Below are 109,134 nucleotides of genomic sequence, written 5' to 3' on the forward strand. Positions count from 1 at the left end.
TTAAATAAGTAATTACACTTTTACAAAATGTTGTTTCCAATGAATCCCTACTGCATACAATTATCAATTATAAAAACTTGTTAATGTAAGTCAAATCATACATTAACAAGTTCAAAAGTCCAGTGATCATAATGCTTATTAAATATCTTACATGTGTTGAGTTTGTCTCATTTACATATATACTGTAAAAAAAAATAACTTTTGTACATTTATGTTGTAACTCAAACTTCTTTGGTTTAGAAGAAAATATGGTGCAGTTGTTTATCTACATTTTTGACAGAACCTTCCATTTAACTTTTATTTAATGTACATATTGCTAATTTAGTTAAGAAGCTCAAAATAAAGATTTTTTTTAAAGAAATAAATCTAGTTTTACATTTAATGCCAAAAAAATCTTGTGGAAGCTACTTTTCTGTCTGTGATTGATTATGGTGGCATATTATACATGCACGCAGCCTCCTCCATCTTACGGAGCCTTGATTCAGTGTATCATGCGTCTCTACGCTTTATTAAAAATGCAAAGTCCCTTACTCACCATTGTATTCTTTCTGATCTGGTGGGTTGGACTTCACTGACCACTCACAGAAAACAGCATTGGTATATTTTTATATATAAAGCCATGCTAGGTAAACTTCCAGCTTACCACTGTACCCTCCTCTGTCTCAATTCTGCTAGTTATCAGCTATGCTCTTCCAAGTGGTTGCTTTTTAATGTACCCAGTGTTTGGACAGATTTGTGGAAAACTGCATTTTTATACTATGCGCCATGGGCATGGAATAACTTGCAAAAAGATCTTAAATTAGAAACGTGTATATCAATAAATACATTTAAGACCATCATAAAAAATGTGGTAAAGGAGACATGTAGTCTATGTACATGTACACTATGTACTGTTTATGTATGGCTGTTACCTTGTATGAAGCATTTTAATATGTTGTTTATGTATGGCTGTTACCTTGGCCAGGTCTCTCTTGTAAAAGAGATTTTTGATCTCAATGAGACTTCCTGTTAAAATAAAGGTAAATAAATACATTAAAATTGAGAATCATTTTGCAGCATTTGTGTTTATGGAGATGTTGGATGTGAAGAAACGAGGCACTACAGAGATTACATACAGACACAAACACACTACTGCATAGAGTGGTGCTGAGAGAGAAACCCATTTTAATTTTATACAAAAAAAAATCAATAAATAAATATGTTAGAGTTTTACTGTAGCAAGCGAAATCCATTGTAAACACTTAAAAGAAAACTGTTTTAAAACTGTTTTTGGTAAAACTATTTTTCTTTGTTCCAAACTGTCTGATTAAATGAACATGTAAAGGAAGCAAGTTTTCTAACTGGTCATTCTGTCTTACTGACGTTAATATTGGAACGACAAACCAGTTTTCAGACTTTTTTTCCTTCCCTTGCATTCAATATATGCAACCACACCAACTCGAACAATGACCTAAAAACATCCATGTGTCTGTTTTGTAATAGTAATGGAAAAAAACACATAATTGTGAAAGTAGGCACTTCTGCAGGCTGACTTTTCAGATTTTTGGTCTGGTTAGTGCATGCATACTGTGTTTTAACACTGGGATCTAATTATTGTCACATTATCAATAGTATTGTGATCCACTTTGATGGACTGACATCTCATGCCCAGAGTTTCTGGCAGAGGTTCTGGATCCACTACGACTGAAGATGATTGGATGAGCAGAATAATGTAACAGATGGTTTGGGCAAGAGGGCTTGGCTATTATGAAATACATTAAAATCACTTCCATTTTCATGGAAACTAATTATTTACAATATTGAGTAAACTTCTACTACAATGTAACACAATATCTTACATTGACACTGGTACAACTCACACTGTCGTACTCTGAACATACCAACCAGCATTTTTTTTTTTGTAGCATCTCTTAGTTTTCAGATAAGCCTTAAAAATAATCTGAGTGACATTTAACATGACACGACACTTACTGTACTACTAGGTCAAAGCTCAACTGCTGAGAGAGTAAAAAAGATTATTTGGCAGAACATCATATCCTTGTTCACGGAGGGGAAGTTTGAAACATTCTTCCTGGTACACAGTAAAGTTCACAGCACCTACTGACCATGTGGTGTAGAAGGCACAGTATATAAACATAACAACTGGTCAAGTGGTGTTTATCAACAAGTTCATCAACACCATCAGTGTTGAAGATCCAAGTCATGTATCTTCAATAAATGGTTCCAGAAACATAATGTGCAGGCTCCAGTCACACGTCAGCCTTTCCAAGAAGTTTTGGGATGTAGTCGAAAGCAACACTGTCCAATGTACAGTATATTAACTGAGCATTTCTTTTCACATTGTACAACATCCCTGTACAACACAGCCAGAATCTTTATAAACCACGTCCATGCAGATTCAAACCGCTGTAATGCAATCCTAGATAAGAGAAAACTAAAAATATCCTGAGTTTTATCACCTTTTACAAACAGCATGTCTTTAATCTATGACTATTTGGGGATCAGAAGCAGACCTTTATGTCAACGTTGGGTCGGTTCTTTGAAAATTCCTTCAGCTGCCGAACACCTTCCTTGGAAATTTTGTTGTCAAATAACCTGAAAGGTAAAACATTGCATTTTGAAATCTTGTTCATTCTGTAGAACACATCTGAGCAGGAGATTGGTTAGTGTTTTATTATTATTATTATTATTATTATTATTATTATTATTATTATTATTATTAACATAGTGAAGTGATTCAGTTACCATAGGAACTCTAAGGTGGTGTTTTCCATAAGGGCTTCCTTAAGCAGTTCTACTCCTTTATCTGACACGAAATTGTCCCTAAGTCTGGAAATTATACAAACAACGAATAAGAAGCACATAAAAAGAACAACAATATTAAAGAGTAATAATTCTAAAATAAAAAGCACACTAGATATATATTAAATATATTAAGAAATATATTTCTTACCTAATATCTTTTAGAGTATGATTAGTCTTCAATAATTCAGCAAGAGCAGCAGCTCCAACGTCACCAATATTATTAATTGCCATTCTGCCCAAAAATAACAATTTAATATCAATGTCAATTTAAACATAAACTCATCAAACCACTGGAAACTCAAACATCCTCCTTTACCTGAGGTCAATCACTGTGTGGTTCTTTTTAAGTCCCTCTGCTAAGATCTTGACTCCCTCACAGCCCAAACCCGTCGCTACCACCCTAACACACACACACACACACAGTCATAGTGCCACAGTGAACTGGGTATGTTCATAGAAAACACACTTCTTTATCAATCTTAACTTACCACAGTCTCTCAATATGACAGTCAGGACTCTGTAGAGCAAGAGACAACACTTCTGCCCCCTCTGGACCCAGAGGATTCTGTGCAAGCCTTTGGGAAATTAATTCATATTAATAACAATGATTAAAGTAAGTTCATTGGTCCCTAGTAGCTCAGTAGTTTCTCAAAGAATCATTGTTATGTAACCGATCATCAAAAGATGCTCCATGGAGCTACCTGAGGGTGGAAAATAGGGGAAGCACAGGAAGGAGTCTGCGTAGTCCCTCAGAATCAAGCCCTTGTGCTTCCAAATTTATCGACTGCAGGTCCGGACTTAGCTGCAGGAGAAAAGCTAGCTCACTCCAGTCCCTGTTAGTCAAGTTACAGTAACCCATACCCTCCTGAGAGAGCAGTTTTAGCCAGGCCTGCAGTCTCTGTGGCAGCCCAGGGTCCTGAGCCTCATAAAGGCAGTGGCACACATTCAGCTGTCTTTCAGGACTCAGAGTAGGGCTGTGGAGCTGTGAGTGGAGCAACCGCAGCACAAATGGTGGAGAAGCATGAGGCAAGGGCACACACGAGGTCAAATATGACCGTGGTTCATCACGGAAAAGGCCATTCAAGATGAAACGGGTCTTGGGGACTAGCAAGCCAGATACAAATCTGTAAAAGAGGAAAGAATGATTACACTGTCATTATTATAATAAATGCCAGATAAATAATGTTGGATAAAAGCAATGAAAATGGGAAGTGTGATAAACGTTTACATGAGAGAAAATATTTTGATATAGAGAATATTAGACCTAAGCCTACACAGGTATACAGAAGTATATAAGAAGGTTCTTGCTCTCTTGCACTGACATTCAGGACATTCAGGAGGCATACGTGACTTTAAAACTGAATGACTGAAGGGAGGGGCTAAATTTGTTTACATTTTGGGTTTCAAAAGAGCAAACTCCAACCTTCTCCAAAAATCTTTCTATCCTTTACTACTGAGTTGCAGTTGTTGAACATTCAAGTCATCCTCAAAGAAGACTTGTGTCCTAATTCTGCTATTCTCTTCTCTTTACTCTGTTTCACTCAATATTAAGGGGCAAGTTGTGGCCTAATGGTTAGCGAGTCTGACTCGTAATCCTAAGGTTGTGGGTTCGAGTCTCGGGCCAGCCACGACTGAGATGCCCTTAAGCAAGGCACCGAACCCCCCAACTGGTCCCTGGGCGCCACAGCATAAATGGCTGCCCACTGCTCCGGGTGTGTGTTCACAGTGTGTGTGTGTGTTCACTGCTGTGTGTGTGCGCGCACTTTGGATGGGTTAAATGCAGAGAACGAATTCTGAGTATGGGTCACCGTACTTAGCCGTATGTAATGTCACTTTCATATTACATTTCCAAATCTTTTTTTCCTGATGTCTTAACAAAATCTGTGTAGATCTGTGTATATACTGTACAGATCTGTGTGTAAATTCATTTTATATTGAATTTTGTAGTTGTGATAAAAATAATATTCATTAAGTATTTCAGGCTGAGCAGAAAAGTGCATTCATATTCTTATGTAGGGTATATCATTTTTTAACACCAATTCTTTGGTACCAAATTTTTTGGTAAGATCAATTTTCCTCTTTAGGAGACACAGATTACCGTTACTCCTTGTATAGGGTGCCATTTCTTATGTCCTAATTGTCTAGCTATGCTTCCTTCAAGTCATTAATATGAAATGTTCATTACATTTGAATGTACAATTGAAATCAAATTATTTATTTAATCTTGAATAATCTATACACCTTCTCTATATTAAATTGCAGGATTATACAATCTGAAGCCTATAAATCAAAGCTCACATTACTTTTATGAAACTTTTCTTAGGGAAAAACTCCTACCAATGACTTCCCAATAAATCGATTTGTATCCGGTCTTAATAAATGAGGTTTAGTGCTAGATTGTTAATGGGAGTTTGAGAAAGCAATATAAATTACACAGGAATATTAATAAGTTAATATTACATTAGTGATACACTTGCATAGAAAAAAAAAGGTCTACTGTGCACTACACCTGCAGAAGAGATCCAGGTGTCCGGACTGATGGCGTTCTCCCCAGTGGAGAGCTTTTTTAATACGTCTACGCAAGAGATGTTGTGGTTGACGTAATTTACTAATAATAGACATTAAGTGCGAGTGCATTGCTGGAGCAAGGAGTCCCATGTTCCGCTTAAGTCCTGTGAACGGGTCCGAACCTGACAATGACTCCAGAACATAATAAAGTGCAGCTAGGAACTCTTGGATGCTGGTATGAATAAACTGAAAATGCTTCTCATATGTTAGAGAAGATCTGTCCTCTTTAAGGATTTCCATTAGGAAGGCACGCAGGAGCTCATTGCAGTCTAGAGAGAAAGAGGCCAGGTCTGAGGAGTCGAAAACAAATCGCCTCTCCAGTAGGCCTTTGAAGGCCAGGGCACCCAAACATCTAATTTTTGCTTTTGTCTCCTTTAGGAGATGAGGGGCATCGTGAAGCCTGTTGAGATGCAAGCCCTCTACACACCCACCAACATGGAAGAGGAGTATGGTTTTAAAAAAGCAGCAGTAGATCTCAGTGATTGTAACTGGTCTGGTGCCAATGACATGGCTGTTGTTTATCGCTGTGTTAGGTTCAGATGAGGTCCGAGACTGATCTTCTATTACTTTTTCAGTTGTTTGTGACTCACCACTCGGTGTTACGGTGTCAGAAATGAGGAAGGAATTGCCATTGTGCAAGGCAGTAGACACAATCCAGCAGAAGGCGGGGATGTGACACATGAGCTGTAAGGGTTTGTGAGAAGATACAAATGCCCACACAGTATCAGCAGTCTTGCTGGAGGTACAGCTTTTCTCAAAGTACTGCCGTTGTTGGTCTGGTGAGAAGCCCAAAACATTGTAGAACTGGTTTACAAGCAACTGTGGCACTTTTGTGACAGCGTGAAGACGAGAAGTGAGGAGAATAGCGATGTCTGGCAAGAGGATCTTTTTTATTAGATTCACTACCATGGCTCCTACAGATAGCTCCCGCTCAGGGTCTGAACATTTAGGAGTGCGTTCAAAGTCCAAGGGGAAACAGAACTCATCAAGCCCATCCAGAATAATCAGAAGCTGGACTTGGTTGGAAGTCATTAATTCTGGCAAAATAGGTTTGAGATGACTGTAATGATCAGACAGCAAAACCTGAAGGCTCAGGGGTTCAGTAATTAGGCTCAGTTCACGAAAAGACAGAGGCAAGATTATCTTTTGTAGGTCTGCGTCTACAGCCCATTCCTGAACTAACCGTTTAATCACAGTGGTTTTGCCACTTCCTGCCACCCCCGACAACAAGGCCACACCATTCCCGGAGTCAGAGAGCAGGTTCTGATAGATGTCTTTAAAAGAACAAGTCTCCCCATGTCCTCTTGTCTCGGCCCTCCCTGCCCTAAAGGCGTCCCCGACAACTGATGTCTCATGCTGGAAATGAACAGGCACTTGGCGTCCTGCATCCTTAGAAAACGTAATGTCGGTGAACCAGTCCACCTTGGGAAGTCCGGAAGTCGATCCCAGATAATTCCCTGGTGTGTGTTGCTTGGCCAAGATATCTTTGTGTCTTTGGAGATGGTCACTCACAGGATCTTTCACACTCAGGTTTGTGCTTCTGGTGAAATTAGAAAAGTTAGACAACAGGAACAGAAAAGCTTGGCACGGCTCCTCTCCTCGTCCCTGCAGGACATCCAGCATTGTCCTCATACAGTCTCGTTCACCTAACATCCCACCACCTTTTATAAAGCTCACGTCCTCTTCGGTAACAGCCCCCATTTCCAGAAGGTGAACCAGAAGAGGGTTCAAGTGTTTGCTCCAGTTCTCCACCAGCTCCACACGGCGCTTTTGTATTTGCACACTGCATGATTCAACAGCCATCAGCTTTGTTATTACGTCAAGTCTTTCTCTCTTCCTGCTGTCAATTAAAAACTATTGTTCTTCTTAGAAGTTGGTTACTTCTGGGAAAGAGCTGCTGAAACACAAAAGCAGAAACATGTCAGCTCCTGGATAAATGCTGAAATCATAGAGAAGTGCGACACTGAAAGCTATAGCTGTAGCTATACTACAACCAATAAAGATTAAATTAATCAAACCTACTTCCAGCAAGAGGATTTCCGTCCATTTATCCATATACACTTCAGTCCCAACAGGAGGACAAACGATGAAGTCACTTAAAACCGAAACTATTGGGTTTTTCCCCACGTTAAAGCGCATTAACTCTCACACGTAGTCAGCCTGTAAACTCACTTCATATGACCACCATTACAAAATAAAAACTTTGTATCTTGTACATATGCATAGTTACAGTCGAACTTTACAGGTCTGTTGTCAAGTATATCAGCTGAAATGAAGCGTATTAGAGTTATTTTGGACTTGAACTGTGGCTCCACCCCTTTAAAAAAAAATCAGAATTATGCAGGATGGAGTGGTACGTAATTTTATATTCATGATTAAATTCTACAAATAGATTGACATGCATAAGGAGTAGTAAAAATCATAAACACATAAACACAGACAGATTAGAATAGTCTCATAATTAAGAATGAAATTTGCATACTTTTATACACACATGTGAGACATGCATTGAGAAATGGATACAAGAACAAGGACTATTACAAGAACTTTATAGAAGGTTATCAATAGGGTTAAAAATTTCACCATAGCTAGATGAGATGGTTTGAGTATTTATTTGAGATTTTCCCACCCAAAAAAATGGAGTGAACAATTCTGTGGATGGAAACGCTTCGCTGATGAGAAACGATCAGTAACTCTACAGAAAGCATAGAGTCGAACCTTATGGTTTGAAGTGTTGTGCTAATTGTTATGCTTAATGAGTGTTTATTTGAATCAGTGTAGACTTTTAGCTCAACCCGTTCTGTTTTGTCCTTTCTCATCAGCAAGGTGCTTTTTACTGCAGAACTCTAAATGGCTCCAATATTCATGCTACAACCAAAGTCACCAATATTGATGTTTAATGTAAACATTAACTAAATATTTTTTATCTTGCATGTTTTATGACATTGTGCTGCTGACACATAATTGTCTGATTGGATGACTGCATGAATGTGCATAAATAAATAAAGTGGAGTGTATATACAGTATATTTCATGTGTGTGAGAAAAAGCTTGAATAATGTCCCACACAGCCCAGCATACAAAAGGGTTTCCCCAGTAGAGACAGTAGAGTGACGACACAAATACCTTCAGGACTCCATGCAGAAAAATATACCATTCAGTCTAAGCCAGTTGTTCAGAGATAAATAAAAGAAATTGGGGGGAAAAGTAATTTGTATTACTTTAATTAATTACTTAATTAGCCCTTGGGTAAGAAGAACAGTTACAGACTCCTGAATGTGATCAGATTATAGAGATTCAGATATTATTTCACTTCTAGAATAAAGTTATGGCTTTATAATGACCTTCCAACTCAAATAACAGCTTATTAAAAGTGTAGTGAGCAGAAAAGCATCTCAAAACACACAACATATCAAACCAACAGGCAGGAGCTACAACAGAAGTAGACATCAGCTGAATCTGCACCTACAGTGAATACAGGTTCATAGGGACAGCTGAAGATAATAAAAGCTGAAAAATGTTTAACATTTCAGCTGTCTGCTTTCAGTGAGACTTGCCCACTATGTTTTTACAGTAAATAAGTATATACAAAACATAAAAAAAATTCTGTATTCCTAAACTCTTCACCCAATTTGATGTAAACACCCTCAAAGTCTTTACATTAGTTTATTTCTATATACCTTGATAGACAGCTACAACAATAACTTTGTCGATGGGCAAATATTTACGAACCTGACTGTATACTGACCTTTATATGTCTCATGGAACAATGAATCAGTGGACAGGGACTGAAGAGTGACAAAAGCTTTATTTATGAAATCAGCTTTATTATGCGAAGATATATTGTCAGTCTGCATCCAAAAAACATTTTAAAGTTTCTTAAATTACACAAATAGTATAAAACAAAATCACAAGTGTCAATTAAGCTTGTCTACAGGTGCAGTAAGAAAACATTAATCAAAGCTTTTCCAAGGACAGCGTTGGGAACATTTTATAACCATAAAAATATAGTTTTATATATTTGTTCTATGTTACATGTGGCACTTAGAATAGCTTTTTACAGCTGCGTTTAATAGTGTCATCTTTAAAGCTTAAAGTTTGCTGTGAGAATAATTGATATAGGCACTTGCTAAACTTTCTAAAGTAACCCTTTAAACCATCAATATTTTAAAAGGCAAGACTAAAGATTATACTGTATACACAGTGCAAAGGTGCGTGGTTTCCTATGAAGTGCATGTCTGCATTGTGCTAATGTACACTCTTTTTCCTGAAATTCTATAGTTATTATGCACAAAAGCAGCGCTTCCATACAGTACACAAACCCATTTTATTTGGATACTTCTCTATCATTTTCTTCTTCACAAGCTAAAAGCTGCTTATCTTTAGCCTAAGTAGCATGTGGATTAGAAAATGACATTACTATGTATCCAGTGTATAAAGCGAAAGACGACTGTTTACGACTGTAATATTGCAGTAAAGTTATTCTGTAGGCAGAACACGTTGCCTGATATCAAACCTCTAAATAATTTTCTTTTAAGTGATAATCAGAAAGAAAACTTACATAAACATCGTCAGTAAAGGGAAAAGCTATTAATGTGTGACTAAAAGATTTGGTGTAATGGAGCCAAATATATTCAAGCATATTACAATACATCAGTTTAACTTGACTTGAATAAAATCTACTCAGCTTTCCATTACCATCATGGTAAAGGTTAACATGCATTGTGAACATACTAAGATAATCCCTCCTTTTTTCATACATCCAGAAGACAACACTTTCAACTTTCAACAAAATATTTCAGCCTCCTTACTATTTTCCCCACGATATACCATTCACGATCATTTGGCTTATGCATGTGAAAGTATTTGGTATAGCTTTAATATAAGACAGGTTCTAGGTAGGAATAATTTAAACTTTCAAAGGAAACATTAAGTAATGTTCTATCATTGCTGCAAATAATATGCAAGAGTATAATTCTGCTTTTAATTCTGAGTCCCTGGAGAAAGTGAGAAGAAACAATCAAAAAGTTCTTACTGCTAACCCTGATTTATCTTTACATGACGCAGAAGCTTCCCAGACATCAAATTATTGTTCCCCAAATTAAGCAAGATAGATAAACAGTGCAAGAAACATGCACTGATATGTTGTTATTTCTTGGCTTTCAAATATAAAATCATAAAATAACAGCAACATTAAATTCTCAGAACACAGAAATATAAATATTGATTAGTTTGCTGGAAGGTCACGAGTGGAAGCGAAGCCTTTGGTGTGGCTGGCTGGCGTCTCAATGGCTGAGTGGAGCTCTGTCTGCGGCTGTTTGACAGGTCACCGGTTTAGAATGTAGCCATCATCTTGAATTGAGGCGAGGGGCAGTCTGCAAAATATCAAGACAGGCTGGATTGTATTTAACTGAGAAAGATGTTCAGCTGTTTATACGTACATCAGGCTGTTGGTTTGCTGGTTAATCACAAGGCTTTTCTCGTATAATTGGAAAACGGATTCTAAAAATCAGCCTCTATTACCACAGTTCAGGACTGAATTGAAAATATACCATTAATTTTGCATTGTCAAATTCTCAGTGATTTGTATAACTGTAGACAAGCATGTCAGATATACAATAACAAATTAAGGCTGCATTAAGAGTCATGTTATTAAAGTTATTCTTTAGTATTCATGGAACTGAATATAAAATAAGTTGATTCTAAAGTATTTGCATTTGCTCAAACTGCACAAAACAGAGCACCACTTTACGTTTATTTAATTCAAATTACCAATGAGAGATGTACCACATGACCTCATGCACATATTTGGAGTGCACATAAGTGTGGAGAGTCTCGAGAGGAAAGAGTAGAAACAGTGTAGGAAAGCTGTGTGTGGGTTTTAAAAACAACCAAGTCCATTTGTAGTGAGATGGAACAAATTTGCCTAAAGAATGAATGCTGTCTCGCTTATGTATCAAATATAAAGCATGATTTTCAACGTCGCTTTTTCCCCACAAGTGGTTTATGAGTTGTTTGGCAGAAGATCAAATTAATGTCATGACCACCTATTAGTGTGGTCTGTGATACAGTGACCTCTTTTAATTTTAACTTTTATACTAAATAACAGTTATTTTTTATTTATTTTGGTTATTGCAGCTTTTTTTTAATTTGCAGCTTTATCCAAAACAAAGACAAGTCGTCACCTTCAATCATCCCTATCTACCATGGTCTATTACAGCAAGGTAAGAACTTCTTTAACCGCTTAGCATACATGCTTTACGGCTAGATCTGACCAAATATACCGAAACATCTGACACTAATACAGTTCATTATTATTATTATTATTATTATTATTATTATTATTATTATTCACCCTTAAGGACAAACACATAAATGAATTATTTAACAAACCAGTTAACACCTTGTTCTAGATTACTTTAAGGTGCTAATGTTTAATGGGGTAATACTTAGCGGCACTCCTTACCACAGAAAGGTGTCCGTTCTTAGCTTTGGAAACGAGCAGCTCCGAGCCGGATGTGAAGTCAATCATCCCTTCTTTTCCTTGACACACTGTGAATGTTATGCTGTTCAAGTACAAAAAGAAAGAAATAAGAAATCCAAATATTTCCTTAATTTCATACATAAATTCACATGAAGTTCACATGCATGATGCTGACCTTTCCTGGCTGATGTTGATGTTGTTGAGCTTGTCGGCACAGATCGCAACTTTGGTTAAGGTCTCAATCACATGATCGCTCTGTAGCACTGCATCACCCTATGAACAAGATATTAGTTTATATATTAATTTTATCCACCATCCAGTCTGCTGTAACAATCCTTCACTGATGATCTTTTAACCTCACCTTCTGTTTGTTGTCATCACAGGCAACATGGAGGACGAAAACGCCGTCGCTGAGAGAGCTGACTGAAACGCCTACAGGGAAAGGTCAACATTTAGTACTTATATTATTTATTTACGCTTACTATATATTTTTTTCCTTTGCTACTTCACCTTTCAGAATACTGTAATCAATGCGCTGTTTCAACTTAGTCTCATCTACAATGATCGCACAGCTTCCGGTCAGTATCAGCTGCCGTGAACGTGGTTTGTATCCTCTTCTGTCGTATTTAGTCACTGGAACAGCGTACTGTAAAGAGCCACACACTGGATTAACCCCATATATAAAATAACTCTGACACAACTTACACACATAGGTATTAGAAGTGTTGCGTGATTTGGATTAAAGTAATATATATCCATCCATCTTACTTAAGGCTAAAATGGTTTGTAGTGGAAGTCAGTTTCAGAATTCTGGTCATAGCACTGTTTAGCATGTCAGTCAAAAAAATAACAAATGCCACGGTGTGCAACAACCATCAGTGAATACATACCTTCATCTTCTCACTGCCCAGAGCCTGGAGCACTTTAGGATTGATTTCCTCCCCATCTAAACACACACACACAATGAACGTTGTTATAAAAAGCAGAGAGAAAAGATTTGAAAAGATGAAAGTACTAATGGATTTTGTACATTTTGCTATACACTTAAATTTGCCCATGTTTATTTTTTTGAGAAATTCACATAAAATGTACTAATAAACCCAAGAAAGTTCTTTTAACATGTAAAATGCTCTCAGTTTTTTAGTTTGGTTTGTTAATATAGGTTTGCTACAAAATCATGATATGATTCACCAGCAATATCATCTATTTATAACAATCAAGCTAATATAATAACCGCTTATTATAAAGCTAAGAATTTTTATTTTTAATAGCAAAGATATCGGCACAGTGAATACTGTACTTACTGAGTCTTGTTCCTACAAACAGTTTGGCGACACTCTGAGGGTAGTTGTCTTTCTTGTCCTTAAAGATTTCGCTGGCCACCGACTTCTGTTCCAACTAAAATGAAAAAGAAATTGTAAGACGCTCATGTTTAGTGCAGACAATTCAATTAAGTCCAATGTTGAATTCTGAAAAATCCTCTTTAAATGTTTTAGTAGATCCAGTGTTTACCTGGTGCTTCCACTCTGGGCTGATGCTCTTGCAGTATTTCCACACCATGTTCTGCATGCACAGCTTGCGGAGGTGCTCTGATGCCTGGTGTATGACGACAGATATTCGTGTCACGTGTCATATTTACATTTACATTTCCAGCATTTAGCAGACGCCTTTATCCAGAGCGAATTACACCTTATCTCATTTTATACAACTGAGCAGTTGAAGGTTAAGTGGCCCAGTGGTGGCAGACTGGTGGGCCTGGGATTTAAACTCACAACCTTCTGACTGGTAATCCAACACCTTAACCACTAGGCTACTGTCATATCCACTTCATACTCCATCCAGGATATGTACGAATAAGTAAGAGTTAAAAGGGAATGTGATCAAACCTCAGTCAGGGCAGGTGGGGGTCTAGGCCAGCTCTTGTCCAGTACTGATTTAGGCAAACTCCTGTGTAGCTTCATTAAGAATGAGTACCGCACATAATCAAGGAAGTATTCGTTCTCAGGACAGCGTGGCTGGTTACGGTACATGAATCCTTTAACGAATCTAAGAAAAATAAAAGAAAAAATTTAAATCAAAACAAAATCCAGCTACAAATGACATATGAATCGCACTGAACGTTTATATCACGCAGTGCTTCTGCTCAGACGGTGTTGGTTAATTTCTACAACAGCAGCTCTGACAAAAGTGCAAGCTGCAAGGACTTTAATCATTTCTGTTAATTGTTCTAATACTGTAACATTTCTGTAGTAACAATGCACATATGTATTTATATAGTTAAAAAAAAAGTGAATACGTTTTGACATGTTTTCTCTGTGCAGATTTATATAGCACTTTTGGAAGGATGTCACTGCTTTGTGAGGGTAAGAGGTAAGACTGTTCCTTTATGTTTTGCCATACTGGAAAACTTAAAACTCCACCTTCAGGAATTCATGACTTCTTGCTAACATGACAAGCTTCATTATTTTTCTTGTTAACTTCAAGTGAGAGGAAAATATAGAGGCTGAGAAAGGAACAACTCTTTATAGCTGTTATAACACAAGTGATAACTGGGGCCAGCTTGCTTTGTGGATGATAACTTTTTATGCTGTCCTGTCAGGAGTAATATAAGACATAAAGTAAGATCATTTGCATAAGATATCGAAGCAGGCATACCTGCGGATGGTGTCAGCAGCTTGTCTTCTGCGATGTGCTCTCCTGCGGGCCAAAATTCCTCTCCACCAGGCCTGAATCAGGATGGCTGCAGAACAAGAACATGAAAGTGGTCGATTTATTTTTGGAAAAGAGAAATAAAGTTACATACACATTCAAAATGAAACTATTGTGTCTTTATGAAATATGAGAAATGTGGCATAACTCCCTCTTCTTTTTAACCATACCTGATCGTCGCATTTTACGGTATTTGGATTTTTGACTGTAGCCCTTCCAGTTCGCCTGAAGCTTGGTCGCTGTATGACAAATTAATCAAAGAATTCTTTGACATCATTGTACATCAATATCATATGCTGCATGTATACGATGTATAGTATAGTCAGAATTCTGTGTTTTCTGTATAAATAAATACATAGTTCCTACCAAGACTGTGTTTTCTGACTTCTAATGCATCTTCGGTTGCAAACAAGGTCTTTGGAAAACGGATGAAGATTTTGGTCCTAAAGTTGAAACATGTATTCGCATTTGTAATCAGCTTTTGCACAAACACATGTGGAAACATCTGGAAAAGATAGTTTTGGGGTACAACAAACCTGCCAAGTTTGTACTCTTCAGGTTTGTAACCCAGGTGCCTGACAAGTGTGGAAACTCCATCTATCAAGCGCCCGTCCCAGCTGGGCCAGGTGTCTGGACACAGCGACTTATACCTGTGACAGAAAAACGTGTAAAATGACCTAAAACAAAACTTTATCTGGGCAAACCACACAAACACACAACACTCCACAAAAAAAAAGCCAAATCTGTGTTGGCCAGTGCACAACAAAATCCCCCCAGTGATGAAACACTTTATAGGAAGTGAAAGTGCTGACACTTTTTTGTATTTATATGGGAACATGGGCTAATTTCGCTCTGATTTTAAACAAGTAGAAAAAGATGTCTATTAAGAAACGCTGACCTCTGAAGGAAGATCTCGTAGCGACGCCGATAGGCAAAGCCCGCTCGCCTTACTCTCAAATTCTCCATCAGCCCCAGATACTTCACTTGATGCCTAATCAGAACATCGTCAAATCGGCCTGCAAAGACACACAACGTTCAAAAGATCAAATTTTACTTCAAAATTATTTTAAATTCTTGGCCTGAAATATATTTAAAATATACCTCAAAATATACTCGGGTCAATTTCAAAACAAAATAAATTGCTACGAATAATCTTGTCTTAGTAGCAGAAGTATAAATCAACTCAGCATGTAACAAGCAATACACAACAGAAAAAAATAAGTACAGATAAGCCACTGTGATGCAGCCTGACACAAAGCACAGCTACTGTTACTACCCTGAAGTTGAGTAATTTCCAATAATAGATTTATTCCTGTTTTTTATTCCTCTTTTCTATTTTTTTAAATTAACAATCACATCAACAGCCTCTCTTTTTTCTCTCTCTTAAAAATGAAGGGCTTCACCAGACAGGTTCCTTCATAAGTTACTGCAGAAACATTCAAATCAAACTGGTAAGATTGTCAGTTGTTATTATTTAAAATTCAACACCTTCTGACCAATCAGATCTGAGAACTAAACAGTGCTGTGGTATTAATTCTACAGTCTAATACAAAACTTATTAGTGTGAATGGACAGCACACAGTAAACAAAAAACAATATAATAGGAAAGTAATTTTTCAGCACATATGGAAGAGATTCTTCACTCCTATTAAAATTTTCACCACATGGCTGTGCTGTTCATCACCAAACCACAGAACTAAGGCACTGTTCAGACAAGCAAAACACACAAACACACCAACACACACCAATCTAAATCAGGGAACTCACCAGCCTGCTTAGCATCATTAGGTTTGATGCAGCGCACGTATGACGGATCCTTAGACATGAGGATTTCCATCAGCTTCGCCAGGCTGTTCTTAAACTGGGTAGCCGTCTAGGCACAGAGGAAACGAAACAGGGGAAAGAAAGAGAGCATGAGAAGAGTGAAGGTTCGGAAGAACACACGTCCTAGTGTGCTGATCTAGCCAGGCGGTGACAGTGTGGGAGAGGATGGACATCAACAATGCATACAAACAGCTTAGCCACATCATCAGCAGCAGCCCACTCTCCCTCAGCCAATGGCCTACTGCTGAGTGGGCACCCACACACACACATAATGACGAGTGTGACCTAAGAGTCAGGGCATTCCTCACAGTGTGGGCACCTAGCAGAGATTTCCCCATACATTACTCGATTTACATCATCGTTAGTCAGAACTAACATTTTGATGCATAAAGGAAAGACAGATGTTTCTTACCGTTTCTGGCCGTTTCTTGTCCGTTAATTCTTCTCGGGCAAAACACTGATTGAGGATCTTGTTTTCTGACATGCACATCACCTGCGTCAGGCACAATCACAAACTCAGACATCACCATATATTACAAAGTCAGATCAGCGAAAAATGGAGCTACAGCACAATGTTTGTGAATTGTCCTAGTCATACTTCTCTCCAGTCCCACACACTGACCTCTTTCAAATTTCTGAAGAGGAGATCATTGTTCTTGTCCAGAAAGCCTGGGAGTGAGAAAGAACACAAAGGGGTCAGTAAGCATGCTGCTCAGCGGAGCCTGAGAATAGGAGCTCTAGACAGAACTCATGACTCGAACATTGGAGCACCCTCTAAGTTCCCCGTGTCTCGATCCACTTCCTCACCGTTTACATTGTAGTTGACTTCTCCAGCATAATGCAGCAGCCTGAATTCATCTCTACCCATCACTTTCCGGGTCTTTCCGTCAGCCAGTTTATGACTGAAGTAGAGAACAAAGCGGAGGAAGAAAGTGTTTAATAAACTATTATAATCCAAAAGTATATTGAATTAACTCATAATGTTGTTAAACCGTAAACATTTAAAGGACATTTTTAATCTAATCTCTCTAAACTACATCTGAGGCATGTGTGCAATTTCCACTGATGAGAATTTCAACAATTCTGGAAGAAAAGAATATGAAACCCATTAATTCTAAAACACGGAAATGTGACAATATTTCAGAAGGTATACAGTACACGCTGAGTATAGGGTTATATGTATATATTGTACACTAATACACTGTATATGTGATAAATAGAGATTAGTTTAAAACACTGGAGTATTCTCGTGTTCATATTGTAATGAAGCGTGACTGACGTTAAGAAGTGGGCATGGCCGCCTAATGTGCCCTCCAGCTTCTCTAAGAAAGTTAAGTCAGTGGCATCTCCTGGCCTCAGACATTCCTCATCCTACAGCGAGAGCGCGAGAGAGAGCGCGAGAGAGAGAGAGAGAGAGAGAGAGAGAGAGAGAGAGAGAGAGAGAGAGATTACATTTCACATTTAGGACATGCGAAGTTCTTGCAGTATTGATTGACACTATTAGATAATTGCTTGAATGAGCAAGGAAATGTGCGTTTCTATTAAAGTGTCCAGTGAGGATATACAGGAAAAAGCCAAAAATAGGATGCCTGTGTGTCACAGACAGGAAGAAATGTATTACTTATCTAGAGGGAAATGCATTGGTCTAAAGAAAGAACTATGTTTAATCTGGACACAGTTTTTACCAGATATTCAGAGAAAATTCTCACCAGGATAGAGATGATGCCTTTGAACTTCTCCTCTACAAGATCACAAATAATCTTATTGTTGAAATATTGCACAGGCTCCCACTGTAAACAGAAAAAGAAAACATCTTAGAATAGGTTCTGCATCAGTAACAAATGACATTTAATCACTCTTTTCCATGTTTTTCACACAGTTATGAAAGCAAATATCTGCAGAATGACAGGAATTCAAAATCTGCCCACTTGGTCACAAGCAGGCTTTCTTTAATAGTGATGAATTTTTATATGTGAGGTCAATATCATCAGAGTACAGAAAAGGCAGCACAAAAATGTTCCCTTGAAAAGGGGCAGAAATATCAGTAAAGCACTTAAAAGACCTCCTTCTCCCATGACTTTGAACACAGTAGACAAGTGTAAGATGAGTGTGTGAGTGTGTGTGTGTGTGTGTGTGTGTGTGTGTGTGTGTGGAGGGACATCCTACCGTGATTCCCTCGGCTTCATATTCGTCTTGTTCTGACTTCAAGGTCAGCTCGATGAAGAGCTGCTGCAGCTTCTCGTTGCAGTAGTTTATGCAGAATTGCTCAAAACTTCGCAAACAGAGAAGAGATTTATTGTGTGATCTTTTTAAAATGTTTATGGATATTTAAAATTCAAATTTTAAGCATACATTAAAGAAAAGACACTTATTTTCCACACAAAAAACAAACACATTATAAATCTAATAACCTAAAGAGACTCTGTTTATTGATGAAGTTTTGGCATATTGTTGGGTTTTGTTTTAAAGGGAAACTGAAAACCACATTGGCATGTCTAGTGGTTTTGCATTATAAAATATAGAAAACCTATAAAAAAAGATTATGCTGATTTATGCAAATGCAGGCTGTGACACAGAATTTGCATATGCATATTATATTCGTGGCTTACATGATGGGGTAAAAGTCTACAAGGCATCTTATCTGTTATCTAATAATTTATTTATTTCTGAATGTAAATAAATCATAAATCAGTAAAAACAGATGAAGTCTAATGCCTTTTTACATGAGGGATTGACTGTAAGACAGAACTTGATAGAACCCAGGATGCTGCTGGTTTCTTTAATAAAAACCAGGAAACCAGCAGCACATCACAACATTTTTGTTTACCACATGCAAACTCACTCCTACCAGATGAAGGATAAACACTTTGCTATGCTATGCTGGTACAACAGCACTAATTAGGTAACATGATATAACTATTGTTCATTGAAAGTGAACACATTATAACTGGTTAGTGGTTATATTTAAAAGGTTACTGCGTCTTAGACCTCATTACACACACCTGTTGTTCTGGAAGACCTCAAACCCATAGATATCCAACAGGCCAATTACAGATGTACTCTTACTGCCGAGGAAGTCCTCCTGAAAAAACAACAACAATTACAGTGAGCAGATACATAAGGAGGAACATTGGACACACCGCTCTGTTCATGGGCGAGAGCTGGGTTTAGTTATTCGAAAGGTAAACTAAATAAGATTCAATTTTAAAAATACCTAAAAAACTTAGACTAAACCCCATCTAATCAAAGGGGTAGAAATGTTACAGTACAGCAAAAATATATTAAACAGAAAGAGGACTATAAGATAACAAGATAAGCACTTTGGTGAATTTTCTCCTGATAACACAAATTTCTGTGATCCAAATGTTATTCAACTAAACTAAAAATAAATGTTTTGAAAGTTATAATACCATCCTTACAACGTTCTGATAAACAAATCTCAAGACTAAACTGGTAATAAACTTTAACAACGATTAATCACTAGCTTGTGGTACACTTCACATGGCTAGCTATACTGACTGTGAAAAGATGAGTTACAGATGTTATAAACCTGAAGAAGAAAAACACAGCTGGATGTCATGACATCTCTGACCACATTCTGATCTCTTTATCTAGTCTCCAGCCTGATAACAGTATGTCATGCTTGATCGCAACAGAATGTCTTGGTTAAACCCGCTGCACTAGATCCGGATTTTCCACACATTAGTCTTTTAGGCTACAGTATGGTCTTCAGTAAACATTTTAAAGATAAGCCACTGGAGGGAGCCAAACACTATCACGTCTACTGCTTGTGGTACTAATATTACACTCATAAACAGCGTGATGTTTGAGTGTACCTTGAAGGACAAAGAAGCGTTGATTTTGTTCACGAGCCAGGTGAAGGTGCGTCCATAAATGGCCTTAGATAAAGCGTCTCGTGCTGATGAAGCCTGCTCTTGATTCAATGGGCTCATCAGCTGTAAGCCAGACATATAAATAAACAAATGTCAGGCCTGGAAACCCAAAAAGAGCTCAAGTGTAACATTTAAGTTTCATAGATGAGTAGAGTAGTGACTAATAAACACACCTCCTCTCCTTTGGCAATAATCTTCTTATGTGTCAGAGCCTCTTTGAGAACGCTGCTATCCACACCTAATAACTGCAACACCAATGGGAAAAAAATGTTTAAACTTTGACATACATCATTTTTATTTAGACATCATGTGTTTCTATGCTATATAATTCACAACAAAACACTTCTGGTTCTTTTGGTATCAATGGCTTAAAGGTAAAAAAAAATGGGTCACATTGTTCTACGATGCAACAGAAATATTTATTATTAAAAAAAAATGATGTAAAATGATGTGGCAAAAAAAAAGAAAGCATGATAGAACCCATTAAATCGATTTCATCTTTCGGCACAATACTGTTTAAGCGTATAATACACCAGCAGAGTTATTCAACAGCTCTACAGAAACACACATATGAGGATTCTCACCCTGGCTAAATATTTAATCTGGGTGTCTATAGCAATGTAGGCATTGCCACCATCCTCACTCCCGTACTGAATATTCCCCAAATGTAGCACGCTGGCAATGATGTTTAATAGCTCCTGTAAATACAGAGAGAAATCGTGTGAGAGATAGAGAGAGAGGAAGACAGGGGCATAGGGCAAAACAACATGGTTATAAGCACAACAATTACAGCTGAAGGCACTATAATTTTCCATCACATCATAAATGTATTCTGGCTTAGTACCATAAAGTAATTACAGCCCTGTCTGAGAATATCAGAATTGTTATTACAGTATTACAAGTAATCCTTCCTGTGTACAAATTTTTTAAAAAAAAGGAAAAAAAACAGACTATTTATAGACTGTTAATCTCCCCAAAAGAGTTTTTAAACTGATAGATACTCTTAGTTTCTGCCTTAGTGAACCTGTATGAGGGTGTGTGCTGGATAGAGACTACGAGGTACTGCTGTGAATAAGGGCATACAGGCATCTGCTAAATGCCACAATTTAAATCCCACAATGACAAACGCAGCTATAAATGGACAAAGAGTATGGCACTGTTCAATAATAGATGTAATTGTTAGCAAATTTATGTGGAATGAGATGAATAAGATGTATCTCAGATGTATTAGTTCTTATTTATTGTTTGTGAGGTAATGTTAAATGGGTATACGTGTTGCACATGCCCTACTATCGTTTCCATCTATTTCCTTTTAAGTATTTAGATAGGAAACTATTTTCACTGATTCTAAAGCTGTGTCTTTCGGGCTCTCTTACCTCCACTTCATCATCACTGAACCCAATGATGCTCAGAGCTTTTCTCACCATCTTCCAGTCATTGCGGTCATTAATGGAGCTCACTTTGGGACAATTACCCTGTAATGCAACCGCACACAGAGGAACATTTTTTCAGATCAATGCCACTTATAAACTTTCATCAAAACATCCATTTGATTTTCAACTGTTTAGTCTTGATCAATGGAAAACAGGATGTAACCACAGGTAAGAGTGTGGCTATTCACTGTTAATTTGAATACAGCATTAACAGATAGACACCGTATACAAAAATGACAGCATGTTTATTGTTTTTAATTTAAGGTTGTATGTTGCTAATGATATGAAATTATAATAGTAAATATAAGGCATAGGCAATTCAATCCTTATCAAAGCAACAGTTTATATCACAGCAAAAATAAAATGTATAGAATTCTTACATTAATGAATATGACACAGAGTGTTGAAGCTGTTTGCAGGCACCAGTTTTAAGCAGTGAGATTTTAACACTTTAACTTTTGTTTAAAATTAATTTTTATATTGGAATAAAGCTTTGTTGGTGCTAGTGTAAACAAAATGTGTCTAAAAGGTTTGTACAACAAAGCCAATTTTTGTCGATGTGACCACATACAGTACCTTAATGTTATTACTTAATGTTGTTTCCTGAAAATTCAGATCCAGGAGACTTCAGTTATCACCAACAGTTATCATCATAGCACTTACTATCACTTAATTTTAAGAATTTATTTTGATTTGTTTTTAGTCAGGAATTTAAGAAACATTAACCAAGTGGTATTTTGTTAACATTTAAACAAAGAGAGTTAATCAATGTTATTGATGCTTTGTTAACGTTACATACAGTTTAGTAAATACTGAAGATCACGGCTTGTTAATGTTTAATGCTGTAAGTAATGTTTGAAGGTCACCGTATTAATGTTAAAGCATAACAATCTGAATTTTTAGAAATTGCCATATATAAGTTTTTTAAATCCTAAAAAGTAATTACTGCTGATAAATGAGCTATGCAGTTTAACGGAAAACCGAATACTGATGTGTCCTTGAAGGCTGTATTTAAATGGGAAATGCAGTCAGGATACATCAGCGGTATGTCAGTGAGTGGGTGTGTGTTTGTGTGCGTGTTTCTCCCTGATACCCAGCAGGCAGTAAGACTCATACACACACTCAGCAGAACACAGGAAGTGAAGGGAAGGATAATGACTTTTAACTTCCCCTATTAAACGCCAGGGGAGTCCAAAAATGTGTGTGCATGTGTGCTGATGCAAGCTCTCAATTAACCTTCACAAGGTACTGGTACTGTTGTGCGTTCCTCTCCAGGCCGAGTCTCCTTAGCAGGTCTTCCTCGCCACCCTCAATGAGCTGATAGAAGATGTGGAAGTTTCGTTCTCCGTTGCTTTGGTGCACAACACGAGATTTCTCCAGCAGGTAGTTTAAGATGTGACCCCCAACTGGAGCACCCTGCCAACGAGGAAAGCCAACGGGAATAACAGTGGGACGCTGACATGCACAAACATATACGTAGAACAAACACACACAAACGAGGGCATACAGGAGCACAACCCAACCCCAAGGAGTGTACAAGGGAGGTGGTACAGATGCATAAAAAGTATGAATATTAACATCAGTGATGCAATGTTGTTCATGCATTCTTTACATTGGGTGATAAACAGCAGCATAGCTACAAATCTTGTACCGAACTGAACACGTCCTCAATGACAAATTACCTTGAAGTCAAACTGGATGTCCATGTATTTCCCAAAACGGCTAGAATTGTCATTCCGCAAAGTTTTAGCATTTCCAAAAGCCTGAAATAGAGACAAATGAGCGAGAGAACAAGGGAATGATCATGATCATAAAAGAGAGAAGCATAAGCAATAGCCACCTTACAGACAGCAACACACTAAAAGCAGTAAGGTCGGCATTTCATAATATTTCTTCAGGTAAAAAAAAATTTTGTGAGCAAAAGGTTTATGTAACATTTACGGAAGGAGCATCCAGTATCTCTTTAGAACAGATGACATTGCACTTTCTGTTTTTTCTTGATAACATGGCAAGCTGCTAATTTTTGTCTTATTAACCTAAAGAAATAGTCTTCATGCTAAGATTAAAAGAATTAAAGGCCATCGGCCACCTATTATACCCATCTGCAATACATTATGGATGTATGGCAGTAACTGCAATACTGATGTCACACATCTTTCATCCTTTAGCCTACTTTTAAATATTGCAAGCTCATCACACACCTCTTATGTAAATAATCAGAAAAAATATATTTTCAGGATCCCTTTCCAATCATCCACAGAAATGTAAGGAAATTATTTTGGCTTACATTATTAAGATAGTTCTTTATAATAGCTGGTCAAATTTAATAACATAATACTAAATTAACAGTGTTCTATTTAATAGGCTTTATCTAACCAAATTCTAGCTTATGCATGCTAGCTGTATATTAGACAGGTTCTGCTACTGTTACACAAGTCACTGAAAATACAAATCAAAATAAATTCAGATAGTATTCATATGTTCATGGATACTGCTAGCTTTACAGATTACAAAATGCTCATTATATCATTCCTGGCAGGATGTGTGTTACCTCCAGAACAGGGTTGGACTGCAGTAGGCGGTCTTTCACAGTCTGCACTTGTTCGCTGGCAGGACAGGTGATAGCGTAGTACTGCAGAACTTTCTTAGAGGCTTCCGTCTTCCCGGCACCACTCTCTCCTGAGATCAAGATACACTGGTCCCGTCTCTCCGTGCGCATGGAGCGATACGCATTATCAGATACTGCATATCTACACCAAGAACAGGGAGCGTAATAGGGCAATTACTAACCATGAAAATGTGTTACCATAACTGTTAAATCTGGTTTGTCACAGCTCTGACAATAATAACAGAATTAATACTGTGTTGTTTATACACTAACAACACACACACACACACACACACACACACACACACACACACACACACAAACACACAGGAGATGCTTCAAATAAACAATAAAAAATACAAATAGTAATAGAAATATTTTTAAAAGAAGTCTCCAGTGTCGGTGCTTGTCAGCATTCAGAGCCAAAGCTCTTTTTTAAGTTTTATGAGAAGTCAGTGGTCAGTTTGTGGCATTTGAGATAAAGAGAAACACAGATGAGGAAACTGTTTATACAGTAGATAATGTTCACAGCTAATTTATCTTGAAAATGTTTCATAAGATATTCGGAAATAAATACAAGTAGCTCTGTGTCATGTTATTGTTTATTTTCTTACATCATACCCAAAGATTCTTTCCATAAACTGCTTTCTTGTCATCACAAACGATATGTTGGTTTTTATTTCAGAATTTAAAGAGAGAGACAATCTCACTGCTCCTTCTGTAGTGAATAACAATATAATAATCTAGTTAATATATTACTGAGGTAGCTGGCATACCATTACCCCCACCCCCCATTTTCTCATTGGTTTAGTCGATGCTAATTTCAACCAATCAGGTAGCTGTCTCCGAATACGACAGAACGTGCATTTATACACACATACATACATTAACAGAACACACCACTCTCCTCCTTATAGCACAGCCTTTGAGAGCTTTCTGTTTTCAGTCATTTCAGGAGGAATGGCACTACTGAAGGTCTGTTATTTTATTGTCTCGCAGTGCCAAGATGACCCTGTGATGAATGTGAGGGTCATCAAGAAGAGTCCCATTACAGCACTGTACAGGAATCTGGCTCATTCTTCATACCTGCCCACTTACTTCACTCTCTGCTCATTCCCTCAAAAAACAGAGGGCTTATGAGGCTAGAATGGGAATGTGTTTGCACCACATCTCCCTGCTACACTCCTCCCTCACATTAGAATCGAACAAGCACTTAGCAACTGCCAATAGAGCCTGAGAAAACACATTACAGCCGACACGTCCTTGTGTCCGTGACGAGGGGATTAGGGAAATGATGAGAAGCGTGGATTTGGGCTGCACAATACATCATCTGTTAATCATGACTACAGTAATGACTTTTGCAAATAGTGAGAGAGCAATATGAAAATGACCACTTTGGTTACAAAGGTGAAATGAACTGAATTAAACAATTATTATTTGTACTATTTGATTTACACAGTAACTAACATCCAATGATGCAAAATATGTTTTTATTGTGACGCAGAGGTTAATTAAAAAAAGCAGACATTTATAGATTGCATAGGTATTCACCTCTGTGGGGTGAAAGAACAGCCTTTTGTCTGCAATTACAGCTTCTGGGATACGTCTCCATCGGCTTTTACTTCTGGATCTTGAAATCTAAAGTAATTCTGGATGGAACAATAACTTACATGTGAGGGGAGACTTCATAGAAGTTAACGCCTCTGTATCGCTCCATATGCTGCTTGGTATAGATCTCCAACTCTTTGTAGGGATTCACCGACACCAACACCGAGCCGATGTACGTCTGTTCGAAAGAGAACGGATGAGGAAAATGATACGCTTTCGCAGAATAAATAAGTTTAATTGGAATGTGAGAGACATTCTTACATAGATGAGGTTCTCCTTGAAACGCTTGCGCAGGTTGTCAATAAAGGCGGCTTCACTGGTGTGGTTCTCCAGCAGAACAAAGTCCTGCACTCCCACCCGGTCCCTGGCTGTCAGGGCACTCTCCATCATTGCCCGCACACCGTCACTGCCCACCACCTAACACATATCCACATCATCAGGGAGAGAGAGAGAGAGAGAGAGAGAGAGAGAGAGAGAGAGAGAGAAAGATGCATCATAAGTCAAACACTCTAGTACACACCTATTGAAGGCCCTCCTACAGAGAAGTTACTGTACATAGCATCACCTCTACAGCTCAGAGCTGATGATCAGTTCAAATAGAAAATCCTAGAGAACTTTAATATGCAGAGTGTTTTAAGATTGCAAAGTTCTGCAATCTGCTTTACTGTAGTTGTTCTCTCCTAACAAACCTTTTAAAAGATTTCCTCATTTTTTTTATTCATTTTCAGTGATCATCATTACAGAAAATGCTAATAAAAATAGAGCCCCAAAAGCTATGTTTGGAAATCCTGTGCATGTGATCACATTTGAGATGGAGTGGACGCAACAACGGACTTACAGTCACTTTTATCATATGTGCCATCATGTTCATCACATTTGAAATTTAGATCATATAAAGAACATCAATATTCATGAACAAGCGAGAAAACCGTTGCACAGCAACTCATGTAATGCATCATGTTGCAAGAACCCAGCTGTGTGCTTCAGTAAATACAACACAACTAAACTCCACCTAAGCTAGTATTACTAAAAAATACAGCTTGACAGTTTTACTTACATCCATTAAAGATTCAAGATTTTCAACCACACAAGTGTCCAAAAGGGTGGCGTGAGCCTTATGGAGCATATTCCTCATGTTACCCAAATCCATGATTTCCAGATAGACCTACGCACCCAGTTTAATATTCAATGTACGCGACAAAGTCTAAGTGGCAAAAACACGAACCTCACTCTTGAAAATCAACAAGAAATAACATGCATTTTGCTAAAAGAAGCAAAACTTCCCCTTTTCTCCTTATTTCTAATCATGGATGCTTCAGAGAGCCTGATCTGAGAGCTGCAACTGAGAGTCATATACACACACTCACAGACACACACACATACACACACCGATGAACAAATGTGCGATTATGTGCTGAAACACACACAAACACATTGTGTGAATACACCAGCTGCCAGTACTGTTGTTTTGCTATTGACACAGCAGCACCCATCCCCGAGAGGGAGAGGGAGAGAGAGAGAGAAAGGGAGAGACAGAAAGACAAAGAAAGGGAGCACCTGAGAGAGCATATTAATTAAGAATCACTGAAGCAGATGCTACTACAGCACTAAAGGAAGAAAACAGAGGAGAGAAAGAACAGAAAGAAAGAAAGACACAGTACAGAGAATCTGAAACAGTAACAAATGGTTTGCTAGGAAGTGACTTCACTCCCAATCCGTCATCTCACCGGCTGCACTAATATCTCCCTCCGTTCAGCACAGGAGTCAGGTCCCTCTATCTCTGTCTGTCTCCCGGTGTTGTTTTTCTACCAATCCCAGGCATAATACAGGATGACAATGTCTATATCAATAAGCTATGATATCATTCTTTAAACAAAGCTCTATCGTGTCATTTGCTCATGTCCATACCACAGTTAAATCACTGGGTGTGTCGTGCAGTGGCTAGGTAGGTATTAGAAAGGCACCTGGTCCTGCAATATTACAGTATGAACTTTCTGCACACACTGTAAAGCCCAGAGCAATGGCAGAGAGTGAAATGGGCCCAGGAGATTTACTAAGCAACAGGCACCTTGTTCTGTTTTTGAACCTCCTTGGTTACATATGGAATCTGTGCTTCAGCTTACATCCAGCAGAACCTCTACGATGCCCTGTGATTGTCTGATGCTACAGTCAGCTGGACTCCTATCTGTCCATTGTGGCTGATGATTTTAATTATAGACACTACATGGCTAAAGCTTTGTGGACATCTGACCATCAAACCTTCACCACATGTACGTAATGTCTTTGTATGCTTTGGCTCAGTGGTTAAGGTGTTGGAATATTGATCAGAAGTTTGTGAGTTCCAATCCCAGGGCTACTACCACTGCTGGGCCCCTGAGCAAGGCCCTTGAACATCAGTTGCATAAATAAGTTGTAAAAATGAAATGTAAATGTAAGTTGTGCTGGAGAAGATTGTCTGCCAAATGCCATAATTGTAAACGGAGCATTAAGACCAAACCTGTTTCTCGCCCACAGTGAGCTCCATGAAGACACAGCAAAAGCTGGAGTAGAAAAACTTGAATAACCTGTACAGAGTCATGACCTCACCCCCGCTGAACAACTCTGGGATAAAAAGAAATGGAAAGCTGACTGCACCCCAGGGCCTTCTCGCCCAACATCAGCACCAGACCTCACTAATACACGTGTGGCTGAGTGGACAAAAAAAAAAATCTCAACCTTCATGATACTAAATTCATTGGAAAGCCTTCACAGAAAAGTGGAGGTTATTACAACAGCGAAGGGGGAATAAATCTAAATGCACATACACGGATCCACAAACCTTTCGTTATGTAGTGAATCATATGTTCTTAATCTCAAAAACTGAGATTACATTTAACCCAAATACAGTTAACACAATATAAAATGTTTCATGCCTGCGTTTTAACCCAGTGCATTGCAAGTGACGTGACATACGCTAAGTACGGTGGCCCATACTCAGAATTTGTTCTCTGCATTTAACCCATCCGAAGTGCACACACACAGCAGTGAACACACACACCGTGAACACACACCCGGAGCAGTGAGCAGCCATTTTTTTTATGCTGTGGCGCCCAGGGAGCAGTTACTTGGGGTTCGGTACCTTGCTCAAGGGCACCTCAGTCGTGGCCGGCCCGAGACTCGAACCCACAACCTTTGGGTTACGAATCAGACTCTCTAACCATTAGGCCACGACTGTCCTCCAGAATTAGTAATACATTTCATTAAAAAAACTCAAATAATAGATGATAATCTCCAATGTTTCCAAACAGCTTACTGTTATGAAAGCTGTGTTGAAAAGAAGATTTTTAAACTTGACATCCAGAACAATCACATTTTTGTGCAATCCATCACCATCCTCCTCACTCTGTGGGGAGAGAGCTTACTTGTGACTCCAATTCCTGGCAAATTTCTTCAGACATCTGAAATATTTTTGTTATAGTTGCAGTTCTAGTTCATGCATTTTTTCATCTATATGTACATTTGGCAGACATACTTACTGTTTCCAGAACGACTTACATTTATCTCATTTATACAGCTGAGCAATTAAGGGTTAAGGGCCTTGCTCAGTAGCCCAGTAGTGGCAGCTTGGTGGACCTTGGATTCAAACTCTCAACCTTCTGGTCAGTGATCCAACACTTTAACCACTGAGCTACATCATCTATTAGCTAATTACCAGATTTGTCACTTTTGTATTGAAAGTTCTTTGCTTTTTTGCAATTATTCTGTTTTGCAACTGTTCCTAAGGGTTTTAAAGCTTCTCCGGCACAGTTCTGAGAGAAAGCACTAATATTTATTTATTTTATTCCAAAGCTAGTTTCTCCTATTGTTTAGAAGAAATGTTATGTGTAAAATGTACCGTAGTGGTATTTCACTTATACAATAAATTTGCTCAATTTTAAAACTCCCCATTATTTAAGAGAGGCATTATAACTGGTTTGGCTTCCGTAGCTGGAAAGTTTAACTATGTAAAGCCTCAATGGCTTCAAAAAAATATGTTAGAAAAATATGTTGGCTTATTATATTCAAATAGTTCAATTATATTCAAAAAATAAATGTGCACTATTTTTTTACAGGCTGGAACCCTTGCTTTAAAAATAAAAAAGGAAATCGATAAATCAAATGAAAAGTTTGGTATCCTATGATCTGATCTTTGAAAAATGCTATGCATGCATTTCTTTTTTTTAACTACGCATTCATGGCTGCAAGACACATTTATTCAAACTAAACTGATTCCCTTTTACTCTGAAGAAAGCTAAATTGACTCGTTTTTATTGCTTTCGATGTATTCTTGCCAAACAAAAATCTAAAAGATGCATGAAGGAGTGGCCTCATGCACATGCAAACTTTATTTCTCAATGCAAATGAACCAATGAACCACAGCTGCCGACGACCGTAAAGCTTCAGCCAGAAGAAGAATCAGTTCAAGGTCAAGAAGAGTATCAGAGGGATTTCTTTTTAGATTAATTAAAGATTATCAAATGACCTCAGGTGGTGGAACAACGCACACCCGCCACTGCTATGCTGCTGCTTTGTCCTTGCACCTCCCTGCAGCTGCTCACTGGGGCAGAGGAGAGTAGAATTTCACTCAGTACTCCAGAGTGCCATGTGCACTTGGGGCCCTGTGGGGAGTGTGTGTGTGTGTGTGTGTGTGTGTGTGTGTGTGTGTGTGTGTGTGTGTGTGTGTGTGTTTGTGTGTGTGTGCGTGCGCGTGTGCGTGCATGTGTGTGTGCATGTAAGCGTGCGTGTGTGTGTGTGTGTGTGCGTGTTTGCGTGTGTGTGTGTGTGTGTGTAAGCGCGTGTGTGTGCGTGTAAGCGCGTGTAAGCGTGCGTGTGCGCGTGTAAGTGTGTACATGTAAGCGTGTGTGTGCATGTAAGTGTGTGTGTGTGTGTTTGAGAAACCCAAAGACCAGGGGTCCTTACAGTGCTGGTCACGGCTCACAGAGCTTGTTAGAGCTTGTTATCATGCCATCTCTTTTGACAAATGTCTTCTGGCAGCTAAAAGGGAAAACACTTTGTTAAGGCAATAAAACCGTGGAATTCAGCCAAAACTTGATGGACAATTCCCAAACAAGACAGAAATTCCTAGGTTGGGAGTCTATGCCTCTGTTCGAGCTTTAGGTGATCGCTCCATTTCTGTATTGTTCCTAGATGGAATATAGTTTTGCATTCCTGCTCCCATCCCATAACTCCTTCTCCGTCCGAGCAGCTCTGCTATTCGAGTCCTTTTTTCCGAATCAGGCAAACTGGGGGAAAAAGTGATGACTGATACAAACTGGCAGTAGAAAAATGTCAAATTCTTAGCTAGTCCATTTTCCTTCATGTCTTTCTCTGTTTAGCTCCCAGCTCATCTGTCTGTCAGTTCCACTCGTACAGAGAGGAAACCCACCAGGAATCGAGGGAACAAGAGAGCAGTACTTCTTATACAATGATTGATCTTGATCCGACCTTCCTGGAGTTTCACCTCTGCAAATGTGCAGAGTCATAACCGTGTCCAGTGCTTCTCATGTTACTGAGACATCAATAACATTTGAAAAAGAAAACAGGGGATGGAAATGAATTACAACTCATAAGCATTTTATTCAGGATAACGTCACGATAAAACGAGTCAGTCTTCGGCCAACTTTATACTCTACCATCATAAGCGAAGATTTAATGCACTCGTCCTCTGGTAATTTGACTAATTCCTGTAAAGACATTCTACAATAAATCACTGGTTTAAAAAGGGTGCATTTCTCTATAATCAGAAAAGAAAGCCTAATAGATACAGGAGGTGAGGAGGTCGCATTCTTGTCAGGCTTTAAGAGATATATCAGTATATCAGAGCATTCTGATCATTTCTTTACAAGGATGGTACAATCTTATCTCCGTTTATGCTGAACTTTAGGAAGGGAGCACATTTTTGTAAACCGAGTCCGGCTCGCTCGTCACCCCACTGTGCCTTTCTCCACTTCGCAAAAATATGTTGCTCAACTGAAGCAAATAACTTAAAGGTAATGCAAGTCAGAGAATCTCTCCATGTCTGATGCCTTGATGTTATCTTTAGGCAATTCACATTCTACAGCTGATTTCTTTCATGGGAAATGTTGAGATGTAGAGAGTTGCTTTTCAGGTCACTGTAGACGACTGTAGAGGGGGTGCTTTTGGCTTACACACTTCCCTGAAGGTGAATTTCCACAGTGGCTCATTAACTTCACAGTGTTGCTCTACAGAGAATTTTCAACTAGATGTGTGATGACACTGAGTGTGTAAGTGTTGGTGCTGTGCTACACACCCAGCTGGTGACTGGGAGACTAACGGGAAAAGTTGTTACACGGGTGTGACGTGACGCACATCCGCAAGTGAAAGTACATGCAACAATAGACCCTCACTACAAACACTCTCTCTCTCTCACACACACACACACACACACACACACACACACACACACACACACACACACACACACACACACACTCTCATTCACTTGCAAACTGTCTCACTCTCACACCCGCTTATTCACTCACTTACATAAACACTCACTTTCACACACACACACTTACTCTCTCACACACACACTCACACACACACTCTCTCTCTCACACACACAAAGTGTTTCAATACAAAATACATTTATTTAATGAATTAAAAAAGGCAATGTCATGCTTTTTTCCTGAGGAACATCCACAAAAGTAGTTCACCTTACTTGTTTATAAAGCTATAAGCAGTCGTTTCTTTACCAGCGTCTCTTTTTTCTCACTTAGTCTTCATGTTAGAAACTGTCCAGACCTTCCTACTGTACGTCTGAAGCCTGCCATAAAGTACTAACCATGCTTTTCTAACAGAACACTCCACCGTTTTTAATGTGTTTATGTGAAGTGTCCAGCAAATAGGATCCTAAGTTAGTTGTTACTATAGAAACAATCTGAACTACAGTCAGACCTGCTGTTATATAAACTTAATCGTCAGCTTATGGTCAATCGGAAACGAAAGTTCAACAGTGCCGTAGTCTAAACGCTGTTAATGCTGTTGTCTCTTCACCACCAACCCCTGGCACTGGCCTTCAGGAAATAAATACAAACATGTTTTTGATGAACGTTTATATTGGTCAAGGATGAACTCATATAGAAAAACAAATGGACTCTAAAATAAAAACAGCTTTCTCCATTGAACTCATTTTGGCGAAGGAGCAGATGCGTTTCAGGCCAACCTGCTAGACAATGCTCGGTATTCACTGCAAGCTAAAGCACTGCTGAGCCTTCCCAGAATCAGATGAAGAATCAACACTAATGCAACGCAGACTGTTGCTTCATGTTTGTCAGTCAAATTGAACATTTTTTAGAGATGCAACACTTCATGAATGTGTCCAGCATGCCTGTGTCATGTGATGAGAATCAATCTGGGAGCTGTGTGAAGGTATGCTGACCCGGGGCTGGAATCTCAGCCGAAACTCTGTACACAGAAGCACGTCACCCTGGATTTAAACCGGATAGAACTGACAAATGAGTATCATTCATCTCACCCAGCAAAATGCAAAAGTAGACCTGAAATGCTGAGAACTCTACTCACGGCTACAAACTATGTTTTTATTATAGGTGTACTATCATTTAAAATTAGCCAATTTATAATTATAACTTTTTTGCTCTTTTTTATAAATAAAACTTTAATGAAAGTAGAAATATTAGTGAGCATAGCCAAGGTTATAGCCAATCTTATCGGCTATAAAGTTTATGAATAATGCTGTATACTGACTTGTGTGTATTTAATGCAGTTACTTATTAAGCAACTGATTTTGTTTATAAGAGCTTCTAACGTTACTACAAAGAAAAAATAATCAGATTCAGATAGATCCGTGTGAAAAATGATACTTAATATTGTGTAAAAAGCTTTTCGCTTCTTTCTTCCTTATCTCATTGCACATCACCCCTTTAATTCTGTGTGCGCTGTGATTCCTGGTGTGCAGATAAAATAAAGTATCCTCTTGTTGAAAGATGGAGGAAGGTCATAGCTTTGTCGGAAATGGCTAGTATACCGTAAGGACGGTTGCACTCACAAACATTTTAACAGTGTTCGGGTGAAGGTGCGTGTAAACCAGCGTCGATCTTCAAGCCTGTGACGGATTTTTTATTAGTACCTGAAAAGGTTTCGCATTTAAATCCCAGGCCCTTAGCTGTATGCTTGGATATGATCCTGTCTCACTTGAAAGTTGCTTTGAATAAAAGTGTCCACCAAATGTACAGATGTAAATGACAGTAAGATCTACCGTGACCTTTAACAGCAGGTGAGATGAGACGAGACAGACAGGAAGAAACCTGCAGGGTGAAACGGCCTACTGACTGATACGAGTTTCATTAACACAGTCACTTCTTTCACTCTCTCCATTCAGCTCTCTCAGACAATTCTCGAGAGAGAATTGAAGGTGCACACACAAACACACACACACACACACAGACACACACACACACACTGACTAACTCTCTGGGTTGATAAAGAAGCCAGATTTAGAGATAATTACCCAAGTAACAGAAATCCTTAAAAGAACAGCTTTTAGGCTTAGAAGATTATTTACAACACATCATCATCTACAGAACAAATCAGTGCAGTAACGTTTTTTGACACAAGACACAATATGTTCGAAATGAAAAAACCATAAAGCTTAACCTACTGTCTCTGTCCACGTCCAGCGTAATTAGCACGGCTCAGTAATGTTCGCTTCAACACTCCGGTAGTCACTTCAGACTTCAGTGTTGTTTTCCACAGCACACAAGTTAAAAAGAAAGACCGAAAGTGTTTAAGTTTTGTTCTTACCATAGCTTGATACTTCATCTTTCCTTTTTTCCAGTGTATTCCTTCCTCTATGTTCCTTTTTCCAAAACGATCTCTACGTCAGTGGTATCGCGCAAAACCTTGTTATAGCGACTCTTCACCTGCCATTTCTTCTTCTTGTATTTCTTTTCTCCTTCTTCTCTATACTCGATCTCTCTCCTTCTATTACCCCAGAGAGGCGCAAGTCCCTATGAAAATTGACACACTCCCCCTCCTCCTCCTCTCTCTTTCTCCCACCCTCCCATACCTTGCCCAATCTGAGACACACACACACACACACACACACACACACACACACACACACACACACACACACTCGATCTCATCCCAAGCTCTCCTACTGCACTGCACTCAGAGCCAGGTCAGAACTTTACAACAGCCTTTAACACACCGATGCAGGGGGCTCAAATATCTCTCCAGTGAATGTGAATGAGAGCATGAATGCACAAATGTAGTAGAAGAAGGAGGAATTCGGGATAAGAACTTCCATGAAAAGGCTTTATTCAGCATTAAGAGTATTAAACGTATTAAATGCATTCAGAGATTATGCCAAGTGTTCCCCCTCCTTCCTTCCTTATTTTCTACATCACTGTGCTTCTGTCAGCACAGGTTCTGCTAGCAGCAGCAGATTTAAGGCAGCCTTAGCAAAGATTTAGGGTTGATTAAAGCACAGTTCGAAGGTTTTAAACACAATTATCTCACTTGTCTTTTAACAGATGTTGTTCATCCAGCACTCCAAACCACCGAACGCATCAGTTTCTGCTCTTCCATTAAACTGTCTAAAAGATTCCTGAGGAAAAGAATCATAAAACCTGGAAGCCCCAGAGCCTGGTCGTACATCTCTACTGTACTTACTAAATAATTAACGTGTGTATAAACTATTACACATACACACACTTAAAGGCAGAGAGTCAGCTGAGAGGGCGTGTGACTCTGTGTAATTGCTTGACATGACGTACGCTGAATCTACATATGCTGCATGAATCTATAGTCAATCCTCCAGGAGTTTGCAGGGGATTTTTATTTTTGTGATGGTTGCAGTGAAAAATGCTTGATTTTCAAATGTTGTGTTTTTGTTGATAAAATTGCAAGCATGAGCTTCTCCCTTTAAACTCCTACCAGCGTAAACACATATGTAATTATGTTCTATAACAGCGTACTCATGTTCGACACACAGCTTTAGCTGAATGTAATGTGTCTTGACCCAAAATCTATGCTAATTTCTAAAAACCGAAGGTCTTTTCCGAATGTTGTGGAATTTCCTTTTATTTGGATTGTATAGTCACTGTATAACCCGGGTTAGAAAGAAATCAGCCTCAACTTTCCTTCTTCATCCCGCTCTGCGGATGAGCGGGGGCTGTGTTGTTGTGCTCTTTCCACAAAAGTCCAAAATGATCCAATTTAAGAGATTTGTTTAATAGAAAATCTTCAGATGTCGATGCTAAAAATGAGATCTTTGACAGACAGAAAGAGAGAAAGAGCTTGGCCATTTAAACCGGACAGACCTGACTCTATTTGTTGTGAAGTATAAACAGTTATTTAGATGGAACTTACAGGAGATGAGTTACATCCATTTCATATTGCGGTTCAATAAAGACAGGTCTGTTTGATTTACTGCTTAAGCCATAAACCGTAAGATCTGTTTGATAAACTCTGATGCAAATGAGATATAAAGATAAATAAGCTGCAGAGAAAGAATATTTGAATGAAGAAGAATGGCCAGAAATAAAGATCTCCTTCGCAATGCAAATCATTGACAAGGTTTTGGGAAAGTGTGTGTTTAAAGTGTGTGTGTGTGTGTGAGAGAGAGAGAGAGAGAGAGAGAGAGAGAGAGAGAGAGAGAGAGAGAGAGAGAGAGAGAGAGAGAGAGAAAATGGAGTATTGCCAGCAGAACTGAAATCACGCATTATCAAAGTTTAGGATAATGTGTCAGTAAATAAACACACAAAATGGTTTAACACATTTTAAGACCTGCTGCTGCTGACGTATGTATTACTGTAGCTTCATCATTTTATCACTACACCTACTCTTAACCTTAACCTCAGTAAGCAAATGTGAAATCATATCAAATAAAGTTTAAAATGTAAAAAAAAAGATGCACAATTTCTTTATGGGGACCAGTGAAAAGTCTCCAGTCCTATTTTTCTATTAAGAAGAGACTACAAGACACCCCACACACACACACACACACACACACACACCTAACACACACCTCGGTAACCAAAGGGAAATCTTTTGGCTATTATAGTTTTGCAAAAAAAAATCAAAAAAAAAAAAAAATAAAAAAAAAACACATATGCGCGCGCACACACACACACGCGCACACACACGCGCACACAGGCCATAATCAAGGTCACCTCCTTCGCCCTCTCAAATAGACTAGTGCCATCTAGTGGACAAAAAAAATACAATTATTACAAATCGAGACAATAATAGAATTTGTATTCTGATGAAGAAGCATTTTTTTAATAAATGCTCTCTCACTTGTAGTCATTCTCTCTAACTCTCACGCTCACTCTAACTCTCACTCTGACTCCAACTCTCTCACTCACTCTCACCAACTCTCACTCTCACCAACTCTCACCAACCCTCACTCTCACCAACTCTCACTCTCACCAACTCTCACTCTCACCAACTCTCACTCTCACCAACTCTCACCAACCCTCACTCTCACCAACTCTCACTCTCACCAACTCTCACCAACCCTCACTCTCACCAACCCTCACTCTCACCAACACTCACTCTCACCAACTCTCACTCTCACCAACTCTCACTCTCACCAACTCTCACTCTCAGCAACCCTCACTCTCAGCAACCCTCACTCTCACCAACTCTCACTCTCACCAACTCTCACTCTCACCAACTCTCAGCAACCCTCACTCTCACCAACTCTCACTCTCACCAACTCTCACCAACCCTCACTCTCACCAACCCTCACTCTCACCAACTCTCACTCTCACCAACTCTCACTCTCACCAACTCTCACTCTCACCAACTCTCACTCTCACCAACTCTCACTCTCACCAACTCTCACTCTCACCAACTCTCACTCTCACCAACTCTCACTCTCACCAACCCTCACTCTCACCAACCCTCACTCTCACCAACCCTCACTCTCACCAACTCTCTCTCAATCTCTCTAGCGAGAGTGTCCCCGCCTGCAGAAATCTGTGTAACGTTTTCCAGACGGTGCGAGTTTTTGTTCCTTTCACTAGTAATGCAAGCATGCGAGAAAGTGCAGGGAGGAGACTAAATCAGACCTCTTTGTAGCACAGAGACGATACTCAGCCACCTCCCTTGGTTTACTTATCTCCACACAGCAATGCCACACATGTTAAACCATTAACCTGGGAACATGTTGTAAACGTGTTTGGCAATAAAGTTTTTTGCCCATTATCACCGTTGTCAATGGTGCAGAATAGACAAGCAAGCATTATCTAGCAGGTATCCTCTTATTGTGCCTTTATTCCATGCCCACTAGTCATATCTCTCTCACTGATTAGCCGCTCCTGCCCTTTGATCACCAGCCACAAATCTACCTAGCAGGGCACGGATATAGTACAAAGCCCAAACAAGCTTATTGTCAAGGTCTGTCTAAAGATAGGATAAGTAAACAGAAAAAGGAGCGGCACATAAAACCTGCACCTCCAGCTCTTAAATACGGCTTAGTGCCAGTGACGTGCGATGGACTCTCTGGGAGCTGAGAAGATCTTCATCAGTAAGTCTAACCTGGGTCACGTCTCTGCAGGCAGAATACTCGCATGTCTCCTGAGAACGGTCACATGGGGCTACATCTGTGGGAAATCACAAATTGAAACTTCCCCCACCCCTCCACTAATCTCACACTCTCCTGCTCACTTCTCCTGCTCGCAGCTCACTTCCTGTCATACTAGCTCATTCCCCTCGTCCTCATCCTCCCTTCCCTCTGAAGTCTTCAAGGCCTGCAGCCAAGACCATAAAACAGCAATTTCACTTTCAGGGGGTACCACTGTTTTACTTCTACAACACCGTTAGCACTACTTCCTCCTTGAGCGGTTTGCAAGAGAATCTGTTTTATTATATAAACTGCAAAATATATAGTGCTAGTAGACTGTCTGGTTCTCCACATATGCATCAAGTCAACACCAGCTCTTGAAAGCTCCTACAGGGATCCATGATAGTGATCACCTCAAACTTTTATTAATTCATTCATCTTCAGTAAACGCTTCATCCTGGGCAGTCAGATGTTAGATCCAGAGCCAATCCTTCGAAAAACAACTGCTGTGTGATGGAAATACACATGGATGTAAGTCAGTCCATTACAGAGTACTACACACACAAGTTCACTCACACCTATCTATTTACCTTTGCTTATTCACAAACTGCCATGTTTTTAGGAGGTGTGAGGAAACCTGAGAACCCTTATAAAGCTCAAGATTTTACTGGAAATCGGTTAGCTACAGTATGAGGTAACAACACTTAGTGCTGTGCCATCATGCCACTCTAATAGGACATAAACATAGGAATTAGAGTTGATTTCAATTTGGAAATAAACAATAATACATCAGGGCTCTTTTTTATAAGAGAGAAGGAATGAATTATGTTTGAAAAACTGTCACAAACTGAATTAAAAGCAAATTTTCTAGAGATCCCCAGCCCTATGATCTGCATTTAGAGACAAGGTTCCACAGTTCAGTGTCCATGAAGCACGTAATAAACATGCAACACGGCTCTGAGCACAGTGATCGATATGAAGCTTTAAACACAGTAATGTGGAGTACAGATGATTAAGTTCCAGCTACAGCCATCTGCAACCCATGCAGAAACCCAGCCACATTTTTTTCAGTGCCACATAAAACTTGTTTTAACCCTGCACTGGCCTCTTGTGTTGGGAATTCTTCTCCTTACGTTACCTCAAAGTTAAGAGAGGCTTTAATTCAGACAACGTAAGGCTGGACTTCACAGCAAAATCTCTAGTGTGGAATTAACACTTACACTGTACATTTGTGTCCTGCTATTAATGCTCCACTGGGGATTTTGCAGTGTAGGGTGAAAATATTTTGCTCTCTATAGTTTCTCCTTCTTTCCTCTCACTCTTGTTCTCCGCCTCTTTCTCTTGTTCTCCCTCCCGCCTCTTTTCTCCCTGAGCTATTTATACTGCAGCACCAAGACAGATCTATTTGTGGAAATAGTTGCACAGATGACTGCGCCAGGGTAAGAGCCAGGAAACCGTTCTGAAGAGCTCTAAACTGCCGACGGCTGCATTTTTCTCAAAAACACAGCAAGATTTACTGGAAGATGTAAAGCAATATGCAAATCGGTCCCGAAGCCCGGACAGCGTTGGGGTGACTGGCTGTAATTTGAAGCATGCGGCTCACCTCTGCTTTGTCCTGCTCCAGTATAAATACAGAACCCAACGACAGACAGCAGAACAATAATAAACTTGGAATTCTCCCTCCCGGTGACGCACAGCTGACTGTCCTGTTGCTGCCTCAGTCCAAAACTCTCCGCTTTCTCTCAAACAATCTCTGAGAATTTGGTGTCAGGGCAAACTCCAGCTGAAAGAGTCACACTCTTTGTTTATTAATGTGTCACAGCCCCTGGGCGATGGCGGTGGAAGCTCAGGGAAAAAGTGTGCGAAAGCCACAGAGATCATGGACCAAAAAGGGCTGGGGAAAAAAAAAGCACGGAGGAGGAGGTGAAATAGGAAGAGAAGAGAGAGAATAGAAAGATAGAGACAATTTATGGCAGAGAAGATCAGAAACTGACGAAGGAGTTGAGGGTGCTGTCAGCAATTTTTTAAGCCGGGGATATATTTGTTATTTTTGGCTCTTTTTTGTCAATAAAATAAAATGTCTGCTGAAAGGGGGGGAAAAAATGCAGTCTCTGTCATGCTTCAGGTTTAGAAAAGTGTAGAAAACACAGATGATATGCACCACCAACATTTATCTCATCACCTGTCAATCATGTTGCTTGTCAATTCATAAAGCACTGCCTTCTTTCTTCTAGGTATGTCTTGGGTTTTCAGTTTTGGAGAAAACGCTGAGAAGATGCCCAAATTGTTTACACCCAAAATAATTGACTACAGCTTTAAAGACAGGCTTCTTATTTAGATATAAGCAAAAGATGATGTGTAAACGAACAGGAAATTAGAAAAAAAAAAACAGAAGTCTTAAGCAGTCATCTGCTGGCAGAACAGAAGAATAAAAGCCATATGGGTGGAAAACTTACAGCTGAGAAAGCGAGAAATAGAGATGAGAGAATGCAACAAGTGATAAGAAGAGAGGAACCGACCTCTGCCCCACCCAGGGTGTGTGCACTATGTGGTAATCAGAAGAATAATGGTCTTATGGTAACGTGGTTTACACTGTTGTGCTGTTATGAGTGGATGCATTTACACAAAGCCTTTTCAGACTTTTAATCTAAATGTGACGTTGAAGTGACGTATTTCCCGTATCCTGAAAATCCTCTGTGTGTTCTGCTGTGTGGACTTCACTCGCTTCGAAGTGGTCCGTCAAATCTGAATCCTAACTAAATGAACACTTCAGTGAATCTGCATACACGCTGGTCCCTACCGACACACATGCACAACACATGCACGACAGTGCTTGGCTGAACTAACACTTCTTTAAAAGGTTCCATAAAGATGTTTGCCATTCCTCCCTATTAGCAAATATTTGGTTCAGCAATAAAAGATATTAACTGTGTCGATCTTAACCTGCCCCATTTTCTGCAAGTGTCCACGATTCTCTATCCCTACAGTGGAGGCTAAAAGGTATGTTTATGTTCACAGGCTAGCGTTCCTCCTCACGCTAGATCTCAGTCCTGCTAATAAGGAGGAAGACATCATTATGGGACATTTAGAGAAGTGCTAGTTAAGCCAAGCACTGTTGTGTATGAGATGTGCTTATTTGTTAATTATCTGTACTGAGCTTTACTGAAGCTGGATGTTGTCTGCTATGCACGAACCATGAGGCTAAACAAATAGGTAAACAAATCTAAACAGACCACTTTACGTATTCCGCTTCAAATGGATTGACTCTATTGGATACTGGATGACACCTCGTGGATGGTCAGAACAGTCATGGAGAGTTTTTCAGGAGAGAATTAGAAAACAGAAAATTGTATTTAATGAAGGCTATCTTCTTTTTTTATATTTCTTTTTTCAGTCAACATTTTGAGGTAGTTCCAGGTCCGGTCACAAGTCCTGAGGCACTGGAGCTGTACTCACTTTCACTGTATATTGATTACTTCATTCAGGATGCAAATATGTCCCTTATGCATTAAAGATGAAGCCTGTAATTGTGTAAAAAAAATAGGCAGATACGGTCATCATTAACTAAACAAACTGCAAGAGATACGCTCTCCAAATTTTCTCAATAATACAAGACGGCAGTTTTTGCAACACTACCTAAGCAGTAATATAACGGCTTATAACTCATCTGAGATGAATGCAAGAATCTTGATGGCAAACTCGGACAAGATGGGACAAGTAGAGGAACTCCAAACATTCAGATTATCCTGAGGGCCCTGTGCCCCACAGCCACTCCCTTCAGGCTGTGCTTTGCTCCTTGGGCATGGGAAAACCTGGCTATATCAGTCATATGCCAGCTAGAAATCCCAACTCCAGAAGTTAGAGGGCCACTTGGATGGAATTGCTGCGGCTTTAATCTCCTCCTCCTGGTGCTTAGAATACTCACAGAGCCTTATAAGGGCAGGTCATGGTGTTCGAAGCAGGGCAGGGGTTTCCCATAAGAGTTCCAGTTCCTATCCAATGCCGAGTGGATGGAACAGCTACCTTCAGCTAAATAGTTTACAAAAAAAAAGACCTCTAAATAGAGGATCTGCTACAGAAGCTAAATGTTTAATGAAGCTGGTGTATCAGAACTGTAGACAGATTTTTATTATCTCTCTTTAAATTGGGTTCAGATGAAATAGTGAATTACATCCAGGAAGCAGCAGCTGCATGTTCTCTGTTTTTCCCCTGCCATTAATTTACACTGACGTTTAGATGCTACCTAAATATTTAAGGTAGGCTAGAAAACTGTAAAAGCTGGGCTGAACTATCGAACCCAAGGCACTATTTTGTTTATAGTTCAATAGTCTGTTTTACTTGCTGTGCATGCGTATGAAGATGAACACTTAAGACAACTGCTTGATAATTATCATTCACATTGTTATCATTCATTGTCGATAACTACTTTGTCCTGATCAGTCTCTCTCTCTCTCTCTCTCTCTCTCTCACACACACACACACACACACACACACACACACACACACACACACACACACACACACACAAAACACTCATTCACAAATTTAGAGTCAACAACCATTCTTGTGGCACATTTTTGGGAAGTAGGAGGAAATCGTAGAACATTTTGGAAACCGACACAGACACTGGAAAAACATGAGAAACTCCAGACAGACAGTGACCTAAGTTCACAATCCATCAAGGGTTCCCTGGAGCTATGAGGTGGCAATGCAACCCATCGAACCTCATGTATCGTTAAATATATCAGGAAATATGTGAGGTCACGGCAAGGCCAAGTGTTAGTCAGAGGACTTCGTCACTGTGTGCTGTATACAATTTTTAAAAGTGAGCCTGATTACAATAAGGCTTTGTAATTAGACTAAATTCACACCATTTGCATTTATGCCACAAAGGAATAGGTCAAGTGATTTCTATTGTAAAGCATGAGAACATTTAACCAAGAAGTGGAATAAAAAACAGATTAACTTTGACAAAAGAATGTATTGAAGCTCTGACACACAAGTCTTATTACAAAACAACGTTATGTCAGAATTACAACATTTCCTTAGCCAAAACACCCAAACCATAGTCATGGGGAGAAGTTAACACAATGTAGCTGCAGAGGGCTCTGACAAGAGGGCTATTATTACTCCACACAGCCACATATCAGTAGTGGGTCATTTGGAATTACTCCCCGTTGGTTAGCAGACAGATAGAGCTAATAAAATCATAACAATTGACATACAAAGTCATTCTAAACATTGCACCCATAAATACCAGCGTTCCCATGGGAGAGGAGGAAATATTCTGGGAGTCATGATAAACATCGGCTCCATTCTTTACGCTTAGCACAAAAAATATTGCACACAATACTGAAAAACAATCTGGTGAGACTGGGTGAAATACGCAGGAACAAAAATCAGTATAATGTGATCCGATAGAGGCATGTGGTAGCCTAATGGTTATGGTGTTGGGCTACCAATCGGAAGGTTGTGAGTTTGATCCCAGGTCCACCAAGTTGCCGCTGTTGGGCCCTTGAGAAAGGCCCTTAACCCTCAATTTCTCAGTTGTATAAAAATGAGATAAATGTACGTCGTTCTGGATAAGGGGCGTCTGCCAAATGCTGTAAATGGATGATGAATGCTATGGGCATTCTGAAAGCAACAAACAAAGCTTAACATGCCAGAACTCAGCTGTGCACATACCACCGTTATCTGGGTACCGATATCTTTTCAGTCAGTTTGCATGTAATAACATAAATACTGTTTGTGTAAAAGGCCCACATTTAACTCCATATAGTCTTTCTTATAATGCACCCACATATCAATCAGAGCAGATCGTCAATATGAGCTAAAGGCTGATCGTTGCTCCTGAGATTTCACCTACTCTGTAGCACAAGATCAACAGGCTTCGTCAAACAGGTTCGGGGGCTTTTTAGGGAAAATGAACAGTGTGTTCTCTCTGAGAATGAGCCTAGGTATAACTTCATATCAAGTAATTAATATTCATATTTAACTAAGTATTAAGTAACAAAGCATTGCTGTAAAATGGCTCGAGCAAAAATAATCCACAACACAAATACTGTACTTAATACAAACGCTGAAGATCTGCTTACTCTCCACATGATTAAAAAGCTTTCTTATAAACTCTGAAGAAGAAGAAAGTCAAATCTGTGCGAAACTCTCAATTTAGTAAAAGATTCACTGACTGAAACAATGTTCATGTTTGCTGGAGACTTTGGAGTTGAATACTGAACAGTTATACACACTTTAGTTCGGTTCACTTCAAACACCCATACACACACTCAGCTGGTCGAACCTGGTACTATCTTTGCCCGCTGGTAAGTGTTCTTGTAATTTTGCGGATTCCTGTAAAATAACTTACTAGGCCGACCTGCTTCACCTGTGTTTTGGCAGCTGGTCAAATATTTCAGCACTGTTTGCTTTCACCTGGCAACCTGACACGATTTCTATTCGGCATTTTATGCAATAAAACTGTTAGACGTCTAATATGTTTTTATGTTTAACCATACTTTACTAGGTACGGTAAAGTTGAGTCCTTAGCTGGCTAAGTAAGTTCAGGAGCTAAAGTAAGTAACTAACATTTTAGAAAATAAGTTAAAATATAGGCGTAAATACACTGACCCACTTTATAAGTAACACCATTACATTAACGCAAATGTCTAATTAACCAATCATGTGGTAGCAGCACACTGCATGAATTCATGCAGATACAGATCAAGAGCTTCAGTTAATGTTCAGTAAAGAGTAAGTGTGATCACTGGAACTGACTTGGCATGTACTGTATGTTGGTGCCAGGAGGGCTGGTTTCGGCTTTTCAGAAAAGTGCTGATCTGCCGTGGTTTTCACGCAAGTGTCAACATAATTTACACAAGCATGAAGTAAGCAGAAGTTTTGTGGGTGGAAACAACGCATTGATGAGAAAGATCAGAAGAGAATGACCAGAATGCATTGCGCGGGGTGAACGTTGCAGTTTTACAGATGTTCCTAATAAAGTGGACAGTGAGAACTACATTTTGTATGCAGGTATTTCAGGCTTAAAAACTTAAAGAAAGACACATCACCCTAGGACAAGGACTAGAGCCAAAGACAGAGCGGCAGATACAAACACTGTGGTGTACAGTTTCTGTACTTTTCCCTGACACACACTGAAAGGCTCTTTACAAGCTCCAGCTCTACCCAAATCTAAACAGAAGAGATCTACTACTAAACCTCTAAAAAAAATCACCACAATCAGAGAAGACTGTTAAAACTGGAGTCCACACTCAACAGCTTTTATCACACATACTGTGGTCAGAACCGTAGGCTTTATCTAGTGGTAGAATAAACCAGATTAATGTTTAACCCAGAACTGCAATGTATAAGAGAGTGTGAAACCGAGCATGCGTGCAAAAGATAACGTTTTACCAACTAAACGTGTGTAATGGTGCGATAGTGTTGTTACTTCTATATGTGATGCATTTCAATACTGTATTTACACACATGGACAAAATTGTTGGTACCCTTCCATTAAAGAAAGAGAAACCCACAATGGTCACTGAAATAACTTGAAACTAACTAAAGTAATTATAAATAAAAAGTCGCATCTATTCGTGTGCTGCTATACTTAATGTTTTTATGAAACTCATTACAAATCACGATATTTAGTTTCACTGAATGTGCACAGACTAGCAAAAGAATAGTGACTAGCGCAATATGAAACTGATTTTTTTTTTTAAATTAATTAATTAAATAAATAAAAATATGAATCCCACAGCATTTTCAGATAACAGTATAATATTGTCACATTGCACACACTTACTAGCCTCTAGTAACTATTCCCCTGTCCTGCTCCTGCTGATCCGTCTCTTCTTGTCCGGCATCATTACATGTGATGTAAAGGGTTAGATGAGTAAATAATAACTTGTGCCACAGAGGTAATCAGAAAAGCCTGTGTGTGTGTGTGTGTGTGTGTGTGTGTGTGTGTGTGTGTGTGTGTGTGTGTGTGTGTGTGTGAGTGTGTGTGTCCTGAATGTGCACAAGGACCTTAAACCCCCAGGAACTGCAAAGGCGGCACATCTGATTCTCTGAGCAGTTATATTTGAGTGTGTGTGAATGGAAGGAAATCCTCATTTAAATGATTAAACTCACTTTGAACAATTCCAAAAGAATCAGGGTAACAGAACCAAGAGCTGTGAAGTGGCAGCTAAAGCCCTAGTGCTTATAGTTTTTTTTTCCTGATATGGAACTGAATTAAATCCAAGGGCGTTGCCCTTCAGCTCTGGGAAACTTTGAGTGGAAAAGCCACAGCTAAATCGAGAGAAGCTGCAGACCTAACAATGACCTAATGACGTGCCAAGAGTTTTACTCATTCCGCTTACAACTGAATCCACATACTGAGAGTTTCTCTTTCTAACGGTTGCTCATTCTCTGTTTCTCTCTTTTTCTCTGCCCCACTCTTTCAGTGGAGATCACAGACTTTACATTGACTGTGTCTACCTAGGAAATGTCTATGGTCCGTTGCCCTTTCAGTTCTCCGGAAAACTGAGACATCATACCGTAAGTCATGAGCCACAACTATCCAAATATTAGCAAAAAGTCTACACCCTCTGTTGCTGTACAATCACAGATGCTTCATCTCTTAAGATTCCCCTGAGACATGAATTATCATAAGTGTTGGTGAAGCTGAACTGAAAGGGTTGGCAAGGCTTAGGGTCAGTCCTTGGTACTTCCTGTTGTGTAGGTTTTTGAAGCAGGTGTATCCCCTCCTCTCCCCATGGACAGTAATGCATTGACAGCTGACATCAGAGGACAAGATTTCCTTCATTATCAGTCACTGATCTTTACCCTGAATGAGCCTTATCACTAGTTTCGACTACACAAGCAGTTAAGTGGATGAAACATAGTTATTTCTTTTGTCTGGCACTGATCAGGTTCCTGCTGCTAGAGAATACAGCTTTCTGCTGACAGAGATCTGACATAGGCGGTTCAAGGGACAGCTGGTAAAAAAAACTTCTGCTCTTTTTCTTTTTTTTAAACCGAACGAGCATTTGGTTTAAAGGACCAGTTCCACTGTTAAATGTTAAATGGTTAGCCTATAGATTACATGCCTAATTTTGCAGCTTTGGGATGGAAAAGTGTACTTAAGTGAAATGTATACTTTCAGCTCCAATGCAAATACTGAATGACATCACCTCTGTGTGTTGATTGCTGAGTCATGATATTAGAAAAGAGCTTAAAAAAAAGAAAAAAGATTAGAACGGATTGTATAGCAAGCTATATTAATAAAGATGTTATATTGATGTGGTTCAAACTATCGCATCATTAAAAATAAGATGTCTATAAAGTGTTCCCTTTCAATGCTAAACATAAACATCTTTCAAACAAACAAAAACTTAATGTATAGTTTTGCATTACGTGCCTTTGCAGAAGTGGAACAGTTGGGTAGGGGTGGCTCAACAGTTAACGATCAGGGTTACTGATCAGAAGGGAAGAGGTTCAAGCCTCAACACTGACAAGCCGCTGATGTCGGGCCCTTGAGCAAGTCTCTTAACCCTCTCTGCTCCAGGACTGCAATATCATGGCTAACCTGGTTTCTAGTTCCTTAACAAGCTAGGCTATGTAAAGAAAAGTTTAACACTGTGCTGTAACGTATATGTGACAAACAAAGGTGTCTTTTCTACTATGTACCAAGTGCTATTTTTAGCTCCTCCACAGCCATTTTTAATGAAAGCGTAAATATTTCTCCTCATTCGTATTCGTCTCTTACTGAAGTGTCATGGATGTGTCTGTGAACTGGGATTAAATATATGAAGATCGTCTCTTAGAGACATTTTAACTTACACGAGAGACATGACTGACATTCTGTATGAATCTACAGTCTTGGGTTAAAAGAAATCAGCCCCAGCCTTGCTTCTTCATACCATCTTTGTTTTTATTCTGCTGTGCATCTGGTTACACAAAACTCCAAGATGTTAATAACAAATAATCGAATGTGGAAGTCAAAAATAAGACCTAATAACGATTGTGTTTTGTTTGTTCGAAAGGGTGAGAAGGTTATTACTGCTTATTAACTTGGACTTATCTCCATAGAAATTATACAACATGTCTGTTTTTTTCATGCAACAGTGACAGCAGAATGTCAGCCAGCGTGTTGCTCAACACCTTTTCTTTCTCCTTGGGGAATCCTGCTTATTTATGACCAGATTGTAACTAGATTGTGACAGACAGCGGTAAAGCCACGGAGGTGAAATGACAACCGCAAGGAGGGGAAGTGTGAGAGGACACTCAAGGACATGACCTACTTCCAACCTTAACAGGACTCTCAACACTCTCCCATATAATCATGACAATCCACATCCTAGTTCTTAGGGATAGAAAACAATAAGCATGAAAAACGAACTCCTCTGGGGTTAGACTTGGTATCAGCTGCTCTACTACCCACTGCTGTGCATGTTTCCATAAGCAGATGTTAGTGTAGGTCTGGTGTCACGCAATCTCTGAATAAATAAATGTCCCAAGAACCAGAAGGACACCACGTGTACTTGCGCTGTCTCACGACCAAGCCTACGCGCATGCGCACTTGACTGGTGTCGTTAACCGAACAGAAAGATTTCTCTTGCTCGAACGTCCCAATAAACTACAAGTTATTTGTAAATACAGAGCTTATGTTAAAATAAAAAGGATATCTGGGAACTAGATTCCGAAAAAAAACTTAACCTTAGGCGTAGAAGGAAACCCGCTAATTGAAAGTTTTGGTGTTGGTTTGTGTTTATTTTTATGTTTTAGGTTGTTATTGTGTATGAAGTCCATAAGGAGGTCCATAGGAGGTCCTCATACACACAATATGTCTTTAAGTCTTACCTTAAAACTCCTTAAATCGTCCTTTAAAGCGTTTCTCCAGACTCAGTGTCTCAATACACTGAACATATCATTGTGTTAATTCAAGTGAAGCTCAGACGAGTGAAGAAAATGATGTTATTTCCTGTCAAGACCTTCTGCTTCTTCTTCTGCTTCTTCTTCTTGTCTATGAATTAATGTATGTTACGACGCTCAGAAATATGTTAGATGTTTTGTCTTTTAACAGCAAAACAAAGCAGATGGTTAAAGCTACTGGTCATTCATTATAGCTAGCAGTAGTGGAGAATGAGCTTTAGCTGTGAATGGAGAAATGTTATAGACAGACAGGCCACCCCACCCCTTATAATCCATACACCTAGTGACAGGAAGTTCAGACAGCCAAACCCACGACGTACGTGTGTGTGTGTGTACGTGTGTGTGTGTGTGGGAAAGAATTTTTACTTGCATTGCTTCTGCACTATTTGATTGACCCTGCCATCTAGTGATGAGAACTGATATTGCATTCTAAGTGAGAATTCATAGAAAATTTAGTTATTCACATTTCTAGCAGACACCCTTTTTCCAGAGTGATTTACAATTTATTTCCATTTATACAACTGAAAAATTGAGGATTAAGTGCCTTCTCAAGGACCCTACGGTAGCAGCTTGGTAAACCTAGGATTCGAACTCATGACCTTTCTGTAATCCCAAAACCTTAACCATGGCACACATAGCCCACTATTAGTGTCAGAGCGTGAATTATAGAGGTCTTTGGCAGATGTGTGAAAGAATATTTTGGTTAACATTAAAATTTGCGTAAACACGTTGGACGTGTTAGAAAGACACACACATCGCATGTCAAACACCCCTCCAACAGGACATACTGGTTCTTAAATGTTGACACTGCTTCAGGTTTTACCCATTCATTACATATTCAATTACTGTATCCAACCACAGCTGTAAGTGTATAATTCTTTAAGCTCATTCATTGACATTAACCTTACATTAACATTATCCTTAAGACGTATTGTCCTGGTCATAGTGACAGTGGATCTGAAGCCTGAAATATAGGATGTGATGAAGAAACACACCCTGGATGGAATACCAATCGTTCACTCCTTAGGGCAATTTATTGTAGCCAGTCCACCAACTGGGCTGGTTTTAGGAGGTTAAATAAATTAATTTATGAAACTTACTCATTCATCATGAATAAATGTTTTATTCTGGTCAAGATTGTGGCGGTCTGGACCTTATCCCAGGAACAATGAGGCAGGAATGTACCCTGGATAGGACTATGATACTATGAATAGATTATTTACTGAATTTGCTGTGTAGTCCTTTTCCAGATAATTGCAGAGAGGTACCCATAGTTCAGAGCTTTCATTTTGAACACAGTGTCACACATATAGTACACAGGGTAAAGCATTAACTGACAAACTGCACAGCAAGAGATGGGCTGCAGTCAATAATCTCGAGAAAGTGGCCTCTATTGTAGCTTTACCTGAAAAATGACCAGTGAGTATGGCTGCAAATTGCAACTCATAATATAGAATGATATATTTATTGTGTATGATGTGTTAGTAACAGCACTAATGTCCCAATACCTGCACATAAATAAAGTACAGTATGCAAAGAATGTAAAGGCTTTAATTTAAGAAAATATTTTAAACATTAATACAAATTGCTCTTGCAGTGATGACATCATATGCACAGAAGTCCATGCAGTGTGATAAGTCCTGCATCTAAGCCACACAAATTGCCTTGCCCAGGCTCACAGACAGCGTGAGAGCAGCATTAAGCAGATTCTGGTAGGCAAGCCAAAGTAGGAGGAAAGGTTGTATCCTGTTGACAATGCAAAGTTGGACAGACAGGCTGTACTTCAGGGTGTGTACCTGTCTCCTGTCACCGGTCAAGTGGAAATGGACATTACAGCCATTGTTCCTGTCTTGATAGCTCATTCAGTAATTTCAGTAATAGCTTGAAGAGTAGATTACTTTCTTTTTTTACCCTGATGCCATGCACATGCACACACACACACACACTCGCGCGCACACACACACACACACACACACACACACACACACACACACACACACACACACACACACACACACACACACACACACACACACACACACACACACACACACACACACACACACAGAGGGTGATGTGACCTTGGAGGAATGTCAGGAAAAACGTTCAGCTACACTGCATTCCAGACACGCCTCCTTCAGTAAAATTTAGTACAAGCTCTCCCTAATCACTGTATGTTGTTTTTATTTACATAACATTTACATTTACATAACAATGATTAACTTTAATAATGAATAATTAATGACACCATTTAATTATTGTGTTTATGTCGATGCAACAGTAATATATTAGCTGTGTCATCTAATGCCGCAAACTATGTAACAACTATATTAATATAATAAAGAGAGTGTACAGCACAAGCAGGCAAAAGGTTTTAACATAATTCCCTGCCTAATTTTCAGTCTTCTACTGTTTTGATATTTTAAAAAAGTTGTTAAATTTTTTCATATCAGCCAAATAAATCTAATCTTCCATGCAGTTTATTCATGAATCCACAATGCAACCAAACCCCAGAAACAATTTAATTTCATTTTAATTTTTTACTTTTTTTTTTGCATTTTATTTTTACATTTAGGACAAACAAGAGAAAGTAGGACTTGGTGTATCTGTGTATCTGTATTCAGTGTCTGGTTATTTATAAAATTTGCATGTTAATACTAACGAGAAATGAGAAGAAAGAACTTAAACTGGAGGTCGACACTTTGTGCCGGTTACACTGGTGTAAGGAAATCAAGCAGGCAATTCAGCCTTGAGGTAATATAAATTTACAACAAATATAAAATATAAATATACAACATAGATTTTTTTCTTCTTACATAAACAAGTGGCCTCATTTTTTTTTTAGAAATCTTAATGCCTCACTTTAAACTAATTCCAGTGCAAGGGATTTTGAGGTAAGAGATATACAGTACAGTAACCCATAAAAGAGAAAGCTTTTTATTAAAACACATACATGTCTGAATAATAGTTGTTTCTGTATTATTTTGTTACTGTCTTGGAGCGGTACAGGGTACTGACTGCTCACTAAATCGGTGAAAAGGGTTAGGACTGATATCCCAGATGTCACTAATTAAACTCTAGTCCCTAATGTGGAAAATTCTACTGTTGTTCCCATTCATTACCACAACAGCAGATCAAGTACGTCAACAACTTATAAATATCCAGTTGCTTTAAGTTGTCAGCTATTATCACACTCCTTTATATGAGTCATTAAAAGAACTAACATAATGCCTCTACCTTGGCGCAGCAGTTACAGTAGCTCTCTCCATTCTTCCCGGGTGACAGGATGATCTCTCCTGTTGGAACCAACTGAATCTTCAGCTCCATCATCTTGTCTGTTTCCCTGTATACCTCTTCACCACACACGCCACTAACACTCCTCTGTGGATGCAGGAGATACAAAGCTCTTTTCTAAAGCCAGCTTCATTAACTTTATACAGTGTAGAGGTGAAAGTGAACGTCAGCGAGTTGTGGTGCCGTGGTGTCACCTGGAGGCAGTGAAAGAGCCAATGTGAATTTCCTATATATAAGGCGAGGTGGGCGATATGGTGGGATGTCCGGGACTCTTCCCGAAGCCAGCTTTGCTGTGTAATTAATGTTCCTGCTGGCTGAGCTGCTTTGGACGCCGTAGGTTTGCCGTCAGGGTTTCCTCCAGCCTCCAGCATCCTGTCCTCGACATTCCCAGATTAAATGCCACAGGAAGGCATTTTGTTTTCCCTACATATTTTGTATGGTTTCTTTAACCTATAGGTATGTTTTCTCTATTTTCACACAGAACCCATTAGTTAGAACCCATTATGTGTTATTGAGGTTTGGACGCAAAATGCTACCTTAGACATTAGACACTATATATATACAGTATATATTTCCCCCCAAACATCTCTACAGATTTTACTGTTATAATAAAGCACTTTGAAATGGAAGAAGGAAGGAATAGTTAGATAAGATATATTGTAGCCAAGAACTTTTGTGACAGTGGGGCGTTAATGTTTTTAAATAAACATTCCTCCTGACCTTCAACCTGACTCTGGCAGGCTATTGACCCAGATGTTCCTGTTTGTTCCTGAGCAGCATGTCACACCCAGCCCATACGATTAGATTCCTCTTATTATATTTCTTCAAAAATACAGATAAATTATACATACTGTGACGTCTACATACTGTGACGTCTACATACTGTGACAAAACTTCAGTTTGAGCCCCTGCATTAAATAATTAGCTACATTTAATAGATATTATGTGATAATAATCTAAAAGCTGCGCTGGATGAAACAAAGTGTATGGCAAAACTTTTCAGTTTGTAAAAAAAAAAAATCAGATAATATACTGTGTGTGTGTAATTTGTTCATGGTGGTACCTATTATTGTCAGCGATAGGTGTGTCAGTAAAATATAGCTGGATTAAAAGAGGAAAAGACAGACACACATCCTATGACCTGTGACACAGCAGAGACATTCAGGATCCCTGGGCACCAACAGGAAACAGCAGTCATTGGTGTGTTGGCCCTCAGTACCATAATAGAACTTGTCAGAAACAAAGATCAATAGTGTACGAAATAAAACACATGTAAATGGTTATGTCAACACAAATGTACACTTTATGAGCAGATTATTGTTAACCACTTGTTAACTGGGGCTTTGTTCATTCATTTGATTCTGAAATGACTTTTAATCAAATTATACAAGTTACTGTTCAGAATCTTAATCTAGGTATTTAAATTTCGCAAAGCTTTAAATAGTGTTCAGAAGTAAAATGGAGGAAAAAAATACCATCTGTTGAATATGACATGTCATCCATCAAAGACAGCGTATCTTTTGCAGGAAGAAGTGCAGTGGGTGCTTCCTGCCCTTTCCCCTCCCTCTCGTTTTCCTTTCACATGCCTTCTACATCTACGCACACAGATATCACCATTGGCCAATCTTTCCTTTCTAAAATCAGAACAACTGAGTTATCTCCACCTCTGTTATAACTCTAATATTAAATTATTCTGCAACAGAAGACACCCTTATCCAGAGTGACTTACAATTTATTTCCATTTATACAACTGAGGGTTAAGGGGCTCAGGGACCCAGCAGTGGCAGCTTGGTGGACCTGGGATTTGAACTCATTACCTTCCAATCTGTAGTCCAATGCCTTAACCACTAGACTTAACCACCCTTACCCAGAATGACTTACAATTTATACAACTGAGCAATCGAGGGTTAGGGGCCCTGCAGTCTAAGCTTGATGAACCTGGGATTCAAACTACTACCACTACTTTATACATAAGGGCAGCTTTGCATTTTCAGCATTTGGCAGACACCCTTATCCAGAGCGACTTACATTATCACTCACTTACAGCTGAGCAATTGAGGGTTAAGGGCCTTGCTCAGGGGCCCAACAGTGGCAGTTTGATGGGCTTGGGATCAAACCCACAGCTTTCTGATTGGTAGCCCAACACCTTAACCACTAGACTACCACATAACAAAGAAGAAGCAAACAAACAATCGACAGCCAGTGTATTTCCATGATCCTATTCCACATCCTTTATTGGTTTTTGCATATGTTCCACAGGAAAAAATATGCAGTAGAATTGAATGAGCCATGATGATTATTTGACTGGAAGCCCAGGGGGGGAAAAATCCCTGTTTAGTGTTAGTCATATGTCCAAATGGTGCTATAATGTAATTATGAATGAATTAATGAATGAAATAAGAATATTAAATTACCCCCGGCTGTTAGACCTATATATAGCGACATCTGCTGGCTTGTTGTGTATGATTTTACGCCTCATCCCTGTTCATTGTTTACCTCCATAACATTCATAGTATCTATAATGTAATGCAGTGTCATATTATGAAATATAATATAATGTAAAATAATATAATATCATTTGTTCAATATGCGTATTATATACTGTACTATAAAATAAAATAAAAAAAGAAAAGAAAATACGTAATATTAGATTTAATATACGCAAATATAATAAGAAATGTCTTATTTCAATATTCCTATTTTGTATTTTATTTACATTAAATCAAGTTAACATTTATATAAACTTTAAAACGATTTATAGCCGTGAGCTTTTAAATATATGAAGAAGAAAAACAAAAAAAGTGCACAACTTCACATCCGGTGAAAACTCCGGAACTTCGATTTACGTACGCTTACGCTACCTACGGAAGTGTATATACGTTACGCTTAGAAAGTGCGCAGAGCCCGTTGGTGTATTGCGGTTGTTTACGCACAACGTGTTTAACTCGTCCGCCATTCTGCAGAGCTGAGCGGGGAACCATATAAAGCCCGCCGAAGTGGACAGAAATTAATTTTAAACAAAGTAAGATGTTTCCAGATGTGTTAAAATGCCTCGTTTTACATATGTGCGAGTTTTAATAATTAGTATTCGGTGTGCTGTGCGTTATAAGAGAGATGCTAAGTAGGTAAGCTAGTCTAGCTAGCATTGTTAAGTTGCTAACTGATGCTAGCTAGTGCTAACACTCTCGCCGTTAAAATAGTTCAGTAGTGCACAGTGTATATATATTTTTTCTTTTTATAATTTGCTGTCTGTTATATTCATTTCTTGGCTGTTGTAATAAATATATCCTGCATTTGAGAAGCGATCTTTGAATTAGCAAGTCTTTTTTTGCTAGTTGTAGCAAGTTAAAGTAAAAAAATGTTTTTTGAATGGGTTTCTAATTTCGCGCTCGTGAGTGATGTTCCTTATCGTCACACTTATCAACATGCGAGTGGGTTCTGTTTTTTTTAATAGTTAACATTAGACGTTTTGTGCTTCAGTTCATTAAGTTGGATTATTTTCTGTATTCCTGCCTGTTCAGAGGCTTCAGTCAGGTTTGCACACTAAAGAACAGGTTTGTTTGTTGTTGATTTTTAGTACTGTATGTTTATTCATGTCCTAATGTCATGGTGGAGCTCAATGTGACTCCTTTCTTCTTCTTTATGTCCCAAAGACGCTGCCATGGCAGCTACATTTCCTTACAGAGGAGTCCCAGGTGGGATGCCACCCGGTGTTCCTCCTCCTGTCCCTGTTCCTGATTACATGACTGAGGAAAAACTGCAAGAAAAAGGTGAGTTCTTATAATATTTTTGTGTGTGCGTGCACTCCGTATATATACTGAATTGTGTTTTCATTTGTGTTTATTGCTTGCACTTTTTTTTTTAGCCCGAAAATGGCAGCAGCTGCAGGCCAAGCGCTACTCCGAGAAGAGGAAATTTGGTTTTGTGGATGCTCAGAAGGAGGACATGCCTCCTGAGCATGTGCGGAAAATTATCAGAGACCATGGAGACATGACCAACAGGAAGTTCCGTCATGACAAAAGAGTCTACCTTGGGTAAATCAGGAAACATCTACACATTTAACTGATCTTCTTAGGTTCATTTTCATTGTTAGTGTTATTAGAGTTGGTTGACAACATGTATATACACACACGCGCATACAGATATCAGTTAGCTGAAGCGTGTTTTGTGTCATGGACAGTTTATTGAAATGTTTGTCAGGTTCAGGTACTGTATAACTGCAATATAATATAACATGCAAATGAAAATGAGAGGGAAGAAAAAGTCTGAATGTTTTCACAATTGCACAATTTTACATGTTTGATTTGAACTTTGGGGCAGTTTCTCCTTTGGTGCAATTAATTCGATTTGTATAGGTGAAACAGCACTGGTGTGAACAAAAAACATGTTTGTGTGAGGTGTTTTTGGGCTGTAACCATGTGAACGGTAGTGCGGTTTGATTGCGTAGAGAAAGTGATTTCCCAAACATAAGATTAAACTTGTGCAAAAGGCAAACTGTTGTGCTGCAGATCCATGTGGTAAACTAGGTTATTTATTTATTTATTTATTTTTTATTCAATAATATTCAATTAATACGTTGAGTTGCCGCTCTTGTTTTTTCTAACCAATGTCTTAATGTATAAAGAAGTACTATTTCACCTCTAGATGTCCAGGAGCTACAGTAAAGCCTACCAGATTTAAAACTTCTATCAGGACACACCCACCCGTTAAAACAAACCTCATCCAGAATTACTTTAGTTTAGGACTGTGTGAATTAGTGAAAATGACATGATTTGTAATGTTCTTTTTTTATTTCATTTGTAGTGCTCTGAAATATATGCCTCATGCCGTTCTCAAGCTGTTGGAGAACATGCCCATGCCCTGGGAGCAGATCAGAGATGTACCAGTTCTGTACCACATTACAGGGGCTATTTCATTTGTTAATGAAATTCCCTGGGTCATTGAGCCTGTCTACATTGCTCAGTGGGGGTGAGGGGTTTCTTTGAACAGTTTTGGACTGTGGACATATTATTTGTGGTTGATATGCTAAATCTTGAAGTCTCTTAATTAATAACTGCTCATTTTTCACAACTAGTACAATGTGGATCATGATGCGACGTGAGAAAAGAGACAGGCGACACTTCAAGCGCATGCGTTTCCCTCCTTTTGATGATGAAGAGCCTCCCCTGGATTATGCAGATAACATCCTTGATGTGGAGCCTCTGGAGGCCATTCAAATGGAGCTGGACCCTGAAGAGGACAGCTCTGTGGTGGATTGGTTTTATGAGCATCAGCCCTTGAAAGATACAACAAAGTAAGTGAAGGATATTTTAAAAATATCACTATTTAAGCAGGCCCTTTCTCACTTTTTTTTTCTTTCCTCTTTCTCTTCTTCCCCCACTCAGGTACGTCAATGGAGTTACATACAGGCATTGGCGTTTCAGTTTGCCCATGATGTCTACACTGTATCGTTTGGCCAATCAGCTGCTTACTGATTTAGTGGACCGTAACTACTTTTATCTATTTGACCTGAAGGCCTTCTTCACTTCAAAGGCATTGAACATGGCCATACCTGGAGGACCCAAATTTGAGCCCCTAGTCAGGGACCTCAATCTACAGTATGTGCTGTTTTATAAATGTATCACCCTGTTTCTGCACTCATTGACTGTTTTTTACAGCGTGAACTCTGTAAACTTGTAATTTAACTTAATCTGCTTCATATTTCTACAGGGATGAAGACTGGAATGAGTTTAATGACATCAACAAGATCATTATCAGACAGCCTATTAGGACAGAGTACAAGATTGCGTTCCCATACTTGTACAACAACCTTCCCCATCATGTGCACCTCACTTGGTAAATACTCTCTTTACAGTTTGACTGTCATGCTTTCTAATTAAATTTAACTGATGCTGAGCAACTAATGATTTATTTTCACCCAGGTACCACACACCTAATGTGGTGTTCATCAAGACGGAGGATCCTGATTTGCCTGCCTTCTACTTTGACCCACTTATCAATCCAATCTCTCACAGGCACTCAGTTAAAGTAAGCCATATGCCAAAATTTGGGATTATCATTTTTAGATTTACTTATGATATTTCTTATTCTGAGAATATCTACTTTAGTAAAGATGTTGATACAGAATGTTTGAAGGTTTCTTTTTCTATGAATCAGATGTTTGCCACACGTGGTTGTATAATTCCATTATTAAGTCATGAATGTATTTCTTGAAAGATAGTCAGTAACTTGTGGTATGCTAATATAAGTATGTATAGGATGTAACTTTTATGAGGAAGATTGATTTAATCAGAATGGTGTAGTGTCCTATTTTTTCTGTAATAATTTTAAATAATTTTTTTGTTATTTTGTTATTTCTTGTAAATTAGCTTTTGACCATTATAAATGAAAGCTCCTAATTTAGAATTGTGCTTCCTGTTGTCTTCAGAGCCAGGAGCCACTGCCTGATGATGATGAGGAGTTTGAACTTCCTGAGTGTGTGGAGCCTTTCCTCAAAGAGACACCTCTGTATTCTGACAACACCGCCAACGGAATTGCTTTGCTGTGGGCACCTCGTCCGTTCAACCTGCGGTCAGGGAGAACTCGTCGTGCACTCGACGTTCCTCTCATCAAGAACTGGTGAGCTTTGAGCAATATACTAACGTGTAGTTTGTCAGTCACTTTTGTTCAAGCTTGTAGTTTGTTTTGCTTGCTTGCTTATTTTATTTATCTATCTATCTATCTATCTATCTATCTATCTATCTATCTATCTATCTTTATTTATTTATTTATTTAACAACTTCAGGTACCGTGAGCATTGCCCTGCAGGACAGCCCGTAAAAGTTCGTGTCTCTTATCAAAAACTTCTGAAGTACTATGTGCTCAATGCTTTGAAACACAGACCACCTAAAGCACAGAAGAAGAGGTGAGTAATTCTGGAATTGCAGACTGTACTTCCTCACGTAGCATGCATTTTTTGGGGGAAAGTTTTAAAAAAAACAAATGTACCACTCTCTGTGTGTATGGCCACAGGTACCTTTTCCGTTCATTCAAGGCCACCAAATTCTTTCAATCCACAAAGTTGGACTGGGTGGAGGTTGGGCTCCAGGTCTGCCGGCAGGGTTACAACATGCTGAACCTGCTGATTCACAGAAAAAACCTCAACTACCTGCACTTGGACTACAACTTCAACCTAAAACCAGTGAAAACCCTCACCACAAAAGTTAGTAAATTCTAGTATTAACTAAAATGAAATGTAATCTTGTTTTTGCGTTAATTTACATGCAGCATTAATCCGTTTGTATGTGTTTGCTCATGTTAACGTTTTACTTTTCCAGGAGCGTAAGAAGTCCCGTTTCGGGAATGCGTTCCACTTGTGCCGTGAGATTCTGCGTCTGAGCAAACTGGTTGTGGATAGCCATGTGCAGTACAGACTGGGGAATGTTGATGCCTTCCAGGTACTATTTATTACCTAACCAAACCTATACAAATATAAGATGTCCCAAAGTCTTCAGTGTCTTTACAGACAGTGTATCAAACCATTCTGCAAGACATTTTGTTGGTGTTAATTTAATTCTCAATTCTCAAATGACCTAGACTAAGGATTATGAAAATATTTTTGTCATAGTGTTTTTTGTTTTTCATTTCTGTAGTTGGCAGATGGGCTGCAGTATATCTTTGCCCATGTTGGTCAGCTGACTGGCATGTATCGCTACAAGTACAAACTGATGAGGCAGATCAGGATGTGCAAGGATTTGAAGCATCTCATTTATTATCGTTTCAACACTGTAAGTGAAGTTTTATAGGAGTAAAAATAGCACATTTTATGTTTTCAGGTTTAAATGTTTTTTTCATTTTTGTTATTAGGGCCCAGTTGGGAAGGGTCCAGGTTGTGGCTTCTGGGCTCCAGGATGGAGAGTGTGGCTCTTCTTCATGAGGGGCATCACTCCTCTCCTGGAGAGATGGCTGGGTAACCTGTTGGCCAGGCAGTTTGAAGGTAAATAAAATTCATTTGCAGATGGCATTAGTTTAGTTGCTCTTAAAAATTGTTCAACGTTGTGTGTATCACTAGGCTATCTATTGGTGAGGAAAAGAATTTGGTAAATTACAAAGTCTTTTCTTTGTTCAGGTCGACACTCCAAGGGAGTTGCAAAGACTGTAACTAAACAGCGTGTGGAGTCTCACTTTGACTTGGAGCTGAGAGCAGCTGTGATGCACGACATCCTGGACATGATGCCAGAGGGAATCAAACAGAACAAGGCCAGGACCATTTTGCAGCATCTAAGTGAGTCCTGGAGGTGCTGGAAGGCCAACATCCCCTGGAAGGTTTGCAGCTATTATATATCTTATATTTTAGTGTGGGATGAATTCCATCTCTTTTTACACGTCTAATAATTTTTTTTTAAAAACAGGTTCCAGGACTTCCCACTCCTATTGAAAACATGATCTTGAGATATGTCAAGGCCAAAGCTGACTGGTGGACCAACACAGCACATTACAACCGAGAGCGAATCAGGCGCGGAGCAACTGTGGACAAAACGGTCTGCAAGAAAAACCTTGGCCGCCTCACACGACTCTACCTGAAGGCTGAGCAGGAGAGACAACACAACTACCTAAAGGTAAAGATGTGCTGTTTCAGACACAACAAAGCTTGTCTTTAAAGGATAAAAACAGTGTAGCAGCCGTATCATTCCGGATTTGGTCTGTCTCAGGATGGACCGTACATCACTGCTGAAGAGGCTGTGGCTATCTACACCACCACAGTGCACTGGCTGGAGAGTCGACGCTTCTCTCCCATTCCATTTCCCCCTCTCTCATACAAACATGACACCAAGCTGCTCATCCTGGCTCTGGAGAGGCTCAAAGAGGCTTACAGGTCAGTGCAGTCTTTTCCAAAAAGGCAACCAAGCAGATAATACACAGCACTGATTCTGATTTCATTTAAGCATGATCAAATTTATTCAGAGTGCCTTCTTACATATTCTGGTTCTCGTGTTAGTGTGAAGTCAAGGTTGAATCAGTCCCAACGTGAAGAGCTGGGTCTGATTGAACAGGCTTACGACAATCCTCATGAGGCTTTGTCCAGAATCAAGCGTCATCTCCTCACACAGAGAGCATTCAAAGAAGTGAGTATGTAAATGTGTGTAAGCACAGCACTGAGATGGTCTCAAGCCTTTTCGTCCTTTCACAGTCCCGTCGTGCGTGTTTTAGAGTTGTTTGTAATTTCACCAGGTGGGCATCGAGTTTATGGACCTATACAGTCACCTTGTGCCTGTATATGATGTGGAGCCCCTGGAGAAGATCACAGATGCATACCTGGACCAGTACTTGTGGTATGAGGCTGACAAGCGCAGGCTTTTCCCACCATGGATCAAACCTGCTGACACGGAGCCACCTCCATTGCTTGTATACAAGTGGTGCCAAGGTGAGCGATTAATGCCGCCCTTTGTTGTTCGACATGGTCAAAGGCACATGTTGGTCATCTGAACACTGACATTATCTTAGAATTTCAAATGATTGCTAAATTGTTTTCCAGGCATCAACAACCTGCAAGATGTGTGGGAGACCACAGAAGGAGAGTGTAATGTCATGCTGGAGTCACGATATGAGAAGATGTACGAAAAGATTGACTTGACTCTACTTAACAGGCTTCTGCGTCTGATCGTCGACCACAACATTGCTGATTACATGACAGCAAAGAACAACGTGGTTATCAATTACAAGGTCTGCCTCATTTTAATTTTAATAATGTTTACAAATTTGAAAACTTTAAGGCTAAGTTAATTCGAAAAATGATTTTTAGACAAACTTGGAACTAAATTTTAAAATGTAATATTTTCTGTAGTCAAGACTCAAGCAGAGCTCCTATGAACATTTTAGGAGATGCATTTAATAATAAATTACAATATATATTTATAGGCCTGAAAATGTTTAAACCTGATTCAGATCGAAATGCAAAGCTGTATTTGACCCAGATATAGCTATTATAGACCATCTGTGATTTGGCTATTTCTTGCTTCCTTTAGGACATGAACCACACCAACTCGTATGGCATCATTAGGGGCTTGCAGTTTGCCTCCTTCATTGTGCAGTACTATGGGTTGGTGATGGACCTGCTCGTTCTGGGTCTTCATCGTGCTAGTGAGATGGCTGGACCCCCACAGATGCCCAACGATTTCCTCAGCTTCCAGGACAGCCCTACAGAGATTGCCCACCCCATTCGCCTGTACTGCAGATACATCGACCGCATCCACATGTTCTTCAGGTCAGTGTCCTCTGCAAGATAATGTCTGGTTGATTTTAAACATTATGTATTTAAACAGGTTGCCTGGAAAGTGTGGTTTTTGCTTTCATCGGTTTGATTTATCTTCAGTCATCCTATTAACTATTAACATCCATAACTATTTTGAAGTCTTTATTTACATGTTTTCGAAAGGATTGCTAGGTTTAGTAATTTCAGAATTGTTTCAAACTGAGTTAAAGTAGGACTTTGTGCACTGAGATCAAACACTTTTAACTAATTTAATGAATTGGACTAAAGAGTATTCATGATTTTTTCAGGTTTTCTGCTGATGAGGCCAGGGATCTTATCCAACGATACCTTACCGAGCATCCTGATCCCAACAATGAGAACATTGTAGGCTACAACAATAAGAAGTGCTGGCCCAGAGATGCTAGGATGAGACTGATGAAGCATGATGTTAACCTGTAAGGATTAACACACCAATTCTCTTTTTAAAACACTGTGCGGCTTAAATCTGCTTATGACATTGCTGATATTTGTTGTCCTATCACTTAACAAGGGGCCGTGCCGTGTTTTGGGACATTAAGAACCGCCTTCCTCGCTCTGTGACCACTGTGCAGTGGGAGAACAGCTTTGTGTCCGTATACAGTAAAGACAACCCTAACCTGCTCTTCAACATGTGTGGATTTGAGTGCCGGATCCTGCCCAAATGCCGCACTAGTTATGAGGAGTTCACTCACAAGGATGGGGTGTGGAACCTGCAGAATGAGGTCAGTACACTAAATTTGAATCATTGTAAACCTACAACATCCTCAAAAAAAAAAAAATTATCAAATGCAATGTGTGGTTTGGTTAACCTGTGTGTGTATAATACATACCTGCAGGTAACGAAGGAAAGGACAGCGCAGTGCTTCCTGCGAGTGGATGATGAATCAATGCAGAGGTTCCATAACAGAGTGCGACAGATTCTCATGGCCTCTGGATCCACCACTTTCACCAAGGTATGAGATAAAGACAAGGAATACAGCACTGTCCCCATGACCACCCATTTATAGTACAAAATTGTTATATTACGGTCATGTAATATATCACGGTTTTCTGTTTTGTTTTTTTTTAGATTGTGAACAAATGGAACACTGCTCTGATTGGTCTGATGACCTACTTCCGTGAGGCTGTGGTTAACACTCAGGAGTTGCTTGATCTTTTGGTGAAATGTGAAAATAAGATCCAGACACGTATCAAGATTGGTCTGAACTCCAAAATGCCTAGCCGTTTCCCTCCTGTGGTCTTCTACACACCCAAAGAGTTAGGAGGTCTGGGCATGCTTTCTATGGGTCATGTGCTCATCCCGCAGTCTGACCTCAGGTAATTTTTTGTACACTTGACTGTTTGTCCTGGTTTGGCACATCAGCATCACGTTTTGACCAAGTGATGAATATAAATGTAAATAAACTAAGTAGTTTGAAGGTTGAGTTCAGATACCAAGATCTACTGTACTGTTAAACTTTTATAAACTTTTATAAATTAAATAAATGTTTGCAAAATAAATTAAAAAAAAATGTTTGCAAAATAACAAATGTTACAAGCAACATCTAGTGTGAAAACTGTAAATTTGTATCATGGAATTTTATTTGTGCATTACCAGGTGGTCCAAACAGACAGACGTTGGCATCACTCACTTCCGTTCCGGTATGAGTCATGAGGAGGATCAGCTGATTCCCAATCTGTATCGCTACATCCAGCCATGGGAGAGTGAGTTCATTGATTCTCAGAGAGTCTGGGCTGAATATGCTCTCAAGAGACAAGAGGCCATTGCTCAGAACAGGTATAATGTCTCAAAAAGAATTAAATGCGAATGAAGTAAATGTTTGTAAATTTTGTTGTACTTAGAATAACAATGTGTTTTGTGTGTCATAGGCGTTTGACTCTTGAAGATTTGGAGGATTCCTGGGACAGAGGTATTCCTCGCATCAACACCCTGTTCCAGAAAGACAGGCACACACTGGCCTATGACAAGGGCTGGAGAGTCAGAACCGACTTCAAGCAGTATCAGGTCCGAACCTTTTGCTTCAGCCAATACAATATTCATATGTATGGAGATCTTTCTAGTTATTTTTATAGACTGATCTATTTGTTGATGTATTCTTAGGTGCTGAAGCAAAATCCGTTCTGGTGGACTCACCAGAGACACGATGGCAAACTGTGGAATTTGAATAATTACCGCACAGACATGATCCAAGCACTAGGTGGAGTGGAAGGAATTTTGGAACATACTCTCTTCAAGGGTACATACTTTCCCACCTGGGAGGGTCTGTTCTGGTAAGGTTTACTGTTTGCCCTGTGAAAATTGGCCTAGTTTGTGATAAAACGCCCTCAAGATTATGCTTAATTTTTGAATTTCTTTTTTTATAGGGAGAAGGCCAGTGGTTTTGAGGAGTCCATGAAATGGAAGAAGCTGACCAATGCCCAGAGATCTGGTCTGAACCAGATCCCCAATCGACGATTCACTTTGTGGTGGTCTCCAACCATCAACAGAGCAAATGTACACAAAGTCTTTCTGTAGTTATTGACCTCTCTTCAATTGTCTTTGTAGCTATTGCTTATTTTCTCCATTTTTGTTCTTTAGGTGTATGTGGGTTTCCAGGTGCAGTTGGATCTCACTGGAATCTTCATGCATGGCAAAATTCCCACTCTCAAGATCTCCTTGATCCAGATCTTCAGAGCTCACTTGTGGCAGAAGATCCATGAGAGCATTGTCATGGATCTGTGTCAGGTTCGGAGTGTTTTATGATGTTTTATTGATTGTACAGGAAGACTGATGTGATATTTCAGACCATAGCTATTCAATGCTTGACCCATGTACAGTATCATTTGTATGTATTGTGTGAAGGTGTTTGACCAAGAGCTGGATGCCCTGGAGATTGAAACTGTCCAGAAGGAAACCATCCATCCTAGGAAGTCTTATAAGATGAACTCCTCTTGTGCAGATATTCTGCTTTTTGCATCCTACAAGTGGAACGTCTCAAGACCATCACTGCTTGCTGATTCCAAGTATGTCTTCAAACTCTGCCGGGCCATATTCTTAGTTTTATTTTTGTTTATCAGTGTTTATTTTTGTTTATCAGTGTGTTTTACTTTTGCTCATTTCTCCTAAACAGGGATGTTATGGACAGCACCACCACTCAGAAGTACTGGATTGACATTCAGCTCAGATGGGGAGACTATGACTCTCATGACATTGAGAGATATGCTAGGGCCAAGTTTCTGGACTACACCACAGATAACATGAGTATATACCCATCACCTACTGGGGTGCTCATTGCCATTGATCTGGCATACAATCTGCATAGGTCAGTGTTTCTTTAGGATAATCCTCTAAGCTATTCTTAATGGAGCTTTGATAATCAGAAATTATGCTGTGAAAAATGTGAAGTTAATCTGTTTCCCTGCAGTGCCTATGGAAATTGGTTCCCTGGCAGTAAGCCTCTGATCCAGCAAGCCATGGCTAAGATCATGAAAGCCAACCCTGCCCTGTATGTGCTGAGGGAGCGCATCCGCAAGGGTCTGCAGCTCTACTCCTCCGAGCCCACTGAGCCCTACCTGTCCTCGCAGAATTATGGAGAGCTCTTCTCCAATCAAATCATCTGGTTTGTGGATGACACCAATGTGTACAGAGTCACCATCCACAAGGTAAGTCAATAGTCTGGCAAGTGCACTTTTCTAATTGTGTAAATTTGTGCTTAATTATCAAATTGTTTGTTTTTTTTTTCTCCCCCCATTACAGACCTTTGAGGGCAACTTGACGACAAAACCAATTAACGGGGCCATTTTCATCTTTAATCCAAGAACTGGGCAACTATTCTTAAAGATCATTCACACATCCGTGTGGGCTGGACAGAAACGTCTGGGACAGGTAGGACTTTTGTCATCAATGGCTCTTCTTGCCTGAAGTAAAATTAGACATTCTGGCTCAAAGTTGATCTTTTCATTTTAGCTGGCAAAATGGAAAACTGCTGAGGAAGTGGCTGCTCTTATTCGATCGCTGCCTGTTGAAGAGCAGCCCAAACAGATCATTGTGACAAGGAAGGGCATGTTGGATCCTCTTGAGGTGAGCTCACTTCATAAGAACAGTTTGGTTAATGCTATTACATAAAGTGCCATCTGTTTAGTAAGTTTTCTCCCATTTTCTAGGTGCACTTGTTGGATTTCCCCAACATTGTCATCAAAGGCTCTGAGCTGCAGTTGCCATTCCAGGCTTGTCTAAAGGTGGAAAAGTTTGGGGACCTCATTCTGAAGGCCACTGAGCCACAGATGGTCCTGTTCAATCTGTACGATGACTGGCTCAAGACAATTTCTTCTTACACTGTAAGTTAATAATTTTTAGTCTTTCTTTTAACTGAAACTTGTTAAAGGGCTAGTCATGTTTATTTTTTCCACTTAAAATGTCTCTTTCGACAACTACTTTGTAGGCCTTCTCACGTCTCATCTTGATCCTGAGAGCCCTCCATGTGAACAACGACCGTGCGAAGGTAATCCTGAAGCCTGACAAAACCACCATCACTGAGCCACATCACATCTGGCCCACTCTGACTGATGAGGAGTGGATCAAGGTGGAGGTGCAACTTAAAGATCTCATCTTGGCTGATTATGGTAAAAAGAACAAGTAAGTAAGCTCTCCATGTGGGAAAAACAAGCAACTCCATGAAACAAGCTTTTTGTATAAAAATAAAAAAAAAGAATAAAAATATTTATTGAGAGTTTGATTAACATTTAATAACTCTCTTTTGCAGTGTGAATGTGGCTTCTCTGACACAGTCTGAGATCAGGGACATCATACTGGGTATGGAGATCTCTGCTCCATCTCAGCAGAGGCAGCAGATTGCTGAGATTGAGAAGCAGACTAAAGAGCAGTCTCAGCTAACAGCCACACAGACTCGCACAGTTAACAAGCATGGTGATGAAATCATTACATCCACCACCAGCAACTATGAGACCCAAACCTTCTCTTCAAAGACTGAATGGAGGGTTAGGTAGGGCATGACCAAGACGTTTTATAGATATGTTCTCTCTATGAAACAAAATGTTATATTCCTGCTGGAGCACTGTATTCATACTTCTCTCTGGTTTGTAGGGCTATCTCTGCAGCCAACTTGCACTTACGTACCAACCACATCTATGTGTCATCTGATGACATCAAAGAAACTGGATACACTTACATTCTCCCTAAGAATGTGCTGAAGAAGTTCATCTGCATCTCTGACTTGCGTGCTCAAGTGAGTCATACTTATGCAGTTTCCTAGTCTTTTACTTTTCTTTAGTGTTCTGTGTACATTTGTTTATTATTGTCTTGTTGATCTGTTTGTTTCTGGCGATTTTTTCCAAATAGATTGCTGGGTATCTGTATGGTACAAGTCCTCCTGATAACCCACAGGTGAAAGAAATTCGCTGCATTGTGATGGTGCCACAATGGGGCACCCATCAAACTGTCCACCTGCCCAGTCAGCTTCCACAGCATGAATATCTCAAGGTCTGTCTCTGTTCTTTAGTTATATATCATGGAAGTTTATGATATTCAGATTCTAATGATGCCACAGCAGTATTCTTTCTCTAGTTATATATATCTTGTTTTTCTATAGGAAATGGAGCCACTTGGTTGGATCCACACACAACCCAATGAATCGCCTCAGTTGTCTCCCCAGGATGTCACCACACATGCTAAAGTCATGGCTGATAATCCATCCTGGGATGGAGAAAAGACCATCATTATTACCTGCAGGTAAGTGATTAATTTAGTTAAATGTCTTGGTCCAATCACAGCCAGTCAGCGAAGAAACGAAATGCAAGGAACATGTTTGATTGGATAGAAATTCCACATCCAACCTCAGTTGGTTTATTTTGTTCTGATCTAGTTGTATATGCAAAGGTCTTTAATTGAAGTCATTAGGTTGTGTTTAAATGAAGCCGGTGATTGATTATTGTTCTCTCTTGTGTAGTTTCACTCCAGGATCTTGTACATTGACAGCTTATAAGCTGACTCCTAGTGGATATGAGTGGGGCAGGCAGAACACGGATAAGGGCAACAATCCCAAGGGTTATCTGCCATCTCACTATGAAAGGGTGCAGATGCTGCTGTCCGATCGCTTCCTTGGCTTCTTCATGGTGCCAGGTCAAGTGTCTTGGAACTACAATTTCATGGGTGAGCATGGCATTGAGGCTGAAAAATATATCCATTAAGTTAAAGCATATTGGTTATTTTTGAGGGGAAATTGTTTAAAATTAATCTTTAATTATTAATTTCCCCGTTTTTCTGTTCCAGGTGTTCGACACGACCCCAATATGAAATACGAACTGCAGCTGTCCAACCCGAAAGAGTTTTATCACGAGGTTCACAGGCCTTCTCACTTCCTAAATTTTGCATCGCTGCAGGAGGGTGAGATCTACAACGCTGACCGAGAGGATATGTACGGTTAGCACCACAGACTGCTCCTGTTGATGTTCAACAAGCACCTAAGAGGCTTATGTTTTGCAAATCGGTTTATCTGTCCTTCAAGACTTTACCAAGGTGTCTGCTTGGAAGCAGTTTTACGCACCTGTTTTAAGATTTTGTATAATGCTTCATTGTTTTTTTGCTAAGGTGATTTGTTGGAGTTGTTTTGTGACCGTAGTTGAAGAAAACTACGTCAATGTTTATTGCTGATGATCAATGCTCTTTTTTTCACAATCTTAAAAGAACATGAAATTGTTTTTTATAAGTCAGTTGTAATGTCCCTCTAGCTATGTTGTGCATCTTTCATGTACATGGTAGTTTGGGTTAAAAATAAAGATCAACACTTGATGCTTGTGGCTTTGTTTTTTTCCATTTAGAACATTTGAACAAGTTTTAATTTATGCAACATCAATACTAAAGGCTTAAAAGGGATTAAACCTCAGATTCGTTCAGATTCAACAAAATCATTTTAATTTAAAGCATAGATTCTAAAGTCATTTGGCATTCAAAATGAAATTCAATCATTTGTTTAGTCCTGACAATCCTGACTATTTAGTTTACATATACATTGCATATCCAAGGAAGATTTATAAAAGGAGAACTTGCTAGCAAGGACGTAATGAACTGGACAAGAATGCTACATTTATAGAATTCAGTTGCCAACTGTAGTCAGGGTTCATTCAATTATTTTATTTGTATATTTTGACATTGGACATTTTTTGATGCAAGAAAAAAGCAAGTTACTGCAAAACAACTGACTGGCTGTGTTTTAGCTTTATATAGCAAGTTGTAAGACCTTTTTGTTAATGGAATGCAGTTTAACTGAGTCAGTGTCTGATACCTGATGTGCTCTGACATGGTCTTCCCATGATGCCATAATGAAATTGTGCGTTTCGGGGTTTCCCACATTTATTTAATTGTTTATTTTTGTTTATCATTTTTATTTAAAAAAAAAATTCAGTAGTAAAAACATTTCATCCTGTTCTTTTTTTCTTTTATTTTCATACTACAGAAAAATTACACCCCAATTGCTATTATACCTTTTGAGTACTGAACTTTAAATTTGATCCATTTAATTAGAACATCATATCAGCAGTCTAAACTAACTGGTGTAGCAGGGCTTTTGGTCCTTAACTCTGTCCATCTCTAATACCTCCATCTATAAACCGTTCTACATAAAGATATAGAAATAAAGTGGATACACTAGGCAAAAATGTATACACTGTACAAAACTACACAAAATATAAACACAAAAAATATATTCATTTACAAATATGCAAAATGTACCAATCTATGAACAGATGCAGATTATGTACAAATTGTCCTTCAAGTTGTAATAGAATGAGTGTGGCTATCTAGTTCACTAAACACTAAAAAAATGTAAATTATGAGGGATGCATTATACAGTCTTAGTGCAGTGGGCACAAAAGACCTTCTGTAACGTTCACTGTTGCACTGGGGTGGGATCCTTCTCCAGCTAAAATTACTCCTCAGTCCAACAAGCATATTGTTGATCCATGATGACCAGCAAATCACTCCCAACGCCACTCTGCTTACTGAACCTATTAAAAATTGTTAATGGAAAAATGTACTGTTGTTCGTTTTATTTTTCTGTGCTAACAGTGAAATCTAACTGTTTGCATTTGTTCATGGTCTAGCAATGTCAGCTGTGAAACTTCTCACATTAATAGCAAAAATATTGTGCCAACCAACAAATTAACCATTTAATAATTAAACACAACAAAGATACACTTTTAGATATGTCTAAAAATAAAAACACCTGACCAGTCACCCAAATGTGCTTCTTGAACACCGCATTTCATTTATTACAATGTGGATGTTATAACCTGTTATAATCGATGTTATGCTGGATTTATTAATTGCTTTATATGTAACAGCCATTCTTCTGAGAAGAACCACATAAGGATGTGAAGGTCAGCTGCTCACATACTTTGGCTTACTATAAATATATGTAATGTAAGAAAAGGTAGTGTTTCCTTTTAAATGGTCATTTTCACCACTGTAACTGTCACTAAAAATAAAGATAGTAAAATCTTCAGTATAGTCAAGTGCTTTTGGAAACTTTCTTGCTACACTTTGAAAAACATTGGTCACATTTCTTAAAAGGTTCCTCTTTCACATTTCCGAGTTACTAGTAAACTGTTCACTAAAACCTCTGTTAAAAGTCCTTTATAAATAGAAGCATCTAAAAGGTTAATGGACTATTTTCAACCTAAGAGATATGATAATAATAATAATAATAATAATAATAATAATAATAATAATAATAAGAAGAAGAAGAAGAAGAAGAAGAAGAAGAAGAAGAATTTCAGAATCAGAATCAGAAAGATCTTTATTGCCAGGTATGTTTTCACATACGAGGAATTTGTTTTAGTGACAGAAGCTCCACAGTGTAACAGAATGACATTGCACGTATATAATATAGACAGGTAATAATACTTTAATAATAATTTAATAATATATTGGGTATGTATATATTTTAAATGTATGTATATATTTAAAATGTTTTTCTCACGTCTGATTTGACTTAGTGACACTGAACACACCACTCTTTATTGGTCAGGAGAGAAGGAGGATCTAGAAACAGGGAAATAAGCCCGGAGGTCCTTATTGCTCCCATACTGTGTTCTGTTGTGTTGTTTTGTGTAGGAGGGAACTATGCAAACACTGAGCTGAGTTGTGTAGGTCTTAAGCTGTGGATCAACATGTTGATGATGAATCTCATCAGATCATGTAGGCAGGAATCGGATATAACATCGCAGCAGACTGTTGAAGCTCATTAAACTAGAAAAGGACATCTAAAGTGAATCATCATGGACTGTCGTTGTCAGGATCAAACTGGAAACTGAAACCATACAAAACCAACCACATTCTCAGAATAGCCCTGAAATGTCAGGAGCTTGTGTGTGTGCGTTTATGGGAATCTAGCTGCTGCTTCTCGCCTCCTGTTGTTCCGACTCTGCGATGGAAACCATTATGAACAACCAAGACGGAACAAAGTTAGACGAGTGTTTTGAAAGGAACTTTTCAGCTCTAACTGTGGACGATGTGTACGAAATCGCCAAGGTGGTCGGCTCTGATGTGGAGAAGCTCATCGACAGCTATGGCAGAACCAGTGTTGAGGCGCTGGTGCGTAAAATAGTGAAAGTCCTGGAGCTCTTGGAGAGTTTTACAGTCAGCTATCATACACAGAAATCTAAGGAAGAAAATCTACTGAGGGCGTTTGAAACACTACAGGTTCAACAACAGGAGTCGGACAAACTCGTAAGACGCGCGCGCGCGCGCACACACACACACACACACACACACACACACACACACACACACACACACACACACACACAAATTTTGTGACATTTCCCTTTTAAAAATGTTACATGTATCTTATCCAAACATAGCCTTTTAATCCCAAATGCATGTTTACTTCCTATATAAGTGCCCTCCATAGAGTATGACATAATGACACGCTCACTATGGAGGCTGTAACATTCAGTTAGAAGCCATATTGGATTAAACACGCTGTATTGACGGCTAGTTCTTTTGACAAGATGCTAACAAGTTGTCCATTATCCTTATTCAGAAGAATATCTTAAACACAGCATGTTGTTTGTGAGACTATATATTCTCACTAACTCGAACTAAGGCATAAAAGTCTTTTATTTTTAACCCAGAATCCCCAGAGTTGTGAGTTGTTTTAGTCTATTGTGGATTTTAATGTCAAATAGGATCATCCCGAGCAAGCAGTTAGAGATCTCATACACAAAACAAGTCTATTGAGTTCAGAGCCAAGAGAACATAATGTTCAGTTTGTCAGGTCAAACCTACCCCCAAAAACAAGCTAATAGCACAAATGAACACATGCACCTTTTAAATCTCATATACAATTTTAGACCCTGACATGACATGATTATTACATCACTGTCAAATCTATATCACTATTTACTAAATAAAATGCTTTGTGCAAATACTAAATAATGCAGTATTAAACGCAATACTTACTGTAAATTTAACATTTTGTTGTGTTACAAGCCGGAACTGAAATTAGGTTTTTCAATTTCGTTTATCTTCACAAAATGATATCTAGTGTGCTAAATTATTCCCAAACAAAAATGTAAAACGTGTGATTCCATAACTATTCATGTCACTGCTGTCAATGCAGTAAATTAGTTGCTGTCAAAAATGATATAATGAGTTGAATACAGTCAAAGCGTTGAGGTTTTTATCAAGAAACAAGTCTGGGACAATGAATATATCCCATACTTTGAGCATTGTGTAGAGCACAATTAAATCCAATTTCAAAGAAAGGCAAAAAATTAAAAGAGTATGGCACAACCACGACTGAAAAAAGGAGGGCAATAAGCTGAGCAACCATGAGATCAATGGAAAAACGCAGCATGGTGCTACCACCACCATGCTTCACTCTAAGGGCAGTGTAACATCATACTATTCTTTAATTAAATGACTTGCTGTTACTGAAATTCAGCTCAAAGGTGTTCAGCATGGTTAAGGTCAGGGCCGACACATGGACTCTTTTTCTGTACTAAAGACAGAAATATTAATACAAAAAAAAAAACATTTGTGCCCTGAATTCCTACAATCATCATTTACAGTTCTCAATTTTACAGCAGTACTTTAATGTTAGTTTCAATGTGGTTACTGAATATGCTTTAAGTTGAATTATATGAATTGTATTAATTGAATTATTAAATAACAAGTTGGGTATTTAAATTGTGAGCTATGTCTATACATCATGGAAACTGTATAGTACTTTAAATAAAATATAGTACTTTACTTTAAGGTTTATTTCAGGTTATCTCAGTTATTTCAATATTTGATATATTCTCTAACTATTCTGTTTCATTAGCAGTAAATTCATACATGCAGAAAGCATATATGAAAGCACAAATTATAGATGTAGCACTAGTTCATATATAACCCATTTCCACTAGACAATTAAAAATTCTAATGTTGGAAGATTTATACTTTAAACAAATAAACCAAAACATTCAGTGTGATCTGCTGGGTATGTATCTGTATCTAAAATATGTTCATAGTCATAGTTGCTTGAATCTTCTGTCAAGAGTGTGTTCCAGCATTGTGTAATGGTGTGTCTGTGTTTCAACAGGATTGGCAGCAAAAGGAACAGAAATGGAGGCTGGAGCTCGAGACATTGCAAAAGGAAGTGTTACAGCTAAAGGAGGAGAACCAAGAACTGCTGGGTCACCTGCAGAGTTCCCTCTCTAAAGAAGGTGAACTGTACAGAAAACACATCTTCAACACCACACACACACACACACACACACACACACACACCACACACACGTACACACACACACACACACACACACACACACACACACACACACACACACACACACACACACACACACACACACACACACACACTTTTATCAAGCAAGTTATTTATTTAATTACTTGTTTGTAAGCTGTTTGTAAGCATTTTATGAAGTAATTTGCCCCTTAGACGTACATTATACATGAGTTTAGAAAAAACATTTTTGATGTCAGTGATAATCACAAATTAGAATTATCAATGGCTATATCATTCATTCATCTTCAGTGACAGCTTTATCCTGGTCATGGTCTCAGTGGATATGGGACTTATCCCGAGAACACTAGATGTGAAGTGATAATATATCCTGGATGGTACCCCAGTCCATATCAGTGCACAGCAAACACGTTCACACATTTATTTACACCTTACATTATTTCTGTTAACAGTATTTTTTCTTTTCTCCTCAGATCATTCGCAGCGTCAGGAGAGAGAAGTGATGCTCAAACTTAAAGAGGTGGTGGATAAACAGCGTGACGAACTCAGAGCCAAAGTGCAGGAGATATCCAAGATGTCTAAAGAGGTGGAAGCGGTATGGCAATTCAAATGATCATAAACAGATAGCACATTTGACACTCAATTACATGAAAAACCAGATACATTTGTACTTTAGTTCATGTAAGTGACTTTCACTGAATTAAAAGTGAAATTGTGTATTTTGTCCAATTTTCCTGAGCACTCTATGCTGCAAGTCTAGGATCAGTATCTGACTGTTGTAACCACAATATTCCAAACTGAATATAAGGTTAAGCAATGTATATCCACACAGAATGTAGGAGGGATGTTGTAGCCTATGGTTAAGGTGTTGGCCTACCAATTGGAAGGCTGTGAAATTGAATCCCAGGTCCACCAAGCTGCCACTGCTGGGCCCCTGAGCAAGGCCCTTAACCCTCAATTGCTCAGTTATATCAATGAGTTAAAATGTAATTTGTTCTGAATAAGGGTATCTGACAGCTTACTTACTTACCTACCTAACTAACTTAACTTACTTTTACCTACCTAACTGAACACAAATTACCAATACTTACATTAGATTTTCTAAAGCAGGCTTTATGAATTTCAGCTTAAATATATTGTGAAATGTATTTTCTAAAATTGTCTCTTGCTTTTATACTACAGTATACATACCAGTTGATACCAAGAAAGTGATAAGTTTTTACAGTCCACCTGATTTTGGACAGTTTAGCTTGAAGACATGTAATTATTTTAAATTTGACACACCACACACAAAAAAAGCAAACACACAGATGTGAACTACACACAAGTAGCTTTAATGATTTTATCGGCCAGAATATCAAGATAAGCTAGCCAAATCTGAACTTGTTCCATATAAAGTCTGATGAAAAAAAAAGCTCAGTTGGCTCACCCTACCTCAGGAACCAGGGAGTAATGGCTTGTGTGTGGAAGATGGTTGGTATACTGTACACTTCAGATTAGTCCACAGCCAGCAATGTGTTTTAGAAGAATCAGATGATCAAGTCTCATGTTACTGTGCATCTGGCAGAATAACACATACAAACGCTAACAGCTAAACCGCGGCCTGCCCAACCTTCGACAATAGACGAGTCTGAACAAGTTGTCTTCCACACAGATTGTGATTTCCATAAAGTTTGCATTTTCTTTTTGTAAAATATTCTGACATTTGCACCATGTGTTTTTTAGTCTGAATGCAGCATTCATAAAGCACACTATTGTGTGTTACATAGTGTTTTTAAAATATGAACTAATGTAAACATTTCCATTTACAAAGAGGCAGGGAGTAATTTAAAGTTCAATCGTTTAACTTTCAGACTAGCAAAAAAGATCTGGACTTTATCTATGATACTCTTATTGTATCAAATATAGTACAGTTGTTTCTGGATGGTATATTTGTTGATCATGAGCATAAAATAAACGTGCAGGTCTTGTGGTGGTGTGTTTCAGCTTCAGGAGCAGTTGGATCGCTTTATGAAGATGAACGGAGAGCTGAGGAATAAACAGAGCGTGATGCATGCTCAGCTGAAGAGCACAGCAGAAAGGAAGGTAGACCTCGATATTGAGCTGAGTGAGAAAGAGAAAGAGATCGAGCGACTCGTCACACAGCTGGAGAAGGCCAAGGCAAACACTGCTCCTAACCCGGTAAGAACTGGTATGTGTGTTTGCGTGTATGTGTGTGTGTGTGTGAGTGTGTGTGTGTGTGTGTATGTGTGTGTGTGTGAGTGTGTGTGTGTGTGTGTGTGTGTGTGTGTGTGTGTGTGTGTGTGTGTGTGAGGGTGGGTGGAGTCGGGGGTTAGAAAAACACCATGTACGCATCAATGGAGAACTGATTGTGCTCAAGTATTTCTTGTGAAAAAATGAACTTTAAATCAAAAACAGGAAATCCACAGCAATAGCAAAGTGAAAGTACATCTTTCTCACAGGTTTACTTGAGTACGAGTGAAAAGAAATTATTTACACGATTCTAAGAAAACACATATAGATAAAACACATTTTATAAATCAGGTGAATAAATAATTCATTATATCTTCGCACACTTTAAAGTCATATATACTAGAATCACTCCAGGCTGTGATGACTTTAGGGGTTGTTTCAGTGTAAATCATTGCCAAGTCACCAGACATGAATTATTGTCACGTTATAAAATTATTGCCCTGTCATTCTACCACAGACTTCCTGGCTGTGTACAGTGTACATGGTTTCGAACATCATAATCTAACACGATTTCACAACTACTGTTTTTTCAGAACAGTCCACCCATTGACATGACGTATAAGGTGATCATTGACCTGCTGGACCCGAATAGGCCTTGTTTCACCAAGCAAGAAATACGAGACATTTTGTTTGAGAGGAATGAGCTAAAGGCCAATCTCTTCCTCATGCAAGAAGAGCTTGCCTTCTACCAGCGGTGAGAGAGAGACAGAGAGAGAGAGAAAGATGCTAAAACACAAATTCTACAGATCAGAACTTTCATACAGAAATATAAACGTGTTTGTTGACCTAGCTTCAGGTGTATGTGTTATGTAGTTAGTACTTACAGAAAGTACAGACAGAAATGACATCAAATTAGTATTAGTTTCATTTGTTCAATGAACATTTTTTATGTTATTTTATTTGATTTTGTACATTTTTAGTATGTCTAGGTTTACATTTATTTGAACATTAGTAGATATTATCAGTTTTAAGGACAGACCTGTATTCAGGTTTGTGGAATTATTCTTTTTTTCTTAAATAGATAAAATGTATTTAATATATCAGTAATACCCACAAAAAGACATTTAGATATAACAAATGCACCTCATAGTAATTAATATTTTTTTTCAGACACCAGTTTTCACAGTAAACTACCATGTTGTAAAAATGGTGCAAAAAAACAACAACAACAAACCAAAAAAAACAACACATGAACTTTTTTCCCCTCTTTTTACTTCTTAGATTCAATATTTCAAATTTCAGGTTATACAGATATAAGATCCTCATGCATTTGTGATATAAAATCATTTTAATTTAGTATTTTAGGCAGCAGGGAAACTTTTAAGCAGTGAATAGGAACTAAAATATTACTTTATTTACGTGCATGTAAATGTTTTCTGTAGTCAGGTTAAATGTCCATTCCATTATAAATAAATCAGCTCACGTGCCATTGCAAGAAAACTCATCTGTTACACAAGAAAGCCAGAGCAAAAAAAGTGAAGTATGATTGTTTAGACAGACTGATGGAAATACCCGTTCATCCCTGTATAATTTTGCACCTCTTTAAGCAGTCTGCTCACAATAACTGGAATCCTCACATGTATGAAATTACAGAGAGATCCTGAGCGATGAGAGATGTCCTGGATTCTTATTGGAAGCAGTGCGTGGCGCTTTAAAGAAACAGAGGACCGTCATTAAGGCCAAAATGCTTGGGATACCAGAGGATGAATGCAGCAGGTTGAACAGGAATTGAGTCCTGATAAAGTCATTTTGTACCATGTTGTTAATGTGATGTGATACCTAAAATCTGTGTTTGTGTTCTGCAGTGATGAAGAGAAAGGTCCTTTGTTTGAAAAGAAAAAGGATGAAGACTGTCCTGACAGCAAACCTCGAGAATCACGCATCAGAAACTTGTATGTTTTCTGGTACCTTTGATTAACTGTAACACTAACATTTTAATAAGCATTGACATTTGAGTTACTGGTGGAGGAATGTGTTGAGTTCGAGTCCTTATGGAAACTTTGTAGTTTTGAATTAGGAAGTCGTAATTACGACATCAAGGGCCTTTAAGTCACAGGGAAAGGATACACTGGATAAGTATAAGTGGTGTAGAGAATAGATAGATAGATGCATGGATGGATGGATATTTTCATAAGCTCCTTATGTGAATGTCCTAAAGTGAAGAAGCAAACAAAATGTTCTTCCCTCTTTTTTTTTTTTTTAGCTCTATAGGTCATTTCCTCTAAACAAAAGATCTCATTCCTCTTATCTCATGCTGACAGTATGAAAAGTTTTATTTGACAGTTCGCTCATAGGAAATTCCTCTCCCTCTCTTTGACCTCATCACTGATTAAAGTCTTTTGTTTTCTGCCTGCTTTCTCATCTCAGCTTTGGATATCTGAGCCGCTCAGGCAGTGATAGGAGTGGCCATCAGACCAACACTTCTGCATGGGAAATCATCCACGCAGACGAACACGTGCCTGAAGTGGAGAATGGGCCTGGAGGCACTTCATGAGAACCGTGCTCCACCTTTAAGTTTTATCCCATTCACAGCACCACGGAGGAGTGTGGACTAACCAACTAAATCAAAATGTATACACAGAGCTGTACAGCTAAACAATGAGAGCAAATTAGCTAAGAACGACTCAAACACAGACAATAGTAAGATTACATTTAAAAGACATCATGGAAAATGTTTTGGCTGTATGATTGTGTGCTTTTGTGTGAATTTGAACATAATGGATAAGAGAAGAGAGAAAAGATTATACAATAATCTGTAATAATAACTACCTCTGTCTCAGAAATTGTGTTTGTTTATTCAATATAGAAAAGAAAGCACTTGCAATTAGGAAAATTTTGTGTACTGAAATTCTATATTTGTGAACTTTATATGAGTGTAATTTAGTTTGGTGTTAATACGATATACACCTTGAATGTATATGAGGAAACCACATTATGTTATACAAGAGTTTTATGTGTTATATTTTTTTAAAGATTGTATTTTAGTAAGATTTTTAAAGCCAAAGACGTCAGCTTGTGTTAGAAGCATCAGCAATCACCCTGGAATTGTTTTCTGCCAGCAGGGGGCATTACAGAGTTTTATTTACTTTAAGAGTTTTCTTTTTTTTGATGCTTTTTTGTGTTAATTTTTAGTCAATTAACAGGACATTTAGGTTGTACTTTTGAAACAGTTCAGCTTGAAGATGTTATTGTTTTAATGTTAACAACCTTGTTTTTAAGAGTCTGGAATAGTAAAATCCACAATCAAATCTCAATTTTAATTCTTTTAGTTTATGAGACTGAGTTTGAGTGGTTCTGTATTTAACTGAAATAACCTTGAATAAAGATAAATGTATATAAAGGATATGTTTTATTTGTGGGATTTTATATGAAATCATATTATCTAGCATAAAAGAAATCACTGGTAAAGAACCTGCTGTTTATGAGCTAGGTTAAAAAACTGAACATTTTTAAGAAGGCCAAAGATTTTTAGAAAGGTGAGATTTACTGTGTACATCTAAGAGGCTTTATTTGATACCATTAAGAGCTTCTGTTTCCTTTAGGTATGGATATTTCCTTTATTTTTGTATGGAAATGTAAAATACATGCCTTTGCAATATAAATCTGAATTCATTGCACTCTTGTGTTGGAAATTCCTTTTTTATTCTCAACTGTATTCCAATCTTTCCCTGTGTTGACTTGTGATCCTTAGTACATAATGAGAAGAATGACATCTGGTGTGCTCTCCCCCATACAAGTCAAAAAATAAAGACAGCTCCTCTTCCCAGAATTCTAGGTTGTGTCTTTAAACAGGCCAGTGGCTGATTGAATTGGTGGAAGCATGCTTCACTTCCGCAGGAAATGTATAGGGGGGAGAGGAGAAGTTTCCCAGAGCCATGTTTTAGTGCCCGGCCTGGAGCAGACATCCAGAGTAAGGCAGAGGAGCAGCGGTCCAGTACAGGATAGGTGCTACATGGCTGAGCATTAGCCTTGTCCTAAACAAGGCCTGTGTGTGCTGGTGAAGATTGGAGAGTTTAGAGTTATGGAGTGCCTCAACATAGTCCTATCCTGCATGGGAATGCTCTTCCTCTGCTTTCCGGCCTCCACTCAGAAGCTCTCATCAACAGGGAGGAATGTTTGCCTCAGCCCAAGGTACAGGAATACAACCTTGCTAAAATTGTTTATATTTTATCTTGCTATTTTCCTTGTGTCATTTTTATTAAATTAAAGATGTTTACACACCTTAAACCAATTTTCAATGACTGTAAATGAATCCAGATTTCTACATATGTATAATGTATAAGACAGTAACACAAACCTATCTTTCTTTTCTATTATTTATATCATCATTTACATAAAGGTATTACTTATTTGTTCTTATTTGTAAACAGGGACTGGGCACTTGAGTGTTGTTCAGGATGGGCCCAGCAGGGTGATGAGTGCACAATACGTGAGTAAATAAATAACACTACCAGCCTGTTTTATATCATGTCCTTGCTTTAAAAGAAATACTTTGCCCTGTTTGTCTGTTGATGTTGAAACTGTGTGTATACGACTGGGTTTTGGACTTTGGCCTTATGTTTCTCTAGCACTCTGTGAAGGACAGAATGCCTGTGGGGAGAATGAGGTGTGTGTGTCTCCAGGAGTGTGCAGATGTAATCCAGGCTTCTTTGGATTCCAGTGTAGACATAGTAAGTTTTAACTAAATGCAATGCACACTAACTGTCTTTCTTTTTTAAACCAATATAATATTACTGATATTGTCCAATTACTAAAATAAAATATACAATTGTAGATACTAATGTACAATTATATATCTCTATAATTTTGGAGCTCAATAATAATAATAATAATAATAATAATAATAATAATAATAATAATAATAATAATAATAATAATAATAATAATAATACTTGACATAGGAATATTTCTACACTTATAACCTCGGTAAAATAGGAGAATCTTTAAATATGCCTGATCTTCTGACCATCTTCTGACCATTCATTCATTCATTCATTCATTCAAGTAAACACCTTTGATTCATTCAAGTAAACACCACAAATAGATATTGTAGAATTCCATAACTTCTATGAAACATTTCTTTCACATAGATACAACCTAGAATTTCAGTGAGTCTCAGTTTTCATCATTATAGCCATGCCATTGCAATTTATATAGCAGCAGTACATAAGACCTGCAAAATTTACCCTAACTATCTAAACAAATCTGTTTGATTAACATTAGACAAAATTAGCTTAGCACAGATTTCTTTCAAATAAATACTGAGAATATTTATGAAATTGTGACATGAACCAATATGTATAAATATATATCTACCTGAGTAAAGTGAGCCATTTAAAGCAGTAAACCCCTAGAGGATGTGATCTACAGTGTTTTTTTTTTTTTAATGGGTGTGTTCTTAGGCACAGTGCAAAGCAAAGTTTTACTTCTGAGAAAATCACTGTAATCACAGCCTTGTGGCTTATTGCTTTCAGAAAATTATACATCTATATACAACTAATTAATAACTAACAATTAATAACTAAATTGATTAATTATTATTTATTTAGCAATTCTTCTGCCATGCAATGTTGTCTGTTCACCGGAAGCTTTGGTTGCTGAGCAAAGCTGCAAAGATAAGCATTTTATGAAAAATTGGTATTAATGAATTTGTTTTACTAGAACAGTGCTTTAGGAAACAGTTACTTACTCTTTTACCATGGTTGAATCAAACACACTTTAGTCTTAGTTTCATGATGTACAGTACATAGACAAGCTTCAGTAATTCAGCTCATGTTCTGTGCAGCCTGCCCTCCTGACTTCTGGGGCTCAGACTGTCGTGAGCAGTGCCTGTGTCACCCTCATGGCCTGTGTGACCCTGTTACGGGTGCATGCACATGCCTTCCTAACCGCTGGGGCAGTCTGTGCCAGAATAGCTGTACATGTGGACGTCATGGCCGCTGCGACTCTGTTTATGGCAACTGCACTTGCGACGAGGGCTGGTGGAGTTCAACCTGCACCAAAATGTGCCAGTGCCACCTCAAGACCTCCAGCTGTGACCCTGCCACAGGCCACTGCCTCTGCAAAGATGGCTTCTGGGGGCAGAAGTGCAACCAACAATGCAACTGCCATACATCACCTTGCCAACAATATTCAGGCGACTGTGAATGCACAAGTGGCTGGTGGAGACCCAAATGTGATCGACCTTGCATCTGTGATCTGAGCCACAGCAAGTGTGACCCCCGCACAGGAGAGTGTCTATGCCAGCCGGGTTACAAGAGCCCCATCTGTCGTGACCTGTGCAGCCCGGGGTACTATGGCAGTGGCTGCTTGGAGAGGTGACTTTATTAGGGAGTGCATGGGAAAGGCATTCTTTTTCTTTTTTTTCTGATCGATCGATCGATCGATCGATCGATCGATCGATCTATCTATCTATCTATCTATCTATCTATCTATCTATCTATCTATCTATCTATCTATCTATCTATCTATCTATCTATCTATCTATCTATCTGTCTCTCTGTCTCTCTGTCTGTCTGTCTGTCTGCCTGCCTGCCTGCCTGCCTGCCTGCCTGCCTGCATGTCTGTCTGTCTGTCTGTCTGTCTGTCTGTCTGTCTGTCTGCCTGTTTTATCATATGTTTTTTATGTAATGTGCATGTGTGGTGCGTTTGTTATACTGTGTGTTTGTGTACAGATGTGGACATTGTGAAGAAGGCACCCCTTGCTCTAAAATAGACGGCTCCTGCAGCTCCTGCGCACCGGGATGGAATGGCACACGGTGTGATCAGCCCTGTCTATCTGGTTACCATGGCACCCGGTGCCAGGAGCTGTGTCCTCAATGCAGGAATGGGGAACCATGTGATGCAATAACAGGACTGTGTGATCACTGTCAACCTGGCTGGACTGGACCCAGGTATCATTGTGCATCTACGGACCTTCCACCACTAATGGAAGGGTAGAGAAGGACTGACACAATGTACAGTACAGAGCAACAGATGAACTACAGTCAATAATTATTGCATATACCTACAATGTATATATGATAAATATAAAAGCCCATTAATGCTGGTATAAGCTAGATGGTCCTAATAAACTGTCAAATGAAAGTATATTACAATAACTGATCAGAGAGTTGCACTCATAACTGGAAGCTCTGTACAATCATTTTCACTTCCCTTTCAGGTGTGACCAGCCTTGCACAGATGGTACTTTTGGGGACAGCTGCCGTTTCCTGTGCAGGTCTTGCTATCATGGTCGCTGTGATCATGTGACAGGAAGTTGTCTTTGCCAACCTGGCTTTCAGGGTGAGAGGTAAGTTTGCAGAGGAGGATTTGAAAGTGAGTGTTGTTGCTTGAAAACTACAGTGATTTCAGTAGAACTAACTCAAAGGTGTTGCTAATGCAGCTGTAACAGTTCATGTCCGGATAAGATGTATGGAATAAACTGCTCGTCAGTCTGTGACTGTGGAGACGATGCATGCCATCCCGCCACTGGAGATTGTCCCTACAGTATGTCCATAAAACTCTTTTTGGCAGGATAAAACACTGGGGTGTTAAATGGAAAATCTGTACATTATTCAGAAGCATTGTGTGTGTTGTAGGCATTCGGGCAAGGCTTCTAGCAGGACTTCTGATTCCTCTGCTGGTTCTCCTACTTGCCTTGTTGTTTTGCTGCTGCTGTTGTGGAAGTCCAGCTGATGGGAAGGACAGGTTAGAATTTGGAACTGAACATTTAGTATTCATCCTGTCAATGTGGATTCTCTTTAAAACAATCTGTTAAATCACAGTGTGGCAGTAGGAGATGGGAGCATGACAGGTCGAATGAAGCATCATGTCTACACAGTGCTAGCCAACATGAGCTCAGCCATGCCGTGTCTCGCTCTGTGGTCCTCTGGGCTTCCCAGAGTTACAGGTTAGACACTCTCATTATAACCCATTAAAAGAATTTGAAAGCCAGTTTTATAGCAAGGGTTGTCATTTTTTTTAGTTAAAAAGTAAAATTAATTATTATTTTTTTAATTTTGGTTAAATTAATTAAATATTTTGCTAAATAGTTTCCTTTTGCATTGGTTGTATTGGTCCAACAAATAGTCCCTACATTCCAAATAGGTATCAACCTCAAGGCAGTTGTAAAATGTATTCCTTCAAAATGTATTTCTAACTTTAATATGTATCATCAGAAAGGAATTCTGACCCTTAGTATCTAATATAAATGAGATAAATGTGCCTGTAAAACTGTGGTCTACCATTAATTGTGTTTTTGAGGGGTGAGCTTCAAGGTCCAATTATGTACAATATTTTTTTGAATATTTTTAGCTAAAATATTCCAGTACTGATGGTTACATTTTTGCTAACTGTAAAACCTTCACTGAACTGGACCACTGCACATTCTAATCGAGCACGTGTCTAACTGCCTGACTGATAATGTTCTTTGTTGTGCTGCTAGTTTCTCACCATGATCCAGAGCTCACCTTTAACCACAGCTTCATAGAGCCCCCCTCAGGTTGGGTGTCAGACTCTTTTGAGACTGATGAGGACGGAGAGGCTGTGTATTGTGTCCCTCCTCGAGAAGGTACAGAGGCTCTGCTTGTACCATGTTAAGCCCCTGACTTGTGGCACATAGTACCTGTGCATTCAGTTTCCCCCAGAAGAATCACTTGATTAAACAACTAGCTCTCTGCTTTTTACAGACATCCCAGCTGTGGCAGGAGGTGAACTCCAGTTCCAGGAAATGGGCTCGAAGTGTAACTTCTTATCTGAGCCACCAACATTCAGCAGCGAGGACATGTCTCTGGCTTTCGGCATACCAAGGACCTCTAGCATTGCCAAATCTAAGCGGCCCTCTGTATCCTTTGCAGAAGGCACCAAGTTCAGCCCGAAAGAGCGTCGGGGATCAAATCAGGAACTTGCCCGCAAGCCTAAAACTCCATGGGGAGTATTAATGCTCTCCAGCCTCCAGGGGGCACAAGATCACCAAGGGCAAACTGAAAGAGAACCAGAGGAGGCAAGTGATGATGCAAAAGCCTCCTTAGAGGATCAAGCAGCTAACTCCTTACTGGAGGCAGGGACTTATTCAACTGTACCAGACAATAGACGGAACACTCCGTCCAACCCCAATAAGGGCCTACAGCCACAGCCCTCAACTGAGGGGCAAGAGATGGATGAAGGGATGGAGAAGGTGTCCACTGTTTATGTGACTGTTGGCAAACCTTTGCAGGCATCAAAGGCAGACATATGCTCTGAGGGGCCGGTGCAGGCAATGCTCCGCAGGCTGGGAAGCATCCAAAGACAGAGAGAGGAGACAGCACAGCCTAAAAGTAAGGGGGCTGCTGTAGCAAAGCCCCCACGCAGGAAACTGGGGGAACGTGCAAGCTTGTGGGAGCAGGCGGCTGCTTCAGGACAGCCAAATGTTGTCCTTAGGAAGCCCAGCCGTAAAAAACATGCTTCTATTAGCTCTCCATGTACAGTAGGGTCTACAGATTCACTACAGGAGAACAGCGTTCCAAAAAGACCTCTGTCCTCTATACTCAAGAGTGTCCCAGAATGCACACAGGTCTCAGAGAAAGACATGGACACAAGAACAGCCTCTGAATCAGACAATAAGAGTGAAGCTATCTATGAGACAGTGGCTCTACCAGATGAGGTGTCTACTTCATCAGAAGTTATCACTAACGAGACTCTGACAGAGCAAGAGCCCAAATATGAAAATGTTTTTATAAATCACTTATGAGACTGAGTAGTTCATATGCTGATATTTTGAAATTGATTAATGTTCAAAATAAATCTATTTCTCTATTATTGTATACCATAGAAAACAAACTCCCACACTTTCTCCCTACTTGCAGTACTTCTTAGTTTACTGGTTTCTTTTCTCCACTTTGTATGTATTTTAAACTTCTGTTATTTCTCTTTATAAATCTTCCCAAAAATACTTGTCGAATAGTTGTTGGAGTGCTGTTTGGTAATAAAGAGAGATTTCACCATAAGGGTTCACACACTGATAGGTGAATTGATGATTATGAATATTTAATGATTTTGAAGTAATGGATAAACAGAGCTGATTCAAAGATGACTCTGGAATCTTGCAATGTATATTTTTGGAGTCTGAATTTTAGGCACTGCTTATATGTAAAGAATACACAAGAGGTGTTTGAAGAAAACTTTGGTCAGATATATCTGTCATATCAATATATGAATATCAATTATCATCTGGTGCTTAAAAAACTATATGGATAGACACTAATTGTTTGAATTATTTTAATGACAATTGCTTGCCTTAGGTTAAATAAAACGAATATTTCACTGCAGCATAATTACAGATGGACAAACATCTTTACAGCAAATCAAACAAATTAGTAGAGCTTAACGATGAATACACTATGACCATTTTTATACCATCTCTGATAAGAATTTTATGTAATTTAATTTTTCTGTATCATTTTTACAATTACTTAAAATGTGCACATAAATTGGTTCCATTTGGATTTAGAAACTGTTCACAAGCCTACTGAAATTGTACCGATAATATTCTTAAAAGTATGATATTCTTTACATTAATTACATGTCATATAATGGTGCATATTTATTTGTCTCAGCACTACATACAAGAATTTTTGAACAGGATCCATTTTACATTTTAGTGACTTATCTCTTTTCTGCTCCTGGTGTGTCTCTGCAGCCCAGCCAGTATTTGCCTATAGGTCTGGGGTACGAAGGAATGGCAAAGTCAACACGCTTGGTCTGTAAATTGAATCTGTAATACTGATCTGCAGACAAATTGAAACAGAAAGAGAGACTTGTAATACACATGCTGATAAAATTCTATATTAACATTATTTTTTTGTAAAATTTTACACAACAGAATAATTTTAAATAAAAATGTGAACATTTTAAAGTGACAAGAGATCGCTTTGGCTTGTATAAAAAAATCCCCCCCCCCCCAAATTATTTCATGTGAATAAACTTTTTAGCCCACTGTACACAGTATACTGTAGATTTGCCATATAATTGGAAAAAAGCACTGTCTCTGTGCCTTTTATTTATTAATGACTTGTGGCATCAGTGGCATGCTTCGACAGTGGCACAATGAATGTCACTAAGCTGTGTAGTACAACCGTATGCTATGAAGAGAATGGCTTTTGTGCGTATTAGCAATGAGTGTGAATGATCCTACCTGTTAAAAGATGTTGTACATATGTTGTGTACACCATTTTAGAAAGCTGAAAGCTTAAACTCAGTACCTCCTTTAAAGAAGTAGACACTCTGTAGTGGCCTGCTCCAGCGGATTCGGTTGAATGTTGCATCTTCAGAAGGGTTGAATCTGTAGTCATACTCATTGTCATTCTGCTGTTGATTGCCATTCCTGCGTCTGTCCTGATCTTTCCAGTTGTCCTGGCTAAATTCCTGCCCAATGCTAACACCTCTCTCGACTACCATAGTGTCCCACAAAGGAGATCGGTATTGTCTACGCCGCGAGCCCCACTGCTGCTGGCTCCTCTGCTGGTCCCACTGATAGTTCCATAGTTTTTCCTCCTGTTGGTTCCAGTCTTGGTTCCACTGTTGGTTAAGCTGTTGATTCCACTGTTGACTCCGGTGCTGACCCCCTAGTTGATCTTGCCGTCTTCTACTGGGCCGTTGTAAATATCGAGGTGAGACATACAGTCTTCCAGGAAGCACTGCATCCACTGGGGATTTAATACCAATCCAATCTTTACTAATGAATTGATTGGTGCTTTGCTGGCTTTCAACTGTAAAAGGAAACACAACATATTATATTTTGTGTTATGAGCTTTATTTGCTGTTACATGCTAATTCAAAAGCTTACATCCACTGAAGAGCTGACTGAAGTGCTCTGCCCAGCGATCATAATATAAATCTGTATATCTTCTGAAGAGCGCAGAGGGGAAGATCCTGGACATCTGAATGCACTCTTTATGAGATGGCTGGTGCTTAAACTCATACTGATAATAACGGTCACCTAAAGCGGGTAGTTTTTAATAACAGCAACACTGAGTAGAATAATAACATGGCTGTATAACCATAAGTAAGACCGAGAAATGAACTACTCTAACCTTTAAAGAAATAGACCTTCTCTTTTCCATTATGGTTGTGAGCCGGGATGGCAAAGGCAGCATCTAAATACTCCGGGATTGTTTCAAATCCAACAGAAATATCTCTTGGGAAATCTTCATCCAGGACTCCGTTATCAAATCTCCAGTACTTGCTTCCCTATAATGTAGTGCATAACATGAATAATTAATTACAGAAGAACTGTGAATTAATTCAATGCAATTCAGCATCAACTGGGAAAATATATGTATGTAATTAATATTTTTCTTGACTTATAAATTCAAAAAATGGGGCAGAAGGTGTTGAATTATTTTCTATAACAGAAGGTACAGTAACTAGGATTTTCAGCTGTGATTCTCCAAATGAACAGTTTAAGAGATGTGTGTAATTGTTGATATGATGACGTTTTCTGTGAAGAGGCCTAAGGAAGCTCCAGTGTCGATGCTTTAGGCAAAGCTCCTACTTTCCGACAAGAAGACTCTTCACAGTCTTTACAGTATCTTGGAAACATAACATTGTTTTGTATATATTGTTTATGAGTATTATGCAATATTAAATGTAACTTCAAATGGATAAAACATGGATTTCTTTAAAAATAAATCAAAATGGGAAGATATTTTCTGTGGTATAAGGAAAATAAAATATTCAGGAGATGATGTAAATTGAAAATAATCAACTTTGGGCCAATTAACCAAAAAACATTGTTGATTATTTTCCTGTAGCAGAGCAACCTGCCTTGCATTATTCAACCGTCACAGTAATCCATGTTACATTCACAGCATTCGGCAGGCTTCCTTGCCCGAAGTGAATTACATTTATCTCATTAAAACTTTTAAGGTTTAAGAGCCTATCTCAGGGGCCCAGCAGTGGTAGCCTGGTAGTGATAGGATTTGAACTCACAAACTTCGAATTCCACCTATGTACTGCATATTAATACTAGTAACGATTGCCAAAATAATGTTACTTGAAAAGACAGAACCAAATTATACATAAAACTCTTCCTTAGCTTTTTTTCACAGATCATTCAAACTTAGATACAATTGATTTACAGTATTCTTTTTTAACTAAATGACAAATATATTTATGTTGAATCTCACTTCTCTGTAATATTTTATGTTATTTGTAGATTTCAGGACTCCAAACCTTGAAGATGTATGTTTTTCCTTGGCAGTTTATGCGCGTAAATGCTGCATCTATTGGACCTTTTATCCCCCAATATTCCTCAATGAGTTTAGGATAACCTGGCAACACTGCCTTTTCATCTAGTTCAAAGAAATACTTTCCTGTTAAAACACAAAAAAGTAGTCATATAAAACTGCAAGGATAAAAAAGCAAAAAACTAGAATAGAATCTGAACAGATCAATGTTAACAACTATAATTAAAGAGCAATAATCAACAACAAAATCAACAACATTGGGTTGACTTTTGATTTTGTGTGTGAAACAATGAGCTGATTTGGATCACTCACCCCTGAAGGCATAAAGTGAGCCATTTTTGAGTTGCATGAAGGAATTAAATGGTCTCCTGCTGCACACCTCAGCATCGGGGTCTGAGATTGGTGTAGCTGTAGTTAATGAAGTTAGGTTCTCGGCACTGTGCGTAGGTTCCACGGACGTGCTGTTCTCCTCATCCTCGGGGAAAGATGGGAAAGTGTCTCCACGAGCTGGAGGTGTACAAGAATTATACTTCTATAGTCCTTTATTCCATTCCAAACTAAAATAAACAGCCCTTTTAGAAAATAAGAACAAAAAGAAAAAAAAGAAATAATGATTCAACTCTTACTTAAATTGTCACATAGTGACTCATAATCAGTGCAGCAGCTCCTGTAGTACTTGCATAAAGAGTCACACTGGCATTGTTTGGTTGCATCAAAGCCGCTATCGCATCGCTCAACGCAAGACTCTAACACAAACAGACAGAACAGACCAGAATATGAATATAGGATTGTTTAAACCATATTCAGCCATTTACTGGACACTATACCAACCCATGGCTTCAGATCAACAAACTGTAAATGTGTAAACTGAGTTTTACCCACATTACTCAACCTCAATAGCATGGTTATATATGACTCCCAAAAACGGGTCGGCACGAGGCAGAGAATCCCTGGATGAAATACCAGCCCACTGCAGTGCACATTCTCACACAAACTCAGGCACACACTACGAACAATTTAGAGATGCCAACCAACACTGCATGTCTTTGGACTGGGAAGGAAACTTTAAGGAAAACATTAAGGCACAGTGAGAACATGCGTATATATACATATATATATATACGCATGTTCTCCCTGTGCCTTCAAGTGTTTTATAAAATACAAAAAATAAAAATATATATAGTTCTCTCTCTCTCTCTCTCTCTCTCTCTCTCTCTCTCTCTCTCTCTCTCTCTCTCACACTCTCACTCTCAAACTCCATATATATATATATATATCTTATTTGTTATTACTGGACTATAATTTAAAGGAAAATCAGAATTACATAAAAGTATATTTGTCTCTAAATTGATCTAAAAGTTATTTGCATTGTATTGTGGATTCAGAGGATGTTTTACAGTTTTTCTGACCCTAGCTTGATCTACAATGAGTTAAAAGATCACTGAAATATTGAATTACACATTGAACAGCATTTTAGAAGCAATGTGATATTGAACAGGCTTGAAGTGTAATAAAAATGAACATACCCTCTGCGGTTTGGCTGGTTTGCAGCAGTGTCAGAAGCAGGCAATACAGCTCAGGCTTCATGTCTGTCACACTGACAGAGTAACACTTACACTGAGGGATTGGGGGAAATGAGGCCGACTGATCAGTGCACTCAGACGTAACTCGTCTTGTTTGCTTGACCCGTTAGAATGAGTTCAGTACAACTAATCATTAAACAGAGATAGACAGTGACTTACACTTCAAAAGGAAAAAAAAAGTTAATATTTTAAATGTAAATGAAAGAAGGTGCCTTTGTAAAGACTATTAGATGGACAGTGTTGCTCTAGACTCTATATTGACTACTTATTTGGATTAGATTCTGCCTCAGATGTAAGACTAAATGATTTAATGTAAAAACATTGAGCATTATAAAGAATTGAATAAAGGAGACATTTCACATTTCACTTCTGTAATTGTAGCTTAGTGTAGTAGATAGAGAATAAAACACAACGGGACATGTTGACATAGGAAAATGAATGAAAAATAGGATTTTACAATGACACTATATCCTTTTATACCAGAACAAAGTGTCGACAGATCATATCATGTTATTTATTCATTTGTTAATTGGATGTTGTTGAAATAGTTAGTTCCAGATATTGCTTCTGGTGTAACAGCTACAGTATTATAAGTCATTCTAGCTTACTTGTAATGCCTTTTTAAGTTAAACCTGAAAAAATGGCCTCGTCATGCTTACTGCAAATCCCACTGTACTGAGGACTTGCCTGTGTCAGTAAACAGAATTCTGTAACAAAGTGCTGTAACAAAGTGCTGACAATGGAGTCACTTTTAATGCTAAATAAACTTCACAGTTCCAATTATCAACAATTACACGTACAACGTTACACATTTTTACTGTCAATGGTGTGTTTTACAATAAAAACAATAATGTGAGGATTAGCTGTTAGCACGTAGGAGTTTTATTTCCACTTCTGCTCTGTGTGTGCAGACTTTTCATGTTCTCCCCATGCTTCTGGAGTCTCCTCTGTTTATTCTGGTTTCCTTCCCCAGTCCGGCCCTAGCTCGAGGTTCCTTGCGATAAGTGGTACAGAAAATGGTTTATAAGAATAAGAAATGTAAGAATACCTAATAATTACCATGATTGAAAAAAACATTCTAATCAATGTGAACAATGCTGTTAATTAAAATATAACAAGTATTGAATAAAATACACATGTATAAATTATGTGCAGAGTTAAATTAAAATATTAAAATATATTTCTATATTATTGTCTTTTAATCATGATTTAGATCATTTACAAAACATAATCACTTGTTCCACTAGCCAGAATGTTTTCAAGATTTGTTGGAAATTATTGGTGCTTTTTAAAAAATTAAGAGAAGGGTCACATTTAAAAATTCATTTAAAAAGACATTCATATCATTCGTTTAAATCATCAAAATGTAAACAATAAAGGTGGATTTGTATTTAATGTTATTTAATTGTGTCTATGTTTCATGTCAGTGTTGCGTCGGCCCACCATTAAGCACAACACGCATGCACATATTTTCCAAATAATTTACATTTACGCCATTTATCAGACAACCTCATCCAGAGTGACTTACATTTTTTTTATTTCAATTTATAGCAATTAAGGGTTACAGGCCTTGCTCAGGGGCCCAGCAGCTACTTGTGGACCAGGGGATTCAAACCCATGACTTTCTTATCAGTGATCCAACACCTTAACCACATCCCATATTATTGATCCACATGTCATGAACAGATCATATCAAGAAACAGTAGCTGTTAAGATTTTTTTCAACAAACTAAACAAACAAACATGGGCGAGGCTAGCCCCTTTATATGGGTGCTTCAGCACCCTTAAAAAGGAGCTCAGCACTCCTAAAACTTGGAGTAAGAAATGTTGTTATTCTAAAATTTTTGTTCGTCCTTTACAAGGTTAAACAAAGTCCAAAACATACTCGTCTGTTAAGGATGAAAATGAAAACATTTTCGGACTATTTTAGTCCAGCGAGTCGCCGCCGCTGTTGAGTAGCTCAGGACCTGGGTGACTCGTCCATAGTCATAAACGGAGAGAAGTAGCGCCGGTTACAATGTTCTTCCGCAAGACGCATGCAGTGCAGTTCTGTTTATTAACTGCTAGAACGTGAAACAAAAACTGCGTACGTGTGTCTCTGTTGGTAAAGTTTATCGTTAATTTGATAGATGGCCATTTGTAAATAATTTACAGAAGATGAATTGCATTTTGTTGTCCAAGTACCTGTTACTTTGTTCAGTGACAATAAAGTTGAATCTAATCTAACCAATCTGATGACTGTTGATACAAAAGGAGGCACGTGGAGTTACCGGTCAGGAAAAGCAGCTGAGTGAAGAAGGTTTTGTGTTTGTTACAGGGGGCTGTCTGTGTGTTTGTGTTTGTGTGTGTGTGTCTGTGTGTGTGTGTCTGTGTGTCTGTGTTTGTGTGTCTGTGTTTGTGTGTCTCTGTGTTTGTGTGTCTGTGTTTGTGTGTCTGTGTTTGTGTGTCTGTGTTTGTGTGTCTGTGTTTGTGTGTCTGTGTTTGTGTGTCTGTGTTTGTGTGTCTGTGTTTGTGTGTCTGTGTTTGTGTGTCTGTGTTTGTGTGTCTGTGTTTGTGTGTCTGTGTTTGTGTCTGTTTGAACTCACAATTAAGCTGGTGTTCTGAAATGGTCACAAAAAAAAGGAAAAACAATCTGGATTTTGGAGTTAGTTGAATCAATGTTAAAATGTTAAAAGTTTTTCAATAGACATATTTTCTATTTTTGTGTGAAAAGAGGGTGGGTGGTGGCAGTGGGGCTCATTGGGTGCTCAGCACCCCTAAAGCTCTGACCCTAAATCGCCCCTGCAAACAAACAAACATGGTCTGCTCTTCTTGTCGATGTCCTTACGGCCGCCAGAGGGCGACACTGCAGTTTCCGTGCTGCTTTGTTGCTGAGGAGGAAACAGCCTGGAGCTCCTGGTGAAGATGCGCCGAGAGAAACTGCTGACAAAAAATGATTTTATTCTGCGGAGAGACTCGACGCTTTCGAAATAAATATATCTAAAAAGAGCTATTGCGGATTTTTACACACGTCTCAGAGTCGAGCTTGTTTGAGAGGTAACAGAAAATCCCTAGTTTTTATTATAAAGAACATAAACACGCTGAATTTAAGATGTGTTGAATTATTCTGCTTCTTGTTATTCATCCCTCACTGTAATAGTTCTTTTTTAATAAATGAATGAATTTTAAATGCTTGGTGATGGGCCTCTAAGCAGTTGCCCTTTTGTTTGTTTTTTTCTGCTTTACAGTGACATCATCAAGTGATGGACCTTCATTAGTGATTTATTTCCCTTTATATATTAAAGGACACAGCTGAAGATAATACACTGTGTTCTGGTCAACTGTGTTACACTGTAGAACAGCTACAGATTTCCTGACCTATTATTACACTGACACAGACGAAGGTTTCTTAGATGCTTTTGTCTCTTGCTGTTTGCCTTAGCTATATATATCGACATCTCCCAATGTTCAGTGCAGACCGACTCACTGTCTCTGAAAGGGTCAGCCGGCTTCAGCCACGCAGGTTGAACTCTGATCCTAGGGCTGTTTCACCTGGCCTTCATGCCAATGTCCAGGCCGTGTTAGACACATCCATTCCAGCGCTACGGACTGCTGTGACAACACTCAAATCCTCCAAAGAAGCCGGAGATGTGCCAAAGACTCGTCAGGCTATCGCTGAAATATTCCAGCTCGTTGAGGAGGCCTGGGTTTTGCCTACGGTTGGCCGGCAAGTGGCAGAGCAAATCTGCAACAGAGTACGACTGGATGGAGGTCTGGAGTCATTGCTGCAGTTGATGCAGACACCTGCTGAAGACATCACATATGAGTCTGCCAAGCTGCTTGAGCAGATTCTTATCTCAGAGAACAGGTACGCCACAGTAACACTTCTTATATTTATGGGAGACTGAGTATTGTTCTGAACTGAGAGGTCTGTTCCTACAGAGACTATGTAGCACGCATGGGCCTTGGTGTGATCCTGAACTTGACCCGTGAGCAGGATGATGCCCAGCTTGCACGGAGCATCTCAGGCATCCTGGAGCATATGTTCAAGCACACCGAAGAGACGTCGGCACAGCTTATTAGGGACGGAGCCCTGGACGCGTTGCTGTACTGGTGCCGTGGTACAGATCCTACTGTGTTGCGACATTGTGCCATCGCTCTGGCCAACTGTGCCATGTATGGCGGCCACCGCTGTCAGAGACTGATGATCGAGAAGCAGGCAGCAGAGTGGCTTTTCCCGCTGGCCTTCTCTAAGGAGGATGAGATGATCCGCTTCCATGCGTGCATGGCTGTAGCTGTGCTGGCTGCTAACAGGGAGCTGGAGAGCGAGGTGGTGAAGTCGGGCACGCTGGAGCTAGTGGAGCCGTTCATTGCCTCTCTCAGTCCGGATGAGTTTGCACGCAGCTTGCAGGACAGTGCTGACAGCGTTCAGGGACGCACCGCTGCCGACCTGCAGCACCTGTTGCCCCTGCTGGATGGGACACGGCTTGAGGGCAAGTGCATTGCTGCTTTCTATCTTTGTGTAGAGAGTGGCATCAAGTTCCGCCAGCACAACACCAAGGTGAGACAGATCGAAGATGTAAATATGATCAGATGGCCCTACACTGCGTGCTTACAGTGTGTACTTTTAAAGGTGCAATGTGTCATTTTTAGAAGTGTTTCAAAACGTACTATAACAATGTCATTTGAAGGCTTTCTTTCTTGAAAATTTCAGTCTTCTCATTTATTTGTTTACAATAGTTTGATGGGAAAATACATAACTTTCAAAAGGAAACCTTATAAAACATACATCCAGAGTGGTTGACATTGAAGGTGGTGTTGGTTGGATGAGGACAATTTATTCATTGCAATTTGTGTATCTACTTTCTCAGATATTTCAGGAGATCGGGGCAGTTCAGAGCTTAAAAAGGATTGTCATGTACTCAAGCAATGCCACCACACTTTCTCTGGCCAAAAGGGCACTGAGGACGATGGGTGAAGATGTTCCATGCCACATACTCTCCTCCGTTCCTAACTGGAAAACGGTGGAGGTACAAACATGGCTGCAACAGATTGGCTTTAGTGCCTTCAGTGATCGATTCCAGGTTTGTGAGCTGCAGCTTCATTTGTTGTACATTATGGTACTAACCTATGACCAGATTCTTGCAGAGCCTACTGTGTTTCTCCAATGGTGTCATTTTAACAGTGATGTCGTTTCCACTAGGCTGGTATTGGTCGCAGGAATTTGATGAATGTTATCCACATGCATTTGGTGTGCTTTGGTGTGTTTGTGTCAGGAGCTGCAGGTGGATGGAGACCTGCTACTTAACATCACTGAGGAGAACCTGATTAATGACCTGGCCATGACCTCTGGGATCACCCGCAAAAGGTACACATTGTGGTTGTGTAAAAACTAATAAATGTGATTTGATATCTTGTTTGGAGTTAGTAATTGCCTGTCTCGTGTTTACACAATGCTGCATAGAGGACAATTTATTCCTGATAAAATTGCATCTTGACTTACAACAAATGTCTGCTCGGTCCTGATTTAAGAGTACTGATTATTGACGGTTTTTAATTTAGTAGTGAGCGAAAGGCATCCACATGTTGAAAATGTAACATTTTCTACTTTGTAGAGTTCTAAAAACATCAGCCTTTTTCTGGGACTGAAGTTCTAGCATTTTTAAAGTATATTTATCTACAAAAATGAGAAGAGATCTCATATCTTAGCATAGATCATAGCATTTAAACATTGAGTAAATACAATGGTAACTTAGCTATAATGATATAGCGTCATCAAACGACACGTTAAGGGGTGAGTCACATTTCGTGCGATTTTATGCCCTCTGTAATGTTCACTTTGTCAGGTTTATGCGAGATTTGCGGGTACTGAAGACCTATGCTAACTATTCCATGTGTGACCGGAATAATCTGGCAGACTGGTTGGCAGATGTGGACCCACGGTTTCGTCAGTATACCTATAGTATGGTGCAGTCAGGTGTGGATCATAACATCCTCCTCCAGATAACGGATGTGCAGCTGCAGCAGGACTGCCATATAGAGAACGGAATCCACAGGGCTCAGATCCTCGCTGCTGCTCGCCGGCCTGCCAGGCCTTGCTTCCCTGACTCACAGAGTACAGGTCCAGATGTATTCATCAGCTACCGACGCACCACTGGATCTCAACTTGCTAGGTCAGAGATAAGTTACAACTCATTAACTTTGGGTTTCTTCAGACCTCATTGATAATTGATAAAGATTGATTAGTAGTGATTGTAAATGGAAAATGCTTTATATCTAATGAACACTAATAACCCAGGTCCAACAAGCTGAAAGTCTTGACATGAAAATGAAAGAGTTTGAAGTGTTATTAAAAATGAAAGTATCTCTTTTCCTTTAGTCTGCTGAAGGTGCACTTGCAGGTGCGTGGCTTCAGCGTTTTCATTGATGTGGAGAAGCTGGAGGCAGGCAAATTTGAGGAGAAGCTGATAACCAGTGTGCAGAAAGCACGTAACTTCATCCTGGTGCTGTCAGCCAACGCTCTGGACAAATGCATGGGTGACATTGGCATGAAAGACTGGGTTCATAAGGTTAGATTATTCCTTTCCACCTTCAGTACCTTACATGTACTAGTGAAATGTCCAGACATGGTGATGTGTGTATGTGTGATCTGCAGGAGATTGTCACTGCCCTCAAAGGGAAGAAGAACATTGTTCCTGTCACTGACAACTTTCAGTGGCCTGATCCCAACTCTCTTCCTGAGGACATGCGAACTGTTCTCAAGTTTAATGGCATCAAGTGAGTCCGTGTACAGAGTTAGCATGCGAATATCAACAAACCCATTCATTAGACAAAATAACATTAACATCTATCAATTCAGAGCATACAAATTACAGCTAATTTCATTGACTTCATTTTACTGAAGGTTTTCTTCTGTTCTCAATGTCAACAGTATAAAGTTAAAACATTACAAATAGTCACTTTGATTTCTTCGGCTGTGGTGTCACTAACCACAAATAAAGACAATGAATACTTTACTGAACTAATTTGATAAGCTTATTGTTAATATTGACCGTTTCAATGCTGTAGGTGGTCCCATGAGTACCAGGAAGCCTCAATGGATAAGATTCTTCGCTTCCTGAATGGAGGCCCCAGGCAAGAGCAGCTGGACAGCTCAAAGACCTCCATGGAACCAGAGCAGAACGCTCTTCCTGCCATTCACTAATATTGAGCTTTCTAATCTCTTACCTATTTCTAGCCTATTACTAACCTCTGAGTTCTATTACTACATGCGGTAGGATTAAATGATACCTGGAAGAAGAAAAAAAGCACTATAAAGGTCCTTCATCTGTAATCCCTGGATCATTAAAATGTCACAAAAAAGCTAACACTCAGTGCTTAATAACTCAGGGATACAAATACAGTGTCCGTTCCCAACCATATATAAGCAACATTGTAATATAATCAGTTTAAAATCAGAGTAATCAAAATCATAATGCAATCTGTGTACAGTGATTCATTTTCTTGAATTGTTTCTTGTACCAAGTATAACAAATAACCAGGGCATTAGTGCTAAACATATGATTGCTGGGTTAAGCCTGATAAAATTAGCATGAAACTCTGTAACATTCCTTTTTGTTAAATAGTTAAAACATTGCCCCATTGCAGGAACTGGGTGAATGATTAAATGTAAAGAATCCTGTGCTAGGAAAGCTTTCTAACACCTTCACAATAAGCTAACAGTGAATACTTGATTCAGACATAGTTGCAAAATCACACAGTATTGCAAATTAGATCAGTGCCCATTGTTAGCAAAGTTGTATATTTGTTATATACTTGCATCATACACTTTTAACATAAATCAAGATGCTGTTAAACACCCACAGAAACAATAATCTTATCTCTTACAGTGTTCATACCCTTTAGCGGGCTGCTGCCTTAATATTTAAAGATCAAGTTAAATGTAATGTTTGCTGTAGTTATCAACTCAGAGAACAGGTCAAGTGACCATGAAAGAACTGTTCAATAGTAACTTTCTGCTCAGAAATAATTGTTAATAAATTTTTTTTCAAAACATCCCTTTATTTGTTTCCAGTTTGGTCAAGACTTAATTTCCACTTTAGTGTTTCCTTTTATATTTATAGCACACAGTAATTTTGCTCAGAAACTCCCTCCTTCCCTGAACTGGGAAGTCTTTTGAACGAATAGGACAGTAAGTCGACATGGCAGATGATCATGATCTGTGTTGTTGCCTTATGAACTATCCCAGTGAGAGCTGACCTTTGTATGTGTTTTCGGGGAGACCCGTGGCCTGTGTTGTGACTGTAGCCGATATCTGAGTCTTCTTATGGGACTTAGGCCTTGCACTCAGACCCTGTGTAACTCTGTAATCCCTGACTGCTACAGCCTTGTTATGCTGTTCATGAGCATGTGACTTTATATCATGTGGAATACTGAATAATAGAAAGCAATAAAATAAAATGGAGTGTGCTGTTGTATGAAAATAATCCATAATGGTGGTGTTAGATGATATGCTCAAAAGTGTGTGGACAACCTGTGTTTCACCTTGAGGCTGTGTGCACTTGGGTTGGACTCCTAAGTGACCATATATTGTATTTATATAAAACTTACAAATCAATACAGAAATTTTAAGAATATTTTCTTCTTTGTACGGAAGAGGTGAAGTGACATGAGCTATATGCCTTACTGATCGTCTCTGCTGTGAAGATTGGAAATATCACTGTAATGCTGGAATTAGCCGTAATCCAAAAAATAAAAAAATTAATTTTTGAAATTTCCATAGCCCTGTGTTAAACATGTAGCTGCTCCACAACGTACTCCTAGTTAAACGTTTAGGTTTGTTTATGCAGTCAAAATAGCTATTAATGATTCAGATTAAACAACAGTACATAGTCAACAGAACCAGACCACTGGCTGCTTCTTGTCTTTTGGCTCTTCTTCTCAATGTCAAGGATTTTTGAAAGCCAGTATCAGTTAACTGCAGTTTCTCCATTGTTCATAGTCTTCTCTCTGCACCACAAAGCCCTGAGAAGATTAAATGACACAAATATCCAAATGAACTGGCATGAAACTGCAATTATTTGACCAAAAAGTTATTCAAGCATCTTTGTGACCCTTTTATTATGGAGTGTAACCTTAACCAGACGGTGATCAAAATACATTACCTGACAGATCACTGCTAGGAAACAAACTACATTGTTTATTTCAACACACAGGAGGAATCTGACCTCCCTTGTAATCTTACCCGATTATTCCAGCAGGAAAAAGAAGGAGTATAGCTCCGAAGAGGAAAGGAAAGCCCTTCATCATGTGTAAGGTCACGGGGTAGAGCGAGTTAAAGACTCCGCTGCCCACCAGTGAGCTCAGACCCTCTACACAAGCCACTGAGGCAAAGAGAGCACCTGAGAGCAATTACACACATCATTACTCTAAAAACAAAAACACATTTCAATTCTTTCTTTGGCTTCAGATTTAAGCTCTACAGTACCTTGCTCTGAGGGGTCCACTAGTTTGGACAGTTTGGATCTCAGGACTGGGGTGGTGGCCATAAAGAGAAAACACAGGCTGTATCCTGAAAAACATTAACACAGTTCAGGTTAACGTCGCACAGTTCACACAGTTCAGGTTGACTTCAGACGGTTCACACAGTTCAGGTTGAGAGCAGTGTTGAGTAAATATGTATAAAAGTCTTGATATAAAAATATTCATCTAATATGAATATTCATTAAAATTAATATGACTGGGGCATGGTGGCTTAGTGGTTAGCACGTTCGCCTCACACCTCCAGATTTGGGGGTTCGATTCCCGCCTCTGCCTTGTGTGTGTGGAGTTTGCATGTTCTCCCCGCACAACATTATTCTTCCTGAGTGACTGTGACCAATAGGTCTTGTATAACACAATCTCACAAACACCTGAAGAGTGTGAAATTACAAGAATAGGATGAGTGACTTGTTACGTGTATGTGTAGTCACTCAAAACTGATGCATTATGCATGGAGTGTACTTATCAAAAATGATGTGTATTAATGGCTATCAGAAGAAAAACAAAGATTTGCAAAATTAATTATTTAACCAGTCATTATTATTGCTGCTTTGGACTCATGCCATGTGCACTAGTTGTTAATCAACATAAACCCTAGTGAAATTATATTTTCTGTATAAGGTAAATTAACCCAGTTGTTAAAATATATAATCTGTAAATGAACTTCATCATATCATATTCCATTAAATAAATCTCACTGTATTGCACTGCACACACTTGCATATTAAAGAGAAAGACAGGAGCTGCTGTGATTGGACGTCACAGCAGCAGACCTAACACCACCTTTTAAAGCCTTTCAAACTGCGAAGAAAGTTAATGCAAATGGGCTGAAAATGAATAAATATTAAGAATTCATTAACTACTTTGACTACTTTTATCTTAATATATCACTTTCTAAACAAACTGTAATGTTCTTACATGACACTATAGGGCTTTTTTCCACAAACCAAACCTAAATACATACAAATACAATATCTGATTTGAGGAAATGTTACCTGTAAACATGAGACCTGTCGTATTCGCAAATGAAAACACCACCAAGCCAGTTATGTTTGACACCAGGCCAAGAATAGCCACACAGGAGTCATCGAGACAGTGTTGTAAAACCTTCAGGCTTAGCAGGCTGGTCAGGTATGCCATGTGATAAGTGGCTGAGCCATACCCAATTAGCTCTGAGTCCCAGCACAGAGGTGTGCTCAGCTCATAGAGCACGTACAGGTCACGTGAACCGAAATGCACAGTGATCACCAGGAAGAAGCAAAGGGTATAGAGCCAGAGTTTGATCCGGTGTCCTCTCTGTCCTCCAGATGAATACAGTTTATAGACAGCTCTGAGGTGAGGGGTGGAGAAGAGCCTTGCTCCAGGGTCAGGAGTCACTGACTCGGGTACAAAGAGGTAAGCGTAGAGGGCTGTGGCCAGGTTTGTTGCCAGTACAAGCCAGAAAGGGTTGATGTACCTAAAATCAAGGTTGAAATGTTTACACATTTTAAAAATATTTCAATTTTCTTTGAATTTTGAGCAAAATTACAGTGGTAGTTGAAAAGGCACAAAACAACAGGTAATTTGAAAAAAAAAAAGTAAAACACTGACAAAAGTCACTGACAAAATTACCCTTGCACATGTCGCCATTTCCCCCCAATTATGCTTGCAAACATGCCAGCGAGCCCCAGACATGCCTCCAGTATTGCCACACGAAACGTGCGAGAACGCTTGTCACTGATGTCAGCCACATAAGCGAAGCAGCCAGCCAGAATGGCATTGAAATCACCAGACAGGCCACTGCAGATTCGTCCCAACAGGAACCAGGCCACAGGCAATTTCAGGTACATGACGGTCAGGTAGACAGTAGCCTGGACAGCCAGGCCTAAACTGGGAAGAATCAAGACAAGACGCCGTCCTGCTCGGTCACTCCACGAGCCGATCAGGATCACAACGAAGAGGCTCACAAAAAAACCTCCCAGATTGATGTACAAGTTCCAGTGTGCCGTTAGAGCTTCCACCTCCTGGATGGGGAAAAAGGCATTTACAGACATTTACAGTGTTTGTTTCCTTGTTTCCATTTTCAGCATTGCTGAAGCCGGTTTTAAGTGAACAGTCATTGGGGATCTTACAGACTTCTGCTGATTCTGCAGTCAACATTTTAAAAAGTAAAACAGTTTAAATATTAACTGTGAGTCATGGGTGTTCACAGGAACGATACAGATTTGTATTTGCATACATTTTCATGGGAATTATGAACACTTTCCATTTCTTAGTGACCCTTGAATAGAAACGTTTTTTAAAAAAAAGGCATATTTAAATCCATTTTTCTTCCACTGTTCAAACACTGCTATCAAGTGTTCACTGACAACACCTGCTCAGAACAAGTAGTCTAGGCCAGTGGTTCTCAAACTGGGGGCCCTGAGATGGTGCCAGAAAACATCTGAGTAATAGAGTCTCCTGGTTCCTTTTTTCAAAGGTGACTGGACTGAACCAATTTGGGAGGCTATCAAAGATCACAGCCTTGGTTTTAGTGCTTTCACTTTCTAATGCTGATGCCCAGAGGGTATTTTCGATGGTCGGTTTGAACAAAACCTCAACACGAAACAGCTTGTCTCTGGATGGGACATTGTCCTCAATCATGACCCTAAAAATGGCTGGGCTTGAGCCGAACTGTTTTAAATGGGAGCAACATTACAAATGATAAAGGAGTCCAAAAACAGAGAGAGAGAATGTGTGTTAGAGAGATGTCAGTCTTGCTTGTCTTCAAAACTTGAGAGCCCTGAATCTGAATATTTTCTTAATGAATTGATGTAATAATATGATCTGGTTACACTGCTGAGGTTTGCTTACATGCCATATTATTTAATAAAAAAAAAGTAATACTCTTTACATATTTTATTGTCAATTCATTTAATTCACAGCTGTAATTTCCACTTGATCTAGGCTTCGTGAATATCTAAGAGAGTTTATTTGTCATATATTTTCTGTAAGAGAAGTCATTTACTAGCGTGCACTTCACAGATCCAGCCTATATTTTGTATATTTCTCACTGTTATTGATATTTTAATAAGATTGGATTCAATATTATTCCCCAAAAAACGGGGGCGGTCGTGGCCTGATGGTTAGAGAGTCTGATTCGTAACCCAATGGTTGTGGTTTCGAGTCTCGGGCCGGCCACGACTGAGGTGCCCTTGAGCAAGGCACCGAACCCCCCAACTGCTCCCCGGGCGCCGCAGCATAAATGGTTGCCCACTGTTCCGTGTGCGTGTGCGTGTGTGTGCGTGTGTGTGTGTGTGTGTGTGTGTACACTTTGGATGGGTTAAATGCAGAGAACAAATTCTGAGTATGGGTCGCCGTACGTCACGTCACTTGATTAAAATAACCATAGTTATATTACTACAATTAAATCTCAAAATTACTCCCTAGTGGTCTCATAGAAAGCTCCATATGGTGCAGAAAATGGCTTTGACACGCTATGTAGTGCTTTTACACTGAGATGAAGCTCAGCTTTAACATTTATGTACTGTTTAAAATTCTCCAGCTCTTAAAGCGACCACGTGGTGCACACGTCAACCCGAGTGCATTTTGTGCGCCAGTCTGCGCAACGTATGCGCAGCGCATGCGTTTGCTGTTCAAGCTACCTTCTGGAGCGGGTCGTGTTCAGCAGAAGAATTGCCACATCCTCCACCTCCTTTCGTGCCGTTATAGCCCACGTCCTCGCTAATGCGGTCCCAGAGGTACTGCGTGTAAAGAGGCATCTGGAGTGCCAACGAGAACGTGGAAAGGAAGAGCACCGGTTCGACAGTGACCGAAAACGGACACGCGAACGGCGGCGAACATCTGGAGCGACTTCCCTCCACCACCTCCACCACCTCCTCCTGTTCTTCCAGAGGACTTAACGCGTCTGCAGACAGGATTTCTCTGGTGTCCGACTCTTCCTCCATGATTACGCACAGCAAACATTACCTTCAAATGACCTTTAGTAAAAAAGTCATATTATTATTATTGTTTAAATCCCTGTAGCTTTATACTCCAGCTGTTCCTGAGCCTTTATACTCCAGCTGTTCCTGAGCCTTTACACTCCAGCTGTTCCTGAGCCTTTACACTCCAGCTGTTCCTGAGTTCCTGAGCTCTCTGTTGTCGCGTGTACTTTGTTAGGTCACGTGTTAATACTAACGCACGTCGCCTAAGAACCGAAAAACCTTCATTTTTAGTTTTAACACTTTTTTTATTCTGGGGAATATTATGCAGATACATTTTTAAAAAAAAAATTCATCCCACATTTAATTTCAAAACTTCAAATAAATCCCCAAAAGACAAAATCAAATATTAAAACAAACCTACCCACAACCCTACTTTATTTTTTTTACGTTTACATTTTGTAATGCATGAAAGTGTTTCTAAGTCTATTATAACCACAATGTCTCGAAGAATTCTTTTAAAAGAACTTTGCAATAAAAACAAGAAGTATAGAAGGCTCACAGGTCACGTGACAATGACGTGTAGCTCACGTGGTGTAACTTCTAACAAAAATTGAACAAACAAAACCAAATAGTAACAGCTGTAATTTTATCAGTATGATTATTCTGGCTGCTTAATGCACATCAAATATCCAAATCAAAACACACACATATGAAAACTTTAATTCTGTTTAAAGCTAAAGTTTTTTGTATTTCAACATTTTGTCCAGATTTCTGTGTATTGATTTGTCTGCTCCAGTAACAACTAAAATTCTAAAATGTCTGAACTATTTCAGTTCCTTTCAAAGACACCTTTGTCTTATCTCTCAACATATACCATTACTTATATACATTACTTATATACATTACTTGCAATCAAAAATATTGCATGTAGCTCTTAGTGCTTCATTTCACAGCCTTTTATTTTATTATTATTATTTATTTTTTTATAGATCCACCCTGAGCTGTATCAGCTGCTCAGATTTCCCCTCTTTTATCCTCAGAAGGCAATCCTCATAGTTTCTTAATATGAGAAGGGGCAAATCAGTGCCAACAACATTGCAGCAGCAGCTGAGGGCACAAAATTACACACTGAACCTTTAAAATATATTTAATACCGAACCTGTTTGAATAAGATGTAGATCTACGTATCCTGTCAAAAGGACTCACTCATTTACGCCATTTCTTTCAGTGAATGTTTTATCCTGGTCAGGGTGTCAGTGGATCTGATACCTATCCCTGGAATGCTGGGCTGAAGTGGGAATACACCCTGGAGGAGATTTAAGTCCATTGTAAGGCACCATGCTCACATACACTAGTTCACAACTACTGGCAAGTTTAGTTTTAGTTTAACCTGTCCGTTTGGGAGATGGGATGAAACCAACAAACTTGGAGGACACATGCATGGTGAGAACATGTACAGGAATTCCACACAGACAGTAATTTAAGATCAGGATTGAATTGAGTCGGCTAAGATACACATTGCGCCTCAGCACCACAAAACAAAAAAGAAGGAGATATCAGACATCAGTCCTCATTCTCAAAAATATGTTTGCTAATGTTTAAATACTTTCTCTCTGACTGCACCGATGTACAACACTGTAGAAAATTGAAATGATTTGTGTTTACAAGTGCTCAGTGTGTTTGTAATGTCTATTTTTTCAGTTATGGAGTTTCTTCTGGAGCTTGAAGTCTTCAGTATTGAGTTTAGATATACAGTACACACACTTTATCTGATGGTTCACCTGTTGGTTTTGGATACACGGTAATAGCACCTCCTTGTGGATAATCTTCATCATGGGAAATCTGTGCAGGGGAGTAAATTTCAGAGAAGTTAAATTGGCACATGGACTCTATATGGCTGTGCTTCACTTTTGTTGGCTGTACAAAAGAACAAAATAAATATTTTTCCTTTCTTATCTTTTTTCTTCTCAAGATACATACTTGGAAAATAACAAGAAACATTTGTTCAATATGGCCTTTGAAAATATTTACATATAGCTTTACCAAAAATAAAACTTTACCAACAAATTTTACACAAATTGAAAAATACAGAATGTTAGACAATGTAATATTTTCACTTTAAATCCCAAGAAGTGGATCTTAAATGAAGGGCTGTATGTTACTTTAGGCTCAGTCCATCCATCCATCCATCCATCCATCCATCCATCCATCCATCCATCCATCCATCCATCCATCCATCCATCCATTCATCCATTTTATGAACCACTTATCCTACACAGGGTCACTGGGAAACTGCAAACTATCCCAGAAGGACTCCCAAGGCAGGGAACATCCTGGATTAAAATGAATAGAACAGGGAGGAATTGGGGAGGACTTTGGCCTCATGGACAAAACCAGAGTACCGTGAGAAAACCCTAAAGCAAGGGGAGAACATACAATCCTCCAATTCAGTTCATTTCAATTCAATTCACTTCATCTTTAGTAACCACTTTTTTCAATGTCACTGTTACTCCAGAGTCCACTAGGTGTGAGACAGGACACTATGGTCACTCATATTTATAACTATGAATGATAGCTAATTCACCTACTAACATTTTTGGCGGAGGAAGGAAAGTTGAGAATTCAGATGAAGCTTACACAGACACAGGAAGAACCTGCACAGAAACTGGACACACAAAGAAACCTGAGTTCAGAAGTAAAACACTGAAGTCCAGGGAACACTGAAGCTGTGCGGCAGAATCACTACCAGAATTGAGGTGCAAAAATGCTGTGCCACCACCATTCAGTTCTTTGTATAGTTTTATTTGTGTAACTTTTTTTTTGCATTGCCACATTAAAATACACATATAAAAATATTTAGGTTTGTGATGACAAGCTCAGGATGACTCATGTGACCCTGAGTCATTTGTACCTATAGTCAGCTCTTATATATTGAGTCAGATTTAAAACTTACTAATTAATTAATAAACTTATTTTGTATTTAAAGTATTTAAAATAATAGCTATTTTATTGTGTTGATTATATTGTTTTTTAATGCCCATATCCTTGATCTTTATGGAATAATTAGCTCTGGGTGTCTTTAAAATGGTGATCATTCATATAAAATTACTGATAATATTTGTTTTTTTTTTTCATAATGAATGCGTAATAGCTGTGTTGGGCATGGACGCTCTTGTGGGAGTGACTTCATTCATTCATGCCGGAGATTTGCTGCACACCCTGGCAGCTATTTGGACTTCTCTTGGAAGATACATAATTTTATTGCTTTCACCTTGAGCTGAATGTGAATTACCAAGTTCATAAATCCAGCTGTCTTGATGATGGTTTTATGATGCATGAAACCATAAAACATCTTTGAACCTGACTGCAGTGGTTTTCCTAATTTGAGCTGACTTTTCTGCACTCCTGACTTTTTTATTCAGGATCTGAATTCAGAGGAAACAAAACAAATGGCAGGGGCTCAAACATGGAAGAGCTTTGTGTTTGCCCCCATTAAACCCCCCTGTTTGTAAAATTGTCATTTGATGTGTACAGCAGCAATGTTCAACATGTTGCGCTACATTATAGAGAAGAAGGGATCTTTGAGCGTTGCACTAGTTCATGAGCTTTATCAGTGAGCACGTAAAGACTGGCAGCTGTGTACTCAGGCTACATCATGCCACATCATGTGCCAAACTATTTGCCACAATCTGTACCCCTTCAGCATTCTGCAGATGTTATTTCAAGCTGAAGCTCTTCAAAAGGAATGATCAATGACAGTTTGGTGCCACGTTTTACTGGTCACGTGTTAAGAATCAGAGAAAGGTTTTTGTTAAATTTTTGTTTCTGTGTTCATCTACTTTATTTTTTTTTAGATGTTTACTTTACAGTAACACTCTTAGTGCTGCCTAATGCATCAGTGTAAAATATGAGCCTTTGAAGTCCGTTCAAATATAG

General features: G+C 39.0%; 8 protein-coding genes across 16 annotated transcripts; 4 read left to right on the plus strand and 4 right to left on the minus strand.

Moving 5' to 3' along the window:
• Positions 1–1,147: 1,147 nt before the first annotated feature.
• Positions 1,148–7,687, minus strand: si:dkey-118k5.3 (NLR family CARD domain-containing protein 3). 3 transcript variants are annotated; one of them, XM_027148037.2, is made up of 9 exons: positions 7,396–7,687; positions 5,315–7,267; positions 3,507–3,929; positions 3,294–3,380; positions 3,122–3,205; positions 2,954–3,037; positions 2,746–2,829; positions 2,514–2,595; positions 1,148–2,434 (listed from the first exon to the last, which is right to left on the minus strand). In XM_027148037.2, the coding sequence occupies exons 2-9, from the start codon at positions 7,174–7,176 to the stop codon at positions 2,420–2,422; spliced, it is 2,721 nt and encodes a 906-aa protein (XP_027003838.1). In that variant the 5' UTR covers positions 7,177–7,267; positions 7,396–7,687; the 3' UTR covers positions 1,148–2,419. The 3 variants fall into 3 exon arrangements, with proteins under 3 accessions (XP_027003838.1, XP_027003837.1, XP_047676749.1); XM_027148036.2 differs by having other exon boundaries at positions 5,315–7,270; positions 7,396–7,686; XM_047820793.1 differs by having other exon boundaries at positions 1,148–2,595; positions 5,315–7,270; positions 7,396–7,686.
• A 1,474-nt stretch (positions 7,688–9,161) lies between these two features.
• On the minus strand, positions 9,162–52,977 carry myo1cb (myosin Ic, paralog b). 4 transcript variants are annotated; one of them, XM_027147201.2, is made up of 32 exons: positions 52,657–52,977; positions 26,193–26,348; positions 25,994–26,109; positions 24,267–24,465; positions 23,398–23,478; positions 22,952–23,131; positions 21,659–21,757; positions 20,867–20,980; positions 20,456–20,527; positions 20,226–20,345; positions 19,392–19,471; positions 18,556–18,661; positions 18,099–18,179; positions 17,669–17,760; positions 17,197–17,291; positions 17,012–17,058; positions 16,802–16,882; positions 16,333–16,438; positions 15,464–15,581; positions 15,102–15,215; positions 14,932–15,008; positions 14,736–14,804; positions 14,512–14,596; positions 13,743–13,902; positions 13,369–13,452; positions 13,161–13,254; positions 12,747–12,802; positions 12,367–12,502; positions 12,218–12,288; positions 12,032–12,129; positions 11,839–11,938; positions 9,162–10,747 (listed from the first exon to the last, which is right to left on the minus strand). In XM_027147201.2, exons 1-32 carry the CDS (start codon positions 52,747–52,749, stop codon positions 10,721–10,723), a joined length of 3,207 nt encoding a protein of 1,068 aa, XP_027003002.1. In that variant the 5' UTR covers positions 52,750–52,977; the 3' UTR covers positions 9,162–10,720. The 4 variants fall into 4 exon arrangements, with proteins under 4 accessions (XP_027003002.1, XP_047676445.1, XP_047676446.1 ...); XM_047820489.1 differs by lacking the exon at positions 52,657–52,977 and adding an exon at positions 49,348–49,712; XM_047820490.1 differs by lacking the exon at positions 52,657–52,977 and adding an exon at positions 40,109–40,253.
• A 2,601-nt stretch (positions 52,978–55,578) lies between these two features.
• prpf8 (pre-mRNA processing factor 8) lies at positions 55,579–69,770 on the plus strand. Of its 2 annotated transcripts, none has more exons than XM_027147677.2 (43): positions 55,579–55,735; positions 56,367–56,483; positions 56,579–56,747; positions 57,517–57,681; positions 57,788–58,006; positions 58,098–58,310; positions 58,423–58,548; positions 58,635–58,740; positions 59,141–59,331; positions 59,498–59,617; positions 59,725–59,914; positions 60,030–60,149; positions 60,345–60,479; positions 60,559–60,688; positions 60,821–61,017; positions 61,104–61,310; positions 61,404–61,567; positions 61,691–61,817; positions 61,924–62,116; positions 62,228–62,415; positions 62,718–62,956; positions 63,253–63,399; positions 63,495–63,705; positions 63,820–63,936; positions 64,053–64,300; positions 64,581–64,760; positions 64,853–64,988; positions 65,085–65,254; positions 65,348–65,477; positions 65,562–65,708; positions 65,826–65,986; positions 66,094–66,285; positions 66,388–66,625; positions 66,720–66,848; positions 66,930–67,043; positions 67,127–67,300; positions 67,405–67,598; positions 67,726–67,965; positions 68,067–68,208; positions 68,322–68,462; positions 68,572–68,711; positions 68,929–69,131; positions 69,252–69,770. In XM_027147677.2, the coding sequence occupies exons 2-43, from the start codon at positions 56,375–56,377 to the stop codon at positions 69,404–69,406; spliced, it is 7,017 nt and encodes a 2,338-aa protein (XP_027003478.1). In that variant the 5' UTR covers positions 55,579–55,735; positions 56,367–56,374; the 3' UTR covers positions 69,407–69,770. The 2 variants fall into 2 exon arrangements, with proteins under 2 accessions (XP_027003478.1, XP_047676468.1); XM_047820512.1 differs by lacking the exon at positions 55,579–55,735 and adding an exon at positions 56,243–56,267.
• A 2,246-nt stretch (positions 69,771–72,016) lies between these two features.
• On the plus strand, positions 72,017–80,603 carry LOC113643114 (Rab interacting lysosomal protein). Its single transcript, XM_027147182.2, has 8 exons — positions 72,017–72,707; positions 74,569–74,692; positions 75,207–75,328; positions 76,720–76,914; positions 77,520–77,680; positions 78,580–78,702; positions 78,792–78,878; positions 79,354–80,603. Exons 1-8 carry the CDS (start codon positions 72,408–72,410, stop codon positions 79,478–79,480), a joined length of 1,239 nt encoding a protein of 412 aa, XP_027002983.1. The 5' UTR covers positions 72,017–72,407; the 3' UTR covers positions 79,481–80,603.
• A 145-nt stretch (positions 80,604–80,748) lies between these two features.
• Positions 80,749–86,962, plus strand: scarf1 (scavenger receptor class F, member 1). Its single transcript, XM_027147158.2, has 11 exons — positions 80,749–81,117; positions 81,357–81,415; positions 81,555–81,656; positions 82,772–83,303; positions 83,661–83,879; positions 84,149–84,277; positions 84,371–84,474; positions 84,567–84,675; positions 84,753–84,877; positions 85,412–85,537; positions 85,656–86,962. Exons 1-11 carry the CDS (start codon positions 81,008–81,010, stop codon positions 86,693–86,695), a joined length of 2,655 nt encoding a protein of 884 aa, XP_027002959.2. The 5' UTR covers positions 80,749–81,007; the 3' UTR covers positions 86,696–86,962.
• Positions 86,963–87,208: 246 nt separating this feature from the next.
• On the minus strand, positions 87,209–91,871 carry vtna (vitronectin a). The gene is made up of 8 exons (XM_027147170.2): positions 91,718–91,871; positions 90,818–90,937; positions 90,504–90,698; positions 90,178–90,317; positions 89,037–89,193; positions 88,790–88,942; positions 88,206–88,712; positions 87,209–87,731 (listed from the first exon to the last, which is right to left on the minus strand). Exons 1-8 carry the CDS (start codon positions 91,776–91,778, stop codon positions 87,610–87,612), a joined length of 1,455 nt encoding a protein of 484 aa, XP_027002971.1. The 5' UTR covers positions 91,779–91,871; the 3' UTR covers positions 87,209–87,609.
• A 2,047-nt stretch (positions 91,872–93,918) lies between these two features.
• sarm1 (sterile alpha and TIR motif containing 1) lies at positions 93,919–99,808 on the plus strand. Of its 3 annotated transcripts, none has more exons than XM_047820962.1 (10): positions 93,919–94,046; positions 94,611–94,810; positions 95,002–95,621; positions 95,696–96,314; positions 96,625–96,837; positions 97,030–97,121; positions 97,600–97,926; positions 98,133–98,322; positions 98,409–98,530; positions 98,822–99,808. In XM_047820962.1, the coding sequence occupies exons 3-10, from the start codon at positions 95,167–95,169 to the stop codon at positions 98,955–98,957; spliced, it is 2,154 nt and encodes a 717-aa protein (XP_047676918.1). In that variant the 5' UTR covers positions 93,919–94,046; positions 94,611–94,810; positions 95,002–95,166; the 3' UTR covers positions 98,958–99,808. The 3 variants fall into 3 exon arrangements, with proteins under 3 accessions (XP_047676918.1, XP_047676917.1, XP_027003630.1); XM_047820961.1 differs by lacking the exon at positions 93,919–94,046 and adding an exon at positions 94,056–94,073; XM_027147829.2 differs by lacking the exon at positions 93,919–94,046 and having other exon boundaries at positions 94,265–94,810.
• Positions 99,809–100,576: 768 nt separating this feature from the next.
• On the minus strand, positions 100,577–105,369 carry slc46a1 (solute carrier family 46 member 1). Its single transcript, XM_027147830.2, has 6 exons — positions 104,917–105,369; positions 102,905–103,296; positions 102,289–102,749; positions 101,241–101,324; positions 100,998–101,154; positions 100,577–100,777 (listed from the first exon to the last, which is right to left on the minus strand). The coding sequence occupies exons 1-6, from the start codon at positions 105,217–105,219 to the stop codon at positions 100,723–100,725; spliced, it is 1,452 nt and encodes a 483-aa protein (XP_027003631.2). The 5' UTR covers positions 105,220–105,369; the 3' UTR covers positions 100,577–100,722.
• Positions 105,370–109,134: the final 3,765 nt, after the last annotated feature.

This window comes from Tachysurus fulvidraco, chromosome 11 (genome assembly GCF_022655615.1).
Source record: "Tachysurus fulvidraco isolate hzauxx_2018 chromosome 11, HZAU_PFXX_2.0, whole genome shotgun sequence".
NCBI classification, from domain to species: domain Eukaryota; kingdom Metazoa; phylum Chordata; class Actinopteri; order Siluriformes; family Bagridae; genus Tachysurus; species Tachysurus fulvidraco.

Bases quoted from the DNA above. Each gene is read 5' to 3' on its own strand.
- slc46a1 (XM_027147830.2), bottom strand. From the start codon at position 105,219: ATGGAGGAAGAGTCGGACACCAGAGAAATCCTGTCTGCAGACGCGTTA. The intron at 102,750-102,904 runs GTAATTTTGTCA...CCTTGATTTTAG, and splicing joins AAATGGCGACATGTGCAAGG to GTACATCAACCCTTTCTGGC. The intron at 101,155-101,240 runs GTACTGTAGAGC...AATTGCTCTCAG, and splicing joins AGTGGACCCCTCAGAGCAAG to GTGCTCTCTTTGCCTCAGTG.
- scarf1 (XM_027147158.2), top strand. From the start codon at position 81,008: ATGGAGTGCCTCAACATAGTCCTATCCTGCATGGGAATGCTCTTCCTC. The intron at 81,657-82,771 runs GTAAGTTTTAAC...TGTTCTGTGCAG, and splicing joins TGGATTCCAGTGTAGACATA to CCTGCCCTCCTGACTTCTGG. The intron at 83,880-84,148 runs GTATCATTGTGC...CTTCCCTTTCAG, and splicing joins CCTGGCTGGACTGGACCCAG to GTGTGACCAGCCTTGCACAG.
- vtna (XM_027147170.2), bottom strand. From the start codon at position 91,778: ATGAAGCCTGAGCTGTATTGCCTGCTTCTGACACTGCTGCAAACCAGC. The intron at 90,318-90,503 runs GTGAGTGATCCA...GTGTTTTAACAG, and splicing joins CTCACTTTATGCCTTCAGGG to GAAAGTATTTCTTTGAACTA. The intron at 87,732-88,205 runs GTACTGAGTTTA...ATTTGTCTGCAG, and splicing joins TGTCTACTTCTTTAAAGGAG to ATCAGTATTACAGATTCAAT.
- myo1cb (XM_027147201.2), bottom strand. From the start codon at position 52,749: ATGATGGAGCTGAAGATTCAGTTGGTTCCAACAGGAGAGATCATCCTG. The intron at 17,761-18,098 runs GTGAGAATTTTC...CTCTCGCTGTAG, and splicing joins AAGGCATCATCTCTATCCTG to GATGAGGAATGTCTGAGGCC. The intron at 14,597-14,735 runs GTATGGTTAAAA...CTTGTTCTGCAG, and splicing joins CCGTAAAATGCGACGATCAG to CCATCCTGATTCAGGCCTGG.
- sarm1 (XM_047820962.1), top strand. From the start codon at position 95,167: ATGCTTTTGTCTCTTGCTGTTTGCCTTAGCTATATATATCGACATCTC. The intron at 97,122-97,599 runs GTACACATTGTG...TCACTTTGTCAG, and splicing joins TCTGGGATCACCCGCAAAAG to GTTTATGCGAGATTTGCGGG. The intron at 97,927-98,132 runs GTCAGAGATAAG...CTTTTCCTTTAG, and splicing joins ACTGGATCTCAACTTGCTAG to TCTGCTGAAGGTGCACTTGC.
- si:dkey-118k5.3 (XM_027148037.2), bottom strand. From the start codon at position 7,176: ATGGCTGTTGAATCATGCAGTGTGCAAATACAAAAGCGCCGTGTGGAG. The intron at 3,381-3,506 runs GTAGCTCCATGG...AATTTCCCAAAG, and splicing joins CCCCTATTTTCCACCCTCAG to GCTTGCACAGAATCCTCTGG. The intron at 3,038-3,121 runs GTAAAGGAGGAT...ATTTTTGGGCAG, and splicing joins CACACAGTGATTGACCTCAG to AATGGCAATTAATAATATTG.
- prpf8 (XM_027147677.2), top strand. From the start codon at position 56,375: ATGGCAGCTACATTTCCTTACAGAGGAGTCCCAGGTGGGATGCCACCC. The intron at 63,706-63,819 runs GTCAGTACACTA...ACATACCTGCAG, and splicing joins TGTGGAACCTGCAGAATGAG to GTAACGAAGGAAAGGACAGC. The intron at 67,301-67,404 runs GTAAGTTAATAA...ACTACTTTGTAG, and splicing joins AGACAATTTCTTCTTACACT to GCCTTCTCACGTCTCATCTT.
- LOC113643114 (XM_027147182.2), top strand. From the start codon at position 72,408: ATGGAAACCATTATGAACAACCAAGACGGAACAAAGTTAGACGAGTGT. The intron at 77,681-78,579 runs GTGAGAGAGAGA...ATGAAATTACAG, and splicing joins GAGCTTGCCTTCTACCAGCG to AGAGATCCTGAGCGATGAGA. The intron at 78,703-78,791 runs GTTGAACAGGAA...TGTGTTCTGCAG, and splicing joins CCAGAGGATGAATGCAGCAG to TGATGAAGAGAAAGGTCCTT.